The 121,896-nt window shown below is 63.5% G+C and overlaps 27 non-coding genes across 27 annotated transcripts; all 27 read right to left on the reverse strand.

Moving 5' to 3' along the window:
- Nucleotides 1–18,202: 18,202 nt before the first annotated feature.
- Nucleotides 18,203–18,321, reverse strand: LOC142862188 (5S ribosomal RNA). The gene has a single exon (XR_012913275.1). It is a non-coding gene; the product is annotated as a 5S ribosomal RNA (ribosomal RNA).
- Nucleotides 18,322–21,841: 3,520 nt separating this feature from the next.
- On the reverse strand, nt 21,842–21,960 carry LOC142862253 (5S ribosomal RNA). Its single transcript, XR_012913329.1, has one exon. It is a non-coding gene; the product is annotated as a 5S ribosomal RNA (ribosomal RNA).
- Nucleotides 21,961–25,477: 3,517 nt separating this feature from the next.
- On the reverse strand, nt 25,478–25,596 carry LOC142862365 (5S ribosomal RNA). The gene has a single exon (XR_012913423.1). It is a non-coding gene; the product is annotated as a 5S ribosomal RNA (ribosomal RNA).
- A 3,517-nt stretch (nt 25,597–29,113) lies between these two features.
- LOC142861988 (5S ribosomal RNA) lies at nt 29,114–29,232 on the reverse strand. The gene has a single exon (XR_012913133.1). It is a non-coding gene; the product is annotated as a 5S ribosomal RNA (ribosomal RNA).
- A 3,519-nt stretch (nt 29,233–32,751) lies between these two features.
- LOC142861999 (5S ribosomal RNA) lies at nt 32,752–32,870 on the reverse strand. The gene has a single exon (XR_012913145.1). It is a non-coding gene; the product is annotated as a 5S ribosomal RNA (ribosomal RNA).
- Nucleotides 32,871–36,378: 3,508 nt separating this feature from the next.
- On the reverse strand, nt 36,379–36,497 carry LOC142862010 (5S ribosomal RNA). Its single transcript, XR_012913156.1, has one exon. It is a non-coding gene; the product is annotated as a 5S ribosomal RNA (ribosomal RNA).
- Nucleotides 36,498–40,014: 3,517 nt separating this feature from the next.
- LOC142862021 (5S ribosomal RNA) lies at nt 40,015–40,133 on the reverse strand. Its single transcript, XR_012913167.1, has one exon. It is a non-coding gene; the product is annotated as a 5S ribosomal RNA (ribosomal RNA).
- Nucleotides 40,134–43,650: 3,517 nt separating this feature from the next.
- Nucleotides 43,651–43,769, reverse strand: LOC142862032 (5S ribosomal RNA). The gene has a single exon (XR_012913178.1). It is a non-coding gene; the product is annotated as a 5S ribosomal RNA (ribosomal RNA).
- Nucleotides 43,770–47,288: 3,519 nt separating this feature from the next.
- Nucleotides 47,289–47,407, reverse strand: LOC142862043 (5S ribosomal RNA). Its single transcript, XR_012913189.1, has one exon. It is a non-coding gene; the product is annotated as a 5S ribosomal RNA (ribosomal RNA).
- A 3,508-nt stretch (nt 47,408–50,915) lies between these two features.
- Nucleotides 50,916–51,034, reverse strand: LOC142862054 (5S ribosomal RNA). Its single transcript, XR_012913200.1, has one exon. It is a non-coding gene; the product is annotated as a 5S ribosomal RNA (ribosomal RNA).
- A 3,517-nt stretch (nt 51,035–54,551) lies between these two features.
- LOC142862065 (5S ribosomal RNA) lies at nt 54,552–54,670 on the reverse strand. Its single transcript, XR_012913211.1, has one exon. It is a non-coding gene; the product is annotated as a 5S ribosomal RNA (ribosomal RNA).
- A 3,517-nt stretch (nt 54,671–58,187) lies between these two features.
- On the reverse strand, nt 58,188–58,306 carry LOC142862076 (5S ribosomal RNA). Its single transcript, XR_012913222.1, has one exon. It is a non-coding gene; the product is annotated as a 5S ribosomal RNA (ribosomal RNA).
- Nucleotides 58,307–61,825: 3,519 nt separating this feature from the next.
- Nucleotides 61,826–61,944, reverse strand: LOC142862087 (5S ribosomal RNA). Its single transcript, XR_012913233.1, has one exon. It is a non-coding gene; the product is annotated as a 5S ribosomal RNA (ribosomal RNA).
- A 3,508-nt stretch (nt 61,945–65,452) lies between these two features.
- On the reverse strand, nt 65,453–65,571 carry LOC142862099 (5S ribosomal RNA). Its single transcript, XR_012913245.1, has one exon. It is a non-coding gene; the product is annotated as a 5S ribosomal RNA (ribosomal RNA).
- Nucleotides 65,572–69,088: 3,517 nt separating this feature from the next.
- LOC142862110 (5S ribosomal RNA) lies at nt 69,089–69,207 on the reverse strand. Its single transcript, XR_012913256.1, has one exon. It is a non-coding gene; the product is annotated as a 5S ribosomal RNA (ribosomal RNA).
- A 3,517-nt stretch (nt 69,208–72,724) lies between these two features.
- On the reverse strand, nt 72,725–72,843 carry LOC142862121 (5S ribosomal RNA). The gene has a single exon (XR_012913264.1). It is a non-coding gene; the product is annotated as a 5S ribosomal RNA (ribosomal RNA).
- A 3,519-nt stretch (nt 72,844–76,362) lies between these two features.
- LOC142862132 (5S ribosomal RNA) lies at nt 76,363–76,481 on the reverse strand. The gene has a single exon (XR_012913267.1). It is a non-coding gene; the product is annotated as a 5S ribosomal RNA (ribosomal RNA).
- Nucleotides 76,482–79,989: 3,508 nt separating this feature from the next.
- Nucleotides 79,990–80,108, reverse strand: LOC142862143 (5S ribosomal RNA). Its single transcript, XR_012913268.1, has one exon. It is a non-coding gene; the product is annotated as a 5S ribosomal RNA (ribosomal RNA).
- Nucleotides 80,109–83,625: 3,517 nt separating this feature from the next.
- Nucleotides 83,626–83,744, reverse strand: LOC142862154 (5S ribosomal RNA). Its single transcript, XR_012913269.1, has one exon. It is a non-coding gene; the product is annotated as a 5S ribosomal RNA (ribosomal RNA).
- A 3,517-nt stretch (nt 83,745–87,261) lies between these two features.
- On the reverse strand, nt 87,262–87,380 carry LOC142862165 (5S ribosomal RNA). The gene has a single exon (XR_012913271.1). It is a non-coding gene; the product is annotated as a 5S ribosomal RNA (ribosomal RNA).
- Nucleotides 87,381–90,899: 3,519 nt separating this feature from the next.
- On the reverse strand, nt 90,900–91,018 carry LOC142862176 (5S ribosomal RNA). The gene has a single exon (XR_012913272.1). It is a non-coding gene; the product is annotated as a 5S ribosomal RNA (ribosomal RNA).
- A 3,508-nt stretch (nt 91,019–94,526) lies between these two features.
- LOC142862186 (5S ribosomal RNA) lies at nt 94,527–94,645 on the reverse strand. Its single transcript, XR_012913273.1, has one exon. It is a non-coding gene; the product is annotated as a 5S ribosomal RNA (ribosomal RNA).
- Nucleotides 94,646–98,169: 3,524 nt separating this feature from the next.
- Nucleotides 98,170–98,288, reverse strand: LOC142862187 (5S ribosomal RNA). The gene has a single exon (XR_012913274.1). It is a non-coding gene; the product is annotated as a 5S ribosomal RNA (ribosomal RNA).
- A 3,511-nt stretch (nt 98,289–101,799) lies between these two features.
- On the reverse strand, nt 101,800–101,918 carry LOC142862189 (5S ribosomal RNA). The gene has a single exon (XR_012913276.1). It is a non-coding gene; the product is annotated as a 5S ribosomal RNA (ribosomal RNA).
- A 3,509-nt stretch (nt 101,919–105,427) lies between these two features.
- On the reverse strand, nt 105,428–105,546 carry LOC142862190 (5S ribosomal RNA). Its single transcript, XR_012913277.1, has one exon. It is a non-coding gene; the product is annotated as a 5S ribosomal RNA (ribosomal RNA).
- A 3,506-nt stretch (nt 105,547–109,052) lies between these two features.
- Nucleotides 109,053–109,171, reverse strand: LOC142862191 (5S ribosomal RNA). Its single transcript, XR_012913278.1, has one exon. It is a non-coding gene; the product is annotated as a 5S ribosomal RNA (ribosomal RNA).
- A 3,507-nt stretch (nt 109,172–112,678) lies between these two features.
- Nucleotides 112,679–112,797, reverse strand: LOC142862192 (5S ribosomal RNA). Its single transcript, XR_012913279.1, has one exon. It is a non-coding gene; the product is annotated as a 5S ribosomal RNA (ribosomal RNA).
- Between the last annotated feature and the right edge of the window lie 9,099 nt (nt 112,798–121,896).

Consider the following 121,896-nt stretch of genomic DNA (forward strand, 5'->3'; position numbering starts at 1 on the left):
GGCTGTGTCCACTCACCCACGGGCGACGTGCAGGCAAGGCGCAGTGTGGATCTGGCTGTGTCCTGTCACCCACGGGAGACGGGCAGAGAGGGTGCTGTGTGGATCTGGCTATGTCCACTGACCCAGGGCACACGGGCAGGCAGGGCGCTGTGCAGATCTGGCTGTGTACACTAACCCACGGCAGACGGGCAGGCAGGGCGCAGTGCGGATCTGGCTGTGTCCACTCACCCACGGCAGAGGGGCAGGCAGGGCGCAGTGCAGATCTGGCTGTGTCCACTCACACACGGGAGACGGGCACCAAGGCGCAGTGTGGATCTAGCTGTGTCCACTCACCCTCGGGAGATGGGCAGAGAGGGTGCTGTGTGGATCTGGCTGTGTCCACTCACGCACGGGAGACGGGCAGTGAGGGTGTTGTGTGGATCCGGCTGTGTCCACACACCCACAGGAGATGGGCAGGCAGGGAGCACTGTGGATCTGGCTGTGTCCACTCAACTCGGGAGATGGGCAGTGAGAACCCAGTGTGGATCTGGCTGTGTCCACTCACCCACGGGTGACGGGCAGTGAGGGTGCTATGTTTATCTGGCTGTGTCCACTCACCCACGGGAGACGGGCCGGCAAGGTCCAGTGTGGATCTGGCTGTGTCCACTCACCAACGGGAGGCATGCAGGCAGGGCGCAGTGTGGTTCTGGCTGTATACACTCACCCACGGGAGACGAGCAGGCAGGGCACAGTGTGGATCTGGATGTGTCCACTCACCCACGGGAGACGGGCAGGCAAGGCGCAGTGTGGATATGGCTGTGTCCACTCACCAACGGGAGACGGGCAGAGAAGGTGCTGTATGGATCTGGGTATGTCCACCTACCCACGGGAGACGTGCAGGCAGGGAGCAGTGTGGAACTGACTGTGTCCACTCACCCACGGGAGACGAGCACTGAGGGCGCAGTGTGGATCTGGCAGTGTCCACTCACCCACGGGAGACGGGCACTGAGGTTGTTGTGTGGATCTGGCTGTGTCCACTCACCCACGGGAGACGGACAGGCAGGGCGCAGTGTGGATCTGGTTGTGTCCCCTCACCCACGGGAGACGGGCAGGCAGGGCACAGTGTGGATCTGGTGTGACCACACTACCACGGGAGATTGGCAGTGAGGGCACAGTGTGAATCTGGCTATGTCCACTGACCCACGGGAGACGGGCAGGCAGGGCACAGTGTGGATCTGGCTGTGTCCATTCACCCACGGGAGTCGGGCAGGCAAGGCGCAGTGTGGATCTGGCTGTGTCCACTCACCCACGGGAGACGGGCAGAGAGGGTGCTGTGTGGATCTGGCTATGTCCACTGACCCACAGCAGACGGGCAGGCAGGGCGCAGTGTGGATCCGGCTGTATCCACTCACCCACGGGAGACGAGCAGGCAGGGCACAGTGTGGACCTGGATGTGTCCACTCACCCACGGGAGACGGGCAGGCAAGGCGAAGTGTGGATATGGCAGTGTCCACTCACCAACGGGAGACGGGCAGAGAGGGTGCTGTGTGGATCTGGGTATGTCCACCTACCCACGGGAGACGTGTAGGCAGGGAGCAGTGTGGATCTTGCTGTGTCCAATCACCCACGGGAGACGGGCAGGCAGGGCACAGTGTGGATCTGGCTGTGTCGACTCACACACGGGAGACGGGCAGAGGGTGCTGTGTGGATCTGGCTATGTCCACTGACCCCCGGCAGACGGGCAGGCAGGGCGCAGTGCTGATATGGCTGTTTCAACTCACCCACGGCAGACGGGCAGACCGGGCGCAGTTTGGATCTGGCTGTGTCCACTCACTCACGGGAGACGGGCAGAGAGGGTGCTGTGTAGATCTGGCTATGTCCACTCACCCACGGTAGACGGGCAGGAAGGGCGTAGTGCGGATCTGGCTGTGTTCACTCACCTACGGAAGACGGGCAGGCAGTGCGCATTGCTGATCTGGCTGTGTCCACTCACCCACGGGAGACGGGCAGGCAAGGCGCAGTGTGGATCTGGCTGTGTCCACTCACCCACGGAGACGGGCAGAGAGGGTGCTGTGTGGATCTGGCTATGTCTACTGACACACGGCAGACGGGCAAGCAGGACGCAGTGCGGATCTGGCAGTGTCCACTCACTCACGGGAGACGGGCAGGCAAGGCGCAGTGTGGATCTAGCTATGTCCACTCACCCAAGGGAGACGGGCAGAGAGGGTGCTGTGTGAATCTGGCTATGTCCACTGACACACGGCAGATGGGCAGGCAGGGCGCAGTGCGGATCTGGCTGTGTCCACTCACCCACGGCAGACGGGCAGGCAGGGCGCAGTGCGGATCTGGCTGTGTCAACTCACCCACGGCAGACGGGCAGACCGGGCGCATTTTGGATCTGGATATGTCCACTCACCCACAAGAGACGGGCAGAGAGGGTGCTGTGTGGATCTGGCTATGTCCACTGACCCACAGCAGACAGGCAGGCTGGGCGCAGTGCGGATCTGGCTGTGTCCACTCACCCACGGCAGACGGGCAGACAGGGAGCAGTGCGGAATTGGCTGTGTCCACTCACCCACGGGCGACGGGCAGGCAATGCGCAGTGTGGATCTGGCTGTGTCCACTCACCGACGGGAGACGGGCAAAGAGGGTGCTCTGTGGATGTGGCTATGTCCACTGACCCACGGCAGACGGGCAGGCAGCGCGCAGTGCGGATCTGGCTGTGTCCACACATCCACGGGAGACGGGCAGGCAAGGCGCAGTGTGGATCTGGCTGTGTCCACTGATCCACGGCAGACGGGCAGGCAGGGCGCAGTGCGGATCTGGCTGTGCCCACTCACCCACGGGAGACGGGCAGAGAGGGTGCTCTGTGGATGTGGCTATGTCCACTGACCCAGGGCAGACGGGCAGGCAGGGCGCAGTGAGGATCTGGCTGTGTCCACTCACCCACGGGAGACGGGCAGGCAAGGCACATGTGGATATGGCTGTGTCCACTCACCCACAAGAGACGGGCAGAGAGGGTGCTGTGTGGATCTGGCTATGTCCACTGACCCACAGCAGACGGGCAGGCAGGGCGCAGTGTGCATCTGGCTGTGTCCACTCACCCACGGCAGACGGGCAGACAGGGAGCAGTACGGAATTGGCTGTGTCAACTCACCCACGGGCGACGGGCAGGCAAGGCGCAGTGTGGATCTGGCTGTGTCCTGTCACCCACGGGAGACGGGCAGAGAGGGTGCTGTGTGGATCTGGCTATGTCCACTGACCCAGGGTACACGGGCAGGCAGGGCGCTGTGCGGATCTGGCTGTGTCCACTCACCCACGGCAGACGGGCAGGCAGGGCGCAGTGCGGATCTGGCTGTGTCAACTCACCCACGGCAGACGGGCAGGCAAGGCGCAGTGTGGATCTGGCTGTGTCCACGCATCCACGGGAGACGGGCAGGCAAGGCGCAGTGTGGATCTGGCTGTGTCCACTGATCCACGGCAGACGAGCAGGCAGGGCGCAGTGCGGATCTGGCTGTGTCCACTCACGCACGGGAGACGGGCAGAGAGGGTGCTGTGTGGATCTTGCTATGTCCACTCACCCACGGGCGACAGGCAGGCAGGGCACAGTGTGGATCTGGCTGTGTCCACACGCCAACGGGAGACAGGTAGTGAGGGCACAGTGTGGATCTGGCTGTGTCCACTCACTCACGGCAGACGGGCAGTCAGGGCGCTGTGGGGATCTGGCTGTGTCCACTCACCCACGGGAGACGGGCAGGCAAGGCGCAGTGTGGATCTGGCTGTGTCCACTCACCCACGGGAGACGGGCAGGCAGGGCACAGTGTGGATCTGGCTAGGTCCACTCACCCACGGGAGACGGGCAGGCAGGGCACAGTGTGGATCTGGCTGTGTCCACTCACCCACAGGAGTCCGGCAGGCAGGGCGCAGTGTGGATCTGGCTGTGTCCACTCACCCACGGGAGACGGGCAGAGAGGGTGCTGTGTGGATCTGGCTATGTCCACTGACCCCTGGAAGACGGGCAGGCAGGGCGCAGTGCGGATCTGGCTGTGTCCACTGACCCACGGCAGACAGGCAGGCAGGGCACAGTGCAGATCTGGCTGTGTCCACTCACCCACGGGAGACGCGCAGGCAATGCGCACTGTGGATCTGGCTGTGTCCACTCACCCACGGGAGACGGGCAGAGAGGGTGCTGTGTGGATCTGGCTATGTCCACTGACTCATGGCAGACGAGCAGGCAGGGCGCAGTGCGGATCTGGCTATGTCCACTAACCCAAGGCAGACGGGCAGGCAGGGCGCATTGCGGATCTGGCTGTGCCCACTCACCCTCGCGAGACGTGCAGTCAAGCCGCAGTGTTGATCTGGCTGTGTCCACTCACCCACGAAAGATGGGCAGAGAGTGTACTGTGTGGATCTGGCTATGTCCACTGACCCACGGCAGATGAGCAGGTAGGGCGCAGTGCGGATCTGGCTGTGTCCACTCACCCATGGCAGACAGGCAGGCAGGGAGCAGTGCGGATCTGGCTGTGTCCACTCACCAACGGCAGACGGGCAGGCAAGGCGCAGTTTGGATATGGCTGTGTCCACTCACCCAAGGGAGACGGGCAGAGAGGGTGCTGTGTGGATCTGGCTATGTCCACTGACCCACGGCAGATGGGCAGGCAGGGCGCAGTGCGGATCTGGCTGTGTCCACTCACCCACGGCAGACTGGCAGGCAGGGCCTGTGCGGATCTGGCTGTGTCCACTAACCACAAGAGACGGGCAGGTAGGGCACAGTGTGGATCAGGCTGTGTCCACTCACCCACGGGAGATGGGTAGAGAGGGTGCTCTGTGGATCTGCCTATGTCCAGTGACCCACGGCAGACGGGTAGGCAGGGCGCAGTGCGGATCTGGCTGTATCCACTCACCCACGGCAGACGGGCAGGCAGGGCACAGTGTGGATCTGGCTGTGTCCACTCCCCCACGGGAGAGGGGCAGGCAGGGCACAGTGTGGATCTGGCTGTGTCCACTCTCCCACGGGAGTCGGGCAGGCAAGGCGCAGTGTGGATCTGGCTGTGTCCACTCACCCACGGGAGACAGGCAGGCAGGGCGCAGTGCAGATCTGGCTGTGTCCACTCACCCACGGGAGACGGCCAGAGAGGGTGCTGTGTGGATCTGGCTATGTCCACTGACTTATGGCAGACGAGCAGGCAGGGCCCAGTGCGGATCTGGCTATGTCCACTCACCCACGGCAGACGGGCAGGCAGGGCGCAGTGCGGATCTGGCTGTGCCCACTCACCCACGGGAGACGAGCAGGAAGGGCGCAGTGCGGATCTGGCTATGTCCACTCACCCACGGCAGACGGGCAAGCAGGGCGCAGTGCGGATCTGGCTGTGCTCACTCACCCACGGGAGACGTGCAGTCAAGCCGCAGTGTGGATTTGGCTGTGTCCATGCACCCACGAAAGACGGGCAGAGAGGGTACTGTGTGGATCTGGCTATGTCCACTGACCCACGGCAGACGGGCAGGCAGGGCGCAGTACGGATCTGCCTGTGTCCACTCACCCACGGCAGACGGGCAGGCAGGGAGCAGTGCGGATCTGGCTGTGTCCACTCACCCACGGGAGACGGGCAGGCAAGGCGCAGTGTGGATATGGCTGTGTCCACACACCCACGGGAGACGGGCAGAAAGGGTGCTGTGTCGATCTGGCTATGTCCACTGACCCACGGCAGATGGGCAGGCAGGGCGCAGTGCGGATCTGGCTGTGTCCACTCACCCACGGCAGACTGGCAGGCAGGGCCTGTGCGGATCTGGCTGTGTCCACTACCCACAAGAGACGGGCAGGTAGGGCGCAGTGTGGATCAGGCTGTGTCCACTCACCCATGGCTGACGGGCAGGCAGGCTGCAGTGCGGATCTGGCTGTGACTACTCACCCACGGAAGACAGGCAGGCAAGGCGCAGTGTGGATCTGGTTGTGTCCACTCACCACGGCAGATGGGCAGAGAGGGTGCTGTGTGGATCTGGCTATGTCCACTCACCCACGGGAGACAGGCAGGCAGGGCACATTGTGGATCTGGCTGTGTCCACACTCCCTCGGGAGACGGGCAGTGAGGGCGCAGTGTGGATCTGGCTGTGTCCACTCACCCATGGCAGATGGGCAGGCAGGGCACAGTGCGGATCTGGCTGTGTCGACTCACCCACGGCAGACGGGCAGGCAGGGCGCAGTGCGGATCTGGCTGTGTCTACTCACCCACGGCAGACGGGCAGGCAAGGCGCAGTGTGGATCTGGCTGTGTCCACACTCCAACGGGAGACGAGCAGTGAGGGTGCAGTGTGGATCTGGCTGTGTCCACTCACCCACGGCAGACGGGCAAGCAGGGCGCAGTGCGGATCTGGCTGTGTCCACTCACCCACGGGAGACGGGCAGAGAGGGTGCTGTGTGGATCTGGCTATGTCCACTGACCCACGGCAGATGGGCAGGCAGAGCGCAGTGCGGATATGGCTGTGTAAACTCACCCACGGCAGACGGGCAGACCGGGCGCAGTTTGGATCTGGCTGTGTCCGCTCACCCACGGGAGACGGGCAGGCAAGGCGCAGTGCGGTTCTGGCTGTTTCCACTCACCCACGGGAGACGGGCAGAGAGGGTGCTGTGTGGATCTGGCTATGTCCACTGACCCACGGCAGACGGACAGGCAGGGCGCAGTGCGGATCTGGCTGTGTCCACTCACCTACGGAAGACGGGCAGACATTGCGCATTGCTGATCTGGATGTGTCCATTCACCCACGGGAGACGGGCAGGCAAGGCGTAGTGTGGATCTGGCTGTGTCCACTCACCCACGGGAGACGGACAGAGAGGGTGCTGTGTGGATCTGGCTATGTCCACTGACCCACGGCAGATGGGCAGGCAGGGCGCTGTGCGGATCAGGCTGTGTCCACTCACCCACGGCAGACGGGCAGGCAGGGCGCACTGCGGATCTAGCTGTCTCCACTCACCAACGAGAGACCGACAGGCAAGGCGCAGTTTGGATCTGGCTGTGTCCACTCACCCACGGGAGACGGGCAGAGAGGGTGCTGTGTGGATCTGGCTATGTCCACTGACCCTCGGCAGATGGGGAGGCAGGGCGCAGTGCGGATCTGGCTTTGTACACTCACCCACGGCAAACGGGCATGCAGGGCGGAGTGCGGATCTGGCTGTGTCCACTCACCCACGGTAGATGGGCAGGCAAGGCGCAGTGTGGATCTGGCTGTGTCCACTCACCCACGGGAGACGGGCAGAGAGGGTCCTTTGTGGATCTGGCTATGTCCACTCACCGACGGGAGACAGGCAGTCAGGGCACAGTGTGGATCTGGCTGTGACCACACTCCCACGGGAGACGGGCAGTGAGGGCGCAGTGTGGATCTAGCTGTGTCCACTCACCCACAGCAGACGGGCAGTCAGGGCGCTGTGGGGATCTGGCTGTGTCCACTCACCCATGGGAGACGGGCAGGCAAGGCGCAGTGTGGATCTGGCTGTGTCCACTCACCCATTGGAGAAGGGCAGGCAGGGCACAGTGTGGATCTGGCTGTGTCCACTCACCCACGGGAGACGGGCAGAGAGGGTGCTGTTTGCATCTGGCTATGTCCACTGACCCACGGCAGATGGGCAGGCAGGGCGCAGTGCGGATATTGCTGTGTCCAATCACCCACGGCAGACGGGCAGGCAGGGCGCAGTGCGGATCTGGCTGTGTCAACTCACCCACGGCAGACGGTCAGGCAGGGCGCAGTGCGGATCTGACTGTGTCCACTCACCCACGGCAGACGGGCAGGCAGGGCGCAGTGTGGATCTGGCTGTGTCCACTCACCCACGGGAGACGGGCAGAGAGGGTGCCGTGTGGATCTGGCTATGTCCACTGACCCACGGCAGAGGGGCAGGCATTGCGCAGTGTGGATCGGGCTGTGTCCACACTCCCACGGGAGACGGGCAGTGAGTGCGCAGTGTTGTTCTGGCTGTGTCCACTCACCCACGGGAGCCGGGCAGGCAAGGCGTTGTGTGGATCTGGCTGTGTCCACTACCTTAAGGTTGACGGGCAGAGAGGGTGCTGTGTGGATCTGGCTATGTCCACTGACTCATGGCAGACGAGCAGGCAGGGCCCAGTGCGGATCTGGCTATGTCCACTCACCCACGGCAGACGGGCAGGCAGGGCGCAGTGCGGATCTGGCTGTGTCCACTCACCCACGGGAGACGGGCAGGCAAGGCGCAGTGTGGATATGGCTGTGTCCACTCACCCACGGGAGACGGGCAGAAAGGGTGCTGAGTGGATCTGGCTATGTCCACTGACCCACGGCAGATGGGCAGGCAGGGCGCAGTGCGGATCTGGCTGTGTCCACTCACCCACGGCAGACTGGCAGGCAGGGCCTGTGCGGATCTGGCTGTGTCCACTACCCACAAGAGACGGGTAGGCAGGGCGCAGTGCGGATCTGGCTGTGTCCACTCACCCATGGCAGACGGGCAGGCAGGGCGCAGTGCGGATCTGGCTGTGTCCACTCACCCAAGGGAGACGGGGATGCAAGGCGCAGTGTGGATCTGGCTGTGTCCACTCACCCACGGGAGACGGGCAGAGAGGGTGCTGTGTGGATCTGGCTATGTCCACTGACCCACGGCAGACGGGCAGGCAGGACGCTGTGAGGATCTGGCTGTGTCCACTCACCCATGGCAGACGGGCAGGCAGGGCCTGTGCGCATCTGGCTGTGTCCACTCACACACGGGCGACGGGCAAGCAAGGCGCAGTGTGGATCTGTCTGTGTCCACTCAACCACGGGAGACGGGCAGAGAGGGTGCTGTGTGGATCTGGCTATATCCACTGACCCACGGCAGATGGGCAGGCAGGGTGCAGTGTGGTTCTGGCTGTGTCCACTCACTCACAGGACACGGGCAGGCACGGCGCAGTGCGGATCTGGCTATGTCCACTCACCCACGGCAGACGGGCAGGCAGGGAGCATTGCGGATCAGGCTGTGTCTACTCACCCACGGGAGACGGGCAGGCAAGGCGCAGTGTGGATCTGGCTATGTCCACTCACCCACGAAAGACGGGCAGGCAGGTCAGAGTACAGATCTGGCTGTGTCCACTCACCCACAGCAGACGGGCAGGCAGGGCGCAGTGCGGATCTGGCTGTGTCCACTCAACCACCGGAGACGGGCAGGCAAGGCGCAGTCTGGATCTGGCTGTGTCCACTCACCCACGGGAGACGGGAAGAGAGGGTGCTCTGTGGATCTGGCTATGTTCACTGACCCACGGCAGACGGGCAGGCAGGGCGCTGTGCGGATCTGGCTGTGTCCACTCACTCACGGCAGACGGGCAGGCAGGGCCTGTGCAGATCTGGCTGTGTCCACTAGCCACGGGAGACGGGCAGGCAGGGCGCAGTGTGGATCTGGCTGTGTCCACTCACCAACGGGAGACGGGCAGTGAGGGCGCAGTGCGGATGTGGCTGTGTCCACTCACCTACGGGAGACGGGCAGGCAGGGCGCAGTGCGGAACTGGCTGTGTCCACTCACCCCCGGCAGACGGACAGGCAGGGCGCAGTGCGGATCTGGCTTTGTCCACTCACCCACGGGAGACGGGCAGTGAGGGCGCAGTAGGGATCTGGCTGTGTCCACTCACCCAAGGGAGACGGGCAGTGAGGGCGCAGTGTGGATCTGGCTGTGTCCACTCACCCACGGGAGGCGGGCAGAGAGGGCGCTGTGTGCATCTGCATGTGTCCACTGACCCACCGCAGACGGGCAAGCAGGGCGCATTGCGGATCTGGCTGTGTCCACTCACCAACGGGAGACGGGCAGTGAGGGCGCAGTGCGGATGTGGCTGTGTCCACTCACCCACGGGAGACAGGCAGGCAGGGTGCAGTGCGGAACTGTCTGTGTCCACTCACCCCCGGCAGACAGGCAGGCAGGGCGCAGTGCAGATCTGGCTTTGTCCACTCACCCACGGGAGACGGGCAGTGAGGGCGCAGTGTGGATCTGGCTGTGTCCACTCACCCATGGCAGACGGGCAGTCAGGGCGCTGTGGGGATCTGGCTGTGTCCACTCACACACGGGAGACGGGCTGAGAGGGTGCTGTGTATATCTGGCTATGTGCACTGACCCACGGAAGACCGGCAGGCAGGGCGCAGTGCGGATCTGGCTGTGTCCACTCACCCACGGCAGACAGGCAGGCAGGGCGAGTGCAGATCTGGCTGTCTCCATTCACCAACGGGAGACGGGCAGGTAATGCGCACTGTGGATCTGGCTGTGTCCACTCACCCACGGGAGACGGGCAGAGAGGGTGCTGTGTGGATCTGGCTATGTCCACTGACCCACCGCAGACGAGCAGGCAGGACGCAGTGCGGATCTGGCTGTGTCCACTCACCTAAGGCAGACGGGCAGGCAGAGCGCAGTGCGGATTTGGCTGTGTCCACTCACCCACGGGAGACGGGCAGGCAAGGCGCAGTGTGGATCTGGCTGTGTCCACTCACCCCCGGGAGACGGGAAGAGAGGGTGCTGTGTGGATCTGGCTATGTCCACTGACACCCGGCATTCGGGCAGGCTGGGCGCAGTGCGGATCTGGCTGTGTCCACTCACCCACGGCAGACGGGCAGACTGGGCGAAGTGCAGATCTGGCTGTGTCCACTACCCACGGGAGACGGGCAGGCAGGGCGCAGTGCGGATCTGGCTGTGTCCACTCACCCACGGCAGACAGGCAGGCTGGGCGCAGTGCAGATCTGGCTGTGTCCACTACCCACAGGATACGGGCAGAAAGGGCGCAGTGTGGATCTGGCTGTGTCCACTCACCCACGGGAGACGGGCAGAGAGGGTGCTGTGTGGATCTGGCTATGTCCACTGACCCACGGCACACGGGCAGGCAGGGCGCAGTGCGGATCTGGCTGTGTCCACTCACCCACGGGAGACGGGCAGGCAGGGCGCAATGCGGATCTGGCTGTGTCCACTCACTCTCGGCAGACGGGCAGGCTGGGCGAAGTGCGGATCTGGCTGTGTCCACTACCCACAGGATACGGGCAGGGAGGGCGCAGTGTGGATCTGTCTGTGTCCACTCACCCACAGGAGACGGTCAGAGAGGGTGCTGTGAATCTGGCTATGTCCACTGACCTACGGAAGACGTGCAGGCAGGGCACAGTGTGGATCTGGCTGTGTCCACACACCCACGGGAGACGGGCAATGAGGGCGCAGTGTGGATCTGTCTGTGTCCACTCACCCACGGGAGACGGGCAGTGAGGGCTCAGTGTGGATCTGGCTGTGTCCACTCACTCATGGGAGACGAGAGTGAGAGCTCAGTGTGGATCTGGCTGTGTCCACTCACTCACGGGAGATGGGCAGTGAGGGCTCAGTGTGGATCTGGTTGTGTCCACTCACTCACGGGAGACGGGCAGTGAGTGCACCGTGTGGATCTGGCTATGTCCACTCATCCACGGGAGACGGGCAGAGAGGGTGCTGTGTGGATCTGGCTATGTCCACTGACCCACGGCAGACGGGCAGGCAAGGCGCAGTGTGGATCTCGCTGTGGCCATTCACCCACGGGAGACGGGCAGAGAGGGTGCTGTGTGGATCTTGCTATGTCCACTGACCCACGGCAGACGGGCAGGCAGGGCGCAGTGTGGATCTGTTTGTATCCACTCACCCACGGCAGACGTGCAGGCAGGGCGCAGTGCAGAACTGGCTGTGTCCACTCACTAACGGGAGACGGGCAGGCAGGGCGCAGTGTGGATCTGGCTGTGTCCACTCATCCACAGGAGACAGGCAGAGAGTGTGCTGTGTGGATCTGGCTATGTCCACTGACCCACGGCAGACGGGCAGGCAGGGCGCAGTGCGGATCTGGCTGTATCCACTCACCCACGGCAGACGGGCAGGCAGGGCGCAGTGCGGATCTGGCTGTGTCCACTAACCCATGGGAGACGGGCAGGCAGGGCGCAGTGTGGATCTGGCTGTGTCCACTCACCCACGGGAGACGGGCAGGCAGGGCGCAGTGTGGATCTGGCTGTGTCCACTCATCCACGGGAGACGGGCAGAGAGGGTGCTGTGTGGATCTGGCTATGTCCACTGACCCACGGCAGACGGGCAGGCAGGGCGCAGTGCGGATCTGGCTGTATCCACTCACCCACCGGAGACGGGCAGTGAGGGCGCAGTGTGGATCTGGTTGTGTCCACTGTCTCACGGGAAACGGACATTGAGTGCGCAGTGTGGATCTCGCTGTGTACACTCACGCACGGGAGACGGGCAGAGAGGGTGCTGTGTGGATCTGGCTATGTCCACTGACCCACGGCAGACGGGCAGGCCGGGCACAGTGTGGATCTGGCTGTGTCCACTCACCCACGGGAGACGGGCACAGAGGGTGCTGTGTGGATCTGGCTGTGTCCACTGGCCCGACGGCATATGGGTAGGCAGGGCGCAGTGCGGATCTGGCTGTGTCCACTCACCAACGTGAGACGGGCAGTGAGGGCACAGTGTGGATCTGGCTGTTTCCACTCACCCACGGGAGACGGGCAGAGAGGGTGCTGTGTGGATCTGGCTATGTCCACTGACCCACGGCAGACGGGCTGGCAGGGCACAGTGCGGATCTGGCTGTGTCCACTCACCCACGGCAGATGGTCAGGCAGGGCGCAGTGCGGTCCTGGCTGTGTCCACTCACCCACGGCATACGGGCAGGTAGGGCGCAGTGTGGATCTGGCTGTGTCCACTCACTCACGGGAGACGAGAAGTGAGAGCTCAGTGTGGATCTGGCTGTGTCCACTCACTCACGGGAGACGGGCAGTGACGGCTCAGTGTGGATCTGGCTGTGTCCACTCACTCACGGGAGATGGACAGTGAGTGCACAGTGTGGATCTGGCTGTGTCCACTCATCCACGGTTGACGGGCAGGCAGGGCACAGTGTGGAATTGGCTGTGTTCACACTCCCACGGGAGACGGGCAGTGAGAGCGCAGTGTGGATCTGGCTATGTCCACTCACCCAAGGGAGACGGGCAGAGAGGGTGCTGTGTGGATATAGCTGTGTCCACTGAACCATGGCAGACGGGTAAGCAGGGCGCAGTGCGGATCTGGCTGTGTCCACTCAACCACGGCAGACCGGCAGGCAGGGCGCAGTGCGGATCTGGCTTTGTCTACTCACCCACGGGAGACGGGCAGTGAGGGCGCAGTGGGGATCTGGCTGTGTCCACTCACCCAAGGGAGACGGGCAGTGAGGGCGCAGTGTGGATCTGGCTGTGTCCACTCACCTAAGGTAGACGGGCAGTGAGGGCGCCGTGTTGATCTGGCTGTGTCCACTCACCTAAGGGAGATGGGCAGTGAGGGCGCAGTGTGGATCTGGCTGTGTCCACTCACCCACGGGAGACGGGCATGAGGGCGCAGTGTGGATCTGGTTGTGCCCACTGACCCACGGGAAACGGGCATTGAGGGCTCAGTGTGGATCTGGCTGTGTACACTCACCCACGGGAGATGGGCAGAGAGGGTGCTGTGTGGATCTGGCTATGTCCACTGACCCACGGCAGACGGGCAGGCAGGGCGCCGTGCGGATCTGGCTGTGTCCACTCACCCAAGGCAGACGGGCAGGCAAGGCGCAGTGAGGATCTGGCTGTGTCCATTCACCCACGGGAGACGGGCAGAGAGGGTGCTGTGTGTATCTGGCTATGTCCACTGACCCACGGCAGACGGGCAGGCAGGGCGCAGTGCGGATCTGGCTGTGTCCACTCACCCATGAGAGACGGGTAAAGAGGGTGCTGTGTGTATCTGGCTATGTCCACTGACCCATGGCAGACGGGCAGGCAGGGCGCAGTGCGGATCTGGCTGTGTCCACTCACCCACGGCAGACGGGCAGGCAGGGCGCAGTGCGGATCTGGCTGTGTCCACTCACCCACGGCAGATGGGCAGGCAGGGCGCAATGCGGATCTGGCTGTGTCCACTCACCCACGGGAGACGGGCAGGCAAGGTGCAGTGTGGATCTGGCTGTGTCCACTCACCCACGGGAGATGGACAGGCAGGGCGCAGAGTGGATCTTGCTGTGTCCACACACCCATGGGAGACGGGCAGGCACGGCGCAGTGTGAATGTGTCTGTGTCCACTCACCCACGGGAGATGGGCAGGCAGGGCGCTGTGTGGATCTGGCCGTGTCCACACACCCACGGGAGACGGGCAGGTAGGGCACAGTGTGTAACAGGCTGTGTCCACTCACCCACGGGAGACAGGCAGGCAGGGCACAGTGTGGATCTTGCCGTGTTCACACACCCAAGTCAGACGGGCAAGTAGGTCGCAGTGTGGAACTGTCTGTGTCCTCTCATCCACGGGAGATGTACAGGAATGTCGCATGTGGATGTGGCTGTGTCCACTCACCTACAGTAGACGGGCAGGCAGGGCAGAGTGTAGAAGTGGCTGTGTCCACTCACCCAAGGGAGACGGGCAGGAAGGGCTCTGTGTGGAACTAGCTGTGTCCACTCACCCACGGGAGACTGGCAGGCAGGGCGCAGTGTGAATGTGGCTGTGTCCACTCACCCACGGGAGACGGGCAGGCAGGGTGCAGTGTGGAACTTGCTGTGTCCACACAACCACCTGAGACGTCAGGTAGGGCGCTGTGTGGAACTGGCTGTGTCCACTCACCCACGAGACAGACAGGCAGGGCGCAGTGTGGAACTGGCTATGTCCACTCACCCATGGGTGACGGGCAGGCAGGGTGGAGTATAGATGTGGCTGTGCCCACTCACACACGGGAGACGGGCAGGAAGGGCGCAGTGTGGATCTTGCCGTATCCACACACCCACGGGAGACTGGCAGGCAGGGCGCAGTGTGGATGTGGCTGTGTCCAATCACACATCTGTGACTGGCAGGCAGGGCGCAGTTTGGAACTGGCAGTGTCCACAACCACCACCAGAGACGGGCAGGCAGGACTCTGTGTGGATGTGCCTGTCTCCACTCAGCCACGGAAGATTGGCAGGCAGGGCGTAGTGTGGAAATGGTAGTGTCTACTCACCTACGGGAGATGGGCAGGCAGGGCGCAGTGTGGAACTGGCTGTGTCCACACACGCACCGGAGACGGGCAGGCAGGGCTCTGTGTGCAACTGGCTGTGACCACACACCCACAGTAGATGGGCAGGCAGGGCGCAGTGTAGATCTGGCTGTGTCCACTCACTCACTGAAGACGGGCAGGCTGGGTGCCGTGTGCATCTGACTGTGTCCACACACCCATGGGAGACGGGCAGGCTGGGCGTCGTGTGGATCCGGCTGTGTGCATACACCCATGGGAGACTGCCAGGCAGGGTTCTGTGTGGAACTCGCTGTGTCCACACACCCACGGGAGACGGGCATGCAGAGTGCAGTGTGGTTCTGGCCGTGTCCACATACCCATGGGAGACGGGCAGGCAGGGCACTGTGTGTATCTGGCTGTGTCCACTAACCCATGGGAGACGGGCAGGCAGGGTGCAGTGTGGATCTGGCTGTGTCCACTCACCCACGGGAGACGGGCAGGCAGGGCGCTGTGTGTATCTGGCTGTGTCCACACACCCATGGGAGACGTGCAGGCTGGGCGCCGTGTGGATCTGGTTGTGTCGACACACTCATGAGAGACGGGCAGGCAGGGCACTGTGTGGATCTGGCTATGTCCACTAACATACGGGAGACGGGCAGGCAGGTCGCAGCACTGTGTGGATCTGGCTGTGTCTACTCACCCACGGTAGACGGGCAGGCAGGGGGCTGTGTGGATGTGGCTGTGTCCACTCACGCACGGGAGACGGGCAGGCTGGGCGCCGTGTGGATGTTGCCGTGTACACACACTCACGGAGACGGGCAGGGAGGGCGCTATGTGGATCTGGCTGTGTCCACTCACCCACGGCAGACGGGCAGGCAGGGCGCTGTGTGGAACATGCTGTGTCCACACATCCATGGGAGATGGTCAGAAAGGGTGCTGTGTGGATGTGGCTGTGTCCACTCACCCACGGGATTCGGGCAGGCTGGGCGCCGTGTGGATATGGTTGTGTCGACACACTCATGGGAGATGGGCAGGCAGGGCGCTGTGTGGATCTGGCTGTGTCCACACACCCACCAGAGACGGGCAGGCAGGGCGCTGTGTGGATCTGGCTGTGTCCAATCACCCATGGGAGACGGGCATCAGGGCGCTGTGTGGATCTGGCTGTGTCCACACACCCACCGGAGACGGGCATGCAGGGCGCTGTGTGGATCTGTCTGTGTCCATTCACCCATGGGAGACGGGCAGGCAGGGCGCTGTGTGGATATGGCTGTGTCCACACACCCACCGGAGACGGGCAGGCAGGGTGCTGTGTGGATCTGGCTGTGTCCACTCACACATGGTTGACGGGCAAGCAGGGCGCAGTGTCGAAATGGCTGTGTACACACACCCACAAGAGACGGGCAGGCAGGGCGCTGTGTGGATGTGGCTATCTCCACTCACCCACAGGAGACTGGCAGGCAGGGTGCAGTGTGGAACTGGCTGTGTCCACTCAACCACGGGAGAAGGACAGGCAGGGTGCAGTGTGGATCTGGCTTGTCCAATCTCCAATGGGTGACGGGCAGGCAGGGCGCAGTGTGGAACTGGCTGTGTCCACTCACCCACGGAAGATGGGCAGGCAGGGTGCAGTGTGGATCTGGCTGTGATCACTCACCCATGGGTGACGGGCAAGCAGGACGCAGTGTGGAAATGGATGTGTCCACACACCCACCAGAGACGGGCAGGCAGGGCATGTGTAGATGTGGCTGTCTCCACTCACCCACGGGAGACGGGCAGGCAGGGCGCAGTGTGGAACTGGCTGTGTCTACTCACCCACGGGAGACGGTCAAGCAGGGTGCTGTGTGGATGTGGCTGTGTCAACACACCCACGGGAGACGGGCAGGCTGGGAGCCGTGTGGATCTGGCTGTGTCCACACACAAACGGGAGAGGGGCATGCAGGGCGCAGTGTGCATCTGGCTGTGTCCACTCACGCATGGGTGACGAGAAGGCAGAGCGCAGTGTGGAACTGGCTATGTCCACACACCTACGGGAGACGGTCAGGCAGTGCTCTGTGTGGAACTGACTGTGTCCACACAAGCACAGTAGACGTGCAGGCCGGGCGCAGTGTGGATCTAGCTGTGTCCACTCACCCATGGGTGACGGGCAGGCTAGGCGCAGTGTGGAACTGGCTGTGTCCACTCACCCATGGGAGACGGGCATGCAGGGCGCAGTACGGATGTGGAGGTGTCCACTCACCAAAGGGAGATGGGCAGGCAGGGCTCTGTGTGGAACTGGCTGTGTCCACTTACTCACGGGAGACGGGCAGGCAGGGCGTCGTGTGGATGTGGCTGTGTCCAAAAAACCAAGGGAGACGGTCAGTCAGGCGCAGTTTGGATGTGGCTGTGTCCACTGAACCATGGGAGACGGGCAGGCTGTTTGCCGTGTGGATCTGGCTGTGTCCACTCACCCACGGGAGAAGGGCAGGCAGGGCACAGTGTGGATCTGGCTGTATCCACTCACCCATGGGTGACATGCAGGCTGGGCTATGTGTGGAACTGTCATTGTCCACACATCCACGGGACACGGGCAGACAGGGAGCAGTGTGGAACTTGCTGTGTCCACACATCAAACAGACGGGTAGGCAGGACGCTGTGTGGACGTGGCTGTGTCTACTCACCCATGGGAGACATGTTGGCTGGGCGCCGTGTGGATTTATTGTGTCCCCTCACCCACGGGAGACGGGTGGCAGTGCGCTGTGTGGAACTTCTTGTGTCCACACACCCAGCAGAGACAGGCGGACAGGGCGCAGTGTGGATGTGACTGTGTAAACTCACCCACGGGAGACGGGCAGTCAGGGCGCAGTGTGGAACTGGCTGTGTCCACACACCAAAGGGACACAGGCAGGCAGGGCGCAGTGTGGATCAGGCTGTGTCCACTCACCCATGGGTGACAGGAAGGCAGGGCTCTGTGTGGATCTAGCTGTTTCCACACACCCATGGGAGATGGGCAGGCCGTGCGCTGTGTCGATCTGCGTGTGTCCACACACCCATGGGGGACGGTCAGACAGGGTGCCAGACCTTTGGTCTGAGACATGACAGTCCAGAAGCCACGCATGCTGCCGCGTGACGGCGGTGTCGCGGCTTGGGACAAGAGGAGGCCCCACGGTGCGGGCTGGGGCGCCAGGCACCGCGGCGGGCGCTGAGGGTGGGGGTGACCCCCGCCCCGGGCCGCCGCCTCGCTCCCAGAGAGGGGACAGAACAAGAGGCAAAAAAAAAAAAAAAAAAAAAAAAAAAAGAAGCCTACGGCACCCGGTATTCCCAGGCGGTCTCCCATCCAAGTACTAACCAGGCCCGACCCTGCTTAGCTTCCGAGACCAGACGAGATCGGGCGCGTTCAGGGTGGTGTGGCCCTAGACGGCGGAGGGCGCCCCTGCCCCGCTCAAGAAGCCGAGCCTCTCTGCGCTTCCCCGCCGCCTCCTCCCGCCCCAGGCCCCGCGCCGGCGCTGACCCGCACCGGGCGGGCCTGTTGAGTTCACCGGCCGGGTCCGGCGGGCTCCGAGGGACGGGGGTGACAGGCGGGGTGGGGCGGGGCGGGCAGGGAGCGGCGGGCCGGGGTGGGGGGCTGTCTCTCTATACACACACACACACACACACACACACTCACACTCACACTCACTCACTCACACTCACACAAGATGCGCCTCCACGGCTGGACTCGCCAAGGTGGAGACCTTCCAGCCCCCTTCCTCTCCTCGCCTGGCCCACCCCCAGCTCGTGGCCGCCGCCGCCGCCGCCGCCGCCGCCGATTGCGCACGCGCGGGTCGCCCGCCCTTTGACCCCAGGCAGGGGCCGCCCTCCCCGACAACCCCTTTCAGCTGCGCCCCCCACCCTGTGGGTGGGCTGCCGCCTATTCCCCCGGGCCCGGGCTGGGGCACAGCGCATGGGGGAGGGGAGCGAGTGTATGGGGCGTCTCTCTCTCTCTCTAGGGATGTGTCCCATGGGTGGGGTGGCGTGGTTAGTGGGGCGCTGAAGAAATCAGTCCCCTCCATCTCCTACCTCTGGAAAACGCCCAAGCCCTTGGAGAACTGCCGGCAACGCGACCGTGGGGGCCGGGACCCTCCTCTGTGTCCTCCTGTGGCCCAGTCCAAGGGGCCTGGGCCTGGCCGGGGCTGCATTGGACCCCGACCACCCTGGCGTGTGGACTCGCTAAAAATCGGCGATTAGATATTGGATTCCAGCTTCATTGAGGTCATTTCACTAATGAGTGCACCGGAAAGAGTTTCCTAATCCATCTGTGAGGGTGGCAACTGAAAGAGAATTTTAAAGCTGACAGAATAGGCGAGGAAAGGCATAGGAGATTTCCACACCCAGTAAGGAAGCCTTTCCCGAAATGGAAGAAAGAAACGAGCAAACAGAGACACCGGTAGCCCGCCAGGATCAGAGTCTGCCCCCGAGAGAAAGTACCCTGACCAGGTTCACCCGTGGGTGGGTGGCGAGCTAGCGGCATTCAGAAGAGCGAGGCCCGCAGTCTGTGCAGAAGACACCTGCACTCGGGTGTGTGTGGCGGCACGATTCACAAGCAGCTCCAGCCAGATGTTAAGCCAAGGAGAAGCCAGGGAGTTCCCAACGCCCCAGGTGTCCTCAGCCCACGACTGGCTGCTGGGGGAATGCGAAGCCCGGCTCCTTGTCTCAGAGCGGGACAACCAGGAGGTGTGACGTACACCCCGGGGTTCCCAGGAGGATCAGGCTGAAGCTGGGACTTGGCCTGAAAGTGTCCCCTCGCACGGCCACCCCCTTCCCCTTCCTGCTCCTCTACTCCTGGTGCCCCTCCATCCAGGGGCCAGACCTTAAAGAGTCACCCGCAAGAGAATCCTGGTCCCAAAGGAGCCTTCTGGGGGACCCGTGCTGAGAGAGGTTGTGGGCATGGCCCGCTGGGGCTCTGCCCGACCCAGGGCTGAGAGATGCAACCTCCCAGCTCTGGGTCCCTGCAGGGGAAGCGTTGGCAAGCACAGGGCCAGTCCTCCAAAGGCCCAGGTGCAGGGAGCCCAGGCCAAGCAGCCTGTGGAAGAAGCCACCCCGGGAACACGACTGCAGGCCACGGCCCTTCCCACCTCCTCCTCCTCCTCCTCCTCCTGCTCCTCCACCCCCCCCCCCGACCTCCCACCCCCACCCCCGACGTGGCGCAGGGCTCAGAGACACCTCAGACACTTGCTACCCAAAGTGCAAAGGGCATCAGTTGCTCCTCCAAACCCCCCCCCCCCCGCCCAGCAGACCGCGTTGTCCAGCCAGCCCCCGGGCCTCCCTGGGGTGCCCAGCACAAAAGTGCAGACAACCACCGGACCCTCAATCTCAGTTTTCGGATGTTTTTGCCACTCTAAGGACCCGCAGGCCAGCTGGGCCTTCTGGCAGGACAGAGAGCCCCGGAATCCGACGTGGAGAGCTGGGTGTACGTCCCCACGAGGAGGCGGTCCCCACCTCCGCGGCTCTCCCCTTGCGGGGGGGAAAAGCAGCCACGGGGCCTCAGAGAAGACACCAGGCTGGGCGCCCGCCCCACAGTGGGGGCACGTCCCCCGCAGGCCACTTAGCGACGGCCGCCGGCCGGCGGACGGTTGGGTGGCGCGAGACGCTGCGGCCGCCCTGCTACCGGGTTCCTGGGAGGGCGTCCTGGAACCAGCGTCCACACCAAGCCCTTGGAAGGCCCAGGCGACGGAGGAGCCCCGTCAGGCAGGGGCCGAGGACGGTGACGGCCCGGGCGGGGAGGAGCGTGTCAGGCAGGGGCAGAGGACGGTGACAGGTGACAGGCCGGGCGGGAAGGAGTCAGTCAGGCAGGGGCCGAGGAGGAGACGGGGCTGGGTAAGGGTTAGGGTTAGAGTCAGGGCACAAGTCACAATCGCAAAGACCTGGAAGCGACCCGAGTGCCCATCGACCCACGAGTGCGTAAATGAAATGTGGCGCGTGGACACCACGGAGTGCTATTCAGCTAGGAGGAGCAGCGGTGAGAGGGCACCTCTCGTGGTTCTCCTGGCCAGAGCTGGAACCCGTTCCAGTAAGCCAGGTAGCCCAAGAATGGACACACGAGCACCACGTGCTCGCGCTCACCAGCAAATGGGTACGAACCGACGGACACCCAAGTGGACACAGAGGAATCACCTTCATCGGGTGGGTGTCGGGCGGGTGGGGGGAGGGGATGGGCATACACCTCCATTAGGAATGGGGTGGGTGCGCACCGACTGGGGGATGGGCGCACTTGAGGCTCTGACCCGAGGGGGGAGGCTGGGAGAGGGCAACGTACCCGACCTTAACATTGGTACCCCCACAATACGCTGGAACAACATCAGAGGTTAATGAATAAGAACACAGGGGGGAGGGGGGCACGGGCAACACATGTCACCTTAATACTTGGACTCCCATCATCTGCTTGAAAAGAGAGAGAAAAGAAAATGCAATCATAGAGATAAGAGACACTTTTTAAACATAATGAATCCGAAGAGAAAAGTAAAAGGAGGCCTGTGGGGCAGGTCTGGGTGTGACTCCGGATCCCCCAACATCAGGTGCCACCACCAAAGATTCCTACGTGTAGCCCATAGAACCCCAAAAGCAACGGGACGAGTTCTGGTCACATACTCCCTCAAAATGACATCCTGGCCTTCTTCTGGAACTCCCTCCCCTCTCAGACTCTCAAGGTTTCCTCCAGCGTGTCGGTTCCCACAGAGCAGACCTTTGGTCTGAGACCTGACAGTCCAGAAGCCACGCATGCTGCCGCGTGACGGCGGTGTCGCGGCTTGGGACAAGAGGAGGCCCCACGGTGCGGGCTGGGGCGCCAGGCACCGCGGCGGGCGCTGAGGGTGGGGGTGACCCCCGCCCCGGGCCGCCGCCTCGCTCCCAGAGAGGGGACAGAACAAGAGGCAAAAAAAAAAAAAAAAAAAAAAAAAAAGAAGCCTACGGCACCCGGTATTCCCAGGCGGTCTCCCATCCAAGTACTAACCAGGCCCGACCCTGCTTAGCTTCCGAGACCAGACGAGATCGGGCGCGTTCAGGGTGGTGTGGCCCTAGACGGCGGAGGGCGCCCCTGCCCCGCTCAAGAAGCCGAGCCTCTCTGCGCTTCCCCGCCGCCTCCTCCCGCCCCAGGCCCCGCGCCGGCGCTGACCCGCACCGGGCGGGCCTGTTGAGTTCACCGGCCGGGTCCGGCGGGCTCCGAGGGACGGGGGTGACAGGCGGGGTGGGGCGGGGCGGGCAGGGAGCGGCGGGCCGGGGTGGGGGGCTGTCTCTCTATACACACACACACACACACACACACACACTCACACTCACACTCACTCACTCACACTCACACAAGATGCGCCTCCACGGCTGGACTCGCCAAGGTGGAGACCTTCCAGCCCCCTTCCTCTCCTCGCCTGGCCCACCCCCAGCTCGTGGCCGCCGCCGCCGCCGCCGCCGCCGATTGCGCACGCGCGGGTCGCCCGCCCTTTGACCCCAGGCAGGGGCCGCCCTCCCCGACAACCCCTTTCAGCTGCGCCCCCCACCCTGTGGGTGGGCTGCCGCCTATTCCCCCGGGCCCGGGCTGGGGCACAGCGCATGGGGGAGGGGAGCGAGTGTATGGGGCGTCTCTCTCTCTCTCTAGGGATGTGTCCCATGGGTGGGGTGGCGTGGTTAGTGGGGCGCTGAAGAAATCAGTCCCCTCCATCTCCTACCTCTGGAAAACGCCCAAGCCCTTGGAGAACTGCCGGCAACGCGACCGTGGGGGCCGGGACCCTCCTCTGTGTCCTCCTGTGGCCCAGTCCAAGGGGCCTGGGCCTGGCCGGGGCTGCATTGGACCCCGACCACCCTGGCGTGTGGACTCGCTAAAAATCGGCGATTAGATATTGGATTCCAGCTTCATTGAGGTCATTTCACTAATGAGTGCACCGGAAAGAGTTTCCTAATCCATCTGTGAGGGTGGCAACTGAAAGAGAATTTTAAAGCTGACAGAATAGGCGAGGAAAGGCATAGGAGATTTCCACACCCAGTAAGGAAGCCTTTCCCGAAATGGAAGAAAGAAACGAGCAAACAGAGACACCGGTAGCCCGCCAGGATCAGAGTCTGCCCCCGAGAGAAAGTACCCTGACCAGGTTCACCCGTGGGTGGGTGGCGAGCTAGCGGCATTCAGAAGAGCGAGGCCCGCAGTCTGTGCAGAAGACACCTGCACTCGGGTGTGTGTGGCGGCACGATTCACAAGCAGCTCCAGCCAGATGTTAAGCCAAGGAGAAGCCAGGGAGTTCCCAACGCCCCAGGTGTCCTCAGCCCACGACTGGCTGCTGGGGGAATGCGAAGCCCGGCTCCTTGTCTCAGAGCGGGACAACCAGGAGGTGTGACGTACACCCCGGGGTTCCCAGGAGGATCAGGCTGAAGCTGGGACTTGGCCTGAAAGTGTCCCCTCGCACGGCCACCCCCTTCCCCTTCCTGCTCCTCTACTCCTGGTGCCCCTCCATCCAGGGGCCAGACCTTAAAGAGTCACCCGCAAGAGAATCCTGGTCCCAAAGGAGCCTTCTGGGGGACCCGTGCTGAGAGAGGTTGTGGGCATGGCCCGCTGGGGCTCTGCCCGACCCAGGGCTGAGAGATGCAACCTCCCAGCTCTGGGTCCCTGCAGGGGAAGCGTTGGCAAGCACAGGGCCAGTCCTCCAAAGGCCCAGGTGCAGGGAGCCCAGGCCAAGCAGCCTGTGGAAGAAGCCACCCCGGGAACACGACTGCAGGCCACGGCCCTTCCCACCTCCTCCTCCTCCTCCTCCTCCTGCTCCTCCACCCCCCCCCCCGACCTCCCACCCCCACCCCCGACGTGGCGCAGGGCTCAGAGACACCTCAGACACTTGCTACCCAAAGTGCAAAGGGCATCAGTTGCTCCTCCAAACCCCCCCCCCCGCCCAGCAGACCGCGTTGTCCAGCCAGCCCCCGGGCCTCCCTGGGGTGCCCAGCACAAAAGTGCAGACAACCACCGGACCCTCAATCTCAGTTTTCGGATGTTTTTGCCACTCTAAGGACCCGCAGGCCAGCTGGGCCTTCTGGCAGGACAGAGAGCCCCGGAATCCGACGTGGAGAGCTGGGTGTACGTCCCCACGAGGAGGCGGTCCCCACCTCCGCGGCTCTCCCCTTGCGGGGGGGAAAAGCAGCCACGGGGCCTCAGAGAAGACACCAGGCTGGGCGCCCGCCCCACAGTGGGGGCACGTCCCCCGCAGGCCACTTAGCGACGGCCGCCGGCCGGCGGACGGTTGGGTGGCGCGAGACGCTGCGGCCGCCCTGCTACCGGGTTCCTGGGAGGGCGTCCTGGAACCAGCGTCCACACCAAGCCCTTGGAAGGCCCAGGCGACGGAGGAGCCCCGTCAGGCAGGGGCCGAGGACGGTGACGGCCCGGGCGGGGAGGAGCGTGTCAGGCAGGGGCAGAGGACGGTGACAGGTGACAGGCCGGGCGGGAAGGAGTCAGTCAGGCAGGGGCCGAGGAGGAGACGGGGCTGGGTAAGGGTTAGGGTTAGAGTCAGGGCACAAGTCACAATCGCAAAGACCTGGAAGCGACCCGAGTGCCCATCGACCCACGAGTGCGTAAATGAAATGTGGCGCGTGGACACCACGGAGTGCTATTCAGCTAGGAGGAGCAGCGGTGAGAGGGCACCTCTCGTGGTTCTCCTGGCCAGAGCTGGAACCCGTTCCAGTAAGCCAGGTAGCCCAAGAATGGACACACGAGCACCACGTGCTCGCGCTCACCAGCAAATGGGTACGAACCGACGGACACCCAAGTGGACACAGAGGAATCACCTTCATCGGGTGGGTGTCGGGCGGGTGGGGGGAGGGGATGGGCATACACCTCCATTAGGAATGGGGTGGGTGCGCACCGACTGGGGGATGGGCGCACTTGAGGCTCTGACCCGAGGGGGGAGGCTGGGAGAGGGCAACGTACCCGACCTTAACATTGGTACCCCCACAATACGCTGGAACAACATCAGAGGTTAATGAATAAGAACACAGGGGGGAGGGGGGCACGGGCAACACATGTCACCTTAATACTTGGACTCCCATCATCTGCTTGAAAAGAGAGAGAAAAGAAAATGCAATCATAGAGATAAGAGACACTTTTTAAACATAATGAATCCGAAGAGAAAAGTAAAAGGAGGCCTGTGGGGCAGGTCTGGGTGTGACTCCGGATCCCCCAACATCAGGTGCCACCACCAAAGATTCCTACGTGTAGCCCATAGAACCCCAAAAGCAACGGGACGAGTTCTGGTCACATACTCCCTCAAAATGACATCCTGGCCTTCTTCTGGAACTCCCTCCCCTCTCAGACTCTCAAGGTTTCCTCCAGCGTGTCGGTTCCCACAGAGCAGACCTTTGGTCTGAGACCTGACAGTCCAGAAGCCACGCATGCTGCCGCGTGACGGCGGTGTCGCGGCTTGGGACAAGAGGAGGCCCCACGGTGCGGGCTGGGGCGCCAGGCACCGCGGCGGGCGCTGAGGGTGGGGGTGACCCCCGCCCCGGGCCGCCGCCTCGCTCCCAGAGAGGGGACAGAACAAGAGGCAAAAAAAAAAAAAAAAAAAAAAAAAAAGAAGCCTACGGCACCCGGTATTCCCAGGCGGTCTCCCATCCAAGTACTAACCAGGCCCGACCCTGCTTAGCTTCCGAGACCAGACGAGATCGGGCGCGTTCAGGGTGGTGTGGCCCTAGACGGCGGAGGGCGCCCCTGCCCCGCTCAAGAAGCCGAGCCTCTCTGCGCTTCCCCGCCGCCTCCTCCCGCCCCAGGCCCCGCGCCGGCGCTGACCCGCACCGGGCGGGCCTGTTGAGTTCACCGGCCGGGTCCGGCGGGCTCCGAGGGACGGGGGTGACAGGCGGGGTGGGGCGGGGCGGGCAGGGAGCGGCGGGCCGGGGTGGGGGGCTGTCTCTCTATACACACACACACACACACACACACACACTCACACTCACACTCACTCACTCACACTCACACAAGATGCGCCTCCACGGCTGGACTCGCCAAGGTGGAGACCTTCCAGCCCCCTTCCTCTCCTCGCCTGGCCCACCCCCAGCTCGTGGCCGCCGCCGCCGCCGCCGCCGCCGATTGCGCACGCGCGGGTCGCCCGCCCTTTGACCCCAGGCAGGGGCCGCCCTCCCCGACAACCCCTTTCAGCTGCGCCCCCCACCCTGTGGGTGGGCTGCCGCCTATTCCCCCGGGCCCGGGCTGGGGCACAGCGCATGGGGGAGGGGAGCGAGTGTATGGGGCGTCTCTCTCTCTCTCTAGGGATGTGTCCCATGGGTGGGGTGGCGTGGTTAGTGGGGCGCTGAAGAAATCAGTCCCCTCCATCTCCTACCTCTGGAAAACGCCCAAGCCCTTGGAGAACTGCCGGCAACGCGACCGTGGGGGCCGGGACCCTCCTCTGTGTCCTCCTGTGGCCCAGTCCAAGGGGCCTGGGCCTGGCCGGGGCTGCATTGGACCCCGACCACCCTGGCGTGTGGACTCGCTAAAAATCGGCGATTAGATATTGGATTCCAGCTTCATTGAGGTCATTTCACTAATGAGTGCACCGGAAAGAGTTTCCTAATCCATCTGTGAGGGTGGCAACTGAAAGAGAATTTTAAAGCTGACAGAATAGGCGAGGAAAGGCATAGGAGATTTCCACACCCAGTAAGGAAGCCTTTCCCGAAATGGAAGAAAGAAACGAGCAAACAGAGACACCGGTAGCCCGCCAGGATCAGAGTCTGCCCCCGAGAGAAAGTACCCTGACCAGGTTCACCCGTGGGTGGGTGGCGAGCTAGCGGCATTCAGAAGAGCGAGGCCCGCAGTCTGTGCAGAAGACACCTGCACTCGGGTGTGTGTGGCGGCACGATTCACAAGCAGCTCCAGCCAGATGTTAAGCCAAGGAGAAGCCAGGGAGTTCCCAACGCCCCAGGTGTCCTCAGCCCACGACTGGCTGCTGGGGGAATGCGAAGCCCGGCTCCTTGTCTCAGAGCGGGACAACCAGGAGGTGTGACGTACACCCCGGGGTTCCCAGGAGGATCAGGCTGAAGCTGGGACTTGGCCTGAAAGTGTCCCCTCGCACGGCCACCCCCTTCCCCTTCCTGCTCCTCTACTCCTGGTGCCCCTCCATCCAGGGGCCAGACCTTAAAGAGTCACCCGCAAGAGAATCCTGGTCCCAAAGGAGCCTTCTGGGGGACCCGTGCTGAGAGAGGTTGTGGGCATGGCCCGCTGGGGCTCTGCCCGACCCAGGGCTGAGAGATGCAACCTCCCAGCTCTGGGTCCCTGCAGGGGAAGCGTTGGCAAGCACAGGGCCAGTCCTCCAAAGGCCCAGGTGCAGGGAGCCCAGGCCAAGCAGCCTGTGGAAGAAGCCACCCCGGGAACACGACTGCAGGCCACGGCCCTTCCCACCTCCTCCTCCTCCTCCTCCTCCTGCTCCTCCACCCCCCCCCCCGACCTCCCACCCCCACCCCCGACGTGGCGCAGGGCTCAGAGACACCTCAGACACTTGCTACCCAAAGTGCAAAGGGCATCAGTTGCTCCTCCAAACCCCCCCCCCCGCCCAGCAGACCGCGTTGTCCAGCCAGCCCCCGGGCCTCCCTGGGGTGCCCAGCACAAAAGTGCAGACAACCACCGGACCCTCAATCTCAGTTTTCGGATGTTTTTGCCACTCTAAGGACCCGCAGGCCAGCTGGGCCTTCTGGCAGGACAGAGAGCCCCGGAATCCGACGTGGAGAGCTGGGTGTACGTCCCCACGAGGAGGCGGTCCCCACCTCCGCGGCTCTCCCCTTGCGGGGGGGAAAAGCAGCCACGGGGCCTCAGAGAAGACACCAGGCTGGGCGCCCGCCCCACAGTGGGGGCACGTCCCCCGCAGGCCACTTAGCGACGGCCGCCGGCCGGCGGACGGTTGGGTGGCGCGAGACGCTGCGGCCGCCCTGCTACCGGGTTCCTGGGAGGGCGTCCTGGAACCAGCGTCCACACCAAGCCCTTGGAAGGCCCAGGCGACGGAGGAGCCCCGTCAGGCAGGGGCCGAGGACGGTGACGGCCCGGGCGGGGAGGAGCGTGTCAGGCAGGGGCAGAGGACGGTGACAGGTGACAGGCCGGGCGGGAAGGAGTCAGTCAGGCAGGGGCCGAGGAGGAGACGGGGCTGGGTAAGGGTTAGGGTTAGAGTCAGGGCACAAGTCACAATCGCAAAGACCTGGAAGCGACCCGAGTGCCCATCGACCCACGAGTGCGTAAATGAAATGTGGCGCGTGGACACCACGGAGTGCTATTCAGCTAGGAGGAGCAGCGGTGAGAGGGCACCTCTCGTGGTTCTCCTGGCCAGAGCTGGAACCCGTTCCAGTAAGCCAGGTAGCCCAAGAATGGACACACGAGCACCACGTGCTCGCGCTCACCAGCAAATGGGTACGAACCGACGGACACCCAAGTGGACACAGAGGAATCACCTTCATCGGGTGGGTGTCGGGCGGGTGGGGGGAGGGGATGGGCATACACCTCCATTAGGAATGGGGTGGGTGCGCACCGACTGGGGGATGGGCGCACTTGAGGCTCTGACCCGAGGGGGGAGGCTGGGAGAGGGCAACGTACCCGACCTTAACATTGGTACCCCCACAATACGCTGGAACAACATCAGAGGTTAATGAATAAGAACACAGGGGGGAGGGGGGCACGGGCAACACATGTCACCTTAATACTTGGACTCCCATCATCTGCTTGAAAAGAGAGAGAAAAGAAAATGCAATCATAGAGATAAGAGACACTTTTTAAACATAATGAATCCGAAGAGAAAAGTAAAAGGAGGCCTGTGGGGCAGGTCTGGGTGTGACTCCGGATCCCCCAACATCAGGTGCCACCACCAAAGATTCCTACGTGTAGCCCATAGAACCCCAAAAGCAACGGGACGAGTTCTGGTCACATACTCCCTCAAAATGACATCCTGGCCTTCTTCTGGAACTCCCTCCCCTCTCAGACTCTCAAGGTTTCCTCCAGCGTGTCGGTTCCCACAGAGCAGACCTTTGGTCTGAGACCTGACAGTCCAGAAGCCACGCATGCTGCCGCGTGACGGCGGTGTCGCGGCTTGGGACAAGAGGAGGCCCCACGGTGCGGGCTGGGGCGCCAGGCACCGCGGCGGGCGCTGAGGGTGGGGGTGACCCCCGCCCCGGGCCGCCGCCTCGCTCCCAGAGAGGGGACAGAACAAGAGGCAAAAAAAAAAAAAAAAAAAAAAAAAAAGAAGCCTACGGCACCCGGTATTCCCAGGCGGTCTCCCATCCAAGTACTAACCAGGCCCGACCCTGCTTAGCTTCCGAGACCAGACGAGATCGGGCGCGTTCAGGGTGGTGTGGCCCTAGACGGCGGAGGGCGCCCCTGCCCCGCTCAAGAAGCCGAGCCTCTCTGCGCTTCCCCGCCGCCTCCTCCCGCCCCAGGCCCCGCGCCGGCGCTGACCCGCACCGGGCGGGCCTGTTGAGTTCACCGGCCGGGTCCGGCGGGCTCCGAGGGACGGGGGTGACAGGCGGGGTGGGGCGGGGCGGGCAGGGAGCGGCGGGCCGGGGTGGGGGGCTGTCTCTCTATACACACACACACACACACACACACACACTCACACTCACACTCACTCACTCACACTCACACAAGATGCGCCTCCACGGCTGGACTCGCCAAGGTGGAGACCTTCCAGCCCCCTTCCTCTCCTCGCCTGGCCCACCCCCAGCTCGTGGCCGCCGCCGCCGCCGCCGCCGCCGATTGCGCACGCGCGGGTCGCCCGCCCTTTGACCCCAGGCAGGGGCCGCCCTCCCCGACAACCCCTTTCAGCTGCGCCCCCCACCCTGTGGGTGGGCTGCCGCCTATTCCCCCGGGCCCGGGCTGGGGCACAGCGCATGGGGGAGGGGAGCGAGTGTATGGGGCGTCTCTCTCTCTCTCTAGGGATGTGTCCCATGGGTGGGGTGGCGTGGTTAGTGGGGCGCTGAAGAAATCAGTCCCCTCCATCTCCTACCTCTGGAAAACGCCCAAGCCCTTGGAGAACTGCCGGCAACGCGACCGTGGGGGCCGGGACCCTCCTCTGTGTCCTCCTGTGGCCCAGTCCAAGGGGCCTGGGCCTGGCCGGGGCTGCATTGGACCCCGACCACCCTGGCGTGTGGACTCGCTAAAAATCGGCGATTAGATATTGGATTCCAGCTTCATTGAGGTCATTTCACTAATGAGTGCACCGGAAAGAGTTTCCTAATCCATCTGTGAGGGTGGCAACTGAAAGAGAATTTTAAAGCTGACAGAATAGGCGAGGAAAGGCATAGGAGATTTCCACACCCAGTAAGGAAGCCTTTCCCGAAATGGAAGAAAGAAACGAGCAAACAGAGACACCGGTAGCCCGCCAGGATCAGAGTCTGCCCCCGAGAGAAAGTACCCTGACCAGGTTCACCCGTGGGTGGGTGGCGAGCTAGCGGCATTCAGAAGAGCGAGGCCCGCAGTCTGTGCAGAAGACACCTGCACTCGGGTGTGTGTGGCGGCACGATTCACAAGCAGCTCCAGCCAGATGTTAAGCCAAGGAGAAGCCAGGGAGTTCCCAACGCCCCAGGTGTCCTCAGCCCACGACTGGCTGCTGGGGGAATGCGAAGCCCGGCTCCTTGTCTCAGAGCGGGACAACCAGGAGGTGTGACGTACACCCCGGGGTTCCCAGGAGGATCAGGCTGATCAGGCTGAAGCTGGGACTTGGCCTGAAAGTGTCCCCTCGCACGGCCACCCCCTTCCCCTTCCTGCTCCTCTACTCCTGGTGCCCCTCCATCCAGGGGCCAGACCTTAAAGAGTCACCCGCAAGAGAATCCTGGTCCCAAAGGAGCCTTCTGGGGGACCCGTGCTGAGAGAGGTTGTGGGCATGGCCCGCTGGGGCTCTGCCCGACCCAGGGCTGAGAGATGCAACCTCCCAGCTCTGGGTCCCTGCAGGGGAAGCGTTGGCAAGCACAGGGCCAGTCCTCCAAAGGCCCAGGTGCAGGGAGCCCAGGCCAAGCAGCCTGTGGAAGAAGCCACCCCGGGAACACGACTGCAGGCCACGGCCCTTCCCACCTCCTCCTCCTCCTGCTCCTCCACCCCCCCCCCCGACCTCCCACCCCCACCCCCGACGTGGCGCAGGGCTCAGAGACACCTCAGACACTTGCTACCCAAAGTGCAAAGGGCATCAGTTGCTCCTCCAAACCCCCCCCCCCCGCCCAGCAGACCGCGTTGTCCAGCCAGCCCCCGGGCCTCCCTGGGGTGCCCAGCACAAAAGTGCAGACAACCACCGGACCCTCAATCTCAGTTTTCGGATGTTTTTGCCACTCTAAGGACCCGCAGGCCAGCTGGGCCTTCTGGCAGGACAGAGAGCCCCGGAATCCGACGTGGAGAGCTGGGTGTACGTCCCCACGAGGAGGCGGTCCCCACCTCCGCGGCTCTCCCCTTGCGGGGGGGAAAAGCAGCCACGGGGCCTCAGAGAAGACACCAGGCTGGGCGCCCGCCCCACAGTGGGGGCACGTCCCCCGCAGGCCACTTAGCGACGGCCGCCGGCCGGCGGACGGTTGGGTGGCGCGAGACGCTGCGGCCGCCCTGCTACCGGGTTCCTGGGAGGGCGTCCTGGAACCAGCGTCCACACCAAGCCCTTGGAAGGCCCAGGCGACGGAGGAGCCCCGTCAGGCAGGGGCCGAGGACGGTGACGGCCCGGGCGGGGAGGAGCGTGTCAGGCAGGGGCAGAGGACGGTGACAGGTGACAGGCCGGGCGGGAAGGAGTCAGTCAGGCAGGGGCCGAGGAGGAGACGGGGCTGGGTAAGGGTTAGGGTTAGAGTCAGGGCACAAGTCACAATCGCAAAGACCTGGAAGCGACCCGAGTGCCCATCGACCCACGAGTGCGTAAATGAAATGTGGCGCGTGGACACCACGGAGTGCTATTCAGCTAGGAGGAGCAGCGGTGAGAGGGCACCTCTCGTGGTTCTCCTGGCCAGAGCTGGAACCCGTTCCAGTAAGCCAGGTAGCCCAAGAATGGACACACGAGCACCACGTGCTCGCGCTCACCAGCAAATGGGTACGAACCGACGGACACCCAAGTGGACACAGAGGAATCACCTTCATCGGGTGGGTGTCGGGCGGGTGGGGGGAGGGGATGGGCATACACCTCCATTAGGAATGGGGTGGGTGCGCACCGACTGGGGGATGGGCGCACTTGAGGCTCTGACCCGAGGGGGGAGGCTGGGAGAGGGCAACGTACCCGACCTTAACATTGGTACCCCCACAATACGCTGGAACAACATCAGAGGTTAATGAATAAGAACACAGGGGGGAGGGGGGCACGGGCAACACATGTCACCTTAATACTTGGACTCCCATCATCTGCTTGAAAAGAGAGAGAAAAGAAAATGCAATCATAGAGATAAGAGACACTTTTTAAACATAATGAATCCGAAGAGAAAAGTAAAAGGAGGCCTGTGGGGCAGGTCTGGGTGTGACTCCGGATCCCCCAACATCAGGTGCCACCACCAAAGATTCCTACGTGTAGCCCATAGAACCCCAAAAGCAACGGGACGAGTTCTGGTCACATACTCCCTCAAAATGACATCCTGGCCTTCTTCTGGAACTCCCTCCCCTCTCAGACTCTCAAGGTTTCCTCCAGCGTGTCGGTTCCCACAGAGCAGACCTTTGGTCTGAGACCTGACAGTCCAGAAGCCACGCATGCTGCCGCGTGACGGCGGTGTCGCGGCTTGGGACAAGAGGAGGCCCCACGGTGCGGGCTGGGGCGCCAGGCACCGCGGCGGGCGCTGAGGGTGGGGGTGACCCCCGCCCCGGGCCGCCGCCTCGCTCCCAGAGAGGGGACAGAACAAGAGGCAAAAAAAAAAAAAAAAAAAAAAAAAAAAGAAGCCTACGGCACCCGGTATTCCCAGGCGGTCTCCCATCCAAGTACTAACCAGGCCCGACCCTGCTTAGCTTCCGAGACCAGACGAGATCGGGCGCGTTCAGGGTGGTGTGGCCCTAGACGGCGGAGGGCGCCCCTGCCCCGCTCAAGAAGCCGAGCCTCTCTGCGCTTCCCCGCCGCCTCCTCCCGCCCCAGGCCCCGCGCCGGCGCTGACCCGCACCGGGCGGGCCTGTTGAGTTCACCGGCCGGGTCCGGCGGGCTCCGAGGGACGGGGGTGACAGGCGGGGTGGGGCGGGGCGGGCAGGGAGCGGCGGGCCGGGGTGGGGGGCTGTCTCTCTATACACACACACACACACACACACACACACTCACACTCACACTCACTCACTCACACTCACACAAGATGCGCCTCCACGGCTGGACTCGCCAAGGTGGAGACCTTCCAGCCCCCTTCCTCTCCTCGCCTGGCCCACCCCCAGCTCGTGGCCGCCGCCGCCGCCGCCGCCGCCGATTGCGCACGCGCGGGTCGCCCGCCCTTTGACCCCAGGCAGGGGCCGCCCTCCCCGACAACCCCTTTCAGCTGCGCCCCCCACCCTGTGGGTGGGCTGCCGCCTATTCCCCCGGGCCCGGGCTGGGGCACAGCGCATGGGGGAGGGGAGCGAGTGTATGGGGCGTCTCTCTCTCTCTCTAGGGATGTGTCCCATGGGTGGGGTGGCGTGGTTAGTGGGGCGCTGAAGAAATCAGTCCCCTCCATCTCCTACCTCTGGAAAACGCCCAAGCCCTTGGAGAACTGCCGGCAACGCGACCGTGGGGGCCGGGACCCTCCTCTGTGTCCTCCTGTGGCCCAGTCCAAGGGGCCTGGGCCTGGCCGGGGCTGCATTGGACCCCGACCACCCTGGCGTGTGGACTCGCTAAAAATCGGCGATTAGATATTGGATTCCAGCTTCATTGAGGTCATTTCACTAATGAGTGCACCGGAAAGAGTTTCCTAATCCATCTGTGAGGGTGGCAACTGAAAGAGAATTTTAAAGCTGACAGAATAGGCGAGGAAAGGCATAGGAGATTTCCACACCCAGTAAGGAAGCCTTTCCCGAAATGGAAGAAAGAAACGAGCAAACAGAGACACCGGTAGCCCGCCAGGATCAGAGTCTGCCCCCGAGAGAAAGTACCCTGACCAGGTTCACCCGTGGGTGGGTGGCGAGCTAGCGGCATTCAGAAGAGCGAGGCCCGCAGTCTGTGCAGAAGACACCTGCACTCGGGTGTGTGTGGCGGCACGATTCACAAGCAGCTCCAGCCAGATGTTAAGCCAAGGAGAAGCCAGGGAGTTCCCAACGCCCCAGGTGTCCTCAGCCCACGACTGGCTGCTGGGGGAATGCGAAGCCCGGCTCCTTGTCTCAGAGCGGGACAACCAGGAGGTGTGACGTACACCCCGGGGTTCCCAGGAGGATCAGGCTGAAGCTGGGACTTGGCCTGAAAGTGTCCCCTCGCACGGCCACCCCCTTCCCCTTCCTGCTCCTCTACTCCTGGTGCCCCTCCATCCAGGGGCCAGACCTTAAAGAGTCACCCGCAAGAGAATCCTGGTCCCAAAGGAGCCTTCTGGGGGACCCATGCTGAGAGAGGTTGTGGGCATGGCCCGCTGGGGCTCTGCCCGACCCAGGGCTGAGAGATGCAACCTCCCAGCTCTGGGTCCCTGCAGGGGAAGCGTTGGCAAGCACAGGGCCAGTCCTCCAAAGGCCCAGGTGCAGGGAGCCCAGGCCAAGCAGCCTGTGGAAGAAGCCACCCCGGGAACACGACTGCAGGCCACGGCCCTTCCCACCTCCTCCTCCTCCTGCTCCTCCACCCCCCCCCCCGACCTCCCACCCCCACCCCCGACGTGGCGCAGGGCTCAGAGACACCTCAGACACTTGCTACCCAAAGTGCAAAGGGCATCAGTTGCTCCTCCAAACCCCCCCCCCCGCCCAGCAGACCGCGTTGTCCAGCCAGCCCCCGGGCCTCCCTGGGGTGCCCAGCACAAAAGTGCAGACAACCACCGGACCCTCAATCTCAGTTTTCGGATGTTTTTGCCACTCTAAGGACCCGCAGGCCAGCTGGGCCTTCTGGCAGGACAGAGAGCCCCGGAATCCGACGTGGAGAGCTGGGTGTACGTCCCCACGAGGAGGCGGTCCCCACCTCCGCGGCTCTCCCCTTGCGGGGGGGAAAAGCAGCCACGGGGCCTCAGAGAAGACACCAGGCTGGGCGCCCGCCCCACAGTGGGGGCACGTCCCCCGCAGGCCACTTAGCGACGGCCGCCGGCCGGCGGACGGTTGGGTGGCGCGAGACGCTGCGGCCGCCCTGCTACCGGGTTCCTGGGAGGGCGTCCTGGAACCAGCGTCCACACCAAGCCCTTGGAAGGCCCAGGCGACGGAGGAGCCCCGTCAGGCAGGGGCCGAGGACGGTGACGGCCCGGGCGGGGAGGAGCGTGTCAGGCAGGGGCAGAGGACGGTGACAGGTGACAGGCCGGGCGGGAAGGAGTCAGTCAGGCAGGGGCCGAGGAGGAGACGGGGCTGGGTAAGGGTTAGGGTTAGAGTCAGGGCACAAGTCACAATCGCAAAGACCTGGAAGCGACCCGAGTGCCCATCGACCCACGAGTGCGTAAATGAAATGTGGCGCGTGGACACCACGGAGTGCTATTCAGCTAGGAGGAGCAGCGGTGAGAGGGCACCTCTCGTGGTTCTCCTGGCCAGAGCTGGAACCCGTTCCAGTAAGCCAGGTAGCCCAAGAATGGACACACGAGCACCACGTGCTCGCGCTCACCAGCAAATGGGTACGAACCGACGGACACCCAAGTGGACACAGAGGAATCACCTTCATCGGGTGGGTGTCGGGCGGGTGGGGGGAGGGGATGGGCATACACCTCCATTAGGAATGGGGTGGGTGCGCACCGACTGGGGGATGGGCGCACTTGAGGCTCTGACCCGAGGGGGGAGGCTGGGAGAGGGCAACGTACCCGACCTTAACATTGGTACCCCCACAATACGCTGGAACAACATCAGAGGTTAATGAATAAGAACACAGGGGGGAGGGGGGCACGGGCAACACATGTCACCTTAATACTTGGACTCCCATCATCTGCTTGAAAAGAGAGAGAAAAGAAAATGCAATCATAGAGATAAGAGACACTTTTTAAACATAATGAATCCGAAGAGAAAAGTAAAAGGAGGCCTGTGGGGCAGGTCTGGGTGTGACTCCGGATCCCCCAACATCAGGTGCCACCACCAAAGATTCCTACGTGTAGCCCATAGAACCCCAAAAGCAACGGGACGAGTTCTGGTCACATACTCCCTCAAAATGACATCCTGGCCTTCTTCTGGAACTCCCTCCCCTCTCAGACTCTCAAGGTTTCCTCCAGCGTGTCGGTTCCCACAGAGCAGACCTTTGGTCTGAGACCTGACAGTCCAGAAGCCACGCATGCTGCCGCGTGACGGCGGTGTCGCGGCTTGGGACAAGAGGAGGCCCCACGGTGCGGGCTGGGGCGCCAGGCACCGCGGCGGGCGCTGAGGGTGGGGGTGACCCCCGCCCCGGGCCGCCGCCTCGCTCCCAGAGAGGGGACAGAACAAGAGGCAAAAAAAAAAAAAAAAAAAAAAAAAAAGAAGCCTACGGCACCCGGTATTCCCAGGCGGTCTCCCATCCAAGTACTAACCAGGCCCGACCCTGCTTAGCTTCCGAGACCAGACGAGATCGGGCGCGTTCAGGGTGGTGTGGCCCTAGACGGCGGAGGGCGCCCCTGCCCCGCTCAAGAAGCCGAGCCTCTCTGCGCTTCCCCGCCGCCTCCTCCCGCCCCAGGCCCCGCGCCGGCGCTGACCCGCACCGGGCGGGCCTGTTGAGTTCACCGGCCGGGTCCGGCGGGCTCCGAGGGACGGGGGTGACAGGCGGGGTGGGGCGGGGCGGGCAGGGAGCGGCGGGCCGGGGTGGGGGGCTGTCTCTCTATACACACACACACACACACACACACACACTCACACTCACACTCACTCACTCACACTCACACAAGATGCGCCTCCACGGCTGGACTCGCCAAGGTGGAGACCTTCCAGCCCCCTTCCTCTCCTCGCCTGGCCCACCCCCAGCTCGTGGCCGCCGCCGCCGCCGCCGCCGCCGATTGCGCACGCGCGGGTCGCCCGCCCTTTGACCCCAGGCAGGGGCCGCCCTCCCCGACAACCCCTTTCAGCTGCGCCCCCCACCCTGTGGGTGGGCTGCCGCCTATTCCCCCGGGCCCGGGCTGGGGCACAGCGCATGGGGGAGGGGAGCGAGTGTATGGGGCGTCTCTCTCTCTCTCTAGGGATGTGTCCCATGGGTGGGGTGGCGTGGTTAGTGGGGCGCTGAAGAAATCAGTCCCCTCCATCTCCTACCTCTGGAAAACGCCCAAGCCCTTGGAGAACTGCCGGCAACGCGACCGTGGGGGCCGGGACCCTCCTCTGTGTCCTCCTGTGGCCCAGTCCAAGGGGCCTGGGCCTGGCCGGGGCTGCATTGGACCCCGACCACCCTGGCGTGTGGACTCGCTAAAAATCGGCGATTAGATATTGGATTCCAGCTTCATTGAGGTCATTTCACTAATGAGTGCACCGGAAAGAGTTTCCTAATCCATCTGTGAGGGTGGCAACTGAAAGAGAATTTTAAAGCTGACAGAATAGGCGAGGAAAGGCATAGGAGATTTCCACACCCAGTAAGGAAGCCTTTCCCGAAATGGAAGAAAGAAACGAGCAAACAGAGACACCGGTAGCCCGCCAGGATCAGAGTCTGCCCCCGAGAGAAAGTACCCTGACCAGGTTCACCCGTGGGTGGGTGGCGAGCTAGCGGCATTCAGAAGAGCGAGGCCCGCAGTCTGTGCAGAAGACACCTGCACTCGGGTGTGTGTGGCGGCACGATTCACAAGCAGCTCCAGCCAGATGTTAAGCCAAGGAGAAGCCAGGGAGTTCCCAACGCCCCAGGTGTCCTCAGCCCACGACTGGCTGCTGGGGGAATGCGAAGCCCGGCTCCTTGTCTCAGAGCGGGACAACCAGGAGGTGTGACGTACACCCCGGGGTTCCCAGGAGGATCAGGCTGAAGCTGGGACTTGGCCTGAAAGTGTCCCCTCGCACGGCCACCCCCTTCCCCTTCCTGCTCCTCTACTCCTGGTGCCCCTCCATCCAGGGGCCAGACCTTAAAGAGTCACCCGCAAGAGAATCCTGGTCCCAAAGGAGCCTTCTGGGGGACCCGTGCTGAGAGAGGTTGTGGGCATGGCCCGCTGGGGCTCTGCCCGACCCAGGGCTGAGAGATGCAACCTCCCAGCTCTGGGTCCCTGCAGGGGAAGCGTTGGCAAGCACAGGGCCAGTCCTCCAAAGGCCCAGGTGCAGGGAGCCCAGGCCAAGCAGCCTGTGGAAGAAGCCACCCCGGGAACACGACTGCAGGCCACGGCCCTTCCCACCTCCTCCTCCTCCTCCTCCTCCTGCTCCTCCACCCCCCCCCCCGACCTCCCACCCCCACCCCCGACGTGGCGCAGGGCTCAGAGACACCTCAGACACTTGCTACCCAAAGTGCAAAGGGCATCAGTTGCTCCTCCAAACCCCCCCCCCCGCCCAGCAGACCGCGTTGTCCAGCCAGCCCCCGGGCCTCCCTGGGGTGCCCAGCACAAAAGTGCAGACAACCACCGGACCCTCAATCTCAGTTTTCGGATGTTTTTGCCACTCTAAGGACCCGCAGGCCAGCTGGGCCTTCTGGCAGGACAGAGAGCCCCGGAATCCGACGTGGAGAGCTGGGTGTACGTCCCCACGAGGAGGCGGTCCCCACCTCCGCGGCTCTCCCCTTGCGGGGGGGAAAAGCAGCCACGGGGCCTCAGAGAAGACACCAGGCTGGGCGCCCGCCCCACAGTGGGGGCACGTCCCCCGCAGGCCACTTAGCGACGGCCGCCGGCCGGCGGACGGTTGGGTGGCGCGAGACGCTGCGGCCGCCCTGCTACCGGGTTCCTGGGAGGGCGTCCTGGAACCAGCGTCCACACCAAGCCCTTGGAAGGCCCAGGCGACGGAGGAGCCCCGTCAGGCAGGGGCCGAGGACGGTGACGGCCCGGGCGGGGAGGAGCGTGTCAGGCAGGGGCAGAGGACGGTGACAGGTGACAGGCCGGGCGGGAAGGAGTCAGTCAGGCAGGGGCCGAGGAGGAGACGGGGCTGGGTAAGGGTTAGGGTTAGAGTCAGGGCACAAGTCACAATCGCAAAGACCTGGAAGCGACCCGAGTGCCCATCGACCCACGAGTGCGTAAATGAAATGTGGCGCGTGGACACCACGGAGTGCTATTCAGCTAGGAGGAGCAGCGGTGAGAGGGCACCTCTCGTGGTTCTCCTGGCCAGAGCTGGAACCCGTTCCAGTAAGCCAGGTAGCCCAAGAATGGACACACGAGCACCACGTGCTCGCGCTCACCAGCAAATGGGTACGAACCGACGGACACCCAAGTGGACACAGAGGAATCACCTTCATCGGGTGGGTGTCGGGCGGGTGGGGGGAGGGGATGGGCATACACCTCCATTAGGAATGGGGTGGGTGCGCACCGACTGGGGGATGGGCGCACTTGAGGCTCTGACCCGAGGGGGGAGGCTGGGAGAGGGCAACGTACCCGACCTTAACATTGGTACCCCCACAATACGCTGGAACAACATCAGAGGTTAATGAATAAGAACACAGGGGGGAGGGGGGCACGGGCAACACATGTCACCTTAATACTTGGACTCCCATCATCTGCTTGAAAAGAGAGAGAAAAGAAAATGCAATCATAGAGATAAGAGACACTTTTTAAACATAATGAATCCGAAGAGAAAAGTAAAAGGAGGCCTGTGGGGCAGGTCTGGGTGTGACTCCGGATCCCCCAACATCAGGTGCCACCACCAAAGATTCCTACGTGTAGCCCATAGAACCCCAAAAGCAACGGGACGAGTTCTGGTCACATACTCCCTCAAAATGACATCCTGGCCTTCTTCTGGAACTCCCTCCCCTCTCAGACTCTCAAGGTTTCCTCCAGCGTGTCGGTTCCCACAGAGCAGACCTTTGGTCTGAGACCTGACAGTCCAGAAGCCACGCATGCTGCCGCGTGACGGCGGTGTCGCGGCTTGGGACAAGAGGAGGCCCCACGGTGCGGGCTGGGGCGCCAGGCACCGCGGCGGGCGCTGAGGGTGGGGGTGACCCCCGCCCCGGGCCGCCGCCTCGCTCCCAGAGAGGGGACAGAACAAGAGGCAAAAAAAAAAAAAAAAAAAAAAAAAAAGAAGCCTACGGCACCCGGTATTCCCAGGCGGTCTCCCATCCAAGTACTAACCAGGCCCGACCCTGCTTAGCTTCCGAGACCAGACGAGATCGGGCGCGTTCAGGGTGGTGTGGCCCTAGACGGCGGAGGGCGCCCCTGCCCCGCTCAAGAAGCCGAGCCTCTCTGCGCTTCCCCGCCGCCTCCTCCCGCCCCAGGCCCCGCGCCGGCGCTGACCCGCACCGGGCGGGCCTGTTGAGTTCACCGGCCGGGTCCGGCGGGCTCCGAGGGACGGGGGTGACAGGCGGGGTGGGGCGGGGCGGGCAGGGAGCGGCGGGCCGGGGTGGGGGGCTGTCTCTCTATACACACACACACACACACACACACACACTCACACTCACACTCACTCACTCACACTCACACAAGATGCGCCTCCACGGCTGGACTCGCCAAGGTGGAGACCTTCCAGCCCCCTTCCTCTCCTCGCCTGGCCCACCCCCAGCTCGTGGCCGCCGCCGCCGCCGCCGCCGCCGATTGCGCACGCGCGGGTCGCCCGCCCTTTGACCCCAGGCAGGGGCCGCCCTCCCCGACAACCCCTTTCAGCTGCGCCCCCCACCCTGTGGGTGGGCTGCCGCCTATTCCCCCGGGCCCGGGCTGGGGCACAGCGCATGGGGGAGGGGAGCGAGTGTATGGGGCGTCTCTCTCTCTCTCTAGGGATGTGTCCCATGGGTGGGGTGGCGTGGTTAGTGGGGCGCTGAAGAAATCAGTCCCCTCCATCTCCTACCTCTGGAAAACGCCCAAGCCCTTGGAGAACTGCCGGCAACGCGACCGTGGGGGCCGGGACCCTCCTCTGTGTCCTCCTGTGGCCCAGTCCAAGGGGCCTGGGCCTGGCCGGGGCTGCATTGGACCCCGACCACCCTGGCGTGTGGACTCGCTAAAAATCGGCGATTAGATATTGGATTCCAGCTTCATTGAGGTCATTTCACTAATGAGTGCACCGGAAAGAGTTTCCTAATCCATCTGTGAGGGTGGCAACTGAAAGAGAATTTTAAAGCTGACAGAATAGGCGAGGAAAGGCATAGGAGATTTCCACACCCAGTAAGGAAGCCTTTCCCGAAATGGAAGAAAGAAACGAGCAAACAGAGACACCGGTAGCCCGCCAGGATCAGAGTCTGCCCCCGAGAGAAAGTACCCTGACCAGGTTCACCCGTGGGTGGGTGGCGAGCTAGCGGCATTCAGAAGAGCGAGGCCCGCAGTCTGTGCAGAAGACACCTGCACTCGGGTGTGTGTGGCGGCACGATTCACAAGCAGCTCCAGCCAGATGTTAAGCCAAGGAGAAGCCAGGGAGTTCCCAACGCCCCAGGTGTCCTCAGCCCACGACTGGCTGCTGGGGGAATGCGAAGCCCGGCTCCTTGTCTCAGAGCGGGACAACCAGGAGGTGTGACGTACACCCCGGGGTTCCCAGGAGGATCAGGCTGAAGCTGGGACTTGGCCTGAAAGTGTCCCCTCGCACGGCCACCCCCTTCCCCTTCCTGCTCCTCTACTCCTGGTGCCCCTCCATCCAGGGGCCAGACCTTAAAGAGTCACCCGCAAGAGAATCCTGGTCCCAAAGGAGCCTTCTGGGGGACCCGTGCTGAGAGAGGTTGTGGGCATGGCCCGCTGGGGCTCTGCCCGACCCAGGGCTGAGAGATGCAACCTCCCAGCTCTGGGTCCCTGCAGGGGAAGCGTTGGCAAGCACAGGGCCAGTCCTCCAAAGGCCCAGGTGCAGGGAGCCCAGGCCAAGCAGCCTGTGGAAGAAGCCACCCCGGGAACACGACTGCAGGCCACGGCCCTTCCCACCTCCTCCTCCTCCTCCTCCTCCTGCTCCTCCACCCCCCCCCCCGACCTCCCACCCCCACCCCCGACGTGGCGCAGGGCTCAGAGACACCTCAGACACTTGCTACCCAAAGTGCAAAGGGCATCAGTTGCTCCTCCAAACCCCCCCCCCCGCCCAGCAGACCGCGTTGTCCAGCCAGCCCCCGGGCCTCCCTGGGGTGCCCAGCACAAAAGTGCAGACAACCACCGGACCCTCAATCTCAGTTTTCGGATGTTTTTGCCACTCTAAGGACCCGCAGGCCAGCTGGGCCTTCTGGCAGGACAGAGAGCCCCGGAATCCGACGTGGAGAGCTGGGTGTACGTCCCCACGAGGAGGCGGTCCCCACCTCCGCGGCTCTCCCCTTGCGGGGGGGAAAAGCAGCCACGGGGCCTCAGAGAAGACACCAGGCTGGGCGCCCGCCCCACAGTGGGGGCACGTCCCCCGCAGGCCACTTAGCGACGGCCGCCGGCCGGCGGACGGTTGGGTGGCGCGAGACGCTGCGGCCGCCCTGCTACCGGGTTCCTGGGAGGGCGTCCTGGAACCAGCGTCCACACCAAGCCCTTGGAAGGCCCAGGCGACGGAGGAGCCCCGTCAGGCAGGGGCCGAGGACGGTGACGGCCCGGGCGGGGAGGAGCGTGTCAGGCAGGGGCAGAGGACGGTGACAGGTGACAGGCCGGGCGGGAAGGAGTCAGTCAGGCAGGGGCCGAGGAGGAGACGGGGCTGGGTAAGGGTTAGGGTTAGAGTCAGGGCACAAGTCACAATCGCAAAGACCTGGAAGCGACCCGAGTGCCCATCGACCCACGAGTGCGTAAATGAAATGTGGCGCGTGGACACCACGGAGTGCTATTCAGCTAGGAGGAGCAGCGGTGAGAGGGCACCTCTCGTGGTTCTCCTGGCCAGAGCTGGAACCCGTTCCAGTAAGCCAGGTAGCCCAAGAATGGACACACGAGCACCACGTGCTCGCGCTCACCAGCAAATGGGTACGAACCGACGGACACCCAAGTGGACACAGAGGAATCACCTTCATCGGGTGGGTGTCGGGCGGGTGGGGGGAGGGGATGGGCATACACCTCCATTAGGAATGGGGTGGGTGCGCACCGACTGGGGGATGGGCGCACTTGAGGCTCTGACCCGAGGGGGGAGGCTGGGAGAGGGCAACGTACCCGACCTTAACATTGGTACCCCCACAATACGCTGGAACAACATCAGAGGTTAATGAATAAGAACACAGGGGGGAGGGGGGCACGGGCAACACATGTCACCTTAATACTTGGACTCCCATCATCTGCTTGAAAAGAGAGAGAAAAGAAAATGCAATCATAGAGATAAGAGACACTTTTTAAACATAATGAATCCGAAGAGAAAAGTAAAAGGAGGCCTGTGGGGCAGGTCTGGGTGTGACTCCGGATCCCCCAACATCAGGTGCCACCACCAAAGATTCCTACGTGTAGCCCATAGAACCCCAAAAGCAACGGGACGAGTTCTGGTCACATACTCCCTCAAAATGACATCCTGGCCTTCTTCTGGAACTCCCTCCCCTCTCAGACTCTCAAGGTTTCCTCCAGCGTGTCGGTTCCCACAGAGCAGACCTTTGGTCTGAGACCTGACAGTCCAGAAGCCACGCATGCTGCCGCGTGACGGCGGTGTCGCGGCTTGGGACAAGAGGAGGCCCCACGGTGCGGGCTGGGGCGCCAGGCACCGCGGCGGGCGCTGAGGGTGGGGGTGACCCCCGCCCCGGGCCGCCGCCTCGCTCCCAGAGAGGGGACAGAACAAGAGGCAAAAAAAAAAAAAAAAAAAAAAAAAAAGAAGCCTACGGCACCCGGTATTCCCAGGCGGTCTCCCATCCAAGTACTAACCAGGCCCGACCCTGCTTAGCTTCCGAGACCAGACGAGATCGGGCGCGTTCAGGGTGGTGTGGCCCTAGACGGCGGAGGGCGCCCCTGCCCCGCTCAAGAAGCCGAGCCTCTCTGCGCTTCCCCGCCGCCTCCTCCCGCCCCAGGCCCCGCGCCGGCGCTGACCCGCACCGGGCGGGCCTGTTGAGTTCACCGGCCGGGTCCGGCGGGCTCCGAGGGACGGGGGTGACAGGCGGGGTGGGGCGGGGCGGGCAGGGAGCGGCGGGCCGGGGTGGGGGGCTGTCTCTCTATACACACACACACACACACACACACACACTCACACTCACACTCACTCACTCACACTCACACAAGATGCGCCTCCACGGCTGGACTCGCCAAGGTGGAGACCTTCCAGCCCCCTTCCTCTCCTCGCCTGGCCCACCCCCAGCTCGTGGCCGCCGCCGCCGCCGCCGCCGCCGATTGCGCACGCGCGGGTCGCCCGCCCTTTGACCCCAGGCAGGGGCCGCCCTCCCCGACAACCCCTTTCAGCTGCGCCCCCCACCCTGTGGGTGGGCTGCCGCCTATTCCCCCGGGCCCGGGCTGGGGCACAGCGCATGGGGGAGGGGAGCGAGTGTATGGGGCGTCTCTCTCTCTCTCTAGGGATGTGTCCCATGGGTGGGGTGGCGTGGTTAGTGGGGCGCTGAAGAAATCAGTCCCCTCCATCTCCTACCTCTGGAAAACGCCCAAGCCCTTGGAGAACTGCCGGCAACGCGACCGTGGGGGCCGGGACCCTCCTCTGTGTCCTCCTGTGGCCCAGTCCAAGGGGCCTGGGCCTGGCCGGGGCTGCATTGGACCCCGACCACCCTGGCGTGTGGACTCGCTAAAAATCGGCGATTAGATATTGGATTCCAGCTTCATTGAGGTCATTTCACTAATGAGTGCACCGGAAAGAGTTTCCTAATCCATCTGTGAGGGTGGCAACTGAAAGAGAATTTTAAAGCTGACAGAATAGGCGAGGAAAGGCATAGGAGATTTCCACACCCAGTAAGGAAGCCTTTCCCGAAATGGAAGAAAGAAACGAGCAAACAGAGACACCGGTAGCCCGCCAGGATCAGAGTCTGCCCCCGAGAGAAAGTACCCTGACCAGGTTCACCCGTGGGTGGGTGGCGAGCTAGCGGCATTCAGAAGAGCGAGGCCCGCAGTCTGTGCAGAAGACACCTGCACTCGGGTGTGTGTGGCGGCACGATTCACAAGCAGCTCCAGCCAGATGTTAAGCCAAGGAGAAGCCAGGGAGTTCCCAACGCCCCAGGTGTCCTCAGCCCACGACTGGCTGCTGGGGGAATGCGAAGCCCGGCTCCTTGTCTCAGAGCGGGACAACCAGGAGGTGTGACGTACACCCCGGGGTTCCCAGGAGGATCAGGCTGATCAGGCTGAAGCTGGGACTTGGCCTGAAAGTGTCCCCTCGCACGGCCACCCCCTTCCCCTTCCTGCTCCTCTACTCCTGGTGCCCCTCCATCCAGGGGCCAGACCTTAAAGAGTCACCCGCAAGAGAATCCTGGTCCCAAAGGAGCCTTCTGGGGGACCCGTGCTGAGAGAGGTTGTGGGCATGGCCCGCTGGGGCTCTGCCCGACCCAGGGCTGAGAGATGCAACCTCCCAGCTCTGGGTCCCTGCAGGGGAAGCGTTGGCAAGCACAGGGCCAGTCCTCCAAAGGCCCAGGTGCAGGGAGCCCAGGCCAAGCAGCCTGTGGAAGAAGCCACCCCGGGAACACGACTGCAGGCCACGGCCCTTCCCACCTCCTCCTCCTCCTGCTCCTCCACCCCCCCCCCCGACCTCCCACCCCCACCCCCGACGTGGCGCAGGGCTCAGAGACACCTCAGACACTTGCTACCCAAAGTGCAAAGGGCATCAGTTGCTCCTCCAAACCCCCCCCCCCCGCCCAGCAGACCGCGTTGTCCAGCCAGCCCCCGGGCCTCCCTGGGGTGCCCAGCACAAAAGTGCAGACAACCACCGGACCCTCAATCTCAGTTTTCGGATGTTTTTGCCACTCTAAGGACCCGCAGGCCAGCTGGGCCTTCTGGCAGGACAGAGAGCCCCGGAATCCGACGTGGAGAGCTGGGTGTACGTCCCCACGAGGAGGCGGTCCCCACCTCCGCGGCTCTCCCCTTGCGGGGGGGAAAAGCAGCCACGGGGCCTCAGAGAAGACACCAGGCTGGGCGCCCGCCCCACAGTGGGGGCACGTCCCCCGCAGGCCACTTAGCGACGGCCGCCGGCCGGCGGACGGTTGGGTGGCGCGAGACGCTGCGGCCGCCCTGCTACCGGGTTCCTGGGAGGGCGTCCTGGAACCAGCGTCCACACCAAGCCCTTGGAAGGCCCAGGCGACGGAGGAGCCCCGTCAGGCAGGGGCCGAGGACGGTGACGGCCCGGGCGGGGAGGAGCGTGTCAGGCAGGGGCAGAGGACGGTGACAGGTGACAGGCCGGGCGGGAAGGAGTCAGTCAGGCAGGGGCCGAGGAGGAGACGGGGCTGGGTAAGGGTTAGGGTTAGAGTCAGGGCACAAGTCACAATCGCAAAGACCTGGAAGCGACCCGAGTGCCCATCGACCCACGAGTGCGTAAATGAAATGTGGCGCGTGGACACCACGGAGTGCTATTCAGCTAGGAGGAGCAGCGGTGAGAGGGCACCTCTCGTGGTTCTCCTGGCCAGAGCTGGAACCCGTTCCAGTAAGCCAGGTAGCCCAAGAATGGACACACGAGCACCACGTGCTCGCGCTCACCAGCAAATGGGTACGAACCGACGGACACCCAAGTGGACACAGAGGAATCACCTTCATCGGGTGGGTGTCGGGCGGGTGGGGGGAGGGGATGGGCATACACCTCCATTAGGAATGGGGTGGGTGCGCACCGACTGGGGGATGGGCGCACTTGAGGCTCTGACCCGAGGGGGGAGGCTGGGAGAGGGCAACGTACCCGACCTTAACATTGGTACCCCCACAATACGCTGGAACAACATCAGAGGTTAATGAATAAGAACACAGGGGGGAGGGGGGCACGGGCAACACATGTCACCTTAATACTTGGACTCCCATCATCTGCTTGAAAAGAGAGAGAAAAGAAAATGCAATCATAGAGATAAGAGACACTTTTTAAACATAATGAATCCGAAGAGAAAAGTAAAAGGAGGCCTGTGGGGCAGGTCTGGGTGTGACTCCGGATCCCCCAACATCAGGTGCCACCACCAAAGATTCCTACGTGTAGCCCATAGAACCCCAAAAGCAACGGGACGAGTTCTGGTCACATACTCCCTCAAAATGACATCCTGGCCTTCTTCTGGAACTCCCTCCCCTCTCAGACTCTCAAGGTTTCCTCCAGCGTGTCGGTTCCCACAGAGCAGACCTTTGGTCTGAGACCTGACAGTCCAGAAGCCACGCATGCTGCCGCGTGACGGCGGTGTCGCGGCTTGGGACAAGAGGAGGCCCCACGGTGCGGGCTGGGGCGCCAGGCACCGCGGCGGGCGCTGAGGGTGGGGGTGACCCCCGCCCCGGGCCGCCGCCTCGCTCCCAGAGAGGGGACAGAACAAGAGGCAAAAAAAAAAAAAAAAAAAAAAAAAAAAGAAGCCTACGGCACCCGGTATTCCCAGGCGGTCTCCCATCCAAGTACTAACCAGGCCCGACCCTGCTTAGCTTCCGAGACCAGACGAGATCGGGCGCGTTCAGGGTGGTGTGGCCCTAGACGGCGGAGGGCGCCCCTGCCCCGCTCAAGAAGCCGAGCCTCTCTGCGCTTCCCCGCCGCCTCCTCCCGCCCCAGGCCCCGCGCCGGCGCTGACCCGCACCGGGCGGGCCTGTTGAGTTCACCGGCCGGGTCCGGCGGGCTCCGAGGGACGGGGGTGACAGGCGGGGTGGGGCGGGGCGGGCAGGGAGCGGCGGGCCGGGGTGGGGGGCTGTCTCTCTATACACACACACACACACACACACACACACTCACACTCACACTCACTCACTCACACTCACACAAGATGCGCCTCCACGGCTGGACTCGCCAAGGTGGAGACCTTCCAGCCCCCTTCCTCTCCTCGCCTGGCCCACCCCCAGCTCGTGGCCGCCGCCGCCGCCGCCGCCGCCGATTGCGCACGCGCGGGTCGCCCGCCCTTTGACCCCAGGCAGGGGCCGCCCTCCCCGACAACCCCTTTCAGCTGCGCCCCCCACCCTGTGGGTGGGCTGCCGCCTATTCCCCCGGGCCCGGGCTGGGGCACAGCGCATGGGGGAGGGGAGCGAGTGTATGGGGCGTCTCTCTCTCTCTCTAGGGATGTGTCCCATGGGTGGGGTGGCGTGGTTAGTGGGGCGCTGAAGAAATCAGTCCCCTCCATCTCCTACCTCTGGAAAACGCCCAAGCCCTTGGAGAACTGCCGGCAACGCGACCGTGGGGGCCGGGACCCTCCTCTGTGTCCTCCTGTGGCCCAGTCCAAGGGGCCTGGGCCTGGCCGGGGCTGCATTGGACCCCGACCACCCTGGCGTGTGGACTCGCTAAAAATCGGCGATTAGATATTGGATTCCAGCTTCATTGAGGTCATTTCACTAATGAGTGCACCGGAAAGAGTTTCCTAATCCATCTGTGAGGGTGGCAACTGAAAGAGAATTTTAAAGCTGACAGAATAGGCGAGGAAAGGCATAGGAGATTTCCACACCCAGTAAGGAAGCCTTTCCCGAAATGGAAGAAAGAAACGAGCAAACAGAGACACCGGTAGCCCGCCAGGATCAGAGTCTGCCCCCGAGAGAAAGTACCCTGACCAGGTTCACCCGTGGGTGGGTGGCGAGCTAGCGGCATTCAGAAGAGCGAGGCCCGCAGTCTGTGCAGAAGACACCTGCACTCGGGTGTGTGTGGCGGCACGATTCACAAGCAGCTCCAGCCAGATGTTAAGCCAAGGAGAAGCCAGGGAGTTCCCAACGCCCCAGGTGTCCTCAGCCCACGACTGGCTGCTGGGGGAATGCGAAGCCCGGCTCCTTGTCTCAGAGCGGGACAACCAGGAGGTGTGACGTACACCCCGGGGTTCCCAGGAGGATCAGGCTGAAGCTGGGACTTGGCCTGAAAGTGTCCCCTCGCACGGCCACCCCCTTCCCCTTCCTGCTCCTCTACTCCTGGTGCCCCTCCATCCAGGGGCCAGACCTTAAAGAGTCACCCGCAAGAGAATCCTGGTCCCAAAGGAGCCTTCTGGGGGACCCATGCTGAGAGAGGTTGTGGGCATGGCCCGCTGGGGCTCTGCCCGACCCAGGGCTGAGAGATGCAACCTCCCAGCTCTGGGTCCCTGCAGGGGAAGCGTTGGCAAGCACAGGGCCAGTCCTCCAAAGGCCCAGGTGCAGGGAGCCCAGGCCAAGCAGCCTGTGGAAGAAGCCACCCCGGGAACACGACTGCAGGCCACGGCCCTTCCCACCTCCTCCTCCTCCTGCTCCTCCACCCCCCCCCCCGACCTCCCACCCCCACCCCCGACGTGGCGCAGGGCTCAGAGACACCTCAGACACTTGCTACCCAAAGTGCAAAGGGCATCAGTTGCTCCTCCAAACCCCCCCCCCCGCCCAGCAGACCGCGTTGTCCAGCCAGCCCCCGGGCCTCCCTGGGGTGCCCAGCACAAAAGTGCAGACAACCACCGGACCCTCAATCTCAGTTTTCGGATGTTTTTGCCACTCTAAGGACCCGCAGGCCAGCTGGGCCTTCTGGCAGGACAGAGAGCCCCGGAATCCGACGTGGAGAGCTGGGTGTACGTCCCCACGAGGAGGCGGTCCCCACCTCCGCGGCTCTCCCCTTGCGGGGGGGAAAAGCAGCCACGGGGCCTCAGAGAAGACACCAGGCTGGGCGCCCGCCCCACAGTGGGGGCACGTCCCCCGCAGGCCACTTAGCGACGGCCGCCGGCCGGCGGACGGTTGGGTGGCGCGAGACGCTGCGGCCGCCCTGCTACCGGGTTCCTGGGAGGGCGTCCTGGAACCAGCGTCCACACCAAGCCCTTGGAAGGCCCAGGCGACGGAGGAGCCCCGTCAGGCAGGGGCCGAGGACGGTGACGGCCCGGGCGGGGAGGAGCGTGTCAGGCAGGGGCAGAGGACGGTGACAGGTGACAGGCCGGGCGGGAAGGAGTCAGTCAGGCAGGGGCCGAGGAGGAGACGGGGCTGGGTAAGGGTTAGGGTTAGAGTCAGGGCACAAGTCACAATCGCAAAGACCTGGAAGCGACCCGAGTGCCCATCGACCCACGAGTGCGTAAATGAAATGTGGCGCGTGGACACCACGGAGTGCTATTCAGCTAGGAGGAGCAGCGGTGAGAGGGCACCTCTCGTGGTTCTCCTGGCCAGAGCTGGAACCCGTTCCAGTAAGCCAGGTAGCCCAAGAATGGACACACGAGCACCACGTGCTCGCGCTCACCAGCAAATGGGTACGAACCGACGGACACCCAAGTGGACACAGAGGAATCACCTTCATCGGGTGGGTGTCGGGCGGGTGGGGGGAGGGGATGGGCATACACCTCCATTAGGAATGGGGTGGGTGCGCACCGACTGGGGGATGGGCGCACTTGAGGCTCTGACCCGAGGGGGGAGGCTGGGAGAGGGCAACGTACCCGACCTTAACATTGGTACCCCCACAATACGCTGGAACAACATCAGAGGTTAATGAATAAGAACACAGGGGGGAGGGGGGCACGGGCAACACATGTCACCTTAATACTTGGACTCCCATCATCTGCTTGAAAAGAGAGAGAAAAGAAAATGCAATCATAGAGATAAGAGACACTTTTTAAACATAATGAATCCGAAGAGAAAAGTAAAAGGAGGCCTGTGGGGCAGGTCTGGGTGTGACTCCGGATCCCCCAACATCAGGTGCCACCACCAAAGATTCCTACGTGTAGCCCATAGAACCCCAAAAGCAACGGGACGAGTTCTGGTCACATACTCCCTCAAAATGACATCCTGGCCTTCTTCTGGAACTCCCTCCCCTCTCAGACTCTCAAGGTTTCCTCCAGCGTGTCGGTTCCCACAGAGCAGACCTTTGGTCTGAGACCTGACAGTCCAGAAGCCACGCATGCTGCCGCGTGACGGCGGTGTCGCGGCTTGGGACAAGAGGAGGCCCCACGGTGCGGGCTGGGGCGCCAGGCACCGCGGCGGGCGCTGAGGGTGGGGGTGACCCCCGCCCCGGGCCGCCGCCTCGCTCCCAGAGAGGGGACAGAACAAGAGGCAAAAAAAAAAAAAAAAAAAAAAAAAAAGAAGCCTACGGCACCCGGTATTCCCAGGCGGTCTCCCATCCAAGTACTAACCAGGCCCGACCCTGCTTAGCTTCCGAGACCAGACGAGATCGGGCGCGTTCAGGGTGGTGTGGCCCTAGACGGCGGAGGGCGCCCCTGCCCCGCTCAAGAAGCCGAGCCTCTCTGCGCTTCCCCGCCGCCTCCTCCCGCCCCAGGCCCCGCGCCGGCGCTGACCCGCACCGGGCGGGCCTGTTGAGTTCACCGGCCGGGTCCGGCGGGCTCCGAGGGACGGGGGTGACAGGCGGGGTGGGGCGGGGCGGGCAGGGAGCGGCGGGCCGGGGTGGGGGGCTGTCTCTCTATACACACACACACACACACACACACACACTCACACTCACACTCACTCACTCACACTCACACAAGATGCGCCTCCACGGCTGGACTCGCCAAGGTGGAGACCTTCCAGCCCCCTTCCTCTCCTCGCCTGGCCCACCCCCAGCTCGTGGCCGCCGCCGCCGCCGCCGCCGCCGATTGCGCACGCGCGGGTCGCCCGCCCTTTGACCCCAGGCAGGGGCCGCCCTCCCCGACAACCCCTTTCAGCTGCGCCCCCCACCCTGTGGGTGGGCTGCCGCCTATTCCCCCGGGCCCGGGCTGGGGCACAGCGCATGGGGGAGGGGAGCGAGTGTATGGGGCGTCTCTCTCTCTCTCTAGGGATGTGTCCCATGGGTGGGGTGGCGTGGTTAGTGGGGCGCTGAAGAAATCAGTCCCCTCCATCTCCTACCTCTGGAAAACGCCCAAGCCCTTGGAGAACTGCCGGCAACGCGACCGTGGGGGCCGGGACCCTCCTCTGTGTCCTCCTGTGGCCCAGTCCAAGGGGCCTGGGCCTGGCCGGGGCTGCATTGGACCCCGACCACCCTGGCGTGTGGACTCGCTAAAAATCGGCGATTAGATATTGGATTCCAGCTTCATTGAGGTCATTTCACTAATGAGTGCACCGGAAAGAGTTTCCTAATCCATCTGTGAGGGTGGCAACTGAAAGAGAATTTTAAAGCTGACAGAATAGGCGAGGAAAGGCATAGGAGATTTCCACACCCAGTAAGGAAGCCTTTCCCGAAATGGAAGAAAGAAACGAGCAAACAGAGACACCGGTAGCCCGCCAGGATCAGAGTCTGCCCCCGAGAGAAAGTACCCTGACCAGGTTCACCCGTGGGTGGGTGGCGAGCTAGCGGCATTCAGAAGAGCGAGGCCCGCAGTCTGTGCAGAAGACACCTGCACTCGGGTGTGTGTGGCGGCACGATTCACAAGCAGCTCCAGCCAGATGTTAAGCCAAGGAGAAGCCAGGGAGTTCCCAACGCCCCAGGTGTCCTCAGCCCACGACTGGCTGCTGGGGGAATGCGAAGCCCGGCTCCTTGTCTCAGAGCGGGACAACCAGGAGGTGTGACGTACACCCCGGGGTTCCCAGGAGGATCAGGCTGAAGCTGGGACTTGGCCTGAAAGTGTCCCCTCGCACGGCCACCCCCTTCCCCTTCCTGCTCCTCTACTCCTGGTGCCCCTCCATCCAGGGGCCAGACCTTAAAGAGTCACCCGCAAGAGAATCCTGGTCCCAAAGGAGCCTTCTGGGGGACCCGTGCTGAGAGAGGTTGTGGGCATGGCCCGCTGGGGCTCTGCCCGACCCAGGGCTGAGAGATGCAACCTCCCAGCTCTGGGTCCCTGCAGGGGAAGCGTTGGCAAGCACAGGGCCAGTCCTCCAAAGGCCCAGGTGCAGGGAGCCCAGGCCAAGCAGCCTGTGGAAGAAGCCACCCCGGGAACACGACTGCAGGCCACGGCCCTTCCCACCTCCTCCTCCTCCTCCTCCTCCTGCTCCTCCACCCCCCCCCCCGACCTCCCACCCCCACCCCCGACGTGGCGCAGGGCTCAGAGACACCTCAGACACTTGCTACCCAAAGTGCAAAGGGCATCAGTTGCTCCTCCAAACCCCCCCCCCCGCCCAGCAGACCGCGTTGTCCAGCCAGCCCCCGGGCCTCCCTGGGGTGCCCAGCACAAAAGTGCAGACAACCACCGGACCCTCAATCTCAGTTTTCGGATGTTTTTGCCACTCTAAGGACCCGCAGGCCAGCTGGGCCTTCTGGCAGGACAGAGAGCCCCGGAATCCGACGTGGAGAGCTGGGTGTACGTCCCCACGAGGAGGCGGTCCCCACCTCCGCGGCTCTCCCCTTGCGGGGGGGAAAAGCAGCCACGGGGCCTCAGAGAAGACACCAGGCTGGGCGCCCGCCCCACAGTGGGGGCACGTCCCCCGCAGGCCACTTAGCGACGGCCGCCGGCCGGCGGACGGTTGGGTGGCGCGAGACGCTGCGGCCGCCCTGCTACCGGGTTCCTGGGAGGGCGTCCTGGAACCAGCGTCCACACCAAGCCCTTGGAAGGCCCAGGCGACGGAGGAGCCCCGTCAGGCAGGGGCCGAGGACGGTGACGGCCCGGGCGGGGAGGAGCGTGTCAGGCAGGGGCAGAGGACGGTGACAGGTGACAGGCCGGGCGGGAAGGAGTCAGTCAGGCAGGGGCCGAGGAGGAGACGGGGCTGGGTAAGGGTTAGGGTTAGAGTCAGGGCACAAGTCACAATCGCAAAGACCTGGAAGCGACCCGAGTGCCCATCGACCCACGAGTGCGTAAATGAAATGTGGCGCGTGGACACCACGGAGTGCTATTCAGCTAGGAGGAGCAGCGGTGAGAGGGCACCTCTCGTGGTTCTCCTGGCCAGAGCTGGAACCCGTTCCAGTAAGCCAGGTAGCCCAAGAATGGACACACGAGCACCACGTGCTCGCGCTCACCAGCAAATGGGTACGAACCGACGGACACCCAAGTGGACACAGAGGAATCACCTTCATCGGGTGGGTGTCGGGCGGGTGGGGGGAGGGGATGGGCATACACCTCCATTAGGAATGGGGTGGGTGCGCACCGACTGGGGGATGGGCGCACTTGAGGCTCTGACCCGAGGGGGGAGGCTGGGAGAGGGCAACGTACCCGACCTTAACATTGGTACCCCCACAATACGCTGGAACAACATCAGAGGTTAATGAATAAGAACACAGGGGGGAGGGGGGCACGGGCAACACATGTCACCTTAATACTTGGACTCCCATCATCTGCTTGAAAAGAGAGAGAAAAGAAAATGCAATCATAGAGATAAGAGACACTTTTTAAACATAATGAATCCGAAGAGAAAAGTAAAAGGAGGCCTGTGGGGCAGGTCTGGGTGTGACTCCGGATCCCCCAACATCAGGTGCCACCACCAAAGATTCCTACGTGTAGCCCATAGAACCCCAAAAGCAACGGGACGAGTTCTGGTCACATACTCCCTCAAAATGACATCCTGGCCTTCTTCTGGAACTCCCTCCCCTCTCAGACTCTCAAGGTTTCCTCCAGCGTGTCGGTTCCCACAGAGCAGACCTTTGGTCTGAGACCTGACAGTCCAGAAGCCACGCATGCTGCCGCGTGACGGCGGTGTCGCGGCTTGGGACAAGAGGAGGCCCCACGGTGCGGGCTGGGGCGCCAGGCACCGCGGCGGGCGCTGAGGGTGGGGGTGACCCCCGCCCCGGGCCGCCGCCTCGCTCCCAGAGAGGGGACAGAACAAGAGGCAAAAAAAAAAAAAAAAAAAAAAAAAAAGAAGCCTACGGCACCCGGTATTCCCAGGCGGTCTCCCATCCAAGTACTAACCAGGCCCGACCCTGCTTAGCTTCCGAGACCAGACGAGATCGGGCGCGTTCAGGGTGGTGTGGCCCTAGACGGCGGAGGGCGCCCCTGCCCCGCTCAAGAAGCCGAGCCTCTCTGCGCTTCCCCGCCGCCTCCTCCCGCCCCAGGCCCCGCGCCGGCGCTGACCCGCACCGGGCGGGCCTGTTGAGTTCACCGGCCGGGTCCGGCGGGCTCCGAGGGACGGGGGTGACAGGCGGGGTGGGGCGGGGCGGGCAGGGAGCGGCGGGCCGGGGTGGGGGGCTGTCTCTCTATACACACACACACACACACACACACACACTCACACTCACACTCACTCACTCACACTCACACAAGATGCGCCTCCACGGCTGGACTCGCCAAGGTGGAGACCTTCCAGCCCCCTTCCTCTCCTCGCCTGGCCCACCCCCAGCTCGTGGCCGCCGCCGCCGCCGCCGCCGCCGATTGCGCACGCGCGGGTCGCCCGCCCTTTGACCCCAGGCAGGGGCCGCCCTCCCCGACAACCCCTTTCAGCTGCGCCCCCCACCCTGTGGGTGGGCTGCCGCCTATTCCCCCGGGCCCGGGCTGGGGCACAGCGCATGGGGGAGGGGAGCGAGTGTATGGGGCGTCTCTCTCTCTCTCTAGGGATGTGTCCCATGGGTGGGGTGGCGTGGTTAGTGGGGCGCTGAAGAAATCAGTCCCCTCCATCTCCTACCTCTGGAAAACGCCCAAGCCCTTGGAGAACTGCCGGCAACGCGACCGTGGGGGCCGGGACCCTCCTCTGTGTCCTCCTGTGGCCCAGTCCAAGGGGCCTGGGCCTGGCCGGGGCTGCATTGGACCCCGACCACCCTGGCGTGTGGACTCGCTAAAAATCGGCGATTAGATATTGGATTCCAGCTTCATTGAGGTCATTTCACTAATGAGTGCACCGGAAAGAGTTTCCTAATCCATCTGTGAGGGTGGCAACTGAAAGAGAATTTTAAAGCTGACAGAATAGGCGAGGAAAGGCATAGGAGATTTCCACACCCAGTAAGGAAGCCTTTCCCGAAATGGAAGAAAGAAACGAGCAAACAGAGACACCGGTAGCCCGCCAGGATCAGAGTCTGCCCCCGAGAGAAAGTACCCTGACCAGGTTCACCCGTGGGTGGGTGGCGAGCTAGCGGCATTCAGAAGAGCGAGGCCCGCAGTCTGTGCAGAAGACACCTGCACTCGGGTGTGTGTGGCGGCACGATTCACAAGCAGCTCCAGCCAGATGTTAAGCCAAGGAGAAGCCAGGGAGTTCCCAACGCCCCAGGTGTCCTCAGCCCACGACTGGCTGCTGGGGGAATGCGAAGCCCGGCTCCTTGTCTCAGAGCGGGACAACCAGGAGGTGTGACGTACACCCCGGGGTTCCCAGGAGGATCAGGCTGAAGCTGGGACTTGGCCTGAAAGTGTCCCCTCGCACGGCCACCCCCTTCCCCTTCCTGCTCCTCTACTCCTGGTGCCCCTCCATCCAGGGGCCAGACCTTAAAGAGTCACCCGCAAGAGAATCCTGGTCCCAAAGGAGCCTTCTGGGGGACCCGTGCTGAGAGAGGTTGTGGGCATGGCCCGCTGGGGCTCTGCCCGACCCAGGGCTGAGAGATGCAACCTCCCAGCTCTGGGTCCCTGCAGGGGAAGCGTTGGCAAGCACAGGGCCAGTCCTCCAAAGGCCCAGGTGCAGGGAGCCCAGGCCAAGCAGCCTGTGGAAGAAGCCACCCCGGGAACACGACTGCAGGCCACGGCCCTTCCCACCTCCTCCTCCTCCTCCTCCTCCTGCTCCTCCACCCCCCCCCCCGACCTCCCACCCCCACCCCCGACGTGGCGCAGGGCTCAGAGACACCTCAGACACTTGCTACCCAAAGTGCAAAGGGCATCAGTTGCTCCTCCAAACCCCCCCCCCCGCCCAGCAGACCGCGTTGTCCAGCCAGCCCCCGGGCCTCCCTGGGGTGCCCAGCACAAAAGTGCAGACAACCACCGGACCCTCAATCTCAGTTTTCGGATGTTTTTGCCACTCTAAGGACCCGCAGGCCAGCTGGGCCTTCTGGCAGGACAGAGAGCCCCGGAATCCGACGTGGAGAGCTGGGTGTACGTCCCCACGAGGAGGCGGTCCCCACCTCCGCGGCTCTCCCCTTGCGGGGGGGAAAAGCAGCCACGGGGCCTCAGAGAAGACACCAGGCTGGGCGCCCGCCCCACAGTGGGGGCACGTCCCCCGCAGGCCACTTAGCGACGGCCGCCGGCCGGCGGACGGTTGGGTGGCGCGAGACGCTGCGGCCGCCCTGCTACCGGGTTCCTGGGAGGGCGTCCTGGAACCAGCGTCCACACCAAGCCCTTGGAAGGCCCAGGCGACGGAGGAGCCCCGTCAGGCAGGGGCCGAGGACGGTGACGGCCCGGGCGGGGAGGAGCGTGTCAGGCAGGGGCAGAGGACGGTGACAGGTGACAGGCCGGGCGGGAAGGAGTCAGTCAGGCAGGGGCCGAGGAGGAGACGGGGCTGGGTAAGGGTTAGGGTTAGAGTCAGGGCACAAGTCACAATCGCAAAGACCTGGAAGCGACCCGAGTGCCCATCGACCCACGAGTGCGTAAATGAAATGTGGCGCGTGGACACCACGGAGTGCTATTCAGCTAGGAGGAGCAGCGGTGAGAGGGCACCTCTCGTGGTTCTCCTGGCCAGAGCTGGAACCCGTTCCAGTAAGCCAGGTAGCCCAAGAATGGACACACGAGCACCACGTGCTCGCGCTCACCAGCAAATGGGTACGAACCGACGGACACCCAAGTGGACACAGAGGAATCACCTTCATCGGGTGGGTGTCGGGCGGGTGGGGGGAGGGGATGGGCATACACCTCCATTAGGAATGGGGTGGGTGCGCACCGACTGGGGGATGGGCGCACTTGAGGCTCTGACCCGAGGGGGGAGGCTGGGAGAGGGCAACGTACCCGACCTTAACATTGGTACCCCCACAATACGCTGGAACAACATCAGAGGTTAATGAATAAGAACACAGGGGGGAGGGGGGCACGGGCAACACATGTCACCTTAATACTTGGACTCCCATCATCTGCTTGAAAAGAGAGAGAAAAGAAAATGCAATCATAGAGATAAGAGACACTTTTTAAACATAATGAATCCGAAGAGAAAAGTAAAAGGAGGCCTGTGGGGCAGGTCTGGGTGTGACTCCGGATCCCCCAACATCAGGTGCCACCACCAAAGATTCCTACGTGTAGCCCATAGAACCCCAAAAGCAACGGGACGAGTTCTGGTCACATACTCCCTCAAAATGACATCCTGGCCTTCTTCTGGAACTCCCTCCCCTCTCAGACTCTCAAGGTTTCCTCCAGCGTGTCGGTTCCCACAGAGCAGACCTTTGGTCTGAGACCTGACAGTCCAGAAGCCACGCATGCTGCCGCGTGACGGCGGTGTCGCGGCTTGGGACAAGAGGAGGCCCCACGGTGCGGGCTGGGGCGCCAGGCACCGCGGCGGGCGCTGAGGGTGGGGGTGACCCCCGCCCCGGGCCGCCGCCTCGCTCCCAGAGAGGGGACAGAACAAGAGGCAAAAAAAAAAAAAAAAAAAAAAAAAAAGAAGCCTACGGCACCCGGTATTCCCAGGCGGTCTCCCATCCAAGTACTAACCAGGCCCGACCCTGCTTAGCTTCCGAGACCAGACGAGATCGGGCGCGTTCAGGGTGGTGTGGCCCTAGACGGCGGAGGGCGCCCCTGCCCCGCTCAAGAAGCCGAGCCTCTCTGCGCTTCCCCGCCGCCTCCTCCCGCCCCAGGCCCCGCGCCGGCGCTGACCCGCACCGGGCGGGCCTGTTGAGTTCACCGGCCGGGTCCGGCGGGCTCCGAGGGACGGGGGTGACAGGCGGGGTGGGGCGGGGCGGGCAGGGAGCGGCGGGCCGGGGTGGGGGGCTGTCTCTCTATACACACACACACACACACACACACACACTCACACTCACACTCACTCACTCACACTCACACAAGATGCGCCTCCACGGCTGGACTCGCCAAGGTGGAGACCTTCCAGCCCCCTTCCTCTCCTCGCCTGGCCCACCCCCAGCTCGTGGCCGCCGCCGCCGCCGCCGCCGCCGATTGCGCACGCGCGGGTCGCCCGCCCTTTGACCCCAGGCAGGGGCCGCCCTCCCCGACAACCCCTTTCAGCTGCGCCCCCCACCCTGTGGGTGGGCTGCCGCCTATTCCCCCGGGCCCGGGCTGGGGCACAGCGCATGGGGGAGGGGAGCGAGTGTATGGGGCGTCTCTCTCTCTCTCTAGGGATGTGTCCCATGGGTGGGGTGGCGTGGTTAGTGGGGCGCTGAAGAAATCAGTCCCCTCCATCTCCTACCTCTGGAAAACGCCCAAGCCCTTGGAGAACTGCCGGCAACGCGACCGTGGGGGCCGGGACCCTCCTCTGTGTCCTCCTGTGGCCCAGTCCAAGGGGCCTGGGCCTGGCCGGGGCTGCATTGGACCCCGACCACCCTGGCGTGTGGACTCGCTAAAAATCGGCGATTAGATATTGGATTCCAGCTTCATTGAGGTCATTTCACTAATGAGTGCACCGGAAAGAGTTTCCTAATCCATCTGTGAGGGTGGCAACTGAAAGAGAATTTTAAAGCTGACAGAATAGGCGAGGAAAGGCATAGGAGATTTCCACACCCAGTAAGGAAGCCTTTCCCGAAATGGAAGAAAGAAACGAGCAAACAGAGACACCGGTAGCCCGCCAGGATCAGAGTCTGCCCCCGAGAGAAAGTACCCTGACCAGGTTCACCCGTGGGTGGGTGGCGAGCTAGCGGCATTCAGAAGAGCGAGGCCCGCAGTCTGTGCAGAAGACACCTGCACTCGGGTGTGTGTGGCGGCACGATTCACAAGCAGCTCCAGCCAGATGTTAAGCCAAGGAGAAGCCAGGGAGTTCCCAACGCCCCAGGTGTCCTCAGCCCACGACTGGCTGCTGGGGGAATGCGAAGCCCGGCTCCTTGTCTCAGAGCGGGACAACCAGGAGGTGTGACGTACACCCCGGGGTTCCCAGGAGGATCAGGCTGATCAGGCTGAAGCTGGGACTTGGCCTGAAAGTGTCCCCTCGCACGGCCACCCCCTTCCCCTTCCTGCTCCTCTACTCCTGGTGCCCCTCCATCCAGGGGCCAGACCTTAAAGAGTCACCCGCAAGAGAATCCTGGTCCCAAAGGAGCCTTCTGGGGGACCCGTGCTGAGAGAGGTTGTGGGCATGGCCCGCTGGGGCTCTGCCCGACCCAGGGCTGAGAGATGCAACCTCCCAGCTCTGGGTCCCTGCAGGGGAAGCGTTGGCAAGCACAGGGCCAGTCCTCCAAAGGCCCAGGTGCAGGGAGCCCAGGCCAAGCAGCCTGTGGAAGAAGCCACCCCGGGAACACGACTGCAGGCCACGGCCCTTCCCACCTCCTCCTCCTCCTGCTCCTCCACCCCCCCCCCCGACCTCCCACCCCCACCCCCGACGTGGCGCAGGGCTCAGAGACACCTCAGACACTTGCTACCCAAAGTGCAAAGGGCATCAGTTGCTCCTCCAAACCCCCCCCCCCCGCCCAGCAGACCGCGTTGTCCAGCCAGCCCCCGGGCCTCCCTGGGGTGCCCAGCACAAAAGTGCAGACAACCACCGGACCCTCAATCTCAGTTTTCGGATGTTTTTGCCACTCTAAGGACCCGCAGGCCAGCTGGGCCTTCTGGCAGGACAGAGAGCCCCGGAATCCGACGTGGAGAGCTGGGTGTACGTCCCCACGAGGAGGCGGTCCCCACCTCCGCGGCTCTCCCCTTGCGGGGGGGAAAAGCAGCCACGGGGCCTCAGAGAAGACACCAGGCTGGGCGCCCGCCCCACAGTGGGGGCACGTCCCCCGCAGGCCACTTAGCGACGGCCGCCGGCCGGCGGACGGTTGGGTGGCGCGAGACGCTGCGGCCGCCCTGCTACCGGGTTCCTGGGAGGGCGTCCTGGAACCAGCGTCCACACCAAGCCCTTGGAAGGCCCAGGCGACGGAGGAGCCCCGTCAGGCAGGGGCCGAGGACGGTGACGGCCCGGGCGGGGAGGAGCGTGTCAGGCAGGGGCAGAGGACGGTGACAGGTGACAGGCCGGGCGGGAAGGAGTCAGTCAGGCAGGGGCCGAGGAGGAGACGGGGCTGGGTAAGGGTTAGGGTTAGAGTCAGGGCACAAGTCACAATCGCAAAGACCTGGAAGCGACCCGAGTGCCCATCGACCCACGAGTGCGTAAATGAAATGTGGCGCGTGGACACCACGGAGTGCTATTCAGCTAGGAGGAGCAGCGGTGAGAGGGCACCTCTCGTGGTTCTCCTGGCCAGAGCTGGAACCCGTTCCAGTAAGCCAGGTAGCCCAAGAATGGACACACGAGCACCACGTGCTCGCGCTCACCAGCAAATGGGTACGAACCGACGGACACCCAAGTGGACACAGAGGAATCACCTTCATCGGGTGGGTGTCGGGCGGGTGGGGGGAGGGGATGGGCATACACCTCCATTAGGAATGGGGTGGGTGCGCACCGACTGGGGGATGGGCGCACTTGAGGCTCTGACCCGAGGGGGGAGGCTGGGAGAGGGCAACGTACCCGACCTTAACATTGGTACCCCCACAATACGCTGGAACAACATCAGAGGTTAATGAATAAGAACACAGGGGGGAGGGGGGCACGGGCAACACATGTCACCTTAATACTTGGACTCCCATCATCTGCTTGAAAAGAGAGAGAAAAGAAAATGCAATCATAGAGATAAGAGACACTTTTTAAACATAATGAATCCGAAGAGAAAAGTAAAAGGAGGCCTGTGGGGCAGGTCTGGGTGTGACTCCGGATCCCCCAACATCAGGTGCCACCACCAAAGATTCCTACGTGTAGCCCATAGAACCCCAAAAGCAACGGGACGAGTTCTGGTCACATACTCCCTCAAAATGACATCCTGGCCTTCTTCTGGAACTCCCTCCCCTCTCAGACTCTCAAGGTTTCCTCCAGCGTGTCGGTTCCCACAGAGCAGACCTTTGGTCTGAGACCTGACAGTCCAGAAGCCACGCATGCTGCCGCGTGACGGCGGTGTCGCGGCTTGGGACAAGAGGAGGCCCCACGGTGCGGGCTGGGGCGCCAGGCACCGCGGCGGGCGCTGAGGGTGGGGGTGACCCCCGCCCCGGGCCGCCGCCTCGCTCCCAGAGAGGGGACAGAACAAGAGGCAAAAAAAAAAAAAAAAAAAAAAAAAAAAGAAGCCTACGGCACCCGGTATTCCCAGGCGGTCTCCCATCCAAGTACTAACCAGGCCCGACCCTGCTTAGCTTCCGAGACCAGACGAGATCGGGCGCGTTCAGGGTGGTGTGGCCCTAGACGGCGGAGGGCGCCCCTGCCCCGCTCAAGAAGCCGAGCCTCTCTGCGCTTCCCCGCCGCCTCCTCCCGCCCCAGGCCCCGCGCCGGCGCTGACCCGCACCGGGCGGGCCTGTTGAGTTCACCGGCCGGGTCCGGCGGGCTCCGAGGGACGGGGGTGACAGGCGGGGTGGGGCGGGGCGGGCAGGGAGCGGCGGGCCGGGGTGGGGGGCTGTCTCTCTATACACACACACACACACACACACACACACTCACACTCACACTCACTCACTCACACTCACACAAGATGCGCCTCCACGGCTGGACTCGCCAAGGTGGAGACCTTCCAGCCCCCTTCCTCTCCTCGCCTGGCCCACCCCCAGCTCGTGGCCGCCGCCGCCGCCGCCGCCGCCGATTGCGCACGCGCGGGTCGCCCGCCCTTTGACCCCAGGCAGGGGCCGCCCTCCCCGACAACCCCTTTCAGCTGCGCCCCCCACCCTGTGGGTGGGCTGCCGCCTATTCCCCCGGGCCCGGGCTGGGGCACAGCGCATGGGGGAGGGGAGCGAGTGTATGGGGCGTCTCTCTCTCTCTCTAGGGATGTGTCCCATGGGTGGGGTGGCGTGGTTAGTGGGGCGCTGAAGAAATCAGTCCCCTCCATCTCCTACCTCTGGAAAACGCCCAAGCCCTTGGAGAACTGCCGGCAACGCGACCGTGGGGGCCGGGACCCTCCTCTGTGTCCTCCTGTGGCCCAGTCCAAGGGGCCTGGGCCTGGCCGGGGCTGCATTGGACCCCGACCACCCTGGCGTGTGGACTCGCTAAAAATCGGCGATTAGATATTGGATTCCAGCTTCATTGAGGTCATTTCACTAATGAGTGCACCGGAAAGAGTTTCCTAATCCATCTGTGAGGGTGGCAACTGAAAGAGAATTTTAAAGCTGACAGAATAGGCGAGGAAAGGCATAGGAGATTTCCACACCCAGTAAGGAAGCCTTTCCCGAAATGGAAGAAAGAAACGAGCAAACAGAGACACCGGTAGCCCGCCAGGATCAGAGTCTGCCCCCGAGAGAAAGTACCCTGACCAGGTTCACCCGTGGGTGGGTGGCGAGCTAGCGGCATTCAGAAGAGCGAGGCCCGCAGTCTGTGCAGAAGACACCTGCACTCGGGTGTGTGTGGCGGCACGATTCACAAGCAGCTCCAGCCAGATGTTAAGCCAAGGAGAAGCCAGGGAGTTCCCAACGCCCCAGGTGTCCTCAGCCCACGACTGGCTGCTGGGGGAATGCGAAGCCCGGCTCCTTGTCTCAGAGCGGGACAACCAGGAGGTGTGACGTACACCCCGGGGTTCCCAGGAGGATCAGGCTGAAGCTGGGACTTGGCCTGAAAGTGTCCCCTCGCACGGCCACCCCCTTCCCCTTCCTGCTCCTCTACTCCTGGTGCCCCTCCATCCAGGGGCCAGACCTTAAAGAGTCACCCGCAAGAGAATCCTGGTCCCAAAGGAGCCTTCTGGGGGACCCATGCTGAGAGAGGTTGTGGGCATGGCCCGCTGGGGCTCTGCCCGACCCAGGGCTGAGAGATGCAACCTCCCAGCTCTGGGTCCCTGCAGGGGAAGCGTTGGCAAGCACAGGGCCAGTCCTCCAAAGGCCCAGGTGCAGGGAGCCCAGGCCAAGCAGCCTGTGGAAGAAGCCACCCCGGGAACACGACTGCAGGCCACGGCCCTTCCCACCTCCTCCTCCTCCTGCTCCTCCACCCCCCCCCCCGACCTCCCACCCCCACCCCCGACGTGGCGCAGGGCTCAGAGACACCTCAGACACTTGCTACCCAAAGTGCAAAGGGCATCAGTTGCTCCTCCAAACCCCCCCCCCCGCCCAGCAGACCGCGTTGTCCAGCCAGCCCCCGGGCCTCCCTGGGGTGCCCAGCACAAAAGTGCAGACAACCACCGGACCCTCAATCTCAGTTTTCGGATGTTTTTGCCACTCTAAGGACCCGCAGGCCAGCTGGGCCTTCTGGCAGGACAGAGAGCCCCGGAATCCGACGTGGAGAGCTGGGTGTACGTCCCCACGAGGAGGCGGTCCCCACCTCCGCGGCTCTCCCCTTGCGGGGGGGAAAAGCAGCCACGGGGCCTCAGAGAAGACACCAGGCTGGGCGCCCGCCCCACAGTGGGGGCACGTCCCCCGCAGGCCACTTAGCGACGGCCGCCGGCCGGCGGACGGTTGGGTGGCGCGAGACGCTGCGGCCGCCCTGCTACCGGGTTCCTGGGAGGGCGTCCTGGAACCAGCGTCCACACCAAGCCCTTGGAAGGCCCAGGCGACGGAGGAGCCCCGTCAGGCAGGGGCCGAGGACGGTGACGGCCCGGGCGGGGAGGAGCGTGTCAGGCAGGGGCAGAGGACGGTGACAGGTGACAGGCCGGGCGGGAAGGAGTCAGTCAGGCAGGGGCCGAGGAGGAGACGGGGCTGGGTAAGGGTTAGGGTTAGAGTCAGGGCACAAGTCACAATCGCAAAGACCTGGAAGCGACCCGAGTGCCCATCGACCCACGAGTGCGTAAATGAAATGTGGCGCGTGGACACCACGGAGTGCTATTCAGCTAGGAGGAGCAGCGGTGAGAGGGCACCTCTCGTGGTTCTCCTGGCCAGAGCTGGAACCCGTTCCAGTAAGCCAGGTAGCCCAAGAATGGACACACGAGCACCACGTGCTCGCGCTCACCAGCAAATGGGTACGAACCGACGGACACCCAAGTGGACACAGAGGAATCACCTTCATCGGGTGGGTGTCGGGCGGGTGGGGGGAGGGGATGGGCATACACCTCCATTAGGAATGGGGTGGGTGCGCACCGACTGGGGGATGGGCGCACTTGAGGCTCTGACCCGAGGGGGGAGGCTGGGAGAGGGCAACGTACCCGACCTTAACATTGGTACCCCCACAATACGCTGGAACAACATCAGAGGTTAATGAATAAGAACACAGGGGGGAGGGGGGCACGGGCAACACATGTCACCTTAATACTTGGACTCCCATCATCTGCTTGAAAAGAGAGAGAAAAGAAAATGCAATCATAGAGATAAGAGACACTTTTTAAACATAATGAATCCGAAGAGAAAAGTAAAAGGAGGCCTGTGGGGCAGGTCTGGGTGTGACTCCGGATCCCCCAACATCAGGTGCCACCACCAAAGATTCCTACGTGTAGCCCATAGAACCCCAAAAGCAACGGGACGAGTTCTGGTCACATACTCCCTCAAAATGACATCCTGGCCTTCTTCTGGAACTCCCTCCCCTCTCAGACTCTCAAGGTTTCCTCCAGCGTGTCGGTTCCCACAGAGCAGACCTTTGGTCTGAGACCTGACAGTCCAGAAGCCACGCATGCTGCCGCGTGACGGCGGTGTCGCGGCTTGGGACAAGAGGAGGCCCCACGGTGCGGGCTGGGGCGCCAGGCACCGCGGCGGGCGCTGAGGGTGGGGGTGACCCCCGCCCCGGGCCGCCGCCTCGCTCCCAGAGAGGGGACAGAACAAGAGGCAAAAAAAAAAAAAAAAAAAAAAAAAAAGAAGCCTACGGCACCCGGTATTCCCAGGCGGTCTCCCATCCAAGTACTAACCAGGCCCGACCCTGCTTAGCTTCCGAGACCAGACGAGATCGGGCGCGTTCAGGGTGGTGTGGCCCTAGACGGCGGAGGGCGCCCCTGCCCCGCTCAAGAAGCCGAGCCTCTCTGCGCTTCCCCGCCGCCTCCTCCCGCCCCAGGCCCCGCGCCGGCGCTGACCCGCACCGGGCGGGCCTGTTGAGTTCACCGGCCGGGTCCGGCGGGCTCCGAGGGACGGGGGTGACAGGCGGGGTGGGGCGGGGCGGGCAGGGAGCGGCGGGCCGGGGTGGGGGGCTGTCTCTCTATACACACACACACACACACACACACACACTCACACTCACACTCACTCACTCACACTCACACAAGATGCGCCTCCACGGCTGGACTCGCCAAGGTGGAGACCTTCCAGCCCCCTTCCTCTCCTCGCCTGGCCCACCCCCAGCTCGTGGCCGCCGCCGCCGCCGCCGCCGCCGATTGCGCACGCGCGGGTCGCCCGCCCTTTGACCCCAGGCAGGGGCCGCCCTCCCCGACAACCCCTTTCAGCTGCGCCCCCCACCCTGTGGGTGGGCTGCCGCCTATTCCCCCGGGCCCGGGCTGGGGCACAGCGCATGGGGGAGGGGAGCGAGTGTATGGGGCGTCTCTCTCTCTCTCTAGGGATGTGTCCCATGGGTGGGGTGGCGTGGTTAGTGGGGCGCTGAAGAAATCAGTCCCCTCCATCTCCTACCTCTGGAAAACGCCCAAGCCCTTGGAGAACTGCCGGCAACGCGACCGTGGGGGCCGGGACCCTCCTCTGTGTCCTCCTGTGGCCCAGTCCAAGGGGCCTGGGCCTGGCCGGGGCTGCATTGGACCCCGACCACCCTGGCGTGTGGACTCGCTAAAAATCGGCGATTAGATATTGGATTCCAGCTTCATTGAGGTCATTTCACTAATGAGTGCACCGGAAAGAGTTTCCTAATCCATCTGTGAGGGTGGCAACTGAAAGAGAATTTTAAAGCTGACAGAATAGGCGAGGAAAGGCATAGGAGATTTCCACACCCAGTAAGGAAGCCTTTCCCGAAATGGAAGAAAGAAACGAGCAAACAGAGACACCGGTAGCCCGCCAGGATCAGAGTCTGCCCCCGAGAGAAAGTACCCTGACCAGGTTCACCCGTGGGTGGGTGGCGAGCTAGCGGCATTCAGAAGAGCGAGGCCCGCAGTCTGTGCAGAAGACACCTGCACTCGGGTGTGTGTGGCGGCACGATTCACAAGCAGCTCCAGCCAGATGTTAAGCCAAGGAGAAGCCAGGGAGTTCCCAACGCCCCAGGTGTCCTCAGCCCACGACTGGCTGCTGGGGGAATGCGAAGCCCGGCTCCTTGTCTCAGAGCGGGACAACCAGGAGGTGTGACGTACACCCCGGGGTTCCCAGGAGGATCAGGCTGAAGCTGGGACTTGGCCTGAAAGTGTCCCCTCGCACGGCCACCCCCTTCCCCTTCCTGCTCCTCTACTCCTGGTGCCCCTCCATCCAGGGGCCAGACCTTAAAGAGTCACCCGCAAGAGAATCCTGGTCCCAAAGGAGCCTTCTGGGGGACCCGTGCTGAGAGAGGTTGTGGGCATGGCCCGCTGGGGCTCTGCCCGACCCAGGGCTGAGAGATGCAACCTCCCAGCTCTGGGTCCCTGCAGGGGAAGCGTTGGCAAGCACAGGGCCAGTCCTCCAAAGGCCCAGGTGCAGGGAGCCCAGGCCAAGCAGCCTGTGGAAGAAGCCACCCCGGGAACACGACTGCAGGCCACGGCCCTTCCCACCTCCTCCTCCTCCTCCTCCTCCTGCTCCTCCACCCCCCCCCCCGACCTCCCACCCCCACCCCCGACGTGGCGCAGGGCTCAGAGACACCTCAGACACTTGCTACCCAAAGTGCAAAGGGCATCAGTTGCTCCTCCAAACCCCCCCCCCCGCCCAGCAGACCGCGTTGTCCAGCCAGCCCCCGGGCCTCCCTGGGGTGCCCAGCACAAAAGTGCAGACAACCACCGGACCCTCAATCTCAGTTTTCGGATGTTTTTGCCACTCTAAGGACCCGCAGGCCAGCTGGGCCTTCTGGCAGGACAGAGAGCCCCGGAATCCGACGTGGAGAGCTGGGTGTACGTCCCCACGAGGAGGCGGTCCCCACCTCCGCGGCTCTCCCCTTGCGGGGGGGAAAAGCAGCCACGGGGCCTCAGAGAAGACACCAGGCTGGGCGCCCGCCCCACAGTGGGGGCACGTCCCCCGCAGGCCACTTAGCGACGGCCGCCGGCCGGCGGACGGTTGGGTGGCGCGAGACGCTGCGGCCGCCCTGCTACCGGGTTCCTGGGAGGGCGTCCTGGAACCAGCGTCCACACCAAGCCCTTGGAAGGCCCAGGCGACGGAGGAGCCCCGTCAGGCAGGGGCCGAGGACGGTGACGGCCCGGGCGGGGAGGAGCGTGTCAGGCAGGGGCAGAGGACGGTGACAGGTGACAGGCCGGGCGGGAAGGAGTCAGTCAGGCAGGGGCCGAGGAGGAGACGGGGCTGGGTAAGGGTTAGGGTTAGAGTCAGGGCACAAGTCACAATCGCAAAGACCTGGAAGCGACCCGAGTGCCCATCGACCCACGAGTGCGTAAATGAAATGTGGCGCGTGGACACCACGGAGTGCTATTCAGCTAGGAGGAGCAGCGGTGAGAGGGCACCTCTCGTGGTTCTCCTGGCCAGAGCTGGAACCCGTTCCAGTAAGCCAGGTAGCCCAAGAATGGACACACGAGCACCACGTGCTCGCGCTCACCAGCAAATGGGTACGAACCGACGGACACCCAAGTGGACACAGAGGAATCACCTTCATCGGGTGGGTGTCGGGCGGGTGGGGGGAGGGGATGGGCATACACCTCCATTAGGAATGGGGTGGGTGCGCACCGACTGGGGGATGGGCGCACTTGAGGCTCTGACCCGAGGGGGGAGGCTGGGAGAGGGCAACGTACCCGACCTTAACATTGGTACCCCCACAATACGCTGGAACAACATCAGAGGTTAATGAATAAGAACACAGGGGGGAGGGGGGCACGGGCAACACATGTCACCTTAATACTTGGACTCCCATCATCTGCTTGAAAAGAGAGAGAAAAGAAAATGCAATCATAGAGATAAGAGACACTTTTTAAACATAATGAATCCGAAGAGAAAAGTAAAAGGAGGCCTGTGGGGCAGGTCTGGGTGTGACTCCGGATCCCCCAACATCAGGTGCCACCACCAAAGATTCCTACGTGTAGCCCATAGAACCCCAAAAGCAACGGGACGAGTTCTGGTCACATACTCCCTCAAAATGACATCCTGGCCTTCTTCTGGAACTCCCTCCCCTCTCAGACTCTCAAGGTTTCCTCCAGCGTGTCGGTTCCCACAGAGCAGACCTTTGGTCTGAGACCTGACAGTCCAGAAGCCACGCATGCTGCCGCGTGACGGCGGTGTCGCGGCTTGGGACAAGAGGAGGCCCCACGGTGCGGGCTGGGGCGCCAGGCACCGCGGCGGGCGCTGAGGGTGGGGGTGACCCCCGCCCCGGGCCGCCGCCTCGCTCCCAGAGAGGGGACAGAACAAGAGGCAAAAAAAAAAAAAAAAAAAAAAAAAAAGAAGCCTACGGCACCCGGTATTCCCAGGCGGTCTCCCATCCAAGTACTAACCAGGCCCGACCCTGCTTAGCTTCCGAGACCAGACGAGATCGGGCGCGTTCAGGGTGGTGTGGCCCTAGACGGCGGAGGGCGCCCCTGCCCCGCTCAAGAAGCCGAGCCTCTCTGCGCTTCCCCGCCGCCTCCTCCCGCCCCAGGCCCCGCGCCGGCGCTGACCCGCACCGGGCGGGCCTGTTGAGTTCACCGGCCGGGTCCGGCGGGCTCCGAGGGACGGGGGTGACAGGCGGGGTGGGGCGGGGCGGGCAGGGAGCGGCGGGCCGGGGTGGGGGGCTGTCTCTCTATACACACACACACACACACACACACACACTCACACTCACACTCACTCACTCACACTCACACAAGATGCGCCTCCACGGCTGGACTCGCCAAGGTGGAGACCTTCCAGCCCCCTTCCTCTCCTCGCCTGGCCCACCCCCAGCTCGTGGCCGCCGCCGCCGCCGCCGCCGCCGATTGCGCACGCGCGGGTCGCCCGCCCTTTGACCCCAGGCAGGGGCCGCCCTCCCCGACAACCCCTTTCAGCTGCGCCCCCCACCCTGTGGGTGGGCTGCCGCCTATTCCCCCGGGCCCGGGCTGGGGCACAGCGCATGGGGGAGGGGAGCGAGTGTATGGGGCGTCTCTCTCTCTCTCTAGGGATGTGTCCCATGGGTGGGGTGGCGTGGTTAGTGGGGCGCTGAAGAAATCAGTCCCCTCCATCTCCTACCTCTGGAAAACGCCCAAGCCCTTGGAGAACTGCCGGCAACGCGACCGTGGGGGCCGGGACCCTCCTCTGTGTCCTCCTGTGGCCCAGTCCAAGGGGCCTGGGCCTGGCCGGGGCTGCATTGGACCCCGACCACCCTGGCGTGTGGACTCGCTAAAAATCGGCGATTAGATATTGGATTCCAGCTTCATTGAGGTCATTTCACTAATGAGTGCACCGGAAAGAGTTTCCTAATCCATCTGTGAGGGTGGCAACTGAAAGAGAATTTTAAAGCTGACAGAATAGGCGAGGAAAGGCATAGGAGATTTCCACACCCAGTAAGGAAGCCTTTCCCGAAATGGAAGAAAGAAACGAGCAAACAGAGACACCGGTAGCCCGCCAGGATCAGAGTCTGCCCCCGAGAGAAAGTACCCTGACCAGGTTCACCCGTGGGTGGGTGGCGAGCTAGCGGCATTCAGAAGAGCGAGGCCCGCAGTCTGTGCAGAAGACACCTGCACTCGGGTGTGTGTGGCGGCACGATTCACAAGCAGCTCCAGCCAGATGTTAAGCCAAGGAGAAGCCAGGGAGTTCCCAACGCCCCAGGTGTCCTCAGCCCACGACTGGCTGCTGGGGGAATGCGAAGCCCGGCTCCTTGTCTCAGAGCGGGACAACCAGGAGGTGTGACGTACACCCCGGGGTTCCCAGGAGGATCAGGCTGAAGCTGGGACTTGGCCTGAAAGTGTCCCCTCGCACGGCCACCCCCTTCCCCTTCCTGCTCCTCTACTCCTGGTGCCCCTCCATCCAGGGGCCAGACCTTAAAGAGTCACCCGCAAGAGAATCCTGGTCCCAAAGGAGCCTTCTGGGGGACCCGTGCTGAGAGAGGTTGTGGGCATGGCCCGCTGGGGCTCTGCCCGACCCAGGGCTGAGAGATGCAACCTCCCAGCTCTGGGTCCCTGCAGGGGAAGCGTTGGCAAGCACAGGGCCAGTCCTCCAAAGGCCCAGGTGCAGGGAGCCCAGGCCAAGCAGCCTGTGGAAGAAGCCACCCCGGGAACACGACTGCAGGCCACGGCCCTTCCCACCTCCTCCTCCTCCTCCTCCTCCTGCTCCTCCACCCCCCCCCCCGACCTCCCACCCCCACCCCCGACGTGGCGCAGGGCTCAGAGACACCTCAGACACTTGCTACCCAAAGTGCAAAGGGCATCAGTTGCTCCTCCAAACCCCCCCCCCCGCCCAGCAGACCGCGTTGTCCAGCCAGCCCCCGGGCCTCCCTGGGGTGCCCAGCACAAAAGTGCAGACAACCACCGGACCCTCAATCTCAGTTTTCGGATGTTTTTGCCACTCTAAGGACCCGCAGGCCAGCTGGGCCTTCTGGCAGGACAGAGAGCCCCGGAATCCGACGTGGAGAGCTGGGTGTACGTCCCCACGAGGAGGCGGTCCCCACCTCCGCGGCTCTCCCCTTGCGGGGGGGAAAAGCAGCCACGGGGCCTCAGAGAAGACACCAGGCTGGGCGCCCGCCCCACAGTGGGGGCACGTCCCCCGCAGGCCACTTAGCGACGGCCGCCGGCCGGCGGACGGTTGGGTGGCGCGAGACGCTGCGGCCGCCCTGCTACCGGGTTCCTGGGAGGGCGTCCTGGAACCAGCGTCCACACCAAGCCCTTGGAAGGCCCAGGCGACGGAGGAGCCCCGTCAGGCAGGGGCCGAGGACGGTGACGGCCCGGGCGGGGAGGAGCGTGTCAGGCAGGGGCAGAGGACGGTGACAGGTGACAGGCCGGGCGGGAAGGAGTCAGTCAGGCAGGGGCCGAGGAGGAGACGGGGCTGGGTAAGGGTTAGGGTTAGAGTCAGGGCACAAGTCACAATCGCAAAGACCTGGAAGCGACCCGAGTGCCCATCGACCCACGAGTGCGTAAATGAAATGTGGCGCGTGGACACCACGGAGTGCTATTCAGCTAGGAGGAGCAGCGGTGAGAGGGCACCTCTCGTGGTTCTCCTGGCCAGAGCTGGAACCCGTTCCAGTAAGCCAGGTAGCCCAAGAATGGACACACGAGCACCACGTGCTCGCGCTCACCAGCAAATGGGTACGAACCGACGGACACCCAAGTGGACACAGAGGAATCACCTTCATCGGGTGGGTGTCGGGCGGGTGGGGGGAGGGGATGGGCATACACCTCCATTAGGAATGGGGTGGGTGCGCACCGACTGGGGGATGGGCGCACTTGAGGCTCTGACCCGAGGGGGGAGGCTGGGAGAGGGCAACGTACCCGACCTTAACATTGGTACCCCCACAATACGCTGGAACAACATCAGAGGTTAATGAATAAGAACACAGGGGGGAGGGGGGCACGGGCAACACATGTCACCTTAATACTTGGACTCCCATCATCTGCTTGAAAAGAGAGAGAAAAGAAAATGCAATCATAGAGATAAGAGACACTTTTTAAACATAATGAATCCGAAGAGAAAAGTAAAAGGAGGCCTGTGGGGCAGGTCTGGGTGTGACTCCGGATCCCCCAACATCAGGTGCCACCACCAAAGATTCCTACGTGTAGCCCATAGAACCCCAAAAGCAACGGGACGAGTTCTGGTCACATACTCCCTCAAAATGACATCCTGGCCTTCTTCTGGAACTCCCTCCCCTCTCAGACTCTCAAGGTTTCCTCCAGCGTGTCGGTTCCCACAGAGCAGACCTTTGGTCTGAGACCTGACAGTCCAGAAGCCACGCATGCTGCCGCGTGACGGCGGTGTCGCGGCTTGGGACAAGAGGAGGCCCCACGGTGCGGGCTGGGGCGCCAGGCACCGCGGCGGGCGCTGAGGGTGGGGGTGACCCCCGCCCCGGGCCGCCGCCTCGCTCCCAGAGAGGGGACAGAACAAGAGGCAAAAAAAAAAAAAAAAAAAAAAAAAAAGAAGCCTACGGCACCCGGTATTCCCAGGCGGTCTCCCATCCAAGTACTAACCAGGCCCGACCCTGCTTAGCTTCCGAGACCAGACGAGATCGGGCGCGTTCAGGGTGGTGTGGCCCTAGACGGCGGAGGGCGCCCCTGCCCCGCTCAAGAAGCCGAGCCTCTCTGCGCTTCCCCGCCGCCTCCTCCCGCCCCAGGCCCCGCGCCGGCGCTGACCCGCACCGGGCGGGCCTGTTGAGTTCACCGGCCGGGTCCGGCGGGCTCCGAGGGACGGGGGTGACAGGCGGGGTGGGGCGGGGCGGGCAGGGAGCGGCGGGCCGGGGTGGGGGGCTGTCTCTCTATACACACACACACACACACACACACACACTCACACTCACACTCACTCACTCACACTCACACAAGATGCGCCTCCACGGCTGGACTCGCCAAGGTGGAGACCTTCCAGCCCCCTTCCTCTCCTCGCCTGGCCCACCCCCAGCTCGTGGCCGCCGCCGCCGCCGCCGCCGCCGATTGCGCACGCGCGGGTCGCCCGCCCTTTGACCCCAGGCAGGGGCCGCCCTCCCCGACAACCCCTTTCAGCTGCGCCCCCCACCCTGTGGGTGGGCTGCCGCCTATTCCCCCGGGCCCGGGCTGGGGCACAGCGCATGGGGGAGGGGAGCGAGTGTATGGGGCGTCTCTCTCTCTCTCTAGGGATGTGTCCCATGGGTGGGGTGGCGTGGTTAGTGGGGCGCTGAAGAAATCAGTCCCCTCCATCTCCTACCTCTGGAAAACGCCCAAGCCCTTGGAGAACTGCCGGCAACGCGACCGTGGGGGCCGGGACCCTCCTCTGTGTCCTCCTGTGGCCCAGTCCAAGGGGCCTGGGCCTGGCCGGGGCTGCATTGGACCCCGACCACCCTGGCGTGTGGACTCGCTAAAAATCGGCGATTAGATATTGGATTCCAGCTTCATTGAGGTCATTTCACTAATGAGTGCACCGGAAAGAGTTTCCTAATCCATCTGTGAGGGTGGCAACTGAAAGAGAATTTTAAAGCTGACAGAATAGGCGAGGAAAGGCATAGGAGATTTCCACACCCAGTAAGGAAGCCTTTCCCGAAATGGAAGAAAGAAACGAGCAAACAGAGACACCGGTAGCCCGCCAGGATCAGAGTCTGCCCCCGAGAGAAAGTACCCTGACCAGGTTCACCCGTGGGTGGGTGGCGAGCTAGCGGCATTCAGAAGAGCGAGGCCCGCAGTCTGTGCAGAAGACACCTGCACTCGGGTGTGTGTGGCGGCACGATTCACAAGCAGCTCCAGCCAGATGTTAAGCCAAGGAGAAGCCAGGGAGTTCCCAACGCCCCAGGTGTCCTCAGCCCACGACTGGCTGCTGGGGGAATGCGAAGCCCGGCTCCTTGTCTCAGAGCGGGACAACCAGGAGGTGTGACGTACACCCCGGGGTTCCCAGGAGGATCAGGCTGATCAGGCTGAAGCTGGGACTTGGCCTGAAAGTGTCCCCTCGCACGGCCACCCCCTTCCCCTTCCTGCTCCTCTACTCCTGGTGCCCCTCCATCCAGGGGCCAGACCTTAAAGAGTCACCCGCAAGAGAATCCTGGTCCCAAAGGAGCCTTCTGGGGGACCCGTGCTGAGAGAGGTTGTGGGCATGGCCCGCTGGGGCTCTGCCCGACCCAGGGCTGAGAGATGCAACCTCCCAGCTCTGGGTCCCTGCAGGGGAAGCGTTGGCAAGCACAGGGCCAGTCCTCCAAAGGCCCAGGTGCAGGGAGCCCAGGCCAAGCAGCCTGTGGAAGAAGCCACCCCGGGAACACGACTGCAGGCCACGGCCCTTCCCACCTCCTCCTCCTCCTGCTCCTCCACCCCCCCCCCCGACCTCCCACCCCCACCCCCGACGTGGCGCAGGGCTCAGAGACACCTCAGACACTTGCTACCCAAAGTGCAAAGGGCATCAGTTGCTCCTCCAAACCCCCCCCCCCCGCCCAGCAGACCGCGTTGTCCAGCCAGCCCCCGGGCCTCCCTGGGGTGCCCAGCACAAAAGTGCAGACAACCACCGGACCCTCAATCTCAGTTTTCGGATGTTTTTGCCACTCTAAGGACCCGCAGGCCAGCTGGGCCTTCTGGCAGGACAGAGAGCCCCGGAATCCGACGTGGAGAGCTGGGTGTACGTCCCCACGAGGAGGCGGTCCCCACCTCCGCGGCTCTCCCCTTGCGGGGGGGAAAAGCAGCCACGGGGCCTCAGAGAAGACACCAGGCTGGGCGCCCGCCCCACAGTGGGGGCACGTCCCCCGCAGGCCACTTAGCGACGGCCGCCGGCCGGCGGACGGTTGGGTGGCGCGAGACGCTGCGGCCGCCCTGCTACCGGGTTCCTGGGAGGGCGTCCTGGAACCAGCGTCCACACCAAGCCCTTGGAAGGCCCAGGCGACGGAGGAGCCCCGTCAGGCAGGGGCCGAGGACGGTGACGGCCCGGGCGGGGAGGAGCGTGTCAGGCAGGGGCAGAGGACGGTGACAGGTGACAGGCCGGGCGGGAAGGAGTCAGTCAGGCAGGGGCCGAGGAGGAGACGGGGCTGGGTAAGGGTTAGGGTTAGAGTCAGGGCACAAGTCACAATCGCAAAGACCTGGAAGCGACCCGAGTGCCCATCGACCCACGAGTGCGTAAATGAAATGTGGCGCGTGGACACCACGGAGTGCTATTCAGCTAGGAGGAGCAGCGGTGAGAGGGCACCTCTCGTGGTTCTCCTGGCCAGAGCTGGAACCCGTTCCAGTAAGCCAGGTAGCCCAAGAATGGACACACGAGCACCACGTGCTCGCGCTCACCAGCAAATGGGTACGAACCGACGGACACCCAAGTGGACACAGAGGAATCACCTTCATCGGGTGGGTGTCGGGCGGGTGGGGGGAGGGGATGGGCATACACCTCCATTAGGAATGGGGTGGGTGCGCACCGACTGGGGGATGGGCGCACTTGAGGCTCTGACCCGAGGGGGGAGGCTGGGAGAGGGCAACGTACCCGACCTTAACATTGGTACCCCCACAATACGCTGGAACAACATCAGAGGTTAATGAATAAGAACACAGGGGGGAGGGGGGCACGGGCAACACATGTCACCTTAATACTTGGACTCCCATCATCTGCTTGAAAAGAGAGAGAAAAGAAAATGCAATCATAGAGATAAGAGACACTTTTTAAACATAATGAATCCGAAGAGAAAAGTAAAAGGAGGCCTGTGGGGCAGGTCTGGGTGTGACTCCGGATCCCCCAACATCAGGTGCCACCACCAAAGATTCCTACGTGTAGCCCATAGAACCCCAAAAGCAACGGGACGAGTTCTGGTCACATACTCCCTCAAAATGACATCCTGGCCTTCTTCTGGAACTCCCTCCCCTCTCAGACTCTCAAGGTTTCCTCCAGCGTGTCGGTTCCCACAGAGCAGACCTTTGGTCTGAGACCTGACAGTCCAGAAGCCACGCATGCTGCCGCGTGACGGCGGTGTCGCGGCTTGGGACAAGAGGAGGCCCCACGGTGCGGGCTGGGGCGCCAGGCACCGCGGCGGGCGCTGAGGGTGGGGGTGACCCCCGCCCCGGGCCGCCGCCTCGCTCCCAGAGAGGGGACAGAACAAGAGGCAAAAAAAAAAAAAAAAAAAAAAAAAAAAGAAGCCTACGGCACCCGGTATTCCCAGGCGGTCTCCCATCCAAGTACTAACCAGGCCCGACCCTGCTTAGCTTCCGAGACCAGACGAGATCGGGCGCGTTCAGGGTGGTGTGGCCCTAGACGGCGGAGGGCGCCCCTGCCCCGCTCAAGAAGCCGAGCCTCTCTGCGCTTCCCCGCCGCCTCCTCCCGCCCCAGGCCCCGCGCCGGCGCTGACCCGCACCGGGCGGGCCTGTTGAGTTCACCGGCCGGGTCCGGCGGGCTCCGAGGGACGGGGGTGACAGGCGGGGTGGGGCGGGGCGGGCAGGGAGCGGCGGGCCGGGGTGGGGGGCTGTCTCTCTATACACACACACACACACACACACACACACTCACACTCACACTCACTCACTCACACTCACACAAGATGCGCCTCCACGGCTGGACTCGCCAAGGTGGAGACCTTCCAGCCCCCTTCCTCTCCTCGCCTGGCCCACCCCCAGCTCGTGGCCGCCGCCGCCGCCGCCGCCGCCGATTGCGCACGCGCGGGTCGCCCGCCCTTTGACCCCAGGCAGGGGCCGCCCTCCCCGACAACCCCTTTCAGCTGCGCCCCCCACCCTGTGGGTGGGCTGCCGCCTATTCCCCCGGGCCCGGGCTGGGGCACAGCGCATGGGGGAGGGGAGCGAGTGTATGGGGCGTCTCTCTCTCTCTCTAGGGATGTGTCCCATGGGTGGGGTGGCGTGGTTAGTGGGGCGCTGAAGAAATCAGTCCCCTCCATCTCCTACCTCTGGAAAACGCCCAAGCCCTTGGAGAACTGCCGGCAACGCGACCGTGGGGGCCGGGACCCTCCTCTGTGTCCTCCTGTGGCCCAGTCCAAGGGGCCTGGGCCTGGCCGGGGCTGCATTGGACCCCGACCACCCTGGCGTGTGGACTCGCTAAAAATCGGCGATTAGATATTGGATTCCAGCTTCATTGAGGTCATTTCACTAATGAGTGCACCGGAAAGAGTTTCCTAATCCATCTGTGAGGGTGGCAACTGAAAGAGAATTTTAAAGCTGACAGAATAGGCGAGGAAAGGCATAGGAGATTTCCACACCCAGTAAGGAAGCCTTTCCCGAAATGGAAGAAAGAAACGAGCAAACAGAGACACCGGTAGCCCGCCAGGATCAGAGTCTGCCCCCGAGAGAAAGTACCCTGACCAGGTTCACCCGTGGGTGGGTGGCGAGCTAGCGGCATTCAGAAGAGCGAGGCCCGCAGTCTGTGCAGAAGACACCTGCACTCGGGTGTGTGTGGCGGCACGATTCACAAGCAGCTCCAGCCAGATGTTAAGCCAAGGAGAAGCCAGGGAGTTCCCAACGCCCCAGGTGTCCTCAGCCCACGACTGGCTGCTGGGGGAATGCGAAGCCCGGCTCCTTGTCTCAGAGCGGGACAACCAGGAGGTGTGACGTACACCCCGGGGTTCCCAGGAGGATCAGGCTGAAGCTGGGACTTGGCCTGAAAGTGTCCCCTCGCACGGCCACCCCCTTCCCCTTCCTGCTCCTCTACTCCTGGTGCCCCTCCATCCAGGGGCCAGACCTTAAAGAGTCACCCGCAAGAGAATCCTGGTCCCAAAGGAGCCTTCTGGGGGACCCATGCTGAGAGAGGTTGTGGGCATGGCCCGCTGGGGCTCTGCCCGACCCAGGGCTGAGAGATGCAACCTCCCAGCTCTGGGTCCCTGCAGGGGAAGCGTTGGCAAGCACAGGGCCAGTCCTCCAAAGGCCCAGGTGCAGGGAGCCCAGGCCAAGCAGCCTGTGGAAGAAGCCACCCCGGGAACACGACTGCAGGCCACGGCCCTTCCCACCTCCTCCTCCTCCTGCTCCTCCACCCCCCCCCCCGACCTCCCACCCCCACCCCCGACGTGGCGCAGGGCTCAGAGACACCTCAGACACTTGCTACCCAAAGTGCAAAGGGCATCAGTTGCTCCTCCAAACCCCCCCCCCCGCCCAGCAGACCGCGTTGTCCAGCCAGCCCCCGGGCCTCCCTGGGGTGCCCAGCACAAAAGTGCAGACAACCACCGGACCCTCAATCTCAGTTTTCGGATGTTTTTGCCACTCTAAGGACCCGCAGGCCAGCTGGGCCTTCTGGCAGGACAGAGAGCCCCGGAATCCGACGTGGAGAGCTGGGTGTACGTCCCCACGAGGAGGCGGTCCCCACCTCCGCGGCTCTCCCCTTGCGGGGGGGAAAAGCAGCCACGGGGCCTCAGAGAAGACACCAGGCTGGGCGCCCGCCCCACAGTGGGGGCACGTCCCCCGCAGGCCACTTAGCGACGGCCGCCGGCCGGCGGACGGTTGGGTGGCGCGAGACGCTGCGGCCGCCCTGCTACCGGGTTCCTGGGAGGGCGTCCTGGAACCAGCGTCCACACCAAGCCCTTGGAAGGCCCAGGCGACGGAGGAGCCCCGTCAGGCAGGGGCCGAGGACGGTGACGGCCCGGGCGGGGAGGAGCGTGTCAGGCAGGGGCAGAGGACGGTGACAGGTGACAGGCCGGGCGGGAAGGAGTCAGTCAGGCAGGGGCCGAGGAGGAGACGGGGCTGGGTAAGGGTTAGGGTTAGAGTCAGGGCACAAGTCACAATCGCAAAGACCTGGAAGCGACCCGAGTGCCCATCGACCCACGAGTGCGTAAATGAAATGTGGCGCGTGGACACCACGGAGTGCTATTCAGCTAGGAGGAGCAGCGGTGAGAGGGCACCTCTCGTGGTTCTCCTGGCCAGAGCTGGAACCCGTTCCAGTAAGCCAGGTAGCCCAAGAATGGACACACGAGCACCACGTGCTCGCGCTCACCAGCAAATGGGTACGAACCGACGGACACCCAAGTGGACACAGAGGAATCACCTTCATCGGGTGGGTGTCGGGCGGGTGGGGGGAGGGGATGGGCATACACCTCCATTAGGAATGGGGTGGGTGCGCACCGACTGGGGGATGGGCGCACTTGAGGCTCTGACCCGAGGGGGGAGGCTGGGAGAGGGCAACGTACCCGACCTTAACATTGGTACCCCCACAATACGCTGGAACAACATCAGAGGTTAATGAATAAGAACACAGGGGGGAGGGGGGCACGGGCAACACATGTCACCTTAATACTTGGACTCCCATCATCTGCTTGAAAAGAGAGAGAAAAGAAAATGCAATCATAGAGATAAGAGACACTTTTTAAACATAATGAATCCGAAGAGAAAAGTAAAAGGAGGCCTGTGGGGCAGGTCTGGGTGTGACTCCGGATCCCCCAACATCAGGTGCCACCACCAAAGATTCCTACGTGTAGCCCATAGAACCCCAAAAGCAACGGGACGAGTTCTGGTCACATACTCCCTCAAAATGACATCCTGGCCTTCTTCTGGAACTCCCTCCCCTCTCAGACTCTCAAGGTTTCCTCCAGCGTGTCGGTTCCCACAGAGCAGACCTTTGGTCTGAGACCTGACAGTCCAGAAGCCACGCATGCTGCCGCGTGACGGCGGTGTCGCGGCTTGGGACAAGAGGAGGCCCCACGGTGCGGGCTGGGGCGCCAGGCACCGCGGCGGGCGCTGAGGGTGGGGGTGACCCCCGCCCCGGGCCGCCGCCTCGCTCCCAGAGAGGGGACAGAACAAGAGGCAAAAAAAAAAAAAAAAAAAAAAAAAAAGAAGCCTACGGCACCCGGTATTCCCAGGCGGTCTCCCATCCAAGTACTAACCAGGCCCGACCCTGCTTAGCTTCCGAGACCAGACGAGATCGGGCGCGTTCAGGGTGGTGTGGCCCTAGACGGCGGAGGGCGCCCCTGCCCCGCTCAAGAAGCCGAGCCTCTCTGCGCTTCCCCGCCGCCTCCTCCCGCCCCAGGCCCCGCGCCGGCGCTGACCCGCACCGGGCGGGCCTGTTGAGTTCACCGGCCGGGTCCGGCGGGCTCCGAGGGACGGGGGTGACAGGCGGGGTGGGGCGGGGCGGGCAGGGAGCGGCGGGCCGGGGTGGGGGGCTGTCTCTCTATACACACACACACACACACACACACACACTCACACTCACACTCACTCACTCACACTCACACAAGATGCGCCTCCACGGCTGGACTCGCCAAGGTGGAGACCTTCCAGCCCCCTTCCTCTCCTCGCCTGGCCCACCCCCAGCTCGTGGCCGCCGCCGCCGCCGCCGCCGCCGATTGCGCACGCGCGGGTCGCCCGCCCTTTGACCCCAGGCAGGGGCCGCCCTCCCCGACAACCCCTTTCAGCTGCGCCCCCCACCCTGTGGGTGGGCTGCCGCCTATTCCCCCGGGCCCGGGCTGGGGCACAGCGCATGGGGGAGGGGAGCGAGTGTATGGGGCGTCTCTCTCTCTCTCTAGGGATGTGTCCCATGGGTGGGGTGGCGTGGTTAGTGGGGCGCTGAAGAAATCAGTCCCCTCCATCTCCTACCTCTGGAAAACGCCCAAGCCCTTGGAGAACTGCCGGCAACGCGACCGTGGGGGCCGGGACCCTCCTCTGTGTCCTCCTGTGGCCCAGTCCAAGGGGCCTGGGCCTGGCCGGGGCTGCATTGGACCCCGACCACCCTGGCGTGTGGACTCGCTAAAAATCGGCGATTAGATATTGGATTCCAGCTTCATTGAGGTCATTTCACTAATGAGTGCACCGGAAAGAGTTTCCTAATCCATCTGTGAGGGTGGCAACTGAAAGAGAATTTTAAAGCTGACAGAATAGGCGAGGAAAGGCATAGGAGATTTCCACACCCAGTAAGGAAGCCTTTCCCGAAATGGAAGAAAGAAACGAGCAAACAGAGACACCGGTAGCCCGCCAGGATCAGAGTCTGCCCCCGAGAGAAAGTACCCTGACCAGGTTCACCCGTGGGTGGGTGGCGAGCTAGCGGCATTCAGAAGAGCGAGGCCCGCAGTCTGTGCAGAAGACACCTGCACTCGGGTGTGTGTGGCGGCACGATTCACAAGCAGCTCCAGCCAGATGTTAAGCCAAGGAGAAGCCAGGGAGTTCCCAACGCCCCAGGTGTCCTCAGCCCACGACTGGCTGCTGGGGGAATGCGAAGCCCGGCTCCTTGTCTCAGAGCGGGACAACCAGGAGGTGTGACGTACACCCCGGGGTTCCCAGGAGGATCAGGCTGAAGCTGGGACTTGGCCTGAAAGTGTCCCCTCGCACGGCCACCCCCTTCCCCTTCCTGCTCCTCTACTCCTGGTGCCCCTCCATCCAGGGGCCAGACCTTAAAGAGTCACCCGCAAGAGAATCCTGGTCCCAAAGGAGCCTTCTGGGGGACCCGTGCTGAGAGAGGTTGTGGGCATGGCCCGCTGGGGCTCTGCCCGACCCAGGGCTGAGAGATGCAACCTCCCAGCTCTGGGTCCCTGCAGGGGAAGCGTTGGCAAGCACAGGGCCAGTCCTCCAAAGGCCCAGGTGCAGGGAGCCCAGGCCAAGCAGCCTGTGGAAGAAGCCACCCCGGGAACACGACTGCAGGCCACGGCCCTTCCCACCTCCTCCTCCTCCTCCTCCTCCTGCTCCTCCACCCCCCCCCCCGACCTCCCACCCCCACCCCCGACGTGGCGCAGGGCTCAGAGACACCTCAGACACTTGCTACCCAAAGTGCAAAGGGCATCAGTTGCTCCTCCAAACCCCCCCCCCCGCCCAGCAGACCGCGTTGTCCAGCCAGCCCCCGGGCCTCCCTGGGGTGCCCAGCACAAAAGTGCAGACAACCACCGGACCCTCAATCTCAGTTTTCGGATGTTTTTGCCACTCTAAGGACCCGCAGGCCAGCTGGGCCTTCTGGCAGGACAGAGAGCCCCGGAATCCGACGTGGAGAGCTGGGTGTACGTCCCCACGAGGAGGCGGTCCCCACCTCCGCGGCTCTCCCCTTGCGGGGGGGAAAAGCAGCCACGGGGCCTCAGAGAAGACACCAGGCTGGGCGCCCGCCCCACAGTGGGGGCACGTCCCCCGCAGGCCACTTAGCGACGGCCGCCGGCCGGCGGACGGTTGGGTGGCGCGAGACGCTGCGGCCGCCCTGCTACCGGGTTCCTGGGAGGGCGTCCTGGAACCAGCGTCCACACCAAGCCCTTGGAAGGCCCAGGCGACGGAGGAGCCCCGTCAGGCAGGGGCCGAGGACGGTGACGGCCCGGGCGGGGAGGAGCGTGTCAGGCAGGGGCAGAGGACGGTGACAGGTGACAGGCCGGGCGGGAAGGAGTCAGTCAGGCAGGGGCCGAGGAGGAGACGGGGCTGGGTAAGGGTTAGGGTTAGAGTCAGGGCACAAGTCACAATCGCAAAGACCTGGAAGCGACCCGAGTGCCCATCGACCCACGAGTGCGTAAATGAAATGTGGCGCGTGGACACCACGGAGTGCTATTCAGCTAGGAGGAGCAGCGGTGAGAGGGCACCTCTCGTGGTTCTCCTGGCCAGAGCTGGAACCCGTTCCAGTAAGCCAGGTAGCCCAAGAATGGACACACGAGCACCACGTGCTCGCGCTCACCAGCAAATGGGTACGAACCGACGGACACCCAAGTGGACACAGAGGAATCACCTTCATCGGGTGGGTGTCGGGCGGGTGGGGGGAGGGGATGGGCATACACCTCCATTAGGAATGGGGTGGGTGCGCACCGACTGGGGGATGGGCGCACTTGAGGCTCTGACCCGAGGGGGGAGGCTGGGAGAGGGCAACGTACCCGACCTTAACATTGGTACCCCCACAATACGCTGGAACAACATCAGAGGTTAATGAATAAGAACACAGGGGGGAGGGGGGCACGGGCAACACATGTCACCTTAATACTTGGACTCCCATCATCTGCTTGAAAAGAGAGAGAAAAGAAAATGCAATCATAGAGATAAGAGACACTTTTTAAACATAATGAATCCGAAGAGAAAAGTAAAAGGAGGCCTGTGGGGCAGGTCTGGGTGTGACTCCGGATCCCCCAACATCAGGTGCCACCACCAAAGATTCCTACGTGTAGCCCATAGAACCCCAAAAGCAACGGGACGAGTTCTGGTCACATACTCCCTCAAAATGACATCCTGGCCTTCTTCTGGAACTCCCTCCCCTCTCAGACTCTCAAGGTTTCCTCCAGCGTGTCGGTTCCCACAGAGCAGACCTTTGGTCTGAGACCTGACAGTCCAGAAGCCACGCATGCTGCCGCGTGACGGCGGTGTCGCGGCTTGGGACAAGAGGAGGCCCCACGGTGCGGGCTGGGGCGCCAGGCACCGCGGCGGGCGCTGAGGGTGGGGGTGACCCCCGCCCCGGGCCGCCGCCTCGCTCCCAGAGAGGGGACAGAACAAGAGGCAAAAAAAAAAAAAAAAAAAAAAAAAAAGAAGCCTACGGCACCCGGTATTCCCAGGCGGTCTCCCATCCAAGTACTAACCAGGCCCGACCCTGCTTAGCTTCCGAGACCAGACGAGATCGGGCGCGTTCAGGGTGGTGTGGCCCTAGACGGCGGAGGGCGCCCCTGCCCCGCTCAAGAAGCCGAGCCTCTCTGCGCTTCCCCGCCGCCTCCTCCCGCCCCAGGCCCCGCGCCGGCGCTGACCCGCACCGGGCGGGCCTGTTGAGTTCACCGGCCGGGTCCGGCGGGCTCCGAGGGACGGGGGTGACAGGCGGGGTGGGGCGGGGCGGGCAGGGAGCGGCGGGCCGGGGTGGGGGGCTGTCTCTCTATACACACACACACACACACACACACACACTCACACTCACACTCACTCACTCACACTCACACAAGATGCGCCTCCACGGCTGGACTCGCCAAGGTGGAGACCTTCCAGCCCCCTTCCTCTCCTCGCCTGGCCCACCCCCAGCTCGTGGCCGCCGCCGCCGCCGCCGCCGCCGATTGCGCACGCGCGGGTCGCCCGCCCTTTGACCCCAGGCAGGGGCCGCCCTCCCCGACAACCCCTTTCAGCTGCGCCCCCCACCCTGTGGGTGGGCTGCCGCCTATTCCCCCGGGCCCGGGCTGGGGCACAGCGCATGGGGGAGGGGAGCGAGTGTATGGGGCGTCTCTCTCTCTCTCTAGGGATGTGTCCCATGGGTGGGGTGGCGTGGTTAGTGGGGCGCTGAAGAAATCAGTCCCCTCCATCTCCTACCTCTGGAAAACGCCCAAGCCCTTGGAGAACTGCCGGCAACGCGACCGTGGGGGCCGGGACCCTCCTCTGTGTCCTCCTGTGGCCCAGTCCAAGGGGCCTGGGCCTGGCCGGGGCTGCATTGGACCCCGACCACCCTGGCGTGTGGACTCGCTAAAAATCGGCGATTAGATATTGGATTCCAGCTTCATTGAGGTCATTTCACTAATGAGTGCACCGGAAAGAGTTTCCTAATCCATCTGTGAGGGTGGCAACTGAAAGAGAATTTTAAAGCTGACAGAATAGGCGAGGAAAGGCATAGGAGATTTCCACACCCAGTAAGGAAGCCTTTCCCGAAATGGAAGAAAGAAACGAGCAAACAGAGACACCGGTAGCCCGCCAGGATCAGAGTCTGCCCCCGAGAGAAAGTACCCTGACCAGGTTCACCCGTGGGTGGGTGGCGAGCTAGCGGCATTCAGAAGAGCGAGGCCCGCAGTCTGTGCAGAAGACACCTGCACTCGGGTGTGTGTGGCGGCACGATTCACAAGCAGCTCCAGCCAGATGTTAAGCCAAGGAGAAGCCAGGGAGTTCCCAACGCCCCAGGTGTCCTCAGCCCACGACTGGCTGCTGGGGGAATGCGAAGCCCGGCTCCTTGTCTCAGAGCGGGACAACCAGGAGGTGTGACGTACACCCCGGGGTTCCCAGGAGGATCAGGCTGAAGCTGGGACTTGGCCTGAAAGTGTCCCCTCGCACGGCCACCCCCTTCCCCTTCCTGCTCCTCTACTCCTGGTGCCCCTCCATCCAGGGGCCAGACCTTAAAGAGTCACCCGCAAGAGAATCCTGGTCCCAAAGGAGCCTTCTGGGGGACCCGTGCTGAGAGAGGTTGTGGGCATGGCCCGCTGGGGCTCTGCCCGACCCAGGGCTGAGAGATGCAACCTCCCAGCTCTGGGTCCCTGCAGGGGAAGCGTTGGCAAGCACAGGGCCAGTCCTCCAAAGGCCCAGGTGCAGGGAGCCCAGGCCAAGCAGCCTGTGGAAGAAGCCACCCCGGGAACACGACTGCAGGCCACGGCCCTTCCCACCTCCTCCTCCTCCTCCTCCTCCTGCTCCTCCACCCCCCCCCCCGACCTCCCACCCCCACCCCCGACGTGGCGCAGGGCTCAGAGACACCTCAGACACTTGCTACCCAAAGTGCAAAGGGCATCAGTTGCTCCTCCAAACCCCCCCCCCCGCCCAGCAGACCGCGTTGTCCAGCCAGCCCCCGGGCCTCCCTGGGGTGCCCAGCACAAAAGTGCAGACAACCACCGGACCCTCAATCTCAGTTTTCGGATGTTTTTGCCACTCTAAGGACCCGCAGGCCAGCTGGGCCTTCTGGCAGGACAGAGAGCCCCGGAATCCGACGTGGAGAGCTGGGTGTACGTCCCCACGAGGAGGCGGTCCCCACCTCCGCGGCTCTCCCCTTGCGGGGGGGAAAAGCAGCCACGGGGCCTCAGAGAAGACACCAGGCTGGGCGCCCGCCCCACAGTGGGGGCACGTCCCCCGCAGGCCACTTAGCGACGGCCGCCGGCCGGCGGACGGTTGGGTGGCGCGAGACGCTGCGGCCGCCCTGCTACCGGGTTCCTGGGAGGGCGTCCTGGAACCAGCGTCCACACCAAGCCCTTGGAAGGCCCAGGCGACGGAGGAGCCCCGTCAGGCAGGGGCCGAGGACGGTGACGGCCCGGGCGGGGAGGAGCGTGTCAGGCAGGGGCAGAGGACGGTGACAGGTGACAGGCCGGGCGGGAAGGAGTCAGTCAGGCAGGGGCCGAGGAGGAGACGGGGCTGGGTAAGGGTTAGGGTTAGAGTCAGGGCACAAGTCACAATCGCAAAGACCTGGAAGCGACCCGAGTGCCCATCGACCCACGAGTGCGTAAATGAAATGTGGCGCGTGGACACCACGGAGTGCTATTCAGCTAGGAGGAGCAGCGGTGAGAGGGCACCTCTCGTGGTTCTCCTGGCCAGAGCTGGAACCCGTTCCAGTAAGCCAGGTAGCCCAAGAATGGACACACGAGCACCACGTGCTCGCGCTCACCAGCAAATGGGTACGAACCGACGGACACCCAAGTGGACACAGAGGAATCACCTTCATCGGGTGGGTGTCGGGCGGGTGGGGGGAGGGGATGGGCATACACCTCCATTAGGAATGGGGTGGGTGCGCACCGACTGGGGGATGGGCGCACTTGAGGCTCTGACCCGAGGGGGGAGGCTGGGAGAGGGCAACGTACCCGACCTTAACATTGGTACCCCCACAATACGCTGGAACAACATCAGAGGTTAATGAATAAGAACACAGGGGGGAGGGGGGCACGGGCAACACATGTCACCTTAATACTTGGACTCCCATCATCTGCTTGAAAAGAGAGAGAAAAGAAAATGCAATCATAGAGATAAGAGACACTTTTTAAACATAATGAATCCGAAGAGAAAAGTAAAAGGAGGCCTGTGGGGCAGGTCTGGGTGTGACTCCGGATCCCCCAACATCAGGTGCCACCACCAAAGATTCCTACGTGTAGCCCATAGAACCCCAAAAGCAACGGGACGAGTTCTGGTCACATACTCCCTCAAAATGACATCCTGGCCTTCTTCTGGAACTCCCTCCCCTCTCAGACTCTCAAGGTTTCCTCCAGCGTGTCGGTTCCCACAGAGCAGACCTTTGGTCTGAGACCTGACAGTCCAGAAGCCACGCATGCTGCCGCGTGACGGCGGTGTCGCGGCTTGGGACAAGAGGAGGCCCCACGGTGCGGGCTGGGGCGCCAGGCACCGCGGCGGGCGCTGAGGGTGGGGGTGACCCCCGCCCCGGGCCGCCGCCTCGCTCCCAGAGAGGGGACAGAACAAGAGGCAAAAAAAAAAAAAAAAAAAAAAAAAAAGAAGCCTACGGCACCCGGTATTCCCAGGCGGTCTCCCATCCAAGTACTAACCAGGCCCGACCCTGCTTAGCTTCCGAGACCAGACGAGATCGGGCGCGTTCAGGGTGGTGTGGCCCTAGACGGCGGAGGGCGCCCCTGCCCCGCTCAAGAAGCCGAGCCTCTCTGCGCTTCCCCGCCGCCTCCTCCCGCCCCAGGCCCCGCGCCGGCGCTGACCCGCACCGGGCGGGCCTGTTGAGTTCACCGGCCGGGTCCGGCGGGCTCCGAGGGACGGGGGTGACAGGCGGGGTGGGGCGGGGCGGGCAGGGAGCGGCGGGCCGGGGTGGGGGGCTGTCTCTCTATACACACACACACACACACACACACACACTCACACTCACACTCACTCACTCACACTCACACAAGATGCGCCTCCACGGCTGGACTCGCCAAGGTGGAGACCTTCCAGCCCCCTTCCTCTCCTCGCCTGGCCCACCCCCAGCTCGTGGCCGCCGCCGCCGCCGCCGCCGCCGATTGCGCACGCGCGGGTCGCCCGCCCTTTGACCCCAGGCAGGGGCCGCCCTCCCCGACAACCCCTTTCAGCTGCGCCCCCCACCCTGTGGGTGGGCTGCCGCCTATTCCCCCGGGCCCGGGCTGGGGCACAGCGCATGGGGGAGGGGAGCGAGTGTATGGGGCGTCTCTCTCTCTCTCTAGGGATGTGTCCCATGGGTGGGGTGGCGTGGTTAGTGGGGCGCTGAAGAAATCAGTCCCCTCCATCTCCTACCTCTGGAAAACGCCCAAGCCCTTGGAGAACTGCCGGCAACGCGACCGTGGGGGCCGGGACCCTCCTCTGTGTCCTCCTGTGGCCCAGTCCAAGGGGCCTGGGCCTGGCCGGGGCTGCATTGGACCCCGACCACCCTGGCGTGTGGACTCGCTAAAAATCGGCGATTAGATATTGGATTCCAGCTTCATTGAGGTCATTTCACTAATGAGTGCACCGGAAAGAGTTTCCTAATCCATCTGTGAGGGTGGCAACTGAAAGAGAATTTTAAAGCTGACAGAATAGGCGAGGAAAGGCATAGGAGATTTCCACACCCAGTAAGGAAGCCTTTCCCGAAATGGAAGAAAGAAACGAGCAAACAGAGACACCGGTAGCCCGCCAGGATCAGAGTCTGCCCCCGAGAGAAAGTACCCTGACCAGGTTCACCCGTGGGTGGGTGGCGAGCTAGCGGCATTCAGAAGAGCGAGGCCCGCAGTCTGTGCAGAAGACACCTGCACTCGGGTGTGTGTGGCGGCACGATTCACAAGCAGCTCCAGCCAGATGTTAAGCCAAGGAGAAGCCAGGGAGTTCCCAACGCCCCAGGTGTCCTCAGCCCACGACTGGCTGCTGGGGGAATGCGAAGCCCGGCTCCTTGTCTCAGAGCGGGACAACCAGGAGGTGTGACGTACACCCCGGGGTTCCCAGGAGGATCAGGCTGATCAGGCTGAAGCTGGGACTTGGCCTGAAAGTGTCCCCTCGCACGGCCACCCCCTTCCCCTTCCTGCTCCTCTACTCCTGGTGCCCCTCCATCCAGGGGCCAGACCTTAAAGAGTCACCCGCAAGAGAATCCTGGTCCCAAAGGAGCCTTCTGGGGGACCCGTGCTGAGAGAGGTTGTGGGCATGGCCCGCTGGGGCTCTGCCCGACCCAGGGCTGAGAGATGCAACCTCCCAGCTCTGGGTCCCTGCAGGGGAAGCGTTGGCAAGCACAGGGCCAGTCCTCCAAAGGCCCAGGTGCAGGGAGCCCAGGCCAAGCAGCCTGTGGAAGAAGCCACCCCGGGAACACGACTGCAGGCCACGGCCCTTCCCACCTCCTCCTCCTCCTGCTCCTCCACCCCCCCCCCCGACCTCCCACCCCCACCCCCGACGTGGCGCAGGGCTCAGAGACACCTCAGACACTTGCTACCCAAAGTGCAAAGGGCATCAGTTGCTCCTCCAAACCCCCCCCCCCCGCCCAGCAGACCGCGTTGTCCAGCCAGCCCCCGGGCCTCCCTGGGGTGCCCAGCACAAAAGTGCAGACAACCACCGGACCCTCAATCTCAGTTTTCGGATGTTTTTGCCACTCTAAGGACCCGCAGGCCAGCTGGGCCTTCTGGCAGGACAGAGAGCCCCGGAATCCGACGTGGAGAGCTGGGTGTACGTCCCCACGAGGAGGCGGTCCCCACCTCCGCGGCTCTCCCCTTGCGGGGGGGAAAAGCAGCCACGGGGCCTCAGAGAAGACACCAGGCTGGGCGCCCGCCCCACAGTGGGGGCACGTCCCCCGCAGGCCACTTAGCGACGGCCGCCGGCCGGCGGACGGTTGGGTGGCGCGAGACGCTGCGGCCGCCCTGCTACCGGGTTCCTGGGAGGGCGTCCTGGAACCAGCGTCCACACCAAGCCCTTGGAAGGCCCAGGCGACGGAGGAGCCCCGTCAGGCAGGGGCCGAGGACGGTGACGGCCCGGGCGGGGAGGAGCGTGTCAGGCAGGGGCAGAGGACGGTGACAGGTGACAGGCCGGGCGGGAAGGAGTCAGTCAGGCAGGGGCCGAGGAGGAGACGGGGCTGGGTAAGGGTTAGGGTTAGAGTCAGGGCACAAGTCACAATCGCAAAGACCTGGAAGCGACCCGAGTGCCCATCGACCCACGAGTGCGTAAATGAAATGTGGCGCGTGGACACCACGGAGTGCTATTCAGCTAGGAGGAGCAGCGGTGAGAGGGCACCTCTCGTGGTTCTCCTGGCCAGAGCTGGAACCCGTTCCAGTAAGCCAGGTAGCCCAAGAATGGACACACGAGCACCACGTGCTCGCGCTCACCAGCAAATGGGTACGAACCGACGGACACCCAAGTGGACACAGAGGAATCACCTTCATCGGGTGGGTGTCGGGCGGGTGGGGGGAGGGGATGGGCATACACCTCCATTAGGAATGGGGTGGGTGCGCACCGACTGGGGGATGGGCGCACTTGAGGCTCTGACCCGAGGGGGGAGGCTGGGAGAGGGCAACGTACCCGACCTTAACATTGGTACCCCCACAATACGCTGGAACAACATCAGAGGTTAATGAATAAGAACACAGGGGGGAGGGGGGCACGGGCAACACATGTCACCTTAATACTTGGACTCCCATCATCTGCTTGAAAAGAGAGAGAAAAGAAAATGCAATCATAGAGATAAGAGACACTTTTTAAACATAATGAATCCGAAGAGAAAAGTAAAAGGAGGCCTGTGGGGCAGGTCTGGGTGTGACTCCGGATCCCCCAACATCAGGTGCCACCACCAAAGATTCCTACGTGTAGCCCATAGAACCCCAAAAGCAACGGGACGAGTTCTGGTCACATACTCCCTCAAAATGACATCCTGGCCTTCTTCTGGAACTCCCTCCCCTCTCAGACTCTCAAGGTTTCCTCCAGCGTGTCGGTTCCCACAGAGCAGACCTTTGGTCTGAGACCTGACAGTCCAGAAGCCACGCATGCTGCCGCGTGACGGCGGTGTCGCGGCTTGGGACAAGAGGAGGCCCCACGGTGCGGGCTGGGGCGCCAGGCACCGCGGCGGGCGCTGAGGGTGGGGGTGACCCCCGCCCCGGGCCGCCGCCTCGCTCCCAGAGAGGGGACAGAACAAGAGGCAAAAAAAAAAAAAAAAAAAAAAAAAAAAGAAGCCTACGGCACCCGGTATTCCCAGGCGGTCTCCCATCCAAGTACTAACCAGGCCCGACCCTGCTTAGCTTCCGAGACCAGACGAGATCGGGCGCGTTCAGGGTGGTGTGGCCCTAGACGGCGGAGGGCGCCCCTGCCCCGCTCAAGAAGCCGAGCCTCTCTGCGCTTCCCCGCCGCCTCCTCCCGCCCCAGGCCCCGCGCCGGCGCTGACCCGCACCGGGCGGGCCTGTTGAGTTCACCGGCCGGGTCCGGCGGGCTCCGAGGGACGGGGGTGACAGGCGGGGTGGGGCGGGGCGGGCAGGGAGCGGCGGGCCGGGGTGGGGGGCTGTCTCTCTATACACACACACACACACACACACACACACTCACACTCACACTCACTCACTCACACTCACACAAGATGCGCCTCCACGGCTGGACTCGCCAAGGTGGAGACCTTCCAGCCCCCTTCCTCTCCTCGCCTGGCCCACCCCCAGCTCGTGGCCGCCGCCGCCGCCGCCGCCGCCGATTGCGCACGCGCGGGTCGCCCGCCCTTTGACCCCAGGCAGGGGCCGCCCTCCCCGACAACCCCTTTCAGCTGCGCCCCCCACCCTGTGGGTGGGCTGCCGCCTATTCCCCCGGGCCCGGGCTGGGGCACAGCGCATGGGGGAGGGGAGCGAGTGTATGGGGCGTCTCTCTCTCTCTCTAGGGATGTGTCCCATGGGTGGGGTGGCGTGGTTAGTGGGGCGCTGAAGAAATCAGTCCCCTCCATCTCCTACCTCTGGAAAACGCCCAAGCCCTTGGAGAACTGCCGGCAACGCGACCGTGGGGGCCGGGACCCTCCTCTGTGTCCTCCTGTGGCCCAGTCCAAGGGGCCTGGGCCTGGCCGGGGCTGCATTGGACCCCGACCACCCTGGCGTGTGGACTCGCTAAAAATCGGCGATTAGATATTGGATTCCAGCTTCATTGAGGTCATTTCACTAATGAGTGCACCGGAAAGAGTTTCCTAATCCATCTGTGAGGGTGGCAACTGAAAGAGAATTTTAAAGCTGACAGAATAGGCGAGGAAAGGCATAGGAGATTTCCACACCCAGTAAGGAAGCCTTTCCCGAAATGGAAGAAAGAAACGAGCAAACAGAGACACCGGTAGCCCGCCAGGATCAGAGTCTGCCCCCGAGAGAAAGTACCCTGACCAGGTTCACCCGTGGGTGGGTGGCGAGCTAGCGGCATTCAGAAGAGCGAGGCCCGCAGTCTGTGCAGAAGACACCTGCACTCGGGTGTGTGTGGCGGCACGATTCACAAGCAGCTCCAGCCAGATGTTAAGCCAAGGAGAAGCCAGGGAGTTCCCAACGCCCCAGGTGTCCTCAGCCCACGACTGGCTGCTGGGGGAATGCGAAGCCCGGCTCCTTGTCTCAGAGCGGGACAACCAGGAGGTGTGACGTACACCCCGGGGTTCCCAGGAGGATCAGGCTGAAGCTGGGACTTGGCCTGAAAGTGTCCCCTCGCACGGCCACCCCCTTCCCCTTCCTGCTCCTCTACTCCTGGTGCCCCTCCATCCAGGGGCCAGACCTTAAAGAGTCACCCGCAAGAGAATCCTGGTCCCAAAGGAGCCTTCTGGGGGACCCATGCTGAGAGAGGTTGTGGGCATGGCCCGCTGGGGCTCTGCCCGACCCAGGGCTGAGAGATGCAACCTCCCAGCTCTGGGTCCCTGCAGGGGAAGCGTTGGCAAGCACAGGGCCAGTCCTCCAAAGGCCCAGGTGCAGGGAGCCCAGGCCAAGCAGCCTGTGGAAGAAGCCACCCCGGGAACACGACTGCAGGCCACGGCCCTTCCCACCTCCTCCTCCTCCTGCTCCTCCACCCCCCCCCCCGACCTCCCACCCCCACCCCCGACGTGGCGCAGGGCTCAGAGACACCTCAGACACTTGCTACCCAAAGTGCAAAGGGCATCAGTTGCTCCTCCAAACCCCCCCCCCCGCCCAGCAGACCGCGTTGTCCAGCCAGCCCCCGGGCCTCCCTGGGGTGCCCAGCACAAAAGTGCAGACAACCACCGGACCCTCAATCTCAGTTTTCGGATGTTTTTGCCACTCTAAGGACCCGCAGGCCAGCTGGGCCTTCTGGCAGGACAGAGAGCCCCGGAATCCGACGTGGAGAGCTGGGTGTACGTCCCCACGAGGAGGCGGTCCCCACCTCCGCGGCTCTCCCCTTGCGGGGGGGAAAAGCAGCCACGGGGCCTCAGAGAAGACACCAGGCTGGGCGCCCGCCCCACAGTGGGGGCACGTCCCCCGCAGGCCACTTAGCGACGGCCGCCGGCCGGCGGACGGTTGGGTGGCGCGAGACGCTGCGGCCGCCCTGCTACCGGGTTCCTGGGAGGGCGTCCTGGAACCAGCGTCCACACCAAGCCCTTGGAAGGCCCAGGCGACGGAGGAGCCCCGTCAGGCAGGGGCCGAGGACGGTGACGGCCCGGGCGGGGAGGAGCGTGTCAGGCAGGGGCAGAGGACGGTGACAGGTGACAGGCCGGGCGGGAAGGAGTCAGTCAGGCAGGGGCCGAGGAGGAGACGGGGCTGGGTAAGGGTTAGGGTTAGAGTCAGGGCACAAGTCACAATCGCAAAGACCTGGAAGCGACCCGAGTGCCCATCGACCCACGAGTGCGTAAATGAAATGTGGCGCGTGGACACCACGGAGTGCTATTCAGCTAGGAGGAGCAGCGGTGAGAGGGCACCTCTCGTGGTTCTCCTGGCCAGAGCTGGAACCCGTTCCAGTAAGCCAGGTAGCCCAAGAATGGACACACGAGCACCACGTGCTCGCGCTCACCAGCAAATGGGTACGAACCGACGGACACCCAAGTGGACACAGAGGAATCACCTTCATCGGGTGGGTGTCGGGCGGGTGGGGGGAGGGGATGGGCATACACCTCCATTAGGAATGGGGTGGGTGCGCACCGACTGGGGGATGGGCGCACTTGAGGCTCTGACCCGAGGGGGGAGGCTGGGAGAGGGCAACGTACCCGACCTTAACATTGGTACCCCCACAATACGCTGGAACAACATCAGAGGTTAATGAATAAGAACACAGGGGGGAGGGGGGCACGGGCAACACATGTCACCTTAATACTTGGACTCCCATCATCTGCTTGAAAAGAGAGAGAAAAGAAAATGCAATCATAGAGATAAGAGACACTTTTTAAACATAATGAATCCGAAGAGAAAAGTAAAAGGAGGCCTGTGGGGCAGGTCTGGGTGTGACTCCGGATCCCCCAACATCAGGTGCCACCACCAAAGATTCCTACGTGTAGCCCATAGAACCCCAAAAGCAACGGGACGAGTTCTGGTCACATACTCCCTCAAAATGACATCCTGGCCTTCTTCTGGAACTCCCTCCCCTCTCAGACTCTCAAGGTTTCCTCCAGCGTGTCGGTTCCCACAGAGCAGACCTTTGGTCTGAGACCTGACAGTCCAGAAGCCACGCATGCTGCCGCGTGACGGCGGTGTCGCGGCTTGGGACAAGAGGAGGCCCCACGGTGCGGGCTGGGGCGCCAGGCACCGCGGCGGGCGCTGAGGGTGGGGGTGACCCCCGCCCCGGGCCGCCGCCTCGCTCCCAGAGAGGGGACAGAACAAGAGGCAAAAAAAAAAAAAAAAAAAAAAAAAAAGAAGCCTACGGCACCCGGTATTCCCAGGCGGTCTCCCATCCAAGTACTAACCAGGCCCGACCCTGCTTAGCTTCCGAGACCAGACGAGATCGGGCGCGTTCAGGGTGGTGTGGCCCTAGACGGCGGAGGGCGCCCCTGCCCCGCTCAAGAAGCCGAGCCTCTCTGCGCTTCCCCGCCGCCTCCTCCCGCCCCAGGCCCCGCGCCGGCGCTGACCCGCACCGGGCGGGCCTGTTGAGTTCACCGGCCGGGTCCGGCGGGCTCCGAGGGACGGGGGTGACAGGCGGGGTGGGGCGGGGCGGGCAGGGAGCGGCGGGCCGGGGTGGGGGGCTGTCTCTCTATACACACACACACACACACACACACACACTCACACTCACACTCACTCACTCACACTCACACAAGATGCGCCTCCACGGCTGGACTCGCCAAGGTGGAGACCTTCCAGCCCCCTTCCTCTCCTCGCCTGGCCCACCCCCAGCTCGTGGCCGCCGCCGCCGCCGCCGCCGCCGATTGCGCACGCGCGGGTCGCCCGCCCTTTGACCCCAGGCAGGGGCCGCCCTCCCCGACAACCCCTTTCAGCTGCGCCCCCCACCCTGTGGGTGGGCTGCCGCCTATTCCCCCGGGCCCGGGCTGGGGCACAGCGCATGGGGGAGGGGAGCGAGTGTATGGGGCGTCTCTCTCTCTCTCTAGGGATGTGTCCCATGGGTGGGGTGGCGTGGTTAGTGGGGCGCTGAAGAAATCAGTCCCCTCCATCTCCTACCTCTGGAAAACGCCCAAGCCCTTGGAGAACTGCCGGCAACGCGACCGTGGGGGCCGGGACCCTCCTCTGTGTCCTCCTGTGGCCCAGTCCAAGGGGCCTGGGCCTGGCCGGGGCTGCATTGGACCCCGACCACCCTGGCGTGTGGACTCGCTAAAAATCGGCGATTAGATATTGGATTCCAGCTTCATTGAGGTCATTTCACTAATGAGTGCACCGGAAAGAGTTTCCTAATCCATCTGTGAGGGTGGCAACTGAAAGAGAATTTTAAAGCTGACAGAATAGGCGAGGAAAGGCATAGGAGATTTCCACACCCAGTAAGGAAGCCTTTCCCGAAATGGAAGAAAGAAACGAGCAAACAGAGACACCGGTAGCCCGCCAGGATCAGAGTCTGCCCCCGAGAGAAAGTACCCTGACCAGGTTCACCCGTGGGTGGGTGGCGAGCTAGCGGCATTCAGAAGAGCGAGGCCCGCAGTCTGTGCAGAAGACACCTGCACTCGGGTGTGTGTGGCGGCACGATTCACAAGCAGCTCCAGCCAGATGTTAAGCCAAGGAGAAGCCAGGGAGTTCCCAACGCCCCAGGTGTCCTCAGCCCACGACTGGCTGCTGGGGGAATGCGAAGCCCGGCTCCTTGTCTCAGAGCGGGACAACCAGGAGGTGTGACGTACACCCCGGGGTTCCCAGGAGGATCAGGCTGAAGCTGGGACTTGGCCTGAAAGTGTCCCCTCGCACGGCCACCCCCTTCCCCTTCCTGCTCCTCTACTCCTGGTGCCCCTCCATCCAGGGGCCAGACCTTAAAGAGTCACCCGCAAGAGAATCCTGGTCCCAAAGGAGCCTTCTGGGGGACCCGTGCTGAGAGAGGTTGTGGGCATGGCCCGCTGGGGCTCTGCCCGACCCAGGGCTGAGAGATGCAACCTCCCAGCTCTGGGTCCCTGCAGGGGAAGCGTTGGCAAGCACAGGGCCAGTCCTCCAAAGGCCCAGGTGCAGGGAGCCCAGGCCAAGCAGCCTGTGGAAGAAGCCACCCCGGGAACACGACTGCAGGCCACGGCCCTTCCCACCTCCTCCTCCTCCTCCTCCTCCTGCTCCTCCACCCCCCCCCCCGACCTCCCACCCCCACCCCCGACGTGGCGCAGGGCTCAGAGACACCTCAGACACTTGCTACCCAAAGTGCAAAGGGCATCAGTTGCTCCTCCAAACCCCCCCCCCCGCCCAGCAGACCGCGTTGTCCAGCCAGCCCCCGGGCCTCCCTGGGGTGCCCAGCACAAAAGTGCAGACAACCACCGGACCCTCAATCTCAGTTTTCGGATGTTTTTGCCACTCTAAGGACCCGCAGGCCAGCTGGGCCTTCTGGCAGGACAGAGAGCCCCGGAATCCGACGTGGAGAGCTGGGTGTACGTCCCCACGAGGAGGCGGTCCCCACCTCCGCGGCTCTCCCCTTGCGGGGGGGAAAAGCAGCCACGGGGCCTCAGAGAAGACACCAGGCTGGGCGCCCGCCCCACAGTGGGGGCACGTCCCCCGCAGGCCACTTAGCGACGGCCGCCGGCCGGCGGACGGTTGGGTGGCGCGAGACGCTGCGGCCGCCCTGCTACCGGGTTCCTGGGAGGGCGTCCTGGAACCAGCGTCCACACCAAGCCCTTGGAAGGCCCAGGCGACGGAGGAGCCCCGTCAGGCAGGGGCCGAGGACGGTGACGGCCCGGGCGGGGAGGAGCGTGTCAGGCAGGGGCAGAGGACGGTGACAGGTGACAGGCCGGGCGGGAAGGAGTCAGTCAGGCAGGGGCCGAGGAGGAGACGGGGCTGGGTAAGGGTTAGGGTTAGAGTCAGGGCACAAGTCACAATCGCAAAGACCTGGAAGCGACCCGAGTGCCCATCGACCCACGAGTGCGTAAATGAAATGTGGCGCGTGGACACCACGGAGTGCTATTCAGCTAGGAGGAGCAGCGGTGAGAGGGCACCTCTCGTGGTTCTCCTGGCCAGAGCTGGAACCCGTTCCAGTAAGCCAGGTAGCCCAAGAATGGACACACGAGCACCACGTGCTCGCGCTCACCAGCAAATGGGTACGAACCGACGGACACCCAAGTGGACACAGAGGAATCACCTTCATCGGGTGGGTGTCGGGCGGGTGGGGGGAGGGGATGGGCATACACCTCCATTAGGAATGGGGTGGGTGCGCACCGACTGGGGGATGGGCGCACTTGAGGCTCTGACCCGAGGGGGGAGGCTGGGAGAGGGCAACGTACCCGACCTTAACATTGGTACCCCCACAATACGCTGGAACAACATCAGAGGTTAATGAATAAGAACACAGGGGGGAGGGGGGCACGGGCAACACATGTCACCTTAATACTTGGACTCCCATCATCTGCTTGAAAAGAGAGAGAAAAGAAAATGCAATCATAGAGATAAGAGACACTTTTTAAACATAATGAATCCGAAGAGAAAAGTAAAAGGAGGCCTGTGGGGCAGGTCTGGGTGTGACTCCGGATCCCCCAACATCAGGTGCCACCACCAAAGATTCCTACGTGTAGCCTGTAGCCCATAGAACCCCAAAAGCAACGGGACGAGTTCTGGTCACATACTCCCTCAAAATGACATCCTGGCCTTCTTCTGGAACTCCCTCCCCTCTCAGACTCTCAAGGTTTCCTCCAGCGTGTCGGTTCCCACAGAGCAGACCTTTGGTCTGAGACCTGACAGTCCAGAAGCCACGCATGCTGCCGCGTGACGGCGGTGTCGCGGCTTGGGACAAGAGGAGGCCCCACGGTGCGGGCTGGGGCGCCAGGCACCGCGGCGGGCGCTGAGGGTGGGGGTGACCCCCGCCCCGGGCCGCCGCCTCGCTCCCAGAGAGGGGACAGAACAAGAGGCAAAAAAAAAAAAAAAAAAAAAAAAAAAGAAGCCTACGGCACCCGGTATTCCCAGGCGGTCTCCCATCCAAGTACTAACCAGGCCCGACCCTGCTTAGCTTCCGAGACCAGACGAGATCGGGCGCGTTCAGGGTGGTGTGGCCCTAGACGGCGGAGGGCGCCCCTGCCCCGCTCAAGAAGCCGAGCCTCTCTGCGCTTCCCCGCCGCCTCCTCCCGCCCCAGGCCCCGCGCCGGCGCTGACCCGCACCGGGCGGGCCTGTTGAGTTCACCGGCCGGGTCCGGCGGGCTCCGAGGGACGGGGGTGACAGGCGGGGTGGGGCGGGGCGGGCAGGGAGCGGCGGGCCGGGGTGGGGGGCTGTCTCTCTATACACACACACACACACACACACACACACACTCACACTCACACTCACTCACTCACACTCACACAAGATGCGCCTCCACGGCTGGACTCGCCAAGGTGGAGACCTTCCAGCCCCCTTCCTCTCCTCGCCTGGCCCACCCCCAGCTCGTGGCCGCCGCCGCCGCCGCCGCCGCCGATATCGCACGCGCGGGTCGCCCGCCCTTTGACCCCAGGCAGGGGCCGCCCTCCCCGACAACCCCTTTCAGCTGCGCCCCCCACCCTGTGGGTGGGCTGCCGCCTATTCCCCCGGGCCCGGGCTGGGGCACAGCGCATGGGGGAGGGGAGCGAGTGTATGGGGCGTCTCTCTCTCTCTCTAGGGATGTGTCCCATGGGTGGGGTGGCGTGGTTAGTGGGGCGCTGAAGAAATCAGTCCCCTCCATCTCCTACCTCTGGAAAACGCCCAAGCCCTTGGAGAACTGCCGGCAACGCGACCGTGGGGGCCGGGACCCTCCTCTGTGTCCTCCTGTGGCCCAGTCCAAGGGGCCTGGGCCTGGCCGGGGCTGCATTGGACCCCGACCACCCTGGCGTGTGGACTCGCTAAAAATCGGCGATTAGATATTGGATTCCAGCTTCATTGAGGTCATTTCACTAATGAGTGCACCGGAAAGAGTTTCCTAATCCATCTGTGAGGGTGGCAACTGAAAGAGAATTTTAAAGCTGACAGAATAGGCGAGGAAAGGCATAGGAGATTTCCACACCCAGTAAGGAAGCCTTTCCCGAAATGGAAGAAAGAAACGAGCAAACAGAGACACCGGTAGCCCGCCAGGATCAGAGTCTGCCCCCGAGAGAAAGTACCCTGACCAGGTTCACCCGTGGGTGGGTGGCGAGCTAGCGGCATTCAGAAGAGCGAGGCCCGCAGTCTGTGCAGAAGACACCTGCACTCGGGTGTGTGTGGCGGCACGATTCACAAGCAGCTCCAGCCAGATGTTAAGCCAAGGAGAAGCCAGGGAGTTCCCAACGCCCCAGGTGTCCTCAGCCCACGACTGGCTGCTGGGGGAATGCGAAGCCCGGCTCCTTGTCTCAGAGCGGGACAACCAGGAGGTGTGACGTACACCCCGGGGTTCCCAGGAGGATCAGGCTGAAGCTGGGACTTGGCCTGAAAGTGTCCCCTCGCACGGCCACCCCCTTCCCCTTCCTGCTCCTCTACTCCTGGTGCCCCTCCATCCAGGGGCCAGACCTTAAAGAGTCACCCGCAAGAGAATCCTGGTCCCAAAGGAGCCTTCTGGGGGACCCGTGCTGAGAGAGGTTGTGGGCATGGCCCGCTGGGGCTCTGCCCGACCCAGGGCTGAGAGATGCAACCTCCCAGCTCTGGGTCCCTGCAGGGGAAGCGTTGGCAAGCACAGGGCCAGTCCTCCAAAGGCCCAGGTGCAGGGAGCCCAGGCCAAGCAGCCTGTGGAAGAAGCCACCCCGGGAACACGACTGCAGGCCACGGCCCTTCCCACCTCCTCCTCCTCCTGCTCCTCCACCCCCCCCCCCGACCTCCCACCCCCACCCCCGACGTGGCGCAGGGCTCAGAGACACCTCAGACACTTGCTACCCAAAGTGCAAAGGGCATCAGTTGCTCCTCCAAACCCCCCCCCCCCGCCCAGCAGACCGCGTTGTCCAGCCAGCCCCCGGGCCTCCCTGGGGTGCCCAGCACAAAAGTGCAGACAACCACCGGACCCTCAATCTCAGTTTTCGGATGTTTTTGCCACTCTAAGGACCCGCAGGCCAGCTGGGCCTTCTGGCAGGACAGAGAGCCCCGGAATCCGACGTGGAGAGCTGGGTGTACGTCCCCACGAGGAGGCGGTCCCCACCTCCGCGGCTCTCCCCTTGCGGGGGGGAAAAGCAGCCACGGGGCCTCAGAGAAGACACCAGGCTGGGCGCCCGCCCCACAGTGGGGGCACGTCCCCCGCAGGCCACTTAGCGACGGCCGCCGGCCGGCGGACGGTTGGGTGGCGCGAGACGCTGCGGCCGCCCTGCTACCGGGTTCCTGGGAGGGCGTCCTGGAACCAGCGTCCACACCAAGCCCTTGGAAGGCCCAGGCGACGGAGGAGCCCCGTCAGGCAGGGGCCGAGGACGGTGACGGCCCGGGCGGGGAGGAGCGTGTCAGGCAGGGGCAGAGGACGGTGACAGGTGACAGGCCGGGCGGGAAGGAGTCAGTCAGGCAGGGGCCGAGGAGGAGACGGGGCTGGGTAAGGGTTAGGGTTAGAGTCAGGGCACAAGTCACAATCGCAAAGACCTGGAAGCGACCCGAGTGCCCATCGACCCACGAGTGCGTAAATGAAATGTGGCGCGTGGACACCACGGAGTGCTATTCAGCTAGGAGGAGCAGCGGTGAGAGGGCACCTCTCGTGGTTCTCCTGGCCAGAGCTGGAACCCGTTCCAGTAAGCCAGGTAGCCCAAGAATGGACACACGAGCACCACGTGCTCGCGCTCACCAGCAAATGGGTACGAACCGACGGACACCCAAGTGGACACAGAGGAATCACCTTCATCGGGTGGGTGTCGGGCGGGTGGGGGGAGGGGATGGGCATACACCTCCATTAGGAATGGGGTGGGTGCGCACCGACTGGGGGATGGGCGCACTTGAGGCTCTGACCCGAGGGGGGAGGCTGGGAGAGGGCAACGTACCCGACCTTAACATTGGTACCCCCACAATACGCTGGAACAACATCAGAGGTTAATGAATAAGAACACAGGGGGGAGGGGGGCACGGGCAACACATGTCACCTTAATACTTGGACTCCCATCATCTGCTTGAAAAGAGAGAGAAAAGAAAATGCAATCATAGAGATAAGAGACACTTTTTAAACATAATGAATCCGAAGAGAAAAGTAAAAGGAGGCCTGTGGGGCAGGTCTGGGTGTGACTCCGGATCCCCCAACATCAGGTGCCACCACCAAAGATTCCTACGTGTAGCCCATAGAACCCCAAAAGCAACGGGACGAGTTCTGGTCACATACTCCCTCAAAATGACATCCTGGCCTTCTTCTGGAACTCCCTCCCCTCTCAGACTCTCAAGGTTTCCTCCAGCGTGTCGGTTCCCACAGAGCAGACCTTTGGTCTGAGACCTGACAGTCCAGAAGCCACGCATGCTGCCGCGTGACGGCGGTGTCGCGGCTTGGGACAAGAGGAGGCCCCACGGTGCGGGCTGGGGCGCCAGGCACCGCGGCGGGCGCTGAGGGTGGGGGTGACCCCCGCCCCGGGCCGCCGCCTCGCTCCCAGAGAGGGGACAGAACAAGAGGCAAAAAAAAAAAAAAAAAAAAAAAAAAAGAAGCCTACGGCACCCGGTATTCCCAGGCGGTCTCCCATCCAAGTACTAACCAGGCCCGACCCTGCTTAGCTTCCGAGACCAGACGAGATCGGGCGCGTTCAGGGTGGTGTGGCCCTAGACGGCGGAGGGCGCCCCTGCCCCGCTCAAGAAGCCGAGCCTCTCTGCGCTTCCCCGCCGCCTCCTCCCGCCCCAGGCCCCGCGCCGGCGCTGACCCGCACCGGGCGGGCCTGTTGAGTTCACCGGCCGGGTCCGGCGGGCTCCGAGGGACGGGGGTGACAGGCGGGGTGGGGCGGGGCGGGCAGGGAGCGGCGGGCCGGGGTGGGGGGCTGTCTCTCTATACACACACACACACACACACACACACACTCACACTCACACTCACTCACTCACACTCACACAAGATGCGCCTCCACGGCTGGACTCGCCAAGGTGGAGACCTTCCAGCCCCCTTCCTCTCCTCGCCTGGCCCACCCCCAGCTCGTGGCCGCCGCCGCCGCCGCCGCCGCCGATTGCGCACGCGCGGGTCGCCCGCCCTTTGACCCCAGGCAGGGGCCGCCCTCCCCGACAACCCCTTTCAGCTGCGCCCCCCACCCTGTGGGTGGGCTGCCGCCTATTCCCCCGGGCCCGGGCTGGGGCACAGCGCATGGGGGAGGGGAGCGAGTGTATGGGGCGTCTCTCTCTCTCTCTAGGGATGTGTCCCATGGGTGGGGTGGCGTGGTTAGTGGGGCGCTGAAGAAATCAGTCCCCTCCATCTCCTACCTCTGGAAAACGCCCAAGCCCTTGGAGAACTGCCGGCAACGCGACCGTGGGGGCCGGGACCCTCCTCTGTGTCCTCCTGTGGCCCAGTCCAAGGGGCCTGGGCCTGGCCGGGGCTGCATTGGACCCCGACCACCCTGGCGTGTGGACTCGCTAAAAATCGGCGATTAGATATTGGATTCCAGCTTCATTGAGGTCATTTCACTAATGAGTGCACCGGAAAGAGTTTCCTAATCCATCTGTGAGGGTGGCAACTGAAAGAGAATTTTAAAGCTGACAGAATAGGCGAGGAAAGGCATAGGAGATTTCCACACCCAGTAAGGAAGCCTTTCCCGAAATGGAAGAAAGAAACGAGCAAACAGAGACACCGGTAGCCCGCCAGGATCAGAGTCTGCCCCCGAGAGAAAGTACCCTGACCAGGTTCACCCGTGGGTGGGTGGCGAGCTAGCGGCATTCAGAAGAGCGAGGCCCGCAGTCTGTGCAGAAGACACCTGCACTCGGGTGTGTGTGGCGGCACGATTCACAAGCAGCTCCAGCCAGATGTTAAGCCAAGGAGAAGCCAGGGAGTTCCCAACGCCCCAGGTGTCCTCAGCCCACGACTGGCTGCTGGGGGAATGCGAAGCCCGGCTCCTTGTCTCAGAGCGGGACAACCAGGAGGTGTGACGTACACCCCGGGGTTCCCAGGAGGATCAGGCTGAAGCTGGGACTTGGCCTGAAAGTGTCCCCTCGCACGGCCACCCCCTTCCCCTTCCTGCTCCTCTACTCCTGGTGCCCCTCCATCCAGGGGCCAGACCTTAAAGAGTCACCCGCAAGAGAATCCTGGTCCCAAAGGAGCCTTCTGGGGGACCCGTGCTGAGAGAGGTTGTGGGCATGGCCCGCTGGGGCTCTGCCCGACCCAGGGCTGAGAGATGCAACCTCCCAGCTCTGGGTCCCTGCAGGGGAAGCGTTGGCAAGCACAGGGCCAGTCCTCCAAAGGCCCAGGTGCAGGGAGCCCAGGCCAAGCAGCCTGTGGAAGAAGCCACCCCGGGAACACGACTGCAGGCCACGGCCCTTCCCACCTCCTCCTCCTCCTGCTCCTCCACCCCCCCCCCCGACCTCCCACCCCCACCCCCGACGTGGCGCAGGGCTCAGAGACACCTCAGACACTTGCTACCCAAAGTGCAAAGGGCATCAGTTGCTCCTCCAAACCCCCCCCCCCCGCCCAGCAGACCGCGTTGTCCAGCCAGCCCCCGGGCCTCCCTGGGGTGCCCAGCACAAAAGTGCAGACAACCACCGGACCCTCAATCTCAGTTTTCGGATGTTTTTGCCACTCTAAGGACCCGCAGGCCAGCTGGGCCTTCTGGCAGGACAGAGAGCCCCGGAATCCGACGTGGAGAGCTGGGTGTACGTCCCCACGAGGAGGCGGTCCCCACCTCCGCGGCTCTCCCCTTGCGGGGGGGAAAAGCAGCCACGGGGCCTCAGAGAAGACACCAGGCTGGGCGCCCGCCCCACAGTGGGGGCACGTCCCCCGCAGGCCACTTAGCGACGGCCGCCGGCCGGCGGACGGTTGGGTGGCGCGAGACGCTGCGGCCGCCCTGCTACCGGGTTCCTGGGAGGGCGTCCTGGAACCAGCGTCCACACCAAGCCCTTGGAAGGCCCAGGCGACGGAGGAGCCCCGTCAGGCAGGGGCCGAGGACGGTGACGGCCCGGGCGGGGAGGAGCGTGTCAGGCAGGGGCAGAGGACGGTGACAGGTGACAGGCCGGGCGGGAAGGAGTCAGTCAGGCAGGGGCCGAGGAGGAGACGGGGCTGGGTAAGGGTTAGGGTTAGAGTCAGGGCACAAGTCACAATCGCAAAGACCTGGAAGCGACCCGAGTGCCCATCGACCCACGAGTGCGTAAATGAAATGTGGCGCGTGGACACCACGGAGTGCTATTCAGCTAGGAGGAGCAGCGGTGAGAGGGCACCTCTCGTGGTTCTCCTGGCCAGAGCTGGAACCCGTTCCAGTAAGCCAGGTAGCCCAAGAATGGACACACGAGCACCACGTGCTCGCGCTCACCAGCAAATGGGTACGAACCGACGGACACCCAAGTGGACACAGAGGAATCACCTTCATCGGGTGGGTGTCGGGCGGGTGGGGGGAGGGGATGGGCATACACCTCCATTAGGAATGGGGTGGGTGCGCACCGACTGGGGGATGGGCGCACTTGAGGCTCTGACCCGAGGGGGGAGGCTGGGAGAGGGCAACGTACCCGACCTTAACATTGGTACCCCCACAATACGCTGGAACAACATCAGAGGTTAATGAATAAGAACACAGGGGGGAGGGGGGCACGGGCAACACATGTCACCTTAATACTTGGACTCCCATCATCTGCTTGAAAAGAGAGAGAAAAGAAAATGCAATCATAGAGATAAGAGACACTTTTTAAACATAATGAATCCGAAGAGAAAAGTAAAAGGAGGCCTGTGGGGCAGGTCTGGGTGTGACTCCGGATCCCCCAACATCAGGTGCCACCACCAAAGATTCCTACGTGTAGCCCATAGAACCCCAAAAGCAACGGGACGAGTTCTGGTCACATACTCCCTCAAAATGACATCCTGGCCTTCTTCTGGAACTCCCTCCCCTCTCAGACTCTCAAGGTTTCCTCCAGCGTGTCGGTTCCCACAGAGCAGACCTTTGGTCTGAGACCTGACAGTCCAGAAGCCACGCATGCTGCCGCGTGACGGCGGTGTCGCGGCTTGGGACAAGAGGAGGCCCCACGGTGCGGGCTGGGGCGCCAGGCACCGCGGCGGGCGCTGAGGGTGGGGGTGACCCCCGCCCCGGGCCGCCGCCTCGCTCCCAGAGAGGGGACAGAACAAGAGGCAAAAAAAAAAAAAAAAAAAAAAAAAAAGAAGCCTACGGCACCCGGTATTCCCAGGCGGTCTCCCATCCAAGTACTAACCAGGCCCGACCCTGCTTAGCTTCCGAGACCAGACGAGATCGGGCGCGTTCAGGGTGGTGTGGCCCTAGACGGCGGAGGGCGCCCCTGCCCCGCTCAAGAAGCCGAGCCTCTCTGCGCTTCCCCGCCGCCTCCTCCCGCCCCAGGCCCCGCGCCGGCGCTGACCCGCACCGGGCGGGCCTGTTGAGTTCACCGGCCGGGTCCGGCGGGCTCCGAGGGACGGGGGTGACAGGCGGGGTGGGGCGGGGCGGGCAGGGAGCGGCGGGCCGGGGTGGGGGGCTGTCTCTCTATACACACACACACACACACACACACACACTCACACTCACACTCACTCACTCACACTCACACAAGATGCGCCTCCACGGCTGGACTCGCCAAGGTGGAGACCTTCCAGCCCCCTTCCTCTCCTCGCCTGGCCCACCCCCAGCTCGTGGCCGCCGCCGCCGCCGCCGCCGCCGATTGCGCACGCGCGGGTCGCCCGCCCTTTGACCCCAGGCAGGGGCCGCCCTCCCCGACAACCCCTTTCAGCTGCGCCCCCCACCCTGTGGGTGGGCTGCCGCCTATTCCCCCGGGCCCGGGCTGGGGCACAGCGCATGGGGGAGGGGAGCGAGTGTATGGGGCGTCTCTCTCTCTCTCTAGGGATGTGTCCCATGGGTGGGGTGGCGTGGTTAGTGGGGCGCTGAAGAAATCAGTCCCCTCCATCTCCTACCTCTGGAAAACGCCCAAGCCCTTGGAGAACTGCCGGCAACGCGACCGTGGGGGCCGGGACCCTCCTCTGTGTCCTCCTGTGGCCCAGTCCAAGGGGCCTGGGCCTGGCCGGGGCTGCATTGGACCCCGACCACCCTGGCGTGTGGACTCGCTAAAAATCGGCGATTAGATATTGGATTCCAGCTTCATTGAGGTCATTTCACTAATGAGTGCACCGGAAAGAGTTTCCTAATCCATCTGTGAGGGTGGCAACTGAAAGAGAATTTTAAAGCTGACAGAATAGGCGAGGAAAGGCATAGGAGATTTCCACACCCAGTAAGGAAGCCTTTCCCGAAATGGAAGAAAGAAACGAGCAAACAGAGACACCGGTAGCCCGCCAGGATCAGAGTCTGCCCCCGAGAGAAAGTACCCTGACCAGGTTCACCCGTGGGTGGGTGGCGAGCTAGCGGCATTCAGAAGAGCGAGGCCCGCAGTCTGTGCAGAAGACACCTGCACTCGGGTGTGTGTGGCGGCACGATTCACAAGCAGCTCCAGCCAGATGTTAAGCCAAGGAGAAGCCAGGGAGTTCCCAACGCCCCAGGTGTCCTCAGCCCACGACTGGCTGCTGGGGGAATGCGAAGCCCGGCTCCTTGTCTCAGAGCGGGACAACCAGGAGGTGTGACGTACACCCCGGGGTTCCCAGGAGGATCAGGCTGAAGCTGGGACTTGGCCTGAAAGTGTCCCCTCGCACGGCCACCCCCTTCCCCTTCCTGCTCCTCTACTCCTGGTGCCCCTCCATCCAGGGGCCAGACCTTAAAGAGTCACCCGCAAGAGAATCCTGGTCCCAAAGGAGCCTTCTGGGGGACCCATGCTGAGAGAGGTTGTGGGCATGGCCCGCTGGGGCTCTGCCCGACCCAGGGCTGAGAGATGCAACCTCCCAGCTCTGGGTCCCTGCAGGGGAAGCGTTGGCAAGCACAGGGCCAGTCCTCCAAAGGCCCAGGTGCAGGGAGCCCAGGCCAAGCAGCCTGTGGAAGAAGCCACCCCGGGAACACGACTGCAGGCCACGGCCCTTCCCACCTCCTCCTCCTCCTGCTCCTCCACCCCCCCCCCCGACCTCCCACCCCCACCCCCGACGTGGCGCAGGGCTCAGAGACACCTCAGACACTTGCTACCCAAAGTGCAAAGGGCATCAGTTGCTCCTCCAAACCCCCCCCCCCGCCCAGCAGACCGCGTTGTCCAGCCAGCCCCCGGGCCTCCCTGGGGTGCCCAGCACAAAAGTGCAGACAACCACCGGACCCTCAATCTCAGTTTTCGGATGTTTTTGCCACTCTAAGGACCCGCAGGCCAGCTGGGCCTTCTGGCAGGACAGAGAGCCCCGGAATCCGACGTGGAGAGCTGGGTGTACGTCCCCACGAGGAGGCGGTCCCCACCTCCGCGGCTCTCCCCTTGCGGGGGGGAAAAGCAGCCACGGGGCCTCAGAGAAGACACCAGGCTGGGCGCCCGCCCCACAGTGGGGGCACGTCCCCCGCAGGCCACTTAGCGACGGCCGCCGGCCGGCGGACGGTTGGGTGGCGCGAGACGCTGCGGCCGCCCTGCTACCGGGTTCCTGGGAGGGCGTCCTGGAACCAGCGTCCACACCAAGCCCTTGGAAGGCCCAGGCGACGGAGGAGCCCCGTCAGGCAGGGGCCGAGGACGGTGACGGCCCGGGCGGGGAGGAGCGTGTCAGGCAGGGGCAGAGGACAGTGACAGGTGACAGGCCGGGCGGGAAGGAGTCAGTCAGGCAGGGGCCGAGGAGGAGACGGGGCTGGGTAAGGGTTAGGGTTAGAGTCAGGGCACAAGTCACAATCGCAAAGACCTGGAAGCGACCCGAGTGCCCATCGACCCACGAGTGCGTAAATGAAATGTGGCGCGTGGACACCACGGAGTGCTATTCAGCTAGGAGGAGCAGCGGTGAGAGGGCACCTCTCGTGGTTCTCCTGGCCAGAGCTGGAACCCGTTCCAGTAAGCCAGGTAGCCCAAGAATGGACACACGAGCACCACGTGCTCGCGCTCACCAGCAAATGGGTACGAACCGACGGACACCCAAGTGGACACAGAGGAATCACCTTCATCGGGTGGGTGTCGGGCGGGTGGGGGGAGGGGATGGGCATACACCTCCATTAGGAATGGGGTGGGTGCGCACCGACTGGGGGATGGGCGCACTTGAGGCTCTGACCCGAGGGGGGAGGCTGGGAGAGGGCAACGTACCCGACCTTAACATTGGTACCCCCACAATACGCTGGAACAACATCAGAGGTTAATGAATAAGAACACAGGGGGGAGGGGGGCACGGGCAACACATGTCACCTTAATACTTGGACTCCCATCATCTGCTTGAAAAGAGAGAGAAAAGAAAATGCAATCATAGAGATAAGAGACACTTTTTAAACATAATGAATCCGAAGAGAAAAGTAAAAGGAGGCCTGTGGGGCAGGTCTGGGTGTGACTCCGGATCCCCCAACATCAGGTGCCACCACCAAAGATTCCTACGTGTAGCCCATAGAACCCCAAAAGCAACGGGACGAGTTCTGGTCACATACTCCCTCAAAATGACATCCTGGCCTTCTTCTGGAACTCCCTCCCCTCTCAGACTCTCAAGGTTTCCTCCAGCGTGTCGGTTCCCACAGAGCAGACCTTTGGTCTGAGACCTGACAGTCCAGAAGCCACGCATGCTGCCGCGTGACGGCGGTGTCGCGGCTTGGGACAAGAGGAGGCCCCACGGTGCGGGCTGGGGCGCCAGGCACCGCGGCGGGCGCTGAGGGTGGGGGTGACCCCCGCCCCGGGCCGCCGCCTCGCTCCCAGAGAGGGGACAGAACAAGAGGCAAAAAAAAAAAAAAAAAAAAAAAAAGAAGCCTACGGCACCCGGTATTCCCAGGCGGTCTCCCATCCAAGTACTAACCAGGCCCGACCCTGCTTAGCTTCCGAGACCAGACGAGATCGGGCGCGTTCAGGGTGGTGTGGCCCTAGACGGCGGAGGGCGCCCCTGCCCCGCTCAAGAAGCCGAGCCTCTCTGCGCTTCCCCGCCGCCTCCTCCCGCCCCAGGCCCCGCGCCGGCGCTGACCCGCACCGGGCGGGCCTGTTGAGTTCACCGGCCGGGTCCGGCGGGCTCCGAGGGACGGGGGTGACAGGCGGGGTGGGGCGGGGCGGGCAGGGAGCGGCGGGCCGGGGTGGGGGGCTGTCTCTCTATACACACACACACACACACACACACACACTCACACTCACACTCACTCACTCACACTCACACAAGATGCGCCTCCACGGCTGGACTCGCCAAGGTGGAGACCTTCCAGCCCCCTTCCTCTCCTCGCCTGGCCCACCCCCAGCTCGTGGCCGCCGCCGCCGCCGCCGCCGCCGATTGCGCACGCGCGGGTCGCCCGCCCTTTGACCCCAGGCAGGGGCCGCCCTCCCCGACAACCCCTTTCAGCTGCGCCCCCCACCCTGTGGGTGGGCTGCCGCCTATTCCCCCGGGCCCGGGCTGGGGCACAGCGCATGGGGGAGGGGAGCGAGTGTATGGGGCGTCTCTCTCTCTCTCTAGGGATGTGTCCCATGGGTGGGGTGGCGTGGTTAGTGGGGCGCTGAAGAAATCAGTCCCCTCCATCTCCTACCTCTGGAAAACGCCCAAGCCCTTGGAGAACTGCCGGCAACGCGACCGTGGGGGCCGGGACCCTCCTCTGTGTCCTCCTGTGGCCCAGTCCAAGGGGCCTGGGCCTGGCCGGGGCTGCATTGGACCCCGACCACCCTGGCGTGTGGACTCGCTAAAAATCGGCGATTAGATATTGGATTCCAGCTTCATTGAGGTCATTTCACTAATGAGTGCACCGGAAAGAGTTTCCTAATCCATCTGTGAGGGTGGCAACTGAAAGAGAATTTTAAAGCTGACAGAATAGGCGAGGAAAGGCATAGGAGATTTCCACACCCAGTAAGGAAGCCTTTCCCGAAATGGAAGAAAGAAACGAGCAAACAGAGACACCGGTAGCCCGCCAGGATCAGAGTCTGCCCCCGAGAGAAAGTACCCTGACCAGGTTCACCCGTGGGTGGGTGGCGAGCTAGCGGCATTCAGAAGAGCGAGGCCCGCAGTCTGTGCAGAAGACACCTGCACTCGGGTGTGTGTGGCGGCACGATTCACAAGCAGCTCCAGCCAGATGTTAAGCCAAGGAGAAGCCAGGGAGTTCCCAACGCCCCAGGTGTCCTCAGCCCACGACTGGCTGCTGGGGGAATGCGAAGCCCGGCTCCTTGTCTCAGAGCGGGACAACCAGGAGGTGTGACGTACACCCCGGGGTTCCCAGGAGGATCAGGCTGAAGCTGGGACTTGGCCTGAAAGTGTCCCCTCGCACGGCCACCCCCTTCCCCTTCCTGCTCCTCTACTCCTGGTGCCCCTCCATCCAGGGGCCAGACCTTAAAGAGTCACCCGCAAGAGAATCCTGGTCCCAAAGGAGCCTTCTGGGGGACCCATGCTGAGAGAGGTTGTGGGCATGGCCCGCTGGGGCTCTGCCCGACCCAGGGCTGAGAGATGCAACCTCCCAGCTCTGGGTCCCTGCAGGGGAAGCGTTGGCAAGCACAGGGCCAGTCCTCCAAAGGCCCAGGTGCAGGGAGCCCAGGCCAAGCAGCCTGTGGAAGAAGCCACCCCGGGAACACGACTGCAGGCCACGGCCCTTCCCACCTCCTCCTCCTCCTGCTCCTCCACCCCCCCCCCGACCTCCCACCCCCACCCCCGACGTGGCGCAGGGCTCAGAGACACCTCAGACACTTGCTACCCAAAGTGCAAAGGGCATCAGTTGCTCCTCCAAACCCCCCCCCCCGCCCAGCAGACCGCGTTGTCCAGCCAGCCCCCGGGCCTCCCTGGGGTGCCCAGCACAAAAGTGCAGACAACCACCGGACCCTCAATCTCAGTTTTCGGATGTTTTTGCCACTCTAAGGACCCGCAGGCCAGCTGGGCCTTCTGGCAGGACAGAGAGCCCCGGAATCCGACGTGGAGAGCTGGGTGTACGTCCCCACGAGGAGGCGGTCCCCACCTCCGCGGCTCTCCCCTTGCGGGGGGGAAAAGCAGCCACGGGGCCTCAGAGAAGACACCAGGCTGGGCGCCCGCCCCACAGTGGGGGCACGTCCCCCGCAGGCCACTTAGCGACGGCCGCCGGCCGGCGGACGGTTGGGTGGCGCGAGACGCTGCGGCCGCCCTGCTACCGGGTTCCTGGGAGGGCGTCCTGGAACCAGCGTCCACACCAAGCCCTTGGAAGGCCCAGGCGACGGAGGAGCCCCGTCAGGCAGGGGCCGAGGACGGTGACGGCCCGGGCGGGGAGGAGCGTGTCAGGCAGGGGCAGAGGACAGTGACAGGTGACAGGCCGGGCGGGAAGGAGTCAGTCAGGCAGGGGCCGAGGAGGAGACGGGGCTGGGTAAGGGTTAGGGTTAGAGTCAGGGCACAAGTCACAATCGCAAAGACCTGGAAGCGACCCGAGTGCCCATCGACCCACGAGTGCGTAAATGAAATGTGGCGCGTGGACACCACGGAGTGCTATTCAGCTAGGAGGAGCAGCGGTGAGAGGGCACCTCTCGTGGTTCTCCTGGCCAGAGCTGGAACCCGTTCCAGTAAGCCAGGTAGCCCAAGAATGGACACACGAGCACCACGTGCTCGCGCTCACCAGCAAATGGGTACGAACCGACGGACACCCAAGTGGACACAGAGGAATCACCTTCATCGGGTGGGTGTCGGGCGGGTGGGGGGAGGGGATGGGCATACACCTCCATTAGGAATGGGGTGGGTGCGCACCGACTGGGGGATGGGCGCACTTGAGGCTCTGACCCGAGGGGGGAGGCTGGGAGAGGGCAACGTACCCGACCTTAACATTGGTACCCCCACAATACGCTGGAACAACATCAGAGGTTAATGAATAAGAACACAGGGGGGAGGGGGGCACGGGCAACACATGTCACCTTAATACTTGGACTCCCATCATCTGCTTGAAAAGAGAGAGAAAAGAAAATGCAATCATAGAGATAAGAGACACTTTTTAAACATAATGAATCCGAAGAGAAAAGTAAAAGGAGGCCTGTGGGGCAGGTCTGGGTGTGACTCCGGATCCCCCAACATCAGGTGCCACCACCAAAGATTCCTACGTGTAGCCCATAGAACCCCAAAAGCAACGGGACGAGTTCTGGTCACATACTCCCTCAAAATGACATCCTGGCCTTCTTCTGGAACTCCCTCCCCTCTCAGACTCTCAAGGTTTCCTCCAGCGTGTCGGTTCCCACAGAGCAGACCTTTGGTCTGAGACCTGACAGTCCAGAAGCCACGCATGCTGCCGCGTGACGGCGGTGTCGCGGCTTGGGACAAGAGGAGGCCCCAGGGTGCGGGCTGGGGCGCCAGGCACCGCGGCGGGCGCTGAGGGTGGGGGTGACCCCCGCCCCGGGCCGCCGCCTCGCTCCCAGAGAGGGGACAGAACAAGAGGCAAAAAAAAAAAAAAAAAAAAAAAAAAAGAAGCCTACGGCACCCGGTATTCCCAGGCGGTCTCCCATCCAAGTACTAACCAGGCCCGACCCTGCTTAGCTTCCGAGACCAGACGAGATCGGGCGCGTTCAGGGTGGTGTGGCCCTAGACGGCGGAGGGCGCCCCTGCCCCGCTCAAGAAGCCGAGCCTCTCTGCGCTTCCCCGCCGCCTCCTCCCGCCCCAGGCCCCGCGCCGGCGCTGACCCGCACCGGGCGGGCCTGTTGAGTTCACCGGCCGGGTCCGGCGGGCTCCGAGGGACGGGGGTGACAGGCGGGGTGGGGCGGGCGGGCAGGGAGCGGCGGGCCGGGGTGGGGGGCTGTCTCTCTATACACACACACACACACACACACACACACACTCACACTCACACTCACTCACTCACACTCACACAAGATGCGCCTCCACGGCTGGACTCGCCAAGGTGGAGACCTTCCAGCCCCCTTCCTCTCCTCGCCTGGCCCACCCCCAGCTCGTGGCCGCCGCCGCCGCCGCCGCCGCCGATATCGCACGCGCGGGTCGCCCGCCCTTTGACCCCAGGCAGGGGCCGCCCTCCCCGACAACCCCTTTCAGCTGCGCCCCCCACCCTGTGGGTGGGCTGCCGCCTATTCCCCCGGGCCCGGGCTGGGGCACAGCGCATGGGGGAGGGGAGCGAGTGTATGGGGCGTCTCTCTCTCTCTCTAGGGATGTGTCCCATGGGTGGGGTGGCGTGGTTAGTGGGGCGCTGAAGAAATCAGTCCCCTCCATCTCCTACCTCTGGAAAACGCCCAAGCCCTTGGAGAACTGCCGGCAACGCGACCGTGGGGGCCGGGACCCTCCTCTGTGTCCTCCTGTGGCCCAGTCCAAGGGGCCTGGGCCTGGCCGGGGCTGCATTGGACCCCGACCACCCTGGCGTGTGGACTCGCTAAAAATCGGCGATTAGATATTGGATTCCAGCTTCATTGAGGTCATTTCACTAATGAGTGCACCGGAAAGAGTTTCCTAATCCATCTGTGAGGGTGGCAACTGAAAGAGAATTTTAAAGCTGACAGAATAGGCGAGGAAAGGCATAGGAGATTTCCACACCCAGTAAGGAAGCCTTTCCCGAAATGGAAGAAAGAAACGAGCAAACAGAGACACCGGTAGCCCGCCAGGATCAGAGTCTGCCCCCGAGAGAAAGTACCCTGACCAGGTTCACCCGTGGGTGGGTGGCGAGCTAGCGGCATTCAGAAGAGCAAGGCCCGCAGTCTGTGCAGAAGACACCTGCACTCGGGTGTGTGTGGCGGCACGATTCACAAGCAGCTCCAGATGTTAAGCCAAGGAGAAGCCAGGGAGTTCCCAATGCCCCAGGTGTCCTCAGCCCACGACTGGCTGCTGGGGGAATGCGAAGCCCGGCTCCTTGTCTCAGAGCGGGACAACCAGGAGGTGTGACGTACACCCCGGGGTTCCCAGGAGGATCAGGCTGAAGCTGGGACTTGGCCTGAAAGTGTCCCCTCGCACGGCCACCCCCTTCCCCTTCCTGCTCCTCTACTCCTGGTGCCCCTCCATCCAGGGGCCAGACCTTAAAGAGCCACCCGCAAGAGAATCCTGGTCCCAAAGGAGCCTTCTGGGGGACCCGTGCTGAGAGAGGTTGTGGGCATGGCCCGCTGGGGCTCTGCCCGACCCAGGGCTGAGAGATGCAACCTCCCAGCTCTGGGTCCCTGCAGGGGAAGCGTTGGCAAGCACAGGGCCAGTCCTCCAAAGGCCCAGGTGCAGGGAGCCCAGGCCAAGCAGCCTGTGGAAGAAGCCACCCCGGGAACACGACTGCAGGCCACGGCCCTTCCCACCTCCTCCTCCTCCTCCTCCTGCTCCTCCACCCCCCCGACCTCCCACCCCCACCCCCGACATGGCGCAGGGCTCAGAGACACCTCAGACACTTGCTACCCAAAGTGCAAAGGGCATCAGTTGCTCCTCCAAACCCCCCACCCTGCCCAGCAGACCGCGTTGTCCAGCCAGCCCCCGGGCCTCCCTGGGGTGCCCAGCACAAAAGTGCAGACAACCACCGGACCCTCAATCTCAGTTTTCGGATGTTTTTGCCACTCTAAGGACCCGCAGGCCAGCTGGGCCTTCTGGCAGGACAGAGAGCCCCGGAATCCGACGTGGAGAGCTGGGTGTAAGTCCCCACGAGGAGGCGGTCCCACCTCCGCGGCTCTCCCCTTGCGGGGGGGAAAAGCAGCCACGGGGCCTCAGAGAAGACACCAGGCTGGGCGCCCGCCCCACAGTGGGGGCACGTCCCCCGCAGGCCACTTAGCGACGGCCGCCGGCCGGCGGACGGTTGGGTGGCGCGAGACGCTGCGGCCGCCCTGCTACCGGGTTCCTGGGAGGGCGTCCTGGAACCAGCGTCCACACCAAGCCCTTGGAAGGCCCAGGCGACGGAGGAGCCCCGTCAGGCAGGGGCCGAGGACGGTGACGGCCCGGGCGGGGAGGAGCGTGTCAGGCAGGGGCCGAGGACGGTGATGGCCTGGGCTGGGAGGAGCGTGTCAGGCAGGGGCAGAGGACGGTGACAGGTGACAGGCCGGGCGGGAAGGAGTCAGTCAGGCAGGGGCCGAGGAGCAGACGGGGCTGGGTAAGGGTTAGGGTTAGAGTCAGGGCACAAGTCACAATCGCAAAGACCTGGAAGCGACCCGAGTGCCCATCGACCCACGAGTGCGTAAATGAAATGTGGCGCGTGGACACCACGGAGTGCTATTCAGCTAGGAGGAGCAGCGGTGAGAGGGCACCTCTCGTGGTTCTCCTGGCCAGAGCTGGAACCCGTTCCAGTAAGCCAGGTAGCCCAAGAATGGACACACGAGCACCACGTGCTCGCGCTCACCAGCAAATGGGTACGAACCGACGGACACCCAAGTGGACACAGAGGAATCACCTTCATCGGGTGGGTGTCGGGCGGGTGGGGGGAGGGGATGGGCATACACCTCCATTAGGAATGGGGTGGGTGCGCACCGACTGGGGGATGGGCGCACTTGAGGCTCTGACCCGAGGGGGGAGGCTGGGAGAGGGCAACGTACCCGACCTTAACATTGGTGCCCCCACAATACGCTGGAACAACATCAGAGGTTAATGAATAAGAACACAGGGGGGAGGGGGGCACGGGCAACACATGTCACCTTAATACTTGGACTCCCATCATCTGCTTGAAAAGAGAGAGAAAAGAAAATGCAATCATAGAGATAAGAGACACTTTTTAAACATAATGAATCCGAAGAGAAAAGTAAAAGGAGGCCTGTGGGGCAGGTCTGGGTGTGACTCCGGATCCCCCAACATCAGGTGCCACCACCAAAGATTCCTACGTGTAGCCCATAGAACCCCAAAAGCAACCGGACGAGTTCTGGTCACATACTCCCTCAAAATGACATCCTGGCCTTCTTCTGGAACTCCCGCCCCACAGCAGACGGGCAGTCTGGGCGCAGTGCGGATCTGGCTGTGTCCACTCACCCACGGAAGACGGGCAGGCAGGGCGCATTGCGGATCTCGATGTGTCCACTTGGGGATCTGGCTGTGTCCACTCACCAACGGGAGACGGGCAGGCAAGGCGCAGTGTGGATCTGGCAGTGTCCACTCACCCATGGCAGACGGGCAGACAGGGCGCAGTGCGGATCTGGCTGTGTCCACTCACCCACGGGAGATGGGCAGTCAAGGGTGCAGTGCGGATCTTGCTGTGTCCACTCACTCACGGGAGACGGTTAGGCAAGGCGCAGTGTGGATGTGGCTGTGTCCACTCACCCACTGGATACGGGCAGGCTAGGCGCAGTGTGGATATGGATGTGTCCACTCACCAACGGGAGACGAGCAGAGAGGGTGCTGTGTGGATCTGGGAATGTCCACTCACCCATGGGAGACGTGCAGGCAGGGAGCAGTGTGGATCTGACTGTGTACACTCACCCACGGTAGACGGGCAGTGAGGGTGTTGTGTGGATCCTGCTGTGACCAGTAACCCACGGGAGATGGGCAGTGAGGGTGCTGTGTGGATCTGGCTGTGTCCACTCAACCACAAGAGACGGGCAGGCAGGGTGCAGTGTGGATCTGGCTGTGTCCACTCACCCACGGGAGACAGGCAGGCATTGCGCAGTGTGGATTTCTCTGTGTCCACTCACCCACGGGAGACGGGCAGTGAGGGCTCAGTGTGGATCTGGCTGTATCCACTCACCCACGGGAGACGAGCAGGCAGGGCGCAGTGTGGATGTGGCTGTGTCCACTCACCCACTGGAGTCGGGCAGGCAAGGCGCAGTGTGGATATGGATGTGTCCACTCACTCACGGGAGACGGGCAGTGAGTGGACAGTGTGGATCTGGCTGTGTCCACTCATCCACGGGTGACGGGCAGGCAGGGAACAGTTTGGAATTGGCTGTGTCCACATTCCCACGGGAGACCTGCAGTGACTGCGCAGTGTGGATCCTGCTATGTCCACTCACCCACGGGAGATGGGCAGGCAGGGCACAGTGTGGATCTGGCTGTGTCCTCTCACCCACAGGAGACGGATAGAGAGAATGCTTTGTGGATCTGGCTATGTCCACTGACCCACGGCAGACGGGCAGGCAGGGCGCAGTGCGGATCTGGCTGTGTCCACTAACCCACGGGAGACGTGCAGGCAATGTGCAGTGTGGATTTGGCTGTGTCCATTCACACACAGGAGACGGACAGAGAGGGTGCTGTGTGAATCTGGCTATGTCCACTGACCAACGGAAGACGGGCATGCAGAAAACAGTGTGGATCTGGCTGTGTCCACACACCCACGGGAGACGGGCAGTGAGGGCTCAGTGTGGATCTGGCTGTGTACACTCACTCACGGGAGACGAGCAGTGAGAGCTCAGTGTGGATCTGGCTGTGACCACTCACCTACGGGAGACGGGCAGAGAGGGTGCTGTGTGGATTTGGCTATGTCCACTGACCCACGGCAGACGGGTATGCAGGGCGCAGTGCGGATCTGGCTGTGTCCACTCACCCAAGGCAGACGGTCAGGCAGGGCGCAGTGCGGATCTAGCTGTGTCCACTCACCCACGGGAGACGGGCAGGCAAGGCGCAGTGTGGATCTGGCTGTGTCCACTGACCCACGGCAGACTGGCAGGCAAGGCGCAGTGTGGATCTGGCTGTGTCCACTCACAAATGGGAGACGGGCAGGCAAGGAACAGTGAAGATCTGGCTGTGTCCACTCACCCACGATAGACGGGCAGAGAGGGTGCTGTGTGGACATGGCTGTGTCCACTCACCCACGGCAGACGGGCAGGCAGGGCACAGTGCGGATCTGGCTGTGTCCACTCACCAACGGGAGTTGGGCAGGCAAGGCGCAGTGTGGATCTGGCTGCGTCCACTCACCCACGGCACGGGCAGGCAGGGTGCTGTGCGGAATTGGCTATGTGCACTCACCCACAGGAGACAGGCAGGCAAGGCGCAGTGTGGATCTGGCTGTGTCCAGTCACCCACGGGAGACGGCCAGAGAGGGTGCTGTGTGGATCTGGGTATGTCTACTCACCCACGGGAGATGGGCAGGCAGGGCGCAGTGCGGATCAGGCTGTGTCCACTCACCCACGGCAGACGGGCAGGCAGGGCGCAGTGCGGATCTGGCTATGTCCACTCACCCACGGGAGACGGGCAGGAAAGGCACAGTGTGAATCTGGCTGTGTCCACTCACACACGGGAGACGGGCAGAGAGGGTCCTGTGTGGATCTGGATATGTCCACTGACCCACGGCAGACGGGCAGGCAGTTCGCAGTGCGGATCTGGCTGTGTCCACTCACCCACGGCAGACGGGCAGGCAGGGCGCATTGCGGATCTGGCTGTGTCCACTCACCAATGGGAGAGGGGCCGGCAAGGCGCAGTGTGGATCTGGCTGTGTCAACTCACACACGGGAGACGGGCAGGCAAGGGGCAGTGTGGATCTGGCTGCGTCCACTCACCCATGGGAGACGGGCAGAGAGGGTGCTGTGTGGATCTGGCTATGCCCACTGACCCACGGCAGACGGGCAGGCAGGGCGCAGTGTGGATCTGGCTGTGTCCACTCACCCACGGCAGATGATCAGTGAGGGCGCAGTGTGGATCTGTCTGAGTCCACTCACCCACGGGAGACGGGCAGTGAGGGATCAGTGTGGATCTGGCTGTGTCCACTCACTCACGGGAGACGAGCAGTGAGAGCTCAGTGTGGATCAGGCTGTGTCCACTCCCTCTCGGGAGACGGGCAGTGAGGGCTCAGTGTGGATCTGGCTGTGTCCACTCATTCACGGGAGACGGGCAGTGAGTGCGCAGTGTGATTATGGCTGTGTCCACTCATCCACGGGTGACAGGCAGGCAGGGCACAGTGGGAATTGACTGTGTCCACACTCCCACGGGAGATGGGCAGTGAGTGCGCCGTGTGGATCTGGCTATGTCCACTAACCACGGGAGATGGGCAGGCAGGGCACAGTGTGGATCTGGCTGTGTCCACTCACTCACGGGTGACGAGCAGTAAGGGCGCAGTGTGGATCTGGCTGTTTCCACTCACCCAAGGGAGACGGGCAGTGAGGGCGCAGTGTGTATCTGGCTGTGTCCACTCACCCAAGGAAGACGGGCAGTGAGGGCGCCGTGTGGATCTGGCTGTGTCCACACACCCACGGGAGACGAGCAGAGAGGGTGCTGTGTGGATCTGGCTATGTCCACTCACACACGGGAGACGGGCAGGCAGGGCACAGTGTGGATATGGCTGTGTCCACACTCCCACGGGAGACGGGCAGTGAGGGCGCAGTGTGGATCTGGCTGTGTCCACTCACCCACGGCAGACGGGCAGACAGGGCGCTGTGAGGATCTGGCTGTGTCCACTCACCCACGGGAGACGGACAGGCAAGGCGCAGTGTGGATCTGGCTGTGTCCACTCACCCACGGGAGACGGCCAGAGAGGGTGCTGTGTGGATCTGGCTATGTCCACTCACCCACGGGAGACGGGCAGGCAGGGCACAGTGTGGATCTGGCTGTGTCCACACTCCCACGGGAGATGGGCATTTGGGCGCAGTGTGGTTCTGGTTGTGTCCACTCACCCATGGCAGACCGGCAGGCAGGGCGCTGTGAGGATCTGGCTGTGTCCACTCACCCACGGGGGACGGGCAGGTAAGGTGCAGTGTGGATCTGGCTGTGGCCACTCACTCACGGGAGACGGGCAGAGAGGATGTTTTGTGGATCTGGCTATGTCCACTGACCCACGGCAGATGGGCAGGCAGGGCGCTGTGCGGATCTGGCTGTGTCCACTCACCCACGGCAGAAGGGCAGGCAGGGCACAGTGTGGATCTGGCTGGGTCCACTCACCCACAGGAGATGGCCAGAGAGGGTGCTGTGTGGATCTGGCTATGTCCACTCACCCACGGGAGACGGGCAGAGAGGGTGCTGTGTGGATCTGGCTATGTCCACTGACCCACGGCAGACGGGCAGGAAGGGCGCAGTGCGGATCTGGCTGTGTCCACTCACCCTCGACAGGCGGGTAGGCAGGATGCAGTGCGGATCTGGCTGTGTCCACTCACCCACGGGAGACGGGCAGGCAAGTCGTAGTGTGGATCTGGCTGTGTCCACTCACCCACGGGAGACGGCCAGAGAGGGTGCTGTGTGACTCTGGCTATGTCCACTGACCCACGGTAGACGGGCAGGCAGGGCGCAGTGCGGATCTGGCTGTGTCCACTCACCCACGGCAGACGGGCAGGAAGTGCGCAGTGCGGATCTGGCTGTGTCCACTCACCCACGGGAGACGGGCAGGCAAGGCGCAGTGTGGATCTGGCTGTGTCCACTCAACCACGGGAGACGGGCAGAGAGTGTGCTGTGTGCATCTGGCTATGTCCACTGACCCACGGCAGACGGGCAGGCAGGGCGCAGTGCGGATCTGGCTGTGTCCACTCACCCACGGCAGACGATCAGGCAGGGCGCAGTGCGGATCTGTTTGTGTCCACTCACCCACGGGAGATGGGCAGGCAGGGCGCAGTGTGGATCTGGCTGTCTACACTGAACCACGGGAGACGGGCAGGCAGGGGGCAGTGCGGATCTGGCTGAGTCCACTCACCCACGGGAGACGGGCAGGCAGGGCGCAGTGTGGATCTGGCTGTCTACACTCACCCACGGGAGACGGGCAGGCAGGGGGAAGTGCGGATCAGGCTGTGTCCACTCAGCCTCGGCAGACGGGAAGGCAGGGCGCAGTGCGGATCTGGCTATGTCCACTCACCCACGGGAGACGGGCTGGAAAGGCACAGTGTGGATCTGGCTGTGTCACCTCATACACGGGAGACGGGCACAGAGGGTGCTGTGTGGATCTGGATATGTCCACTGACCCACGGTAGACGGGCAGGCAGATCGCAGTGCGGATCTGGCTGTGTCGACTCACCCACGGCAGACGGGTAGGCAGGGCGCATTGCGGATCTGGCTGTGTCCACTCACCAATGGGAGAGGGGCAGGCAAGGCGCAGTGTGGATCTGGCTGTGTCCACTCACCCACGGGAGACGGGCAGATAGGGTGCTGTGTGGATCTGGCTATGTCCACTGACCCACGGCAGACGGGCAGGCAGGGCGCATTGCGGATCTGGCTGTGTCCACTTGGGGATCTTGCTGTGTCCACTCACCAATGGGAGACGGGCAGGCAAGGCGCAGTGTGGATCTGGCTGTGTCCACTGACCCACGGCAGACGGGCAGGCAAGTCGCAGTGCGGATCTGGCTGTGTCCACTCACGCAAGACAGACGGGCAGACAGGGCGCAGTGCGGATCTGGCTGTGTCCACACACCCACGGGAGACGGGAAGGCAAGGCGCAGTGTGGATCTCGCTGTGTCCACTCACCCACGGGAGACCGGCAGAGAGGGTGCTATGTGGATTTGGCTATGTCCACTGACCCACGGCACAAGGGCAGGCAGGGCGCAGTGCGAATCTGGCTGTGTCCACTCACCCACGGGAGACGGGAAGGCAAGGCGCAGTGTGGATCTGGCTGTGTCCACTCACCCACGGGAGACGGCCAGAGAGGGTGCTGTGTGGATCTGGCTATGTCCACTGACCCACGGAAGACGGGCAGGAAGGGCGCAGTGCGGATCTGGCTGTGTCCACTCACCCTCGACAGGCGGGTAGGCAGGATGCAGTGCGGATCTGGCTGTGTCCACTCACCCACGGGAGACGGCCAGAGAGGGTGCTGTGTGACTCTGGCTATGTCCACTGACCCACGGTAGACGGGCAGGCAGGGCGCAGTGTGGATCTGGCTGTGTCCACTCA

The sequence above is a fragment of the Microcebus murinus genome, chromosome 18 (genome assembly GCF_040939455.1).
Source record: "Microcebus murinus isolate Inina chromosome 18, M.murinus_Inina_mat1.0, whole genome shotgun sequence".
In the NCBI taxonomy this organism is placed as follows: Eukaryota; Metazoa; Chordata; class Mammalia; order Primates; family Cheirogaleidae; genus Microcebus; species Microcebus murinus.